Genomic DNA, 144,179 nt, shown 5'->3' on the forward strand with positions numbered 1-144,179 from the left:
CTCCCAGTGTCTGCTTGGGTTTCCTCCAGGTTCTCCACTTTCCTCCCTGAGTCCGAAAGACGTGCTGGGTTAAGAGAATTGGCCGTGCTAAATTCTTTCTCAGTGTACCTGAACTGGCACCGGAGTGTGGCAACTAGGGGATTTTCACAGTAACTTCATTGCAGAGTTAATATAAGCTTACTTGTGGCACTAATAAGTAAGCTTATATCTATACATCTTTGGACACTAAGGGGCAATTTAGCACAGCCAATCCACCTTCCTACACATCTGTGGACAGTAAGGGGCAATTTAGCATGTCCAATCCACCTAACCCTCACATCTTTGGACACTAAGGGGCAATTTAGCATGGCCAATCTATCTAACCTTCATATCCTGGATACTAAGAGGCAATTTAGCATGGCCAATCCATCTAACCAGCACGTTTTTTGGATGGTAGGAGAAAATGGGAGCACCCGGAGGAAACCAGCGCAGAAATGGGGAGAACATGCAGACTCCACACAGATTGGAATTGAACTCAGGTTCCTGGTGCTATGAGGCAGCAATGCTATCCGCAGTGCTCCCAAACTTTAAGCATTTATTTTATTTTGAGGCTTAAGCTTTGCACAGTTCATGTCAAGAATTATTGAATGTCGAGGGTTTCAATCTGGTGGTTGCAGAAACATGCTCACCTTCCAACTGATGTGTTCATAAAATGATTTCTGGCCACCAGGGGTCGGCAGAGACTGTTGTTGAAGTTCTGATTGGGTTAAAAAGATTTCCCAATGACTCAGAAAAAGTTTGTACCTCCCCCTATATAGCTGGTACCACCTGTCAGCACTTGAAGAGAGAAAGAGAGACGTGCATAGAAGCAGTCTCTCTCCTTATTGCAGGAGAATCACAAAACAAGGGGCTTAAGCAACACTCACACCTGAACAGTGCATTCAGTTTGAGTGGGGAGAACCGGATTGAGGAGCAGGAGTAGAAATACAATCCGGAATAATGTTTCCCTTCAAATCCACGATTCTCCAGGAGAAATCCCAGCTCCAGGACCTCAACCATCGCCTGGAGTCTTACTTATCCAAGGTCCGACTACTGGAGCAGGAAAACCAACTCCTCATCACTGAGATTCAGCACCTCAGGAGCGAGAGGAGGACAGACGAAAGGAACACTTACGTGGATGAAATGAATCAAATGAGATTGGAGCTGGAGGAGCTGATGTTCGAGAAATCCAGAGCTGAACTGCAACGGCGCAACCTGTGGCAAGAGATCCAAGAGCTACAGGAGCATCACGCCAGAGAACAAACGGTTTTTAGAAATGTGAGCCAACAGCTGGCCAAACATGAGGTGGCCCTCCGAGAGACTGAAAGCACCAATGTCTCTCTGGAGGAGTACATCTTCCAGCTGCGGACAGAACGTCAAACCTTGGAAGATCAGCATGAGCGGGCAAAAAGGGAAATGAGGGAACAGCTGAGGCGAGCCCCCCAAGTCCTTGTTACTCAGGGGTACCACGCAGCCCCCCTGATGGGAGAGGATTACGAACAGCACGCCCGCGCCGTTTCAGCAATGTGGGAGGAGAACTTTGCCATCTACAAGAGGAAGATTGAGGAACTTGAAACTGCCGTCCAACAGGACAAAGAGAGAGGCGAAGAATTGAACGAGGAGAGAATCTTTTTGATCGGGGAGATAGAGGCACTGAAGAAGGAACTTGGAGATCAGTTTAACCTCCAGAACAGACTGGAAGAAGATTATTTAACATTTCAACAGAAACATGAAATGGAGTTGGAGGAATACCGGGTGAGTATATTTGGAAACTCTGCACATTGCACTGAACTCACACTGGAATGGATTTGGGTGGAGCTGTAATCTCTCTCTATACTGGTTATTGAGGGCGGCACAGTGGCACAGTGGTTAGCACTGCTGTCTCACAGCGCCAGGGACCCAGGTTCGATTCCCGGCTTGGGTCACTGTCTGTGTGGAGTCTGCACATTCTCCCTGTGACTGCGTGGGTTTCCTCCGGGTGCTCCAGTTTCCTCCCACAGTCTGAAAGACGTGCTGGTTAAGTGCATTGGCCATGCTAAATTCTCCCTCAGTGTTGCCTGATCAGGCGCCAGAGCGTGGCGACTCGGGGATTTTCACAGTAACTTCATTGCAGTGTTAATGTAAGCCCATTTGTGTCACTAATAAATAAACTTTAGATTTACTAAATGGATGTCTTAAAAAACTTGACGGGCAATCAATTTTTTTTGAAGTACACTCACTCTTGGAAAGTGTGGAGTCAATTTACACACAGAAAGGACGGGAATATGATAATGGCCAGATAAGCTGTTCCTAGTGAAGTATCAAAATATTGCAGATGCTGGAATCCGAAACAAAAGCAGAGGTAGCTGGACTAACTCGGAAGGCTTGGCATCATCCATAGGGAGAGAAAACAGAGTTAATGTTCCGAGTCCAATGACCCATGTTGGGTGCCATTGTTAGGTAGCACAGTGGCATGGTGGTTAGCACTGCTGCCTCATAACACCAGGGACCTGGGTTCAATTCCGGTCTTGGGGATGACTGTACATTCATCCATGTCTGCATGGGTTTCCTCCGGGTGCTCTGGTTTCCTCCCACAGTCCAAAGATGTGCAGATTAAGTTGACTGGTCTTGCTCATATGACCTGTGGGTGGGATTTTCCAGACCTGCTCACCTAAAACTGTATAATCCTGCCCAAGCTCTTTGCATGGTCTGTATCCTGTTTGCTACAATTCCTGTGGCGGGCAGGATGGGAAAATTCCACCTTTAGTGTCAGGGGGATTAGCAGGGTAAATGTGTGGGATTGTGGTGATAGGGTTTGAGTGGGATTGTGGTCAGTGTAGACTTCATAGCCTCTGTCTGCACTGTAGGGATTCTATGATTTTGATGACCTCTCTTCTGTTTTATGTGATGTTGAGTCAGCAGATTGGTTGGGGCTCCGGCAAAGCTCCCACCCTCCTCTTCAAAGTATCGCCATGTAATCTGGCATTAGCTGTATTGATTTAGCTGATGTCAGTTGGGGTAACAGCTGTGGTTGACTCTCAATTACCCTCGGACAACTAGGGATGGGGAATAAATGCTGGCCAGCCAGCAATGCCCATGTCTCACGAATGAATTCAAAAAGAGAAATGAGGAGAAAACAGTGGCAGTTTCTTTTGAACACTCATATCCTTTATTAGAGAAGATTTCATTAGGAAGAATGAATAGGTGAACAAATACATTTTACTGTTGCACAATCCATCTAATATTGATAGAGATTTAGGATTCTTAGCATCTGCACCCAAACTATGAGTACTTCAGTTAAGGGATTAATAATTCCCATGGCACTCGATCTCGATCACATATATCAGGGTTGAGGGATCTTCAGATCTTCAAAAGTGTTTCATTTTAGCAACTGTTATTACTCATTTTTCTAAGAAGTCTTTCAACACCAGGTTAAAGTCCAACAGGTTAATTTGGTAGCAAAACCTACATTGTGTTGTGTTGTGAGACTTCTTACTGTGTTTACCCCAGTCAAACACCAGCATCGCCGCACCATTTTTCTAAGGCAGAGTTGAACAACCTTTGGTTAATATTCCTAAAGCTCAATACTTGGGCTGTGTTAAGTTAATTAATTGGGTCAGTGCCAGGGATTGATGCATCCTTGGGCCACAGCGAGGAGAATTTCAGTCAGAGTTCTCAGTATCAAGTCCAAGTCATTTGTCACGCGTGGACCTAGAACAATGATTGTTGGTAGACTTCCCAACTGTGGAGACCCATGAGTTATACCTTAGCCTCATCCTGAATTCACTAAAGTGGGAACGATTGCATCAGGGTGGCAGGGTAGCACAGTAGTCAGCGCTTGGGTCACTGTCTGTGTGGAGTTTGCACATTCTCCCCATGTCTGTGTGGGTTTCCTCCGGCTGCTCCGGTTTCCTCCCACAGGTGTGCGGGTTAGGTGCATTGAGTCAGGGAGACTAGCTAGGGTAAATGCATGGGGTTACGGGGATAGAGCCTGGGTGGGATGGTGGTTGTGGACCTAGAACAATGATTGTTCAGTGCAGATTTGATGGGCCGAATGGCCTCCTTCTGCATTGTAGCATTCTAGGGATAGTGATCTGTTGTAGGAACAGTGGCTGTTCATTTTACCCTTTCCTTAACCCGTAAAGTGTGCTGTAAACAATTGTAACATGAGGTGACCTAACTCAGCACAGAACTTCCTCTCCTCTTTCACCACAGAGCACCAGAGAGCAAGGAATCACACAGCAAAGAGGGAGACCGCTTACCCCTTAATGCTAGTTCTTTGTGGCACAGTGATTGGCACTGCTGACTCACAGCGCCAGGGACCCAGTTCAATTCCTGCCTTGTGTGACTATCTGCACGTTCTCCTTGTCTCTGCGTGGGTTTTTGCCGGGTGCTCCGGTTTCCTCCCACAGTCCAAAGATTTGCAGGTTAGGGGGATTCACAATGCTAAATTGCCCCTTCGTATCTCAAGATGTATAGGTTGGGGGATTAGCGGGGTAAATACGTGGGGTTACGGGGATAAATCGGTAATATGCTCTGTTGGAGAGTCAGTGCAGACTCGATGGGCCAAATGGCCTTCTTCTGCACTGTGGAGATTCTATGCTTCTTTGGTCGAGCAAGAATGATCCCACTCCCACCGCTCTTTCCCCATTGCCCTGAAATATTTCCTTTTCATGTATTTGTCCAATTCCTTTTTGGTAGTCACCATCAAATCTACTCATTGAGACTTACAGAATACTGGACAGAGTGGACATGGGATAGATATCTCCATTAGCTGGAGAGACTAGGATCCAAGGGCACAGCCTCAGAGGAAAGGGATGACTTTTTAGAATCGAGGTGAGGAGGAATTTCTTCAGCCAGAGAGTGGTGAATCTGTGGAACTCATTGCCACAGAGAAGGCCAGGTTATTGAATGTATTTAAGACAGAGATTGTTAGGTTCTTGATTGATAAGGGGATCAAAGATTACGGGGAAAAGGTGGGAGAATGGGGTTAGAAAACTTATCAGCCATGATTTTATGGAGGTACAGACTCGATGGGGTGAATAGCCCAATCCTGCTCCTGTGCCTTGTGGTTTTATGGTTTACGTCCAACATCTTTGCAGACAGTGCATTCCAGGTCATAACAACTTGCTGTGGAAAAATAATTCTCCTCAACTCCTTTCTGGTTCCTTTGCCAATGATCTTAAACTGTGCCCTCTGGTTACCGGCCACTGGTATTTAATCAAAACCCTTCATACCATTAACACTGCTCTGCAAAGTGAAGAAATTTGTTCTGTAAATACTGAAGCAGATTCCACAGACACAAAATACATTCCTAGTGTGACATCTCACTGGTGTATTTCTAGAACAGAACCTCTCTAAGAAAGCTTTTGAAATTAAAAGCACTTGCATTTGTATAGTTTTAACCCTCCCGCTGTAACAGCACATAGTAACTAGAAGCAGGAGGAGGCCATTTGGCCCTTCGAGCCTGCTCCGCGATTCATTTTGATCATGGCTGATCATCAAATTCAATATCCTGATTCCCCCTCTTTCCCCCATATACCTCGATCCCTTTAGCCCCAAGAGTTATATTTAAATTCTTCCTGAAATCAGTCGATGTTTTAGCCTAATTACTGGGAGTGAATGCCACACATTCACTACTCCCTGGGTGAAGAAATTTCTCTATACCTCAGTCCTAAAAGATTTACCCCTTATCCTCAAATGATGATCCCGTAGTTCTGGACTCCCCCAACATCGGGTACATTCCTTCTGAATCTAGCCTGTCTAACCCTAGTCGAATTTTATAAGTTTCTATGAAATCTCCAGTCATGAGCAGTAATTGTTGTTATGTGGGGGAAACAGAGCAGTCACTCTCAACATAACAAATTTTCCCAAACACTCAGGTTCAGAATGGACAGAAATGACAGGCAGGGTGGTGGCACAGTGGTTAGCACTGCTGCCTCACAGTGCCAGGAACCTGGGGTCAATTCTGGCCTTCGATCACTCTCCGTGGAATAGCGGGGAGTAACATAAATCAGCCAGGATTCCTCGTCCTGATCTCTATGAACAGGAAGCAACTACAGAAAGCACGGGTGTCAGGAAAGAGCAGAATTGGTTTGGCTGTGAACCCCTTCTCCTTTTTTGCTCTCCCCACACCTCAGCCACCCCACACCTGTCAATGCTAGCTGTCCACAAGGACTGTTGACATGGGCAGGCTGGAAGAGTGCTGTACCCAAACGGGGATCAGTACTTTTAGGATGGAGGTGAGAAAATGGAAAATGTGTTCTCGTTCAGTTTCTGCTCCTCAGAGACAGCCTTGGCTGCGGAGTATGCTTTGAGCTGCAAGTATCAGTCAGGCTGGCAACGGAGTTGGGTTTTCTTGGCACGAGTCCAGCAGTTCAGAACCTGCTGGGCACCCAAAACAATGAAAGTTTTAAACAAACAGCGTCTCACACGTCCCATCACGAAGGACTTCTCTAATTATTCCCTGACCTCAGTATTCAGATGCTAAGAAGTGCTGTTGCTATGCAATCTCCATGTGGAATTGAATGGATGTTAAAAAAAAGCATGCGCAGGCAGAGTTTGATTCATAGAGTCCCTACAGTGCAGAGGGAGGCTATTTGGCCCATCCAGTCTGCACTGACCACATTCCCACCCAAGCCCTATTCCCATAACCCCACATATTTAACCTGCTAATCCCTCTGACACTAAGGATCAATTTAGCATGGCCAATCCACCTAACCAGCACATCTTTGGACTTGGGAGGAACCCGGAGCACCTGGAGGAAACCCATGAAGACACGGGGATAATGTGCTGACTCCACACAGTCAGCGAACCAAGCCAGGAATTGACCCTGGGTTCTTGGCAGTGTGAGGCAGCAGTGCTAACTACTGTGCCACCGTGCCACCTGTCCATTTCTGTCCATTTTGAACCTGAGTGTTTGGGAAAATTTGATATGTTGAGAATAACTGGTCTTTTTACCCCACGTAACAACAATAACTCTGCTCAATAACTGGAGATCTCATAGGAACTTATAAAATTCTAGAATCATAGAATTTATAACAACAGCTTTTTCCCTGCAGCCAGCAGACCTTTGAATGGACCTACCTTGCATTAGTTGATCCTTCTCTACACCCTAGCTATGACTGTAAAATTAAATTCTGCAGTTTCTAATTTCCTTCTCTATGAATGGTATGCTTTATCTGTATAGTGCGCAAGAAACAATACTTTTCATGGCATCCCAATACATGTGACAATAATAAATCAAATCAGTGCAGAAGGAGGCCATTTGGCCCATCACTCCCATCCCGTAACCCCATGTATTTACCCTGCTAATCCCCCTGATATTAAAGGACAATTTAACATGGCCAATCAGCCTAACCCACACATCATTGGACTGTGAGAGGAAACCCACACAAACACAGAGAGAACCTGCAGACTCCACAGAGACAGTGACCCAAGCCAGGAATCGAACAGCGGATCCCTGGTGCTGTGAGGCAGCAATACTAACCACTGTGCCACCATGCCACCCATTGCTGAAATAGCTCATGGAGTCTAGGGATTAGATCTGGGACTGATCTGATCCATCTCACTCAGTGTTGCACAAAGCAACATAGTTATTAAGTTGCGGGGTTGTGGCTGGTGAAAGTTAAATTGGTGCAAAAAGACAGCAGCTTTAAGCTGAGAAAAAGACATCCAGAAACCCGAATCCAAACCTGTTTGCCTGAATAACATCTCCCAGACTGACTCTGAGATGCACAGTGTTTGAACACTATGTTTTAATTTCTTTAACAGCCGGATACAAATTCCATCCAGACAGATAATAACCTCATTTGACAGTGAGATCCTTATTTACTTGGGAAGAAATATGTGGCACAGTCTCATTGCTCTATCAGAATCTTTGATTGAGAATGACACAGTGGCACAGTGGTTAGCACTGCTGCCTCAAAGCGCCAGGAATCCGGGTTTGATTCCTGGCTAGGGTTACTGTCTGTGTGGAGTTGGCATGTTCTCCCCTTGTGTCTGCGTGGGTTTTCTCTGAGTGCTCCAGTTTCCTCCCACACTCCAATGATGTGTGGGTTAGGTTGATTGGCCATGCTAAATTTCTGCTTAATGTCGTGGGAGGTGTAGTTTAGAGGGATTAGCTGGGGTAAATGTGTGGAGTTGTGGGGCTAGAGCCTGGGGTGGGATGGTGGTCAGTGCAGACTTGATGGGCCGAATGCCCTCCTTCTGCACTGTAGGATTCTAATGAAACACTCGATAAATATGTTTAGTGAAAGCCAATTAAGGTTATTCTCGCAGAACGAGCAAGGCAGGTGTCAAGACCTACCTGGAGTGCTGTCCCCCAGGTCTGGCACTGGGGTGGGGTGGGGGTCATCTCTGGGCATTAAGTTGGCCTTTGGAAACCCAAAGACTGACTGGAAAATCCCAATCATCCTCCTTCGCATTGGGGCGGCACTGTGGCACAGTGGTTAGCACGGCTGCCTCTCAGCAGCAGGGACCTGGGTTCAATTCCACACTGTCTATGTGGAGTTTGCACATTCTCCCCGTATCTGCGTGGGTTTCCTCCAGGTGCTCCGGTTTCCTCCAAAGATGTGCAGAGTTGGGTGCTAAATTGCCGTTTAGCATCGGGGGTACTAGGTAGGATAAATACATGGGGTTACAGGGATAGGGCCTGGGTGGGATTGTGGTTGGTGTAGACTCGATGGGCTGAATGGACTCCTTCTGATGCGGGTATTGCATATGGATGGGCCAAGAGACCGGGAAGACTCAGTGGCCAGTAAGGAGGAATTGACCTCACAACATTAGCAAAATCGGCTTGAACCATCTGGACCAGAGGACAGCTTCACCATAAGCAGCCTTTAATGAGCCAATTTGGCTACCTGCTGTTTTCAAGCAGATAACACTACACACCCCCACCCCTCGCAGATCTCATACTCCACCCAGCCCCTCCCTCCAGGGAAATGGCCTGGAAGGACAATAGAGCTGGTGAAATGGGCCAGCACCTCCCACCTCTTGCTAGATGAGGTGTTAGGTTAGAGAATGAATGAAGAACTGGAGTAGTTGCGGGTCCGTTAGACTAACTGTATCTTGCTTGTGATACACAGAGGGCGATTGATTCATTGGAGGAGGAAAAGCAACACCTTGTTTCCAACATTTCGCTCAATCTCAAAGATCAGCAACAACTGATGAAGGTGAAGATGGGACTCAGCCTTGAACTTTCCACCTACAGGTAATGTTTAGACCTTACACTGTTTGTCTGACAGGAGAATTGAATCCTGGTTAACAGGAATGAATGTAACAACGTCAAACCTGGACTACTGCTTCATCCCTCTGTTAGAGGCAGCACAGTGGTTAGCACTTCTGCCTCAGAGTGCCAGGGACCTGGGTTTGATGTCCTGGCCTTGAGTCACTGTCTGTGCAGAGCCTGCACATTCTCCCCGTATCTCCTCTGGGTGGTCCGGTTTCCTCCCACAGTCTGAAAGATGTGCTGGTTAGGATGCATTGACCTGAACAGGTGCCGGAGTGTGGCAACTAGGGGATTTTCACAGTAACTTCAATTCCTATACTCTCTGGAATTTAGAAAAAGGGGGGAGATTAAATTGAGGTATTCATAAGACCATAAGACAAAGGAGCAGAATTAGGCCACTTGGCCCATTGAGTTTGTTCAATCGTGACTGAAATTTTTCTCATCCCCATTCTCCTGCCTTTTCCCCATAACCCCTGATCCCCTTATTAATCAAGAACCTATCTATCTCTGTCTTAAAGACACTCAATGACCTGGCCTCCACAGCCTTCTGCGGCAAAGAGTTCCACAGATTCCCCACTCTCTGGCTGAAGAAATTCCTCCTCATCTCTGTTTTAAAGGATCGTCCCTTTAGCTGAGGTTGTGCCCTCTGGTTCTAATTTTTCCTACTGGTGGAAACATCCTCTCCATGTCCACTCTCTCCAGGCCTTGCAGTATCCTATAAGTTTCAATAAGATCCTCCCCCTCATCCTTCTAAACTCCAACGAGTACAGACCCAGTGTCCTCAACCGTTCCTCATACCACATATATTCAAGATGATAAAAGGTACGGATATAGTAGACGTGGAGTGTGGGACACTCTAGGACAAGAGGTCATAGTCTTTGGATAAGGGGCAGCAAATTTAGAACAGAGTTGAGGAGAAACTACTTCTCCCAAAGGATTGAGAATCTGTGGAATTTGCTCCCCAAAGTGCAGTGGATGCTGGGACAGTGAGTAAATTTAAGGAGGAGTTAGACAGATTTTTTAATTGGTAATGGGGTTGAAGAGTTATGGGGGAAAGGCAGGAAAATGGGAATGAGGAACATATCAGCCATGATTGAATGGTGGAGCAGACTCGATGGGCCGAGTGGCCTAATTCTGCTCCTGTATCTTATGAACTTACAAACTGCAGTGTTAATGTAAGCCTACTTGTGACTAATAAATAAACAACTTTTCTTGAATGAGGAAGAACGTTTCAAGTAGAGAGCAGTTCAGAGGAATAGTAATTGCTGTATCAATGAAATAAGGACAAGCAAGATCCCAATGGAAACAAAGCAGTGAGATACTAGAGGCATAATAAATATTACTTATCAAAATATCAAGTTTTGTGTTATTCCTATGCAGAGTGGGAGGGAGATGCTGGAAGAGTTTCCTATTAGGAGACAATTGTCCAAACTTTGGATTTATTTGGGACTTATGGAGAGTTAAATCAGATACTTGTCAGACATGCTCAGAATCACTCCACTCATTACAGAAATAAAGGAGATTGATGGATTGGAGAGAAACTGTGATAATCCCCATCACTGATTGTTCTGCCAGTGGGGCTTGTTGAATATGAATTCCCCTGGTAACAGGCAGTGGCCTGCCCAGGAACTCATTACCTGAGACTTTTATAAGGCAGGCCCCGGATTGGGCCTGCTGAACTGTAGTTCCAGGCAGAGACTAGCGTTGTACGTGTGATGATTTCAACCAGGCTAATGAGGTTGGCTTGCGAGAGTATGAACTGCCTAATGAGTCCTAACTGATGGTTAAATCAGGGAGCCTCATGCTCCCTATTTAAAGCAGGTGTGTCAGACTCCCAGCCTGCGTTCTGCAGGGAGCAACTAGAGAGCTGGCTGTGTATAGATGTATGGTGTAAATAAAGTAACCCGGTGATGGGACTTTCACCTCCGTGGAGTTATTACAGTACACCGCAATAGTGGTTTTACTTTGCATTTCCAGTTGGGCTTCCTGAGTCACTACATAAATGTGAAAAGCAATCTAAAAGACTGCCCTCACCTCTTTGCAATCTGTAACATTAAAACACAATTATCAACAGGAATCGTCAAGTATAATATTGCCTTATTGGTGAATAAAGTTTAAAGCAGACACAAAGATCAGTCAGTTTCAGCAACATCATTGGAATTAAATGGCTACCTGGATTTATTTTTGGCTTCTGATGCACCCTGCTGAGAATCTACAAGGTCCCACAAAGCCAAACCATATGGGGGACACCCAACACCTGACCATCAGAGGAGAAATTTAAACTGAAAACAGAACTATTTCCAGAAATTGGAGCGAGAATGAAAACTGGAGTATATATATATTATCTTAAATATTAGTTAGCTCATGGAAATACCAGAATAGAAATGTCACCAATTGTAACTTTAACAGATTGTTTGCTCTGGGAGGCTTCCTAATCCGGCTTTTCCCTCCTGGGACCTGGGTTGAAATTCAGTCCAGACTAACAGGAACGGAACTGCTGGTTGCAGGAGTCAGAATTGAAATGTGGTTGAGAAACATAGAAGCTAGAAGCAGGAGAAGGCCATTCGACCCTTCGAGCCTGCTCCACCATTCATTTTGATCATGACTGATCATCAGATTCAATATCCTAACTCCCTCCTTCCCCCCTCCCATATCATACTGAGGTCAAATCTTGTAGCTTAGCATTGAATGACCAATCTCGTTTCGAGATGTGACAGAGACTCGTGTATAGAATGGAATATGTCGTGGATGCAGCAAGAGGTGCTTTATTTTGTCATGTTGCTAAGGGAAATAGAGAAAGTGAGCTTTATATCGAGCCTAACCTGGTTCCAACCTGGAAGTGCATGAACTAGCATGAATTGGCAGCACAGTAGCATAGTAGGTTAGCCCTGCTGCCTCACAGCACCAGGGACCCGGGTTTGATTCCAGCCTTGGGTGACTGTCTGTGTGGAGTTTGCATGTCCTTCCTATGTCTGCATGGGTTTCCTCCGGGTGCTCCAGTTTCCTCCCACACTCCAAAGGTGTGCAGGTTAGGTGGATTGGCCATGCTGAATTGCCCCTTCGTGTCAAGGGGATTAGCAGGGTAAATATGTGGGAATGGGGCCTGGATGGGGTTGCTGTTGGTGCAGACTCGATGTGCAAATGGCCTCCTTCTGCACTGTAGGGATTATAGAATCCATACTCCTTGACAATTTTAAATATTTATTCTAGGGATGTGGGCCTCACTGACACGTTTATCACCCGTGCGATGGTGGTGGTGACAGGCTGGGTAAGGACAGCTTCCTCCCCTTAAAGGTGGGATTGTGCAGCAATCTGGTTCGATCCCAGATCATTGAGGATGAGATTGGTATTTAATTCCAGTGTTATTAATGAATTAAATTTGGATTCCTCAGTCTGCTGTGGTGGGATTATTGTTGGTGCAGACTTGATGGGCTAAATGGCCTCCTTCTGCATTGTAGGGATTCTATGATTCTATGGAGTGTAAGATCAAACCATACTCTGTTAATATAGTCAGTAGTCATGATGTGGAGATGCCGGCGTTGGACTGGGGTAAACACAGTAAGAAGTCTCAAAATGCCTGGTGTGTGAGACTTCTTACTCAATATAGTCAGTAGAGCATTGATACTGGCATCAACTAGATGGGCCGAATGACACACTGCTGTGCTGTGAAATTCAATGTATTGCTTCCAGAACCAGGAGATAAAACTAAAGGGAAAATGGGCACAGAATGAATCCAATATAAATGACAATGTCAAAATGTTGTTGTTCCCAGTGCTACATTATCCTGCAAAATGCTGCATCAAGTGTTTTTCTTGGAATTAGTTTCTGGTGATTTCATACTTCTCCCCAGCAAGTGGGTCAACTGTTGCATTGAGCAGTGCCAGCTCTTAGCAAATTGTTCCATTCCGACTCTCGGCAGTAAAAACACTTTCGCATTGTTTCAGAAAATGCCGTTTGTGTTCGCTGCTTTTTTTCCTTTCTCTCAACCCCTTTTGACATTTGAAGTATCAATTCAGCCACTCCTTACCAACCAGACCATTCAGCTTCCAAATACGAGTTCCAGCAATCTGATCTGCCTTAACTCAGCCCAAACTGTTAGGATCCAGACGGATCCTGCTGCTTCGGGAAAGCGGCCAGCGTAATCCAGGACCCCACACGCCCCGGACGTATGCCAGAATTTTACCACCTCTACTGCCCGAGGCTTGTGATACCCGCCCGAGGCTAACGGAGTACGCCTTTCTGTGAGCCTCTCTCGTCCCAATTCTGGGGTGGGCGTGCCGGTAAAATTCCATCTCTTCCCACCTTCTTCCTTTGGGAAAAAGATGCAAAAGTCTGAGGTCACGTACCAAGTAACTCAAGAATAGTTTCTTCCCTGCTGCTGTCAGACTTTTGAATGGACTTACCTTGCATTAATTTCATCTTTCTCTATACCGTAGCTATGACTGTAACACTATATTCTGCATTCTCTCCTCTCCTTCTCTAAGAACGGTATGCTTTGTCTGTATAGCGCTCAAGAAACAGTACTTTTCACTGTGTACCAATAAATATGACAATAATAAATCAAATCAAAGAAGATATTCCTGTATTTGGGGTTAGGCGTGACTGTGAAAGAGGGAATGATATCACATCAAAATATGGTAGCACGACGGTTAGACTGGTGCCTGACAGCGCCAAGGTCCCAGATTCAATTCCCAGCTTGGGTTACTGTCTGTGCAGAGTCTGCACATTCTCCCCATGTCTGTGTGGGTTTTCTCCGGGTGTTCCAGTTTCCTCTCACAGTGTGAAAGATGTGCTGGTTAGGTGCATTGGCCATACTAAATTCTCCCTCAGTGTACCCAAACAGGCGCCGGAGTGTGACGACCAGGGGAATTTCACAGTAACTTCATTGCAGTATTAATTTGATTTGATTTGATTTTATTAGTGTCACATATATTAGTATACAATGAAAAGCATTGTTTCTTGTGTGCAAAACCGACAAAGCATACCATTCATACAGAAGGAAAGGAGAGTGTGCAGATTGGAGTGTTACAGTCATAGTTAGGATGTAGCGAAAGATCAACTTAGTGCGAAGTAGGTCCGTTCAAAAGTCTGACAAAGGCAGGGAAGAAGCTGTTCTTGATTCGGTTGGTACATGACTTCAGACTTTTGTATCTTTTTCCTGATGGAAGAAGGTAGAAGAGAGAATGTGCGTGGGTCCTTGATTATGCTGGCTGTTCTGCCAAGGGAGCGGGAAGTGTATACAGAGTCAATGGATGGGAGACTCAGTTAAATTCAGTCCCTCTGCTTTAGAAAGGAGCGGGTAAGGGAAATTGTCTCACTTGGTCATGTGTTAGCCAACACAGTGAGTGTTCAATACTGCCAAGCCTAATGTTCTCACCCGAAGTGATATTTCCACTCAATAGTGTTCAGAAACATATTTGTTTTTGCTTTACGTCTTTCCAGATAAGATCATTTAATTCAGCAAGAGACTCAGTATCGCACAGTGCAGTTTACTGATCCACTAAACTATCATCAAACTTCTAACACTATCCTTTACAGTATATAGATTCATAATTATCAGCAAGAATGATAGATCTTTGATGTTATATTTTAAATTTATTTAAGTTTATTCCATCAGGAAAAAGATACAAAACTCACATACCAGCTGACTCAAGAACAGTTTCTTCCCTGCTGCTGTCAGACTTTTGAATGGACCTATCTTGCATTAAGTTGATCTTTCTCTACACCATAGCTAAGACTGTAACACTACATACTAGAATTAGAATTTATTAGATCCCTACAATGCAGAAGGATGCCACTTAATCCCACCCAGGTCCCATCCCCGCAACCCCACATATTTACCCCACTAATCTCTCCAACCTACACATTGGGGATTCCTAAGGGGCAATTTAGCATGACCAATGCACCTAACCCACACATTTTTGGACTGTGGGAGAAAACCAGAGCACCCAGAAGAAATCTATGCAGACACAGGGAGAACGTGCAGACTCCACACAGAGAGTCACCCAAGCTGGGAATCGAACCCAGCTCCCTGGAGCTGTGAGGCAGCAGTGCTAACCACTGTGCCACCATGCTGCAGTCTCTCCTTTGCATCTCTATGAATGGTATATTTTGTCTGTGTAGCGTGCAAGGCACAATACTTTTCACTGTATGCTAATACATGTGACAATAATAAATCAAATAACTGTTTTAGCCCCTCTGCCATTCAAACTGAGGTGAGCTAATGCAGCATAACTCAAAGTGAAACTTGAATTGTTGTACTCCATTGTGTACTGGGCAGTTCATTAAATGCCAAGGTACATCTTATTTGAGGTGCATGTGTCCTCGACCTTGTCCAATAATCACTTCACGCTTTGATACCTTAGATTACCCTGTCTGGAATAAATGTGAGCAGTACGAATTGCCTTCACTATAAGATTTTTTGTCTTTACAGGGCCTTATTAGAGGGAGAGCACCCCAAATATCAGGGGATAGAGCTACACCTACGGCAACCCAAACCAGGTAAAGTTCTTTCCTAAAATGGATTTATTGAATTAGATTTCTCAGCATCACTTCTTTTTAGCTGAGCCGCAAATGTGAATTTCTGAGAAATATTCTTCAGACTACTCGTATCGATAGATTTGCATTTGATTTGACCTCCCTGCCTGCAAGTCCCATTTTCTGGGACGGTCGGCTGGAACAGCCAGTGGCTGAGTTAGTAAATGCCGGGCTGGTGAACAGTCACTGATTTGCACTATAGTCTACACTGGGTTGGGGGACCTTGGATTGGCCCCAACAGCAACTGGGCGAGTTTGGAGAAAGGTGCTGATGAAGACCAGCCCTCTCTGCACAGGGGTGATCACAGGACTGATGTGTTGAGCTATTCCTGCATTTTCTGATTTTACTGGAGAAAAGTTGCTCAGTATAAAAGTTGGCAAATTGTGTTACAGTTGTATAAAATGTCGGTTAGGCCACATTTGGAGTGCTGTGTCCAATTCTGGTCGCCACACTACCAAAAGGATGTGAAGGCTTTGGAGGGAGTACAGAAAAGGTTTACCAGGATGCTGCCTGGAATGGAGGGTATTCGCTATGGGGAGAGATTGAATAAACTGGGATTGTTCTCCCTGGAAAGACGGAGGCTAAGAGGCGACCTTATGGAAGTTTATAAAATTATGAGAGGTACAGATAGGGTGAACAATGGGAAGCATTTTCCCCAGGGCAGAAATGACAATCACAAGGGCACACAAGTTCAAGATGAGGGGGGAAAGGCTCAGTGGAGATGTGCAGGAGGAGGTTTTATACACAGAGGGTGATGGGGGCCTGGAATGCACTGCCAAGTGAGGTGGTTGAGGCAGATACGTTAGCCACATTTAGGACTTATCTGGATAGACACATGAACAAACGGGGAATAGAGGGATATAAGCAGTTAGTCTAGATAGAATGTGATTGGCACAGGCTGGGAGGGCCGAAGGGCCTGTTCCTGTCCTGTACTTTTTTTTTGTACTATTGGAGAACAGTTACTGGAGAGGGCCAGACTCAGGCTCAGTTGTGATGCTGCTGCTCATTGTACAATGATCAGGGAGGTAGAGTTGGAGGATGACTGTACCCCAACATGAGCCGGTGCCTTTCTAAGAGAAGGAGCTGTTTAAAAATTGTCCATTTTACCAAAATTTATTCACCCAATCTGATCCACTCTCCCTGTTTCCTGAGGATATTTTTAGTGGCCCAATTGGCTGGGATCAGCCAGCTCAGATTATCTTCTCAATGCATACTTGAAATTAAACCCGAGAATTTCTGACCAGTTTAGCTTGGTGTGGTGTTGGTCAGTGCTCTTCCTCCATAGTCCGTGCTAAGACTTTCCAGATTTCTCTCACTGGTTACAGCCAGATCTGAACCTGGTTCAGCCCTGACTAGCCAAGACCTGGAGTTACTGTGAGAAGTTCTGGGCACCACACCGGAAGAGGAGTACATTAGCCCTGGAGAAATTTTTCTTTTCCTTCATTCTTTCATGGGATGTGGGCATCACTAGCAAGGCCAGTATGTATTGCCCATCCCTAATTGCCCTTGAACTGAGTGACTTGCTTGGTCATTTCAGAGGGCAGTGATGAGTCAATCACATTATTGGATCTGGAGTCATACGTAGGCCAGACAGGGTAACGATGGCAGATTTCCTTCATGGATTGAAAATGGGCTGTCACGTAGAAGACAGAGAGTTGGATTGGATGGGTCCTTTTCAGAGAAAGATGTAACTAGTGGGGTACCGCAGGGATCAGTTCTTGGCCAGAAATTATTCACTATTTACATGTATTGGGATACAGTGAAAAAGCATACAGAAAGGAGAGGGTGCAGAATGTAGTGTTACAGTCATAGCTAGGGTGTAGGGAAAGATCAATTTAATATAAAGTAGGTCCATTCAAAAGTCTGACGGCAGCAGGGATGAAGCTGTTCTTGAGTCGGTTGGTACGTGACCTCAGACTTTTGTATCTTTTTTCCGATGGAAGAAGGTGGAAGAGAGAATGTCTGGGGTGCATGGGACCCTTAATTATGCTGGCTGCTTTGCTGACGCAGCGGGAAGTGTAGACAGAGTTAATGGATGGGAGGCTGGTTTGCATGATGGATTGGGTTATATTCACAACCTTTTGTAGTTCCTTGCAGTCTTGGGCAGAGCAGGAGCCATACCAAGCTGTGATACAACCAGAAAGAATGCTTTCTATGGTGCATCTGTAAAAGTTGGTGAGAGTTGTAGCGGACATGCCAAATTTCTTTAGGTTGTAGATCAGCTATTATCTCATTCAGGAACAAGCTCGAGAGACTAAGGGCAGAATTTTACCAACATGTCCACCTGAGATTCGTAAGATCTCGCCCGAGGCCAATGGAGAATGCTGTTCTCTGAGCCTTGCCCACTCTTGGGATCAGTAAATGTCTGATTCCTGCTTCTGTTTCAGCACTGAATTTATTAATGCTTTCTGTACATGGCTGAATGTAGAAACTGACCCCTGTATTAAATTTCTCAACAGGCTTGGATACCAGATCACATTCGTACAGTGCTGTGGTACGACCAGCCTTTGACACACTAGATGGAAGAAAATGGAAGCCAACCAACATAAATATTCCTTCGAGCTTCAAGAGAGATACAATCATCACCAAAAAGGGAGGAAGACCAGAACCTGCTCCATCCAGAATACCCACAGGAAAGATTACAAATGGTTTTTTGTCAGATGAGGATCTGCTTTATACCAAGGACGCATTGTCTTCTTCAGCAAAGCCAATAAATACCCACAGAGATGGTGCCAGGTTCACGCCAACATCTTCTGCCCTAAGCAGCACAGTGAAGGAAACTGTAGTTCAGCAGCAAGCGTTTCCAGAAAGGATTGATAGCAAGAGTAAAGTACCATCAGCTGGAGCAGAGCTTGTTGCAGAGGGGACCACACGTACATCCACAGTAGTGGTTACGGAGTCAGACGATGATGAGAAAAGGCATGTTTCGTATAATGAAGAGAAGGAAGTTAAATCTCAGAGTCCAGATAAATCATCACAGTCTTTTATTGAGGTGCAAGATTACGATTTTAATAGGGGGTCCACTGAGCCAACCGATGAGGAAGAATATGAGAAGCTTCCATCAAAAGATGTGATAATAGTCAAACGTGCTCCAAATGATTTGGAGGTCAAAGTTGATGTCAATAACGTGGGGCCACCCATCAGCCCTGACAGATATATCTACACCACAGATCATGAGTCAAGTGCTGAAGTAACGAAACAGTTCCATTCCGACAACATCATAGAGAAGAACAATGAGGAACCTACAATGGAAGAGATATGGACAAGGACTGAGGAGCCAAATGATAATCAAGGAGCTGTTGCCTCTAAAGAGGAAGAGATCTTGACAAATAATATTGGAATTGAAGACAGTATTAAAACAGTCACAAGAGCCACTGATTTGGAAGAAACCAAGATTTTGCCAGAACCTGCAATCACTTACCAAATTACAGAGAAGGAAATGCTGGATGAAGGCACAACCAAAAGAGAAATTATCATTCAGTCGAGAAGAGAAGAAACTGTTGACGTGGAGGATCAGTCCACTCTGGAAGAAATGTTGAATATGGACACCAAAGGCCCAGAACTTCAACTGAAAAGGGCTTTGGAACATTTAACAGGGTCCAAGGCAGAGAATCCCATAGAAGGACTGCTTAGCCTAGGCATTCAAGAAAGACAAGCTCCAGGGAAGGTATCAGTGAGTGTTGAGATGGGCGAGGGATTTGGTGAAACAGATGATTTCTCCATGCCCGAAGACACAATTCCATTGTCTTTGGGAACCGAGGAGGTTGATTACGAAGGAAAGGATGTCAGAGAGGAAGAAGTCTTAAACATCACAATGACAGCTGCGGATTTTAGAAAGACGATGCTTTCAAACGCGGAACCGCTTTTGCAGAAACTCGCAGAGAGTTCACCTGACCTTTCACCTTCAAATGAAAAAGCAGACGAAATAGTCAAGGATAAAGCAGAGTTGCTTAGTGCAAATGAAACAGAAATGAGGTTACGTGGCCTTCGAGGCAGCGAAGGGATGGAAAATGTCAGCCAGACCAAAGTCACTCTGTTAGATTCCTTGTCCAAAGAACTCTCTGCACCGAGCATAATCGAAGAATCGATTGAAGTTCCTCAAGGTGTTCAAACGTCCATCGTGGAACTGCTGAATGAGGAGGATGAGGCTCCTGAACTTAAACTGAAAGGAGCCCTACAGCAGCTGAAAGGAGTTGTCCCAGAGAGTCTGAGGGATGAGCTTTCAGTACTCACTGGAGATGCCCAAGTGGACTCAGATGGTGTCTCAGTTAATATTAAAAACGTCCAACAATCTTCTCAGAGTGGTGTCGTCGTTATAGAGGCGGAGGTGAATGTCTCTCAAAGCCTTGACCCAGAAGACTTTTATACAATGGACGAGTACAAAGGAGGTGAAGAAAACGAAGATGAGATAGGTTCAGGACTAAAATTCCTCAACACTCAAGAGAAAATACAGGAATTACTGAGCGGGAAAGGTCACCAAACCGTTGATACTTTACAGGATGGAGGTAGAATCAATGTAGGGGTCAGGGGTATTAATGAGCAACTAGTGACATTGTCAGAACCCAGTATAAGAGTACAAGAAGACACTGAATGCACAACTTCTCAAGATCTCACAGGTGATTCGTCTGTCCATGAGTCAAGCGAAATGGAAGCTTACCCTTCTGATCAAAGCACTTGGTTCCAGTCGACAACAGGTAAGGCAGCTGATGAAGAGTTCTTTCACAGAATCTCGGACCCAGTCGATTCATCGGAAACCTTTCGCGTGGATATAAACAGAGTGATGTCAATACGTACCACTGGAGGTGACAGCGAGGAAGGTATGACATTCATAACTCAGCAGCAGGAATTTGCTGAGGGCGGAAGGAGGGCGGAAGGTGATGTATATTGGTATGAAGATTGGGGATCTGGGAGTGGAAGCACCAGTGAGTTGGGGATTACTGATGCGGGTGAAGAGAAGAATCTACAAGCTTCTGATCCGGAACTAATGCAGCACTCCACTCACGTCCTGACAAAGCCCAGAATTGTCACGTCTGACAGTGTCGCACAAGTGGTCCACAGCGAACGGAAAGTTGTGCTGACGTACTTCGAGGAGGGTCAGTCGGACGACTGGCCTGGGTCTGCCGATGAACAGTGAAGAGCTTTTCGAGAGAAAGGACTGCGTCTTTGAACCAGAACTTAGTCAATATAGGCACACTCAGAGAATAACCGGCACTGAGTCTAGACTATGCAGTCACAGTGAAAGCAGATGCTTTTATGCTTTGGGTAATATACCGCTTAACAGCTGTTTATCTGGCGCACAATGTGTGTAGTGCTTTAAAAGAAATACATTTGTGACTCTTCAGCCCATCCAAGGCCTCATAATGTCACAGAAATCACTAACAAGTGAAAAATAATTATTTAAAAATAATCTTGCAGGTGTGATATAGAATAATTTCTGTTGACTAACTTTTCAGAAGAGGCTCGAGAAGAGATTATTGCTGTTCAGAAGGGTGGCACAGGGGCCATTGAAAGTGATTTACCTGAAGCTTCTGTGTACAGGTAATTGCAATTAAAAGGTCTTACAGTATTTTAGCGCTGGTTTGATGTGAAATAGTTGCGAATAGGCTGCATCTATGCTGTATTTCCCTATAGACAGCAAGCTCTTGGTTAAATTGCTGTAGAGTTTAACAGGAGTTTGTGTGGCGCAGTGAGCTGCGACCTTGCCTGTCCGGATTTGAGTCCCACCCCTGGATTGGGTGGCTATTTCGCAGCCAGCAGGTTGGGTGAGCATCTGCCTGCAATATAGTTCCAACACATGCCAAATGGCAGGCGGTAAGAGCGGGAGAGACTCCACTCAATGAGCCTCTGACTTACCACTCAAGCTATAAGCCTCTGGCAACAGATGAGTGACTTGTCCCAGGAATTACTAGCCATGGAAACAGATGAAATTTTCCCTCTGCACCACTAGAGACGGCAGTGACAGTCCAACTTATACACAATTTAAGACTCCTTTAGATTAACTCTGGCTGGGATTTTCCGGACTTTCCGGTTGGCGGGGATCTTCCAGTCCCGCCAGCAGGTTCTCCAGCTGTGAAGGGAGCAGACAACGGGAAACCCCATTGACAGCAGATCTCACAGCTGGCCAATGGGGTGTTGTATCTACCACTGTGAAACACAATATGGGTGGATGTAGAATCCCACCTTCTGTTTCTCTCCACAGATATTTCCTAACCTGCTGCATATCTCCAGCAATTTCTATTTTTATTTATGTTAGATTTCCAACATTTGCTGTATTTTAGCTTTTGTGGTAATGAGGAAGTCACTAGTACAGTAACAAAATCATAGAATCCCTGCGGTGCAGAAGGAAGCCATTCGGCCCATCGAGTCTGCACCAACCACAATCCCACCCAGGCCCTATCCTCATAACTCCACATATTTACCCCGCTAATCCCTATGCTTCTAGGGACACTAAAGGTCAATTTAGCATGGCCAATCAACCCGCACATTTTTGGATTCTGGGAGAAAACCAGAGCACCCGGAGAAAACCCACGCAGACACAGGGAGAATGTGCAGACTCCGCACAGACAGTGACCCAAGTCAGGAATCGAACCTGGGTCCCTGGTGCTGTGAGGCAGCAGTGCTAACCACTGTGCTGCCGTGCTACCCTACACCCCCCCCCCCCCCCCCCCCAGTCAGGGAATTAAACATGAATAATCTTCGGTAAAACACTTACGTTCGGCCAGTTTTACCTTTGCCTCTGGGTGGGATTTTTCAGTCTCTCCTCCCCCCGCCATGGTTGTATTTCAGGCGGTGAGGACGGCTCACCATTGGGATCTTCCAGTCCCGCCAATGTCTACACCATTTTTGCATGACTCGCTCATCCAGCTGCTTGGGAATACTTTGCTGGGACTGGAAGTTCTGACCAGCAGAAAGGACCAGAAAATCCTACCCTCTGTTTCTTTTCAGAACTCTGTCCCTAACAAATTCCTTGGCCAGACTTTTCACATCACATCCCCAGGCCCTTTCAAATACAGTGTGGGTGGAATTTTCCTGTCCCGTCCGCCATGGGAATTTTCCTGTCCTGCCCGCAGATGGGACATGGACCATGCAAAGGTTCGTCGACCTCGGGCGGGATTTTCCAGCATCAGAAGCCTGATCACAGCTTGGGAAATAAGCTTTCTATTCCCAAGGTCCAAATTCTAATTTGGATCTGGATACAAATCCAGTTCTGCTTCCCATCAATGAGAAAATAAACTGATTACAAAATAAAATATCTTTTAATAATTCAAATATAAAATATGTCTTCCATCTGGGGCAGTCTTGCATGTTTTGTGCCTTATTTCCTATGAGTTTACAGTGTTTAGAAGTTATAATGGTCTTTATGTTTTACAAAGAACAGTACAGCACAGGAACAGGCCCTTCGGCCCTCCAGGCCTGGTCCAATCATTATGCCTGCCTAACCTAAAACCGTATGGACTCTGTATCCTTCCATTCCTATCCTATCCATGATTTTGGCTAGTTGCCCCTTAAATGCCGCTATCCATACTTGCTCCCACAACCGCCCCATGAAGCGCGTTCCAGACATTCACCACTGTGTGTAAAAAGCTTGCCTCGCACATCTCCTCTAAACTTTTCCCCACGCACCTATGTCCCCTAGAACTTGATTTTTCTACCCTAGGAAAGACTATCCACTCTTGTCCATACCACTCATTATCTTGTAAACCTTGATCAGGTCACCCTTAAACCTCTGTCGTTCCAGTGAGAACAAACCGAGTTCATCCAACCTCTCCTACAACAACTCCCACCCACCCCTCCTCAGATAACTCCCAAACAAGCCCATTTGGAACATCTAACAACACTGGTAATTTTAGTTTCCTGCTTCCTGTTCAACTCCCTCAGACATGGAGATATAACTTGGAACTGTATCAGCAGCACTCACGCCAAATATACAAATATTATTAGAAGCAAAGTTAGTTTGCACATCAATAAAAATCACAACTACTCAATAATGGTCTAGTTTGTTATAAGGTTTAAGCAGTAACGTGTCACGGGAAAGTCAGAGTAAATGTGTCAAGTGTGATGTAGAGTAAGGAATGGGTGGCGGGCGAATGTTTCACAAAATGACGTGAACCAGACTTTTAGCTGTAAAGAAAGAACAAACTTGCATTTATTTAGCACTTCCTATGACTTCAGGACACGGAAATGTTTTTGAAATGTTACCCTTGAAGGAAATGTGGCATCAATGTGCCTACAAGTCGCAATGCCCTAACGACCAAGCTGCTTTTTAACTGATATTGGTTGAGGGATAAATATTGGTCGCATGCCGAGTGAGAGCTCCTCTGCCCCTCTTTCCACTAGTGCCATGGGATCTTTTAAGTTACCTGACAGAGAAGACTATGGGCGGAATTTTACCTGCATGTCTGCCCGCGGTTTGTACGATCCTGCCCGAGGCCAGCGGAGAATACTGTTCTCCGAGCCTCACCTGCCTCCTGCATCGGGGCGGGTGTGCTGGTAAAATTCCGGCTTACGCCTCAGCACCTCTGACAATGCAGCACGCTCTCGGCACTGCACTGGAAGCGTCAATCTAACTCTTGTGCTCAAGTCACAGAATTGGAACTTGAACTCACAGCCTACTGACGCGAGAAATAAATGTATGCAGGTCCTGGTGTAGATGCACCCCATCACTGTGTAGCCTTCCCATGCGTACTATCAAAGCTCACGTGTGCAGAACCTTGGAAGCAGTGATGGCAATTGGAACTGTGGAACTACACACCGGTATGCAAGGGGCCGATTTCCCTGTTCTGCCCACCACGGGAATTGGAGCAGGGGTGGGAGGGGTAGCGCGGACCATGGAAAGGTCTGTTGACCTCGGGCAGGATTGTCCAGTTTTGGGACAATCGCAGCTGGAGAATCCTGTCCACAAACAGTCTTTATGTGGGGCAGGGATGGAGGAAAAACTGAGCAAACTGGCCAAGAAACATCTACACAACATTAGTGGCTTTGGCAATGACACATTTCTCCTTACGCTGTGCTAACATCAGAATGCAAAATTTGTGATTTTGTTTCCTCTGGAATAAAGCCAAGCCAAAGAGTTGGTTTGCTCGGGCTGGTGTTATAATGCGACTTTTGCTGATGGTAAGGTTTATAGACGGATAGATGTGTAGGGAAGTAAGAAACCTAGCTATGCTAATAATTAAGAGTTAATGCAGATTGGGAAGAGTATTGGGGATGAAATCCTCTTGTTTGTTATGGAGGAAATGATTAACATAGGGTTAAGGAACGGCTTAGCTTGAGGATGATAATTTAGGGTTGATGTGCATGTTACGGCCACAGTTATTTTCTGGCTAACAACTTTGCAGTTTTTTTCTGTATTCCTTCTCGTAAAATGTATTGATTTTGCAGTAAAAAACATTTTTTTTTCAAATCCTAGGATCTGGTTATTTCAATTTGAATTGTTGTATTGCACATTCATGTACCACAAGCAGCAACTATCTAAAAATATTTTCAGTGATTTGATCTCCGCGCATCCCAGACTGAGATGATGGGCTTTTCCCTTCACTGCGAGGTTATGGAATAGTTCAAGACACAAACCAAAACTGTCCTAAATCTGACATGAAATTGGCAATCTAACTCAATGAGATATTGGGACGATGAGTGTGGGAATTGTTAAGCTATCAACTGATGTAGTAGAGGCTAACTTGTTGCACAATTTGCAGCAAAAGTGGTTTAACCCCACATCTAACTGTGACACAGGGAGCAGCACAGTGGTTAGCATTGCTGCCTCACAGCTCCAGGGATCCAGGTTCGATTCCAGCCTCAGGTAGCTGTGTGGAGGCTGTACGTTCTTCCTGTGTCTGCGTGGGTTTCCTCCGGGTGAACAAAGAACAACACAGCACAGGAAACAGGCTCTTTGGCCCAACAAGCCTGCGTTGCCATTTTAACATTGTGAGTGTCCTCTTCTACCTATGACCTTTTTCTACGCCTATTGGACTCCACAATAAAGGGTGCTCCAGTTTCCTCCCACATTTCAAAGATGTGTGGCTTAGGCAAAGTGAAGAAGAGTTTATTTATCACTAGCACAAGTAGGCTTACATTAACACCACAGTGAATTTACTGTGAAAATCCCCTAGTCGCCACACTCCGGTGCCTGTTCAGGTACACTGAGGGAGAATTTAGCACGGCCAATGCAGCCTAACCAGCACGTCATTTGGACTGTGGGGAGAATCTGGAGTACCTAGAGGAAACACGGGGAGAACGTGCAGACTCTGCACAGACAGGGACCCAAGCCAGGAATCAAACTGGGGTCCCTGGCGCTATGAGGCAGCAGTGCTAACCACTGTGCCACTGGTGTATTGGCCATGCTAAATTGCCCCTTAGCGTCAGGGGGATTAGCAGGGTAAATGTGTGGGGTTACAGGAATAGGGTCTGGGTGGGATTGTGGTCGGTGCAGACTTGATGGTCAAATGGCCTCCTTCTGCACTGTAGGGATTCTATGATAATCTCCATGGGGACTTTCCCAGCATTTGCACGTAACTCTGGGGAGAGATTGGGAGAAGCACAAGTCTATGTTCTAGAAACAGGAACTGCTGCATTCCTGAGTCCCATCTTGATGACAGCAACGTTTAGCATGGAACAGATGGCCCATTGAAATTCATTTATAAGTGAAGACATTTCCTCTAATCCACCACCATTTCACTGGAAGGTCACTGCTGAATATTGTTAGATTATTAGATTGGAAAATATGTCCGTTCAGAGAGCTGCAAAGACTACTCCTTCACCCAGGAGTTAGGCTGCAGTATAATGTAATGTTACCATGGAGACAATGGCTTTGAAGTATTTCAAATCTAAAAGTTTATTAATTAGTCACAAGTAAAGCTTAAATTAACACATCAATGAAGTTAGTGAAATTCCCACAGTCGCCACACTCCGACGCCTGTTTGGGTCAATGCACCCTAACCAGCATGTCTTTCAGACTGTGGGAGGAAACTGGAGCAAACCCACTGGAGGAAACCCACACAGACATGGGGAGAACATGCAAACTCCACACAGTGGCCCAAGCCAGGAATTGAACCCAGGTCCCTGGCACTGTGAAGCCGCAGTGCTAACCACTGTGTTAACATGCCACCCCTGTCATCTGAAAGGTACCAGTTGTTCCCTTTACTTCCTTGAAATTCTGCAGAATAGCAGCACCACAGAATTCATATGAAGAAGTTGGAAAAGTTGTATCAAATATTTAAGACTTGCAGTAGTTTCACTTGTAAGCAGCACGGTGGCACAGTGGTTAGCACTGCTGCCTAACAGCACCAGGGACCCAGGTTTAATTCCCGGCTTGGGTCACTGTCTGTGTGGAGTCTGCACATTCTCTCTGTGTCTGTGTGGGTTTCCTCCAGATTCTCCGGTTTCCTTCCACAGTCAGAAAGACGTGTGGGTTAGGGCGCATTGGCCGTGCTAAGTTCTCCCTCAGTGTACCCAAACAGGCACCGGAGGTGGTGACTCGGGGATTTTCACAGTATCTTCACTGCAGTGTTAATAGAAGCTTACTTGCGACACTAATAAATCAGGGAGAGGGAGATGTAATGGGTTGGATTATATATACCATTATTGCATTATATAGATCTCTGTAAGATCAGCCCTAAGCCACCTATGCTCCAGGGGAAAATAGTCCCCAGTCTACCCAGCCTCTCCTTATAACTCAAACCATCAAATCCCGGTAACATCCTAGTAAATGTTTTCTGCACTCACTCTAGTTTAATCATATCCTTTCTATAATAGAGTAACCAGAACTGTCCTCGTAAATGCGTTGGTTTCCTCCCACAGTCTGAAAGATGTGCTGGTTAGGGTGCATTGGCTGTGCTAAATTCTCCCTCAGTGTACCCGAACAGGCACTGGAGTGTGGCGATTAGGGGATTTCCACAGTAATTTCATTGCAGTGTTAATGTAAGCCTACTTGTGACAATAATAAATAAATTTGAAACTTTGGAGAAGGCAAAAAGATGAGAATTTCAGAGTATTCAGTCAGCTCGATCCTAATCAGCTGTACATTCTCCAAACTCTTTTGTCCTGGGAAGCCCAGCTCCTGACGTCATTACATCCTTGATTCAAACATGGACGAAGAGCTGAACTCAAGAAGTGAGATCAGAGGGATTGCCCTTGACATCAAGGCAACATGCCGAGTGTGGCATCAAGGAGCCCCAGAACAACTGAAGATAATGGGAATCCAAAGGAATACTCTTTCCTGGTTGGAGTCATACCATGATGTGGAGTTGTCGGTGTTGGACTGGGGTAGGCACAGTAAGTAGTTTCACAACACCAGGTTAAAGTCCAACAGGTTTATTTGGTAGCACAAGCTTTCGAAGTGCTGCTCCTTCATCAGGTGTTGTGAGACTACTTACGAAGTCATTCCTGGCACAAAGGAGGATGGCTGTAGTAGTTGGAGGGTTAGTCATCTCAGCTCCAGGGCATCACTGCAGGAGTTCCTCAGGGTAGTGACCCTGGGCCCTACCGTCTTCAGCTGCTTCATCAATGACCTTCCTTTCATAATAGGGCCAGAAATTGAGATATTAGCTGATGATTGCACACTGCTCAGCAGCATTTGCAACTCCTGAGATATTGAATCAGTCTTTATCCACATGAAGCAAGATCTGAACAGCATTCGGGCTTGGGTTGATAAGCAGTGAGGAACACTCAACGCCACACAGATGCCGGGCAATGACCATCTCCAACCGGGGAGATTTAACCATTGCCACTATCAACATCCTGGGGGGTTACCATTGACCAGAAACTGAACTAGATTAGCCATGTAAGTACTGTGGCAACAAGAGCAGGTCAGAGGCTAGGAATTCTGGAGAGAGGAACTCGCCTTCTGACTCCCCAAAGCCTGTTCACAATCAACAAGGCACAAGTCAGGAGTGTGATGGAATACTCCCCACTTGCCTAGATGAGTGCAGTTCCAACAACACTCAAGAAGCTCGACGCCATCCAGGACAAAGCAGCTAACTTGATTGGCACCCCATCCATCACCTTCAACATTCACTCCCTCCACCACTAATTCACAGTGGCAGCAATGTGTACTATCTACAGGGTGCACTGAAGCAACTTATCAAGGCTCCTTCAATAGTACCCTCAAAACATGCAACCATGACCATCTAGAAGAACAAGGGCAGCAGATGCATGAGAAAACCACCAAGTTGCTTTCCAAGACACACACACTGTCCTGAATTTGGAAATATATTGCCGTTCCTTCACTGTCACTGGGTCAAAATCCTAGAACTCCCTTCCTAACATCACTGTAGGTGTACCTACACAGTAAGAAGCCTCACAACACCAGGTTAAAGTTCAACAGGTTTATTTGGTAGCACAAGCCACTAGCTTTTGGAGCGCTGCCCCTTCATCAGGTGAGTGGGATTTCAGTTCACAAACAGGACATATAAAGACACAAACTCAATTTACAAAATAATGGTTGGAATGCGAGTCTTTACAGGTAATCAAGTCTTAAAGGTACAGATAATGTGAGTGGAGAGAGGGTTAAGTACAGGTTAAAGAGATGTGTATTGTCTTAGTCAGGACAGTTAGTGAGATTTTGCAAGCCCAGGCAAGGCGTGGGGGTCACAGATAGTGTGACATGAACCCAAGATCCCAGTTGAGGCCGTCCTCATGTGCGTGGGAACTTGGCTATCAGTCTCTACTCAGTGACTGCGCTATCGTGTATCGTGAAGGCCACCTTGGAGAACGCTTAACCAAAGATAAGAGGGTGAATGCCTGTGACCGCTGAAATGTTCCCCAACAGGAAGAGAACACTCTTACTTGGTGATTGTCGAGTGGTGTTCATTCAGCCATTGTGTACCTACACTACATGGACTGCAACAGTTCAAGAAGGCAGCTCATCACTATCTTCTCCAGGGCAATTAGGATGGGCAATAAATGTTGAGCTAGCATTCACGTCCCATGAATAAGTAAAAAGTTATAAACTACAATATTCAATCAGCTAACCTGAATCACGTGTATAACATTGTGAAATTACATTAAATGCACAGAAATTGCAAAAATACAACCGGCAAAAAAAAGGTTTAAATTGGAGAATTTATTTATTGGCACTCTATCATGAGAGTGGGATGGGGCGGGGGGGGGGGGGGGGGGGTGGGGGGTGAATTAAGTGGTCAGAAATCCTCGGGGTGGAGGGGATGATCACAGGGTTGGGAGTGAAAATTCAGAGGTAAGGAGGTCAGAGAACTTGGGACAGAGGAGAATAAGAGGAATGGAGGTCCCATGGTGAAAATTGTGGGAGAATTGGAAGAGTTGTGTACGAGGGCATGTCCTTTACAAGGTGCATTCCCAGGCAATCAGATTGGATTCCGTACAGGTAAGTGCAGAGGAATTGTGCTGGGGATAGGCCATGTCTATGAATGTTTTTTTTCCCAGACATACAAACTACATCCCCAGGTAAGTGCAGAGGAACTCACCTCCTGGATGCGTCACTCTAGTTCAGCTGCCAGGTTCCCCAGGGCTCAGGAACTCCAGTCGTCCACAGTTCAATTTCAAAGCTTGAATAAGAATGAAGCTTGCAAACTTATCACAATATTTAAAATGCCAAGCCATGGTGGCACAGTGGTGAGCACTGCCGACTCACAGCGCCAGGGCCCCAGGTTCAATTCCCAGCTTGGGTCAGTCTGTGTGGAGCCTGCACATTCTCCCAGTATCTGCGTGGGTTTCCTCCGGATGCTCCAGTTTCCTCCCACAGTCTGAAAGACGTGCTGGTTAGGTCATTGACCGTGCTAAATTCTCCCTCAGTGTACCCGAACCGGCGCCGGAGACTGTCACAGTAACTTCATTGCAGTGTTAATGTAAGCCTACTTGTGACTAATAAATAAACTTATGAATAGGAAGGGAATAGAAGGATAGAGACCAAGTAAGGGCAAGTTTCTTTTAGTTAGGGCATTAAGATTGGCACAGGCTTGGTGGGTCGAAGCGCTCATACCTGTGCTGTACCTTGTTCTTTGCTGGAATTCGGCAAAATCCCCTTTACTCAGAGTGGCGAGAATGTGGAACTTGCTTGTGTAAGGGATGGTGGGGGTGAATCACATGGATGCAACTGAGGAAAGGAGATTAACCCTGTGAGCGAGAAAAGTTGCGGGTTTTACTGAGAGCGTTATCAATGTTTATTTTTATTCTATTAGTGTGACAAGTAGACTTACATTAACATTGCAATGAAGTTACTGTGAAAATCCCCTAGTCATCATATTCCGGACTCTGTTCGAGTTACACTGAGGGAGAATTTAGCATGGCCATTGCACCCTAACCAGCACGTCTTTCAGACTGTGGGAGGAAACCGGAGCACCCAGAGGAAACCCGTGCAGACATGGGGAGAACACGCAAACTCCGCACAGACAGTGACCCAAGCCGGGAATCGAACCCGGGTCCCTGGCGCTGTGAGGCAGCAGTGCTAACCACTGGGAGGAAACTTGAGTGGTGGATAAACGTGGGCCTGGATCTGTTGTGCTGTGTATTCTGTGTAAATTATACATCTGCAAGCTGCAAAGTGCCTCACTTCATTCATTGAATTGTGTACATTACTTGGCACTGGAGTTAAATGAGAAGTAGAAGTCAGTAGTAAAACTATCAGGAACCTGTGTAGAGCTAAATCCTTAACAACATTTGGCTTACGTTTCATCAACTCTCATTCATCATTAACAACCTGCCACTGGCACATCTGGTCTTGTCTTCAGCCACCATCGGGATTCCACCATGGGACTTCCTACATAAAACAAGCACATTGAACCTCATTGAAAACTGCTTCATATTCCCTTCAACGTGGATTTTCAGGTTTTATTCTGAGCTCACACACGTAATAAATTTCAGCAAATATAAAGAAGAATACACAGATGAAAGTAACATGTATATTTTTAGCAACACGTCATAAAGTGTCCCACCGGAGAGTTAACGGAGAAAATCTGGTGCCGATCCAGCCTAAGGAGATAATAGGGCAGGTAATGAATAGCTTGGTCAAGTTTTTTAATTAGTGTTGCAATGAGGCTTACATTAACACTGCAATGAAGCTACAGTGAAAATCCCCTATCGCCACGCTCTGACGCCTGTTTGGGTACACTGAGGGAGAATTTAGCACGGCCAATGCACCCTAACCAGCACATCTTTGGGCAGTGGGAGGAAACCAGAGCACCCGGAGGAAACCCATGCAGACATGGGGAAAATGTGCAGACTCCACCCAGTCAAAGAACAGTAAAGTTTGAGCCAGTATCCTTTGTCAATAGAATCCCTGCAGTACAGAAGGAGGCCATTCAGCCCATAAAGCCTGCACCAACAACAATCCCACCCAGGCCTGATCCCCGTAAATTTGCCCTGCTAATTCCCCTGACACCAATCCACCTCACCCGCACATGTTTGGACTGTGGGAAGAAACCGGAGCACCCGGAGGAAACCCACGCAGAACGTGCAAACTCCACACAGACAAGTGACCCAAGGCTGGAATTGAACCTGGGTCCCTGGCGCTGTGAAGCAACAGTGCTAACCACTGTGCCGCCAGAGAGAGTGCCTTAAAGGAGAGACGGTAGACAGGTGGAGGCTTTTGGGGAGGGTTGGGAGGGGACGATTTTAGAGCTTGGGTCTCAGGCAGCCGAAAGAACAGCTATCAATGATCAAAGAAATGGCATCCAAGTTCTCCTGAAGAGAGGCAAGGAAGTGCCAGGGCGCTGGGCTCCATCCAAGTTACATTCCGTATCCATCAGTCAATCATAGATATTTGCTTTAGTCCCTCCCGATATACTGTGTGTCGGTACCACAGCACAAAATGCAGGTCTCTGCTTCAAATGATCTGCTCCAGTTTTCCCTTCTGTCACAGCCACCTCGGGGGACCTGTTGAAAGATGTCAACAACAAACATTTTAATAATACATTCCCAACACAGGCCAGAAGGCATTCTTCCCAGTCCAACGTTCTCATTTCACTGAATGATTTCATAGAGAATCCCGGCAGTGCAGAAGCAGGCCATTCAGCCCATTGAGTCTGCACCGACTCTCTCTGATAGAGCATCTTAGCCAGACTCTATCTCTGTAACCCCACATATTTATGCCACTAATCTCCCTAACCTACACATCTTGGAACGCTAAGGGGAAATTTAGCATGGCCAATTCATCTAACCTACACTTTTTTGGATACTAAGGGGCAATTTAGCATGGCCAATCCACCTAACTGGCACATCTTTGGACAATAAGGGGCAATTTAGCATGGCCAATCTACTTAACCGGCACATCTTTGGACATTGAGGGGTAATTTAGCATGGCCAATCTACCCTCCGCAAAGTCTGATGGCAGTTTCTCTTGAACCCTTCGCAAGTGGCTACTGTCAAGTATAGCTCGCATGAGGGAGAGCTTAGGGGCTATTCTTCTCGGGAAGGCTGAGGGGAGAAGGGAAGGGGTTGGCATGGCACATTGCCGTCCATTCTGACATCCATGCTCCCACACTTTGGGAAGGTGTGGTTGGCAAGTTTCCTAGTCCACAAGATCTAGGCACAATCCTAGTACCACAAGTCTGTGCCCTAGCTGGTGGAGGCAAACACGCTAGAGTCCTTTAAGAGTAACTTAGACAGGTTCATGACTGAGTTGGAGATGGGTGGATATAGGAGATCCTTTTAAATAAGGGTCATTAGCATTGGGGCGTCCCTGGTAATGTAAATGGGTATAGTATGATAATAATGTTTTTTCTCTTTTCATTCACAGGTTTTGAGTCGGTCCACCTCGTGTCCAACGAGGGGCATACACACGATGGGTCGTACTGGGGCTGCTCTTGGTTGTTCGAGATTGGCCTAGTGCTTCATGTCGTTAGTGTGTGCCTAAACTGGACAAGATACTGGGCAAGGTGACAGCTCAGTGACTATCGCTGATTGCTGTGCAGACACATGGATTTGGGCCGGTGTCTGTGGGAGTTTGCGCATTCTCCCCGTGCTTGCATGGGTTTTGTCCCGGTGCTCCGGTTTCCTCCCACACCCCAAAGATGTGCTGTTAGGCTGATTGGCAGGAATAAATTGTCCCTAAATCAGTTTCCCTCAATCTGGATGGCCATAAAACATTAGACAGGGGTCGTGGGTAGAGAGGTGGACTGGTGGTGTTGAGATGGCGACGTGGGCTCGTAGGGCCGAAGGGCCTGTTTCCCGGGCTGATTTTGTTCTTTGTTTAGCTGGAGCCAGGCTACGACTCATCCAGGAATCTGGATGACTGAGCGTCATGCCTACATCGGCAGAGTCTCTTAGGTGGTCAGTAACATCTGCAACGTTGAACACCAGGAGCCTGTAACATTTTCCTCTTGATCGTGTGATTCCAACTACAGAATTTTGAACAATAGGAGGCGTGGAAGCCAAACGTGAGGGAAGTGATTCCTGGCACGAAACAAACTTTGTCCAAGGCCACCAGGAAATAACTCAAGAAACTTTTACTCAGCTCTGAGTCTCATTCCACTGCCGAATAAAAACACCTGCTGCTTATACTTACACATATCAGACATGCACTGTCACTCTCAGCCCCATCTGCAATCTCACTGTGACACCCGGCTTCCAACTACACCCAGGTCTATCCCTCTTTCTGTCATCCTTCACTTTGCTCTCTAGCTCTGCAGAGTAAAGGTGGCACTGGACCTTGGAGACTTCTTGCGAGCCCTCCCCAACATAGCCTCAAATTTCATCTTTTACTCTTAAAACCGAACTCTTAGCTCTTTTAAACTTTTGTAATAATGCTGCACTACATTCTGCGCTCTCTCCTTTCCTTCTCTATGAACGGTATGCCTTATCTGCATAGCGCGCCAGAAACAATACTTTTCGCTGTACGTTAATACATGTGACAATAATAAATCAAATCGAAATCAAACTCCTTATTGCCATTTGGGACAATGCCAACGCGCACACTCACAACCAGCACAGGAGGTAAAATAATCAATAAATTTGATTTTGTTTCCAAAGGGCAGCTGGAGTGGGTGGTGGTGGTGGTGGTGTTGGGGGGTGGGGGGGGGGGGGGGAGACGGACAGGGCACTCCGGAAAAGGGCCCTGCTACTCCTCGACTGTGCCATGGGATCTTGCTGTCCAGCTGAATGGGAGGTTTAAAAACAGCAAGTCTCACATTGCAACACTGGAGCGTCAGCTGAAGTGCGACTTGAGAATGCTGGCATTCAGCCAGGTGACAATACAAGTGGCACGGCAGCACAGTGGGTTAGCACTGCTGCCTCACAGCGTCAGGGGCCCAGGTTCGATTCCGGCCTTGGGTCACTGTCTGTGTTGAGTTTGCACACTCTCCCCGTGTCTGCGTGGGTTTCCTCCCGGTGCTCCGGTTTCCTCCCACGGAAAGATAACTAAGTTTATTTATTAATCACAAGTAGGCTTACCTTAACACTGTAATGAAGTTACCGTGAAAGTCCCCTAGTCGCCACATTTCGGGTACACAGACAGAGAGTTTAGTGTGGCCAATGCACCTAACCAGCACATTTTTGGACTGTGGGAGGAAACCGGAGCATCCAGAGGAAACCTACGCAGACATGGGGAGAACGTGCAGACTTCACACAGACAGTGACCCAAGCCAGGAATCAAACCCGGGTCCCTGGCTCTGCGAGGCAGCAGTGCTAACTACTATGCCGTTAGGTGGATTGGCCGTGCTAAATTTTCCCTTAGTGTCCAAAGATATGTTGGTTAGGGGGATTAGGGGGTAAATGCGTGGCGTTATGGGGATAGGGCAGGAGAGAGCTTGGATAAAGATGCTCTGTCGGGGACTGGGTGCAGATCCTCAATGGCTCTCTTCTCCACTATAAGAATGCTGTGATTCTGATTTGTTACCGATATTCTACCACTGACTGCTTTCCTGGTGAAAAACGTTTTTTTTAATACGTTTCCACCCCGCTCCAGTATCCTGCACTCCCCCCATGCTGATGCTGACCGGTGTTGGGATTGAGGCCACACACAGGCCCCAGGCTTTCCTCTGTGGGCTACAGCTGACTTTAATCATCCCAAAAGGAGGGCAGTTCCCTGTGGGAGGCACTGGATAGATCAGGAGCTGGAACCCTGGCGAATTCCTCCCCCCTTCTGAGCCCAGAGACATCAGAGCTGGTCACTACAATACCCTCAGCTGGTCAGTTGGGCTCAGACCAGTGGCTCCGGCATGGATCCCAGGGGGTAGAATCTCACGTTCTTCAGGGTTCAGTTGTAGACCTAGCAAGCAGAGAGCCATTGACAATAAGAGGCTGGATAGACTGGGACTTTTTTCTCTGGAGTGTAGAAGGCTGAGGGGTGATCTTATAGAGATCTATAAAATAATGACAGACATTGATCAGTGAGATGGTCAATATCTTTTCCCAAAGGTAGGGGAATCTAAAGCTAAAGGAGAATTCCTACAGCGTGGAAGGAGGCCGTTGAGGATCTGCACACATTCCCCGGCAGAGCACCTTTACCCAGGCTCTCTCCCGCCCTATCCCCATAACCCCACATATTTACCCCCAATCCCCCTAACCTACACATCTTTGGACACTAAGGGGCAGTTTAGCACGGCCAATCCATCTAACCTGCACATTTTGGAACACTAAGGGAGAATTTAGCACGGCCACCCCACCTAACGTGGGGGCACAGGTTTAAGGTGAGAGGGGAGAGATACAAAAGGGTCCAGAGGGGCGATTTTTTCATACAGAGGGTGGTGAGTGTCTGGAACGAGCTGCCAGAGGCAGCAGTAGAGGTGGGTACAATTTTGCCTTTTAAAAAGCATTCAGACATGGGTAAGATGGGTGTAGAGGGATATGGGCCAAATGCGGACAATTGGGACTAGCTTAGGGTTTAAGAAAAAAGGGTGGCATGGACAAGTTGGGCCTCTATGATTCGCTATCACATTAAACTTTTCAACTGTTCCTGGCCCTGCGGCAATGCAACAGTTAAAGGTGCAGTTCGCTAGAAAGTTCCGAATAGTTTCAGCTGGCTCGGGTCATTGATCTGCTGGTCACTGAGGCGTCACTTACTTGGATAAGAGCTGGACTGTTTGTTGAGTGGCTCTTGTCTTTTTGTGCTGTGACCCATACAGAAAGGTCTGAATCCCCAGGCACTGCCAAACAGAGAGATTAAAGTATTTAATTAGAACTCTGCAATCAGCAACTCCGACCAGTCCAACTGGATCAGCACATTTATCACTTGCAACTGGATGGCAAACACAAATTTGAACAAAACTGGACATTTTTGTTCTTTTTTTTTACCAGCTCCCCATGGAGATACTGACTTCTTTTTATTCACTCGTGAGACATGGGCATCGCTGGCTGGCCAGGATTTATTGCCCATCCCTACTTGCCCCACGCAGGGCAGTTGAGAGTCAACCACATTGCTGTGGCTCTGGAGTCAGATGTAGGCCAGACCGGGTAAGGATGGTAGATTTCCTTCCCTTAAAGGAACCAGATGGGGTCTTTCCGACAATGGTTTCACGGTCATCAGTAGATTCTTAATTCTCGATTCTTGTTATTGAATTCAGATTCTACCTTCTGCCGCGGCAGGATTCGAACCCGGGGTCCCCTGAACATTGGCTGAGTTTCTGGATTAATAATCTAATGATATTACCACCTCCCTCCTGCTTGGGGGAAGGTCGGGGGGGGGGTGGTTCTTTCTAATGGCAGTAGTGTACTCCAATGGCCTCACACCCACTCCCATCACCGCAACCCCCACTGATCTTGCAATCCTCAGAAACCTCCACTTTCTCCCAAATCCAGCTTCTCCTGCATCCCAACTTCCTTCACTCTAGCTACCAAAAGAGAAAATGCTGCAAAATTTCAGCAGGTGCGCAGCATGTGCAAGGAGAGGAAAGAGCTGATGTTTCGAGTCCAGAAAACCCTTTGTCAAAGCTTTTCTTCACTCTACCACTGGCTTCAATTCTGGTGGGACTCCCTTGCTAAACCTTTCTGCTTGTCCAATGATGTGAAGCTGTGCAGATTGGGTCTATTCTCTCTGGAGTTCAGAAGAATGGGAGGCCATCACATCTGAAACCTACAAGACTCTGAAGGGGTTTGATAGAGTGGCTGCTGAGAGATTGTTTCTGCTGGTTGGGGAATTTAAAACACGGGGGCACAGTCTCAGGATAAGGGGCTGATCATTCAGGACTGAGACAGGTGGCAGGTGGCACAGTGGGTTAGCGCTGCTGCCTCACAGAGCCAGGGACCCGGGTTCAATTCCTGACTTGGGTCACTGTTTGTGTGGAGTTTGCGCATTCTCCCCGTGTCTGCGTGAGTTTCCTCCAGGTGTTCCTGTTTCCTCCCACAGTCCGAAAGACGTGCTGGTTAGGGTGCATTGACCCAAACAGGTGCCGGAATGTGGCGACTAGGGGAATTTCACAGTAACTTCATTGCAGTGTTAATGTAAGCCTTACTTGTGACACTAATAAATAAACCTTAAAAGGCGGCACGGTGGCGCAGTGGTTGGCGCTGCTGCTTCACAGCGCCAGGGACCCAAGTTCCATTTCAGCTGTCTGTGTGGAGTCTGCACATTCTCCCCATGTCTGCGTGGGTTTCCTCCAGGTGCTTCAGTTTCCTCCCACAGTCTAAAGATGTGTAGCTTAAGTGGATTGACCTTGGTAAATTGTCCCTTAGAATCCAAAGTGTTTAAGTTAGGTGGATTGGCCTTGCTAAATTGCTCCTTAATGTCAGGGGGATTAGCAGGGTAAATATGGGGTTAGGGCCTGGGTGGGATTATTGTTGCAGACTCAATGGGCTGAATGGCCTCATTCTGTACCATAGGGATTTTATGATTAGAAATTCCCATTTTGCCCTTGCTGAGATCTGCCATAAGATATAGCAGCAGAATTTAGGCCATTCGGCCCATCAAGTCTGCTCTGTCATTCAATCATGGCTGATAAGTTCCTCAACCCCATTCACCCGCCTTTTCCCCGTAACCTTTGACCCCTTTTGCCAATCAAGAACCAATCCATCTCTGTCTTAAATATACTCAGTGACCTAACCTCCAGGGGCCTCGTGTGGCAGTGAGTTCCATACATTCACCGCCCTCTGGCTGATGCAATTCCTCCCCATCTCGGGTCTTTACTCTGAGACTGTGGCCTGGGATCTGAGAGTCTCCTACTCATGCCAGCTCAGCACAGGCGAGGAGCCAAGGTCGGTTTTAAGAAACATCTCAGAGGCCAGGTAAAAGGGTAGGGGGCAGAGCGGTTTAGGGAGGGAATTCCAAAGCTGGGGGCCCGGGTAGCTGAAGGGACAGCCGGCAATGACGGAGCGGCTAAAACTGGAGCTTCGACCAAAAGCGCTGGTCAATGTTAACCCTTCCACAATGGGAGCAATCTAAATATGGCTGCTCTCACATGTCCTCAACACAGCTGGTCCATCTCACTTGACATTTGAACATTAACCCACTACATATATAAAGTCTGATGCAAACCATCAAGTTGCTCCAATCAGCTACATGTCAACAGCAACTAATTTAGTGACTGATTCCACAACAGTGTGAACTGTATGGGTTGAAGCAAGAATGCAAATTACATTTGACACAACCTCCTCACAATATTGTATATAACATAGAATCCTACAGTGCAGAAGGAGGCCATTTAAAGTAAAGTAAAATTTATTTATTAGTGTCACAAGTAAGGTTTACATTAACACTGCAATGGGTTATTGTGAAACCCCTCTAGTTCCCACACTCTGGCACCTGTTTGGGTCAATACACCCTAACCTAATTTGACCCATCCAGTCTGCACCCATCACAGTCCCACCCAGGCCCTATCCCCATAACCCCATGCATTTACCCTAGCTAATCCCCCTGATACGAAGGGTTAATTTAGCATGGCCAATCACCTAACTCACACATCTTTGGGAGGACACTGGAGGAAACCCACGCAGACACAGGGAGAATGTGCAGACTCCACACTGACAGTGACCCAAGCTGGGAATCGAACCCGGGTCCCGAACGCTGTGAGGCAGCAGTGCTAATCACTGTGCTACCATAACCCAATGTCCTCTCTGATTCTGCAGCAGTCAGGAATCTTACAAAGTAAATTTCATCAATCACTAGAACGAAGGCAATGATTTCAAATAGAAGGGATTCCTTTACCATCCACACATTGGAATTAAGGAACATAGAAGCAGCAGTAGGCCATTCAGCCCATCGAGTCTGCTTCTCCATTCAATATGACCATGCCCTGTCCCCACTCTAACCCCACATCACTCTATAATAGGTATTTACAAATCTGTTAATCTCTACTTGAAACACAGCTCGCTGGGATGGAGAATTCCAAAGTTTCACAACACTTTGAATAAAAATATTTTTCCCTGTCTTGGCCTCATGTGGCTTCACATTGCCAACAACCTAAGCGGACCATCAATTCACTCAATGGTTTTCATCTTAAGGAAGAAGTCAGCAGAATTCTGAGTTCAAGATATTGATTGTGGGGTAGGGTAGTGATGTGATAGTGGTAGTGTAGTGGGTTAGATGTTAGTAGTGGTAGTTTAGTGGTAGTGATGTGATAGTGGTAGTGTAGTGGGTTAGATGTTAGTAGTGGTAGTTTAGTGGTAGTGATGTAATAGTGGTAGTGTAGTGGGTTAGATGTTAGTAGTAGTAGTTTAGTGGTAGTGATGTATTAGTGGTAGTGTAGTGGGTTAGATGCTAGTGGTGGTAGTTTAGTGGGTGCATGTAGTGATAGTGATGTGATAATGGTAATGTAAGGGGTTAGATGCTAGTAGTGGTAGTTTAGTGATAGTGATGTGATAGGGATAGTGTAGTGGGTTAGATGCTAGTAGTGGTAGTGTAGTGGTAATTTTGTGGTAGTGATATGGGTTAGACGCTGGTAGTGGTAGTTTAGTGGTAGTATAGTGGTAGTGCAGTGGTAGTTTTCTGGTAGTGATATGGGTTAGATACTGGTAGTAGTAGTTTAGTGATTGTTAGGCAGGTTAGGTGCTGATCTTTCATTACTGGAACCCACACCCAGACCAATGGAGTTGAGTCTGCACTAATTGTGATCATGCTGAGAATTGTGATTTTAATTCCAAGGGAAATACTCTCAACACAGTAAGAGTGTGGGTGATACAGCTGAAGATCTGTGAAGCTCTCGCTCCTTAATGTAAAGCATCAATATTGACTCATATTCTTCGAAAATTCATCTATACCATCTCATTGCTATTAGGAAATTTGAGAGCAACAAGTTCCAGGCTGACACTCAGAATGCTGTACTGAGGGGTTACAACACTGTCAGAAGTGCCGTCTTTCAGGTAAGATATTAAATGAATGTCCTCTCTTCCCTACCAAATGGGGGCAAATGATGCCATGTTCCTGTTCAAAGAACGGCCAAAGAATAATCCTCAGTGTCCTGGTCAACATCTATCCCCCAACTAACATTACTGCAACAAATGATGCAGCTATTAACATAGAGCTGTTTTCGGGAGTTTGGGTGTGAAATTGCCTTTATGTTTCTACATTACAGCAGACTACACATCAAAAGTATTTAATTGGCTGTAAAATGAGTTGGGATATTTGAGGTGAAAGGTGCTATATAAATGAAACCATCCTTTCCATCAAACAGAAATATGGTATTATTATAGAACACCATTGTAATTATTGATTGATTTGATTTATTATTGTCACATGTTGGGATATAGTGAAAAATATTATTTCTTGCGCGCTATACAAAGCATGCCGTTCACAGGGTACATAGAGGAAAGGGTACTCAGTCTTGGGCAGAGGTTGTTGAAAGGTCAGCTTAATATAAGGTAGGTCTATTCAAAAGTCTGACAGCATCAGGGAAGAAGGATTGTTCTTGAGTCAGATGGTACATGACCTCAGACTTTTGTACCTTTTTCCCGATGGAAGATGGAATGTTCGGGGTGTGTGAGATTCTTGATTATGCGGGCCGCTCTTCCGAGGCAGCAGGAAGTGTAGTTTAAGGTTTAATTATTAGTTAATTAACTGCAATGAAGTTACTGTGAAAATCCCCGAGTTGCCACACTCTGGTGCCTGTTTGGGTACACTGAGAGAAAATTTAGCATGGTCAATGCACCTTAATCAGCATGTCTTTCAGACTGTGGGAGGAAACTGGAGCACCTGGAAGAAACCCACGCAGACATGCAGAGAATGTACATACTCCACATAGACAGTCACCCAAGCCAGGTATCGAACATGGGTCCCTGGCGCCGTGAGGCAACAGTGCTAACCACTGTGCCGCATAGATGGAGTCAATGGATGTGAGGCTGGTTTGCATGATGGACTGTGCTAAGTTTATAACCCTTTGTAGAATTTTGCAGACGACACATCAAAAGTATTTAATTGGCTGTACAGTGAGTTGCGATATCTGGGGTGAAAGGTGCTATATAAATGCAAATCATCCTTTCTATCAGACAGAAATATGGTATTATAGAACACAATTGTAATTATTGATTGATTTGTTATCGTCACATGCATTGGGATACATTAAAAAGTATTGTTTCTTGTGCACAATGCAGACAAAGCATACCATTCATAGAATACATAGGTGAGAGGGTGCAGAATGTAGTGTTACAGACATAGCTAGGTTGCAGTGAAAGATCAGCTTAATATAAGGTAGGTCCATTCAAAAGTCTTGGGCAGAGCAGGAGCCATACCGAGCTGAGATACAGCCAGAAAAGAAGCTTTCTACGCAGCATTTGTAAAAGTTGGTGAGAAATCATTAGAGTTCTCATCTTTAGACCTTACTCAGGTTACTAAGAGGTAAATATTGCCCTGTCTGCAGCTGCCGCCTTGGTGGGTAACAAAATCTCAAATAGCTAAATAGCACATTAGATAGTGCAGTGTGTCTGCGCCCAGCTCATCTTCCATGGTACATACTTAGCAATCAGGGAGTGGGCCTGTGATTTATCTCCTGACACTTGTTAAAATCTTCTACTGACACAGACACACAGCATCAGCAGAACAAGCGGCACAATGGCGCAGTGGTTAATACTGCTGCCTCACAGCGCCAGAGACTCGGATTCGTGGAGTTTGCACATTCTCCTCGTGTCTGTGTGGGTTTCCTCCAGGTGATCCAGTTTCCTCTCGTACTCCAAAGATGTGCGGGTTAGGTTGATTGGGCATGTTAAATTGACCCTTTGTGTCAGGGGGGTTAGTAGGGTAAATAAGTAGGGTTTTGGGGATAGAGACTTGGATGGGATTGTGGTCAGTGCAGACTCAATGGGCTGAATGGCCTCCTTCTGCGCTGTAGGGGTTCTATGATTCTATAAGCAGCCTTTGCCTCTTGTGCATCAATCACTGTCACAATATTTCTTTGCTGAGATATAGCAGAAACGTGGGCCAGGGTTTTTTTTGGATGGCAGGATCTCCCCGTGTTAATTGGCTGGGGATGGGATGTCTATCTCTCGTCCTGCCTCAGAGTGCAGCTGGCCATTCTGATCACGATGTGGAGACGCCGGTGTTGGACTGGGGTAAACACAGTAAGAAGTCTCACAATGCCAGGTTAAAGTCCAACAGCTTCAGAAAGAACTCCCCACTTACCTGACGAAGGAGCAGCGCTCCGAAAGCTACTGGCGTTTGCTACCAAATAAACCTGTTGGACTTTAACCTGGTGTTGTGAGACTTCATTCTGATCACAGCAGGGTTAGTGGCAGTGGTGTCCACACCACCGGGGTTAGGAGCAGTCACTGGATTCTAAGTCCTGGAGTCCAGGATGCAGTAAGTGCAGAGAGTCTCACTGCAGGGAATTTAGGTGGATTGACCATGCTAAATTGCTCCTTAGTGTCCAAAGATCTGTAGGTAATGGGGATTGGCAATGGTAAATGTGCGCTGTTATGGAGATAGGGCAAGGGAGAAGGTCTGGGTAAGATACAGCGCGCAAAACACAATACTTTTCACTGTATACTAATACATATGACAATAATAAATCAAATCAAGTTACTCTGTCAGAGTAGGCGATTCCCGCGATGGGTTCCACACTGGTGCGTCTGGCAAGCAACGCAAAAGGCTGTGGATTTTTGGACCAATAACGTAGAATCATAGAATCCCTACAGTGCAGGAGGAGGCCATTCAGCCCGTCGAGTCTGTTCGGACCACAATTCCACCCAGGCCATATCCCCGTATTTACCCTGCCAATCCCCCTGACAGTAAGGGCCAATTTAGCATGGCTAATCCACCTAACCTACATGTCTTTGGTGTCCCTGATTTGGTTTGATTTAACATGTATTAGTATACAGTGAAAAGTCCTGTTTCTGGCGCATTATACAGACAAAGCATACTGTTCATAGAGAAGGAAATGAGACAGTGCAGAATGTAGTGTTACAGTCACAGCTAAGGTGTAGAGAAAGATCAACTTAATGCAAGGTAAATCCATTCAAAAGCCTGATGGCAGCAGGGAAGAAGCTGTTCTTGAGTCGGTTGGTATGTGACCTCAGACTTTAGTATTTTTTGCCCGATGCATGAAGGTGGAAGAGAGAATGTCCGGGGTGCATGGGGTCCTGGATTATGCTGGCTGCTTTGCTGAGGCAGTGGGAAGTGTAGACACAGTCAATGGATGGGAGGCTGATTTGCGTGATGGATTGGGCTACATGCATGACCTTTTGTAGTTTATTGCAGTCTTGGGCAGAGCAGGAGCCCATACCAAGCTGTGATACAACCAGAAAGGATGCTTTCTATGGTGCATCTGTAAAAGTTGGTGAGAGTCGTAGCTGACATGACAAATTTCCTTAGTCATTTGAGAAATTAGAGGCATTGGTGGGGCTTTCTTAACTATAGTGTCGGCACGGGGGGAGCTCGGACAGGTTATTGGTGATCCGGACACCTAGAAACGTAAAAGCTTTTGACCCTGGCACTGTGAGACAGCAGTGCTAACCACTGTGCCATCATGCCGTCCTAAATTGCCTCTGCTGCGGAAATCCAACCACAGCGGTGGGGGGGGGGCCTGGCCTACGTCTTCAAAAAGTCTCAAAGAGGTTTGCATCCAGTAAGTGACCACAAACTTGACAAGGGATTAAGACAGACATGAGAAGAAAGGGAAGTTGAGTTTCCCTTAAGTGGCACAGACTCTAAAAAGGATTTGAGATGCAATGGGCAAGGAAAGGACCATCTCTCTAATCAGAGCTCAAAGCAAAATGTAGCCTCTATTCAATTACTTCTTTTAATAATTACAGATGTTTCTTACGTGGAGCTGACTCTGCACGTCTGTCTCTTCAAACAACCCCTCTCAGTGATTCACCAACTGACCACTTGAGCAGGAAGATCACATGAGGGAAAAAGCATTGCATTTATTTGATGTCTGATCCTCAGACTATCTCTAAGACACTGAAGGAATCACTTTAAATGCGCAATCATTGCTTTATGTAGGCAGCTCGCCTACACAAGTAGTACAAAGCTACTGTCCCCCAGGCAGAAACTGAGATGAAGGAGAATGTTAGGGCGGCACGGTGGTTAGCATTGCCGCCTCACAGCACCAGGGACCCGGGATCGATTCCTTGGGTCACTGTCTGCGTGGACTCTGCACATTCTCCCCGTGTCTGCGCGGGTTTCCTCCGGGTGCTCCGGTTTGCTCCCACACTTCAAAGATGTGCGGGTTAGACGGATTGGCCATGCTAAATTGCTCCTTAGTGTCAGGGAGACTAGCTGGGGTAACTACATGGGGTTATGTAGATAGGGCCTGGGTGGGATTGTGGTCGATGCAGGCTCGATGGGCCGAATGGCTTCCACACAGCTGACGAAGGAACAGCGTTTCCCAAAGCTTGTGGGCTTACTATCAAATAAACTGGTTAGACTTCAACCTGGTGTTATGAGACTTCTTACTGTGTTTACCCCAGTCCAACGCCGGCATCTCCATATTATTCCCATAACTCCATACATTCGTCATGGCTTATCCATCTAATCTACACACCTTCGGACTTGGGACACTAAGGGGCAATTTAGCATGGCCAATCCACCTAACCTGCACATCTTTGGACTGTGGGAGGAAACTGGAGCACCTGGGAGAAACCCACACAGACATGGGGAGAATGTGCAAACTCGACACAGCCAGTGACCCGAGGCTGGAATCGAACCTGGGTCCCTGGCGCTGTGGGGCAGCAGTGCTAACCACTGTGCCGCCGTGCCACCCTCGCTAGATCATTCGTTCCATGGTCTCAAAAGGAGTGTGGGGAGTGAGGCCACAAACGGACTCAGGGATTAAAGCATTAGCCTCGCTAACACAGTACAAGTGGGACCTCTGCCGCAGGGGTTAGTTATGCAGGTGCTTGAAAGGCAAACAGCAGATTATTGGTTGGTTGTTCAGTATCATCTGCGTCCAATTTAAACTTCCCCGTGAAAAGTGTCTCATCTTTCCAGAGAGAGAGAGAGAATTACGGGCACCTTGTGACATGTTTCACTTTCAGCAAAAGGGCCAAAATGTACATCAGGCTCCAGCTGACGTGACATTAACCTAAATGGACCGACTGCACAAGCACAAAGTCCCTTTGTGCACAGAAATATCCAGTTAAATGTTGGGCAGCTCATAACAAACAAATAGTTCTAATCAATTGTACAGGGAAGTTTATTGATTCCAATTTGTGTATTTGTTGGTCAGGCGCATTCACATGTGCTGGAAATCGGACAAAGCAAGACTAATTGCCACATTGTCTCCATAACAGATCAATAAACAACCAAAGTTCTAACCGGTTGGCGTGAATAATTAGAATGACTGTGTGACTACAGGGAGCTGTCTTGCAACTGAGCCCATCTTGGAATATATGGCCAGTCTTTTTCTTCCTTTTGGTTCCAATTGCTGTAATTGTTTTGTATTATTTGTCCTTGGGATGTGAGTGTCGATGGCTAGGCCGGCGTTTATTGCCCACCCGGGGAGGCGCTGGCAGCTTTTCTTCTCTTCCGCTCCGTTCAATTAGGCAGTCCCTCAGAATTGATGATCATTTGCTTCCACCCTAACAATGAGTGTCCAACGTGAGAGCTCCAGACTCTGTCATAGGAGGGGTAGTCATGATGTGGGTATGCCGGCGTTGGACTGTAATCGGTTGAAGATTCTGTGCAGTGAAGAAGTCTTGTTCGAACCTGTGCATGAAGATGTTGGCATAGGAGGGGTAGACAGTGGTTGGAGGAGCAGGCATCACGCAAACCAGCCTCCCATCCATTGACTCTGTCTACACTTCCCGCTGCCTCGGCTAAGCAGCCAGCATAATTAAGGACCCCACACACCCTAGACATTCTCTCGTCCGCCTTCTTCCACCGAGAATAAATGTGAGGTCATGTACCAACTCAAGAACAGCTTCTTCCCTGCTGCTGTCAGACTTTTGAATGGACCTACCTTGCATTAAGTTGATCTTTCTCTACACCCTAGCTTTGACTATAACACTACATTCTGCACTCTCTCCTTTCCTTCTATGAACGGTATGCTTTGTATAGCACGCAAGAAACAATACTTTTCACTGTATGTTAATACATGTGACAATAAATAAATCAAATCAAAACAGGTGGCTGGGGTGCCCAAGTGGCCATTCGCTCCTTCCGCTGTTGACACTTGTCTTCACCTTGCTCTATGGTGATCTGGTGAGCTTTAATGGCCTCGCTCGAACGATACCAGAAATTCCTGCCTGAGGTCAACAGGCATGTCTGTTTCCCACTCCTTGCCCCTTCTGATTCCGTGGTGGACACCAAGCAGCTCATTTGACTGATATGCCATCCACAAATCAATCCCTCCAACACCACTGCACAGTTGTAGCCACCTACAAGATGCACTGCAAGAACTCACCAAGACTCCTTAGGCAGCAAACCCTCGATCACTTCCATCTAGAAGGACAAAGGCAGCACACAGAATCATAGAATCCCTCCAGTGCAGAAGGAGACCACTCAGCCCATCAGGTCTGCACTGACCACTATCCCATCCAGGCCCTACTCCCGCAACCCCAAATATTTACCCTGTCAATCCCCCTGATAATAGGGTCAATTTAGACTGGTCAATAAACTCAACCCAACACCTTTGGACTGTGGGAGGAAACTGGAGCACCTGGAGGAAACCCAGACAGACACGTGGAGAACGTGCAGACTCCATACAGACAGTGACCAGAATTGAACCTGGATCCCTGGCACTGTAAAGCAGCAGTGCTAATCAGCGTGCTACCATGCTGCCCCAAGTAGAGGCACCTATGGGCTTTCTGAACTATACAGTTGGTATCGAGGAGAGCATGGAAAGTCCATATAGTCAATCACCCAAGGCCAGAATTGAACCTGTTCTGATGTGTTTGTGTGTACAAACCATACAATTATGTTCACTTTTAACAACCCCAAAGAGTGCCTTATCTTTCCCAAAGGTGTCTCAGGGAGCCCATTCAGAGAGGGACTTTTCCTTTCCAAGGGGGTACCCCGGCTATCCAAACACATCCATCACCTCTTACCTGTTCTAAACTGCACACTCTGGATGTTGCACTTCAGATCTTACAAAATCCCACTTCAGTTGAGGTAGCTGGTGATTTAAGTGTCATCTGCCTCCAAGAATCGCACATGCGCAAACTCAGGCCTGATTCCAGTCCTGCATCCACAAGGACAGAAAATGCCAAGTTTGGAGTTGGGATTTAGAATTTTCAGCCATTTCCAAGATTTTCGTAATGACAGGGAATCTCTCCACTGTGGCGAAAATCTTCAATTTATTTTTGTCACATGTATTGGGATACAGTGAAAAGTATTGTTTCTTGTGCACTATACAAAACATACCACTCATAGAGAAGGAAACGAGAGAGTGCAGAATGTAGTGTTACAGTCGTAGCGAGGGTGTAGAGAAAGATCAACTTAATGCGAGATAGGTCCATTTAAAAGTCTGATGGCAGCAGGGAAGAAGCTGTTCTCGAGTCGTGACCTTAGGCTTTGGTATCTTTTTCCCGACGGAAGAAGGTGGGAGAGGGAATGTCCAGGGTGCGTTGGGTCCTTGATTATGCTGGCTGCTTTTCCGAGGCAGAGGGAAGTGTAGATGGAGTCAATGGATGGGAGGTTGGTTTGCGTGATGGATGGGGGGGCTGGTTTGAGTGATGGAATGGACCTTAAATTGTAAAGTTCGCTGTCTGCGGTGAATGTTGGTACAACAAGGGTGTTGGCCTGAAGCTGCGATAGCTCCATCTGAATATCACTGTGAAAGGCAGAGACACTGAGGCTGCTCAACCGGGTGAAGCATCCTAACCAAAGTGTCAGTCCTTGTCTACAGGGGCAGAAGGGAGCCACTGAAGGGGGGTTGGGGGGGCAGGGGGGTGTCTACATGGTAAGTTCTAGTAAACAGCCATTGAAACAAGTTCACCGGTATTCCATTATCCACAGCTCAATCAATGGTATCAGCTATTGAAAAAATGCCTGCATTTATATAGCACCTTACATACCCTTGGGATATCCCAAAGCATCACACAGCCAATGAAGTGATGTTTTTTTAGAAGTGTGGTCAATGTTTTATTGCAGGAAACTGTGACAGCCAACTGGTGCACAGCAAGATCCCACATTCGCCAATCTGATTGGTCGGTTAATCCGTTTTTCAGTAAGGTTATTTTGACCGACCTGTGATTTCCCACCACATCACACCTGTGATCTCCTCACCTTTTTGAACATTTTATAAGCTGCTTTCTGGTGTCCCTGCGCCAACTCGATTCCTCCAAACAGGTGATATGTCTCCTCTACCTCTGCGCTGAAATCTCCAAAGGTAGAGAACTTGGCTGGGAGGGATTCTTGAAGTATTCGCGATGCAGCCTGTAGCAAAGACCCAATGATCGATGTTAACTTGAGTTTAGACCAGAATGAACCAGTCCCACCTCCCCTTTAAAATTCTCGTGATGATTTTTAAATACTTCCGTGGCTGCACCTTTGCTACCCCTGTAACCGCTCCCATCCCCACAATGGGACAGCATGGTGGCGCAGTGGTTAGAACATAAGAACATAAGAACATAAGAAATAGGAGCAGGAGTAGGCCATCTGGCCCTTCGAGCCTGCCCCGCCATTCAATAAGATCATGGCTGATCTGTCGTGGCTCAGTTCCACTTTCCCGCCCTCTCCCCATAACCCTTAATCCCCTCTCTTATCAAAAACCCATCAACCCGCTTCTTAAAAATATTTAGCGAGGCAGCCTCCACCACTTCAACGGGCAGAGAATTCCAGAGATTCACCACCCTTTGAGTGAAGAAGTTCCTCCTCAACTCCGTTCTGAACCGCCCCCCCTTTATCTTGAGGCTGTGCCCCCTAGTCCTACTGTCTTTTTTGAGCGGGAAGAGTCTTTCCACCTCTATCCTATCCATCCCATTCATCATCTTATACGTCTCAATGAGATCTCCCCTCATTCTTCTAAACTCTAACGAGTACACGCCTGGCCTCACAGCACCAGGAAACAGGGTTCGATTCCGGCCTCAGGTCACTGTCTGCACCAACCACTATCCCACCCAGGCTCTATTCCCGTAACCCCACATTTATCCTGGTAACCCCCTGACACTAGGGCCAATTTAGCATGGCCCATCAACCTAACTCGCACATCTTTGGACTGTGGGAGGAAACCGGAGCAGCTCCTGGAGGAAACCCATGCAGACATGGGGAGAATGTGCAAACTCCACACAGACAGTGACCTGAGGTTGGAATTGAACCCAGGTCTCTGGCACTGAGAGGCAGCAATGCTAACCACTGTGCCACCGTGCCACCCCTTTAAGACAGAGATATGTTCTTGATTAATAAAGGGATTGGGGTTATGGGGAAGAGGCAGGAGAATGGGGATGAGGAAAATATCAGCCATGATTGAATGGTGGAGCAGACTCAATGGGTCGAATGGCCTAATTCTGCTCCTATGTCTTGTGGGCTTAGTTTTACACTGGAACTTTAGCAGGGGTGTCCTGTCTCTTTCAGACCAAATGTCTATCCACCAACCTGTTGACTGAAGAACAGTAGAAATGGAGCAGGAGTAGACCATTCGGCCCCTCAAACCTGCTGCACCATTCAATGAGATCACTGCTCATTCTAAGACCTCATTTCACCTTCCTGCCCCAGCTCCATATTTTGTGGTTCCTTTAGCATCAAATCAAAATCTTCCTTGAATGTACCCAATGACTGAGTATCCACAGCTCTCTGGGGTGAAGAATTTGAGGAAGGATGTGGTGGGATTGGAGGCGGTTCAGAGGAGGTTCACCAGTTTGATTCCGGGGATGAAAGGGTTGACGTACGAGGGGAGATTAAACAGTTTGGGGCTTGTACTTGCTGGGGTTTAGGAGGGCCAGAGAGGGTCTGATCGAAGTATATAAGATATTAAAAGGGATTGATAAAATAAACATAGACCAAATGTCTCCTCTCATGGGGCAATCTCAAACATGCGGTCACAGGTATAGGTTGAAAGGCGATAGATTTAAAACTGAGATGAGGAGGAACTACTTCTCACAGCGGACGTGAATTTGTGGAACTCGCTTCCCCATAGCACGGCGGAGTCTGAATCATTGAATGGTTACAAGGAGGAGATAGATTTCTAATAAAAAAGGGATAAGGGGATATGGGGAACAGGTGGGGAGATGGATCTGAGACTAGGGAGAGATCAGCCATGATCTGATTGAAGGGTGCAACAGGCTGGAAGGGCCTGGAAATTGTCTACTTCTGCTCCTAATTCCTATGAATCGCAAAGGTTCACGGCCCTCTCAGTCAGTGGAGAAATTTGGAACCTCAATCCTTAAATGTCTGACAACTAATCCTGAGACTTTGACCCCTGGTTCCAGCCTCTGCAGCCTGCAGGAAACAGTATCCCTGCCGCTGCGCTCTCTCGGCTGGGTGTTACATGCTGCACTCAATGACTGGAAGGGCCTTGGAAAGGACTTGCATGAAGACCAAGAGCTGAGGTTCACCTACACAGATCTGTGACAGTCGCAGGACAAGCAGATGAAGTTGTGAAAAGAAACTTTTCTGGGTCTAACAGAGAGATTTCTTTTTATTCATTCATGGGTCATGGGTGTCGCTGGCTGGGCCAGCATTTATTGTCCATCCCCTAGTCGCTCTTGAACTAAGTGGCTCCTAGGCCACTTCAGAGGAAAGTTGAGGATAAACCACATTGTCCATTCCTTGTTTCAGGCAGTGCATTGTGGTCAAAAAGTCATGCTGGCCTTTAATTGGTCAGCAGCTGGTTGGGGGGGGTGGTTGGTGTTGAGTGGGATTTCCACCTCCGGAATCTTGTATCTGGAGGGGGGATGCCTGCCATTGGTCAACAAAGTGGCACTTAAATTGGTTGGTCCTCCTCCCATGGAAGTGATGGGGGGTGTTTCCACTGGCTTTCTGACCAATAGGTGAGACCCATGGCGGGAGCATTGAATCCAGTCTGAAAGTATGGCAGGGTGACGCATGGTTAGCACCACTGCCTCAGAGTGCCAGGGACCTGGGTTCAATTCCGGCCTTGGGCAACTGTCTCTGTGGAGTGTGCATCTTCTCATGGGGAAGCAATGGCCTAGTGGTATTATTGCTAGACTATTAATACAAAAAACTTGTTCTGGGGACTGGGGTTCGAATCCCGCCTCGGCAGAAAGTGGAATTTGAATTCAATAAAACATATCTGGAATTAAGAATCTACCGATGACCGTGAAACCATTGTCGGAAAAATGCATCTGGTTCACTAATGTCCCTTTAGGGAAGGAAATCTGCCGTCCTTACCCGGTCTGGCCTACATGTGACTCCAGAGCCACGGCAATGTGGCTGACTCTCAACTGCCCTCCAAGGGCAACCAGGGATGGCAATAAATGCTGGCCAGCCAGCGATGCCCATGTCCCACAAAAAAAAGTTTACATTTTAAAAAAATTCCAACTAAGGTCTGAATATTTAACCTTACCGGGTAATCCTTTATCATAACTAGGAATCGACAGTAATCGTCCAGGACTGAGAGAGTTGAAGAGTGTTCTTTTCCCATTGCTGCCTGGTAACATTCCAGACTCTGTTTGTAGTGTTCCTCTGCTGTATCTAAAACAAGGTGGGAAAGACTTTCACAATCCAAGTAGAGTTAACAAAGCATGAATAAATGTCAAAGTGTTGTCAAATATAAAGGCGCCAAAAATATTATTTTACTTTTGTGAACACTTTTGGTTTGATTTATTATTGTCACTTGTATGGGATTCAGGAAAAGTATTGTTTCTTGCGCGCTATACAGACAAAGCATACTGTTCACAGAGAAGGAAAGGAGAGAGTGCAGAATGTAGTGTTACGGTCATAGCTCGGATGTAGAGAAAGATTAACTTAGTGCGAGGTAGGTCCATTCAAAAGTCTGACAGCAGCAGGGAAGAAGCTGTTCTTAAGTTGGATAGTACGTGACCTCAGACTTTTGTATGTTTTTCCCAAAGGAAGAAGGGAGAAGAGAGAATGACCAGGGTGCATGGGGTCCTTAATTATGCTGGCTGCTTTCCTGAGGCAGTGGGAAATGTAGACGGACGGGGTCAATGGATTGGAGGCTGGTTTGCGTGATGGACTGGGCTTCGTTCACAACCCTTTGTAGTTTCTTGGTCTTGATCAGAGGAGGATCCCATACCAAGCTGAGATACATTCGGAGGGGATGCTTTCTACGGTACATACGTAAAAAACTTGGTGAGAGTTGTAGTGGACAAGTGGAGGAAGGTGATGGCCTCGTGGTATTATCGCTAGTCTATTAATCTGGAAACTCAGCTAATATTCTGGGACCTGGGTTCAAATCCCACCATGACGGATGGTGGAATTTGAAAGCAATGAAAGATATCTGGAATTAAGAATCTACTGATGACTATGAGGGGTGATCTTATAGGTGTCTATAAAATAATGAGGGACATAGATCAGTTAGATAGTCAATATCTTTTCCCAAAGATAGGGGAGTCTAAAACTAGAGGGCATAAGTTTAAATGTGAGGGGAGAGATACAAAAGAATCCAGAGGGGAAATATTTTTCACACAGAGGGTCTGGAACGAGCTGCCAGAGGTTGTAGTAGAGGTGGGTACAATTTTATCTTTTAAAAAGCATTTAGACAGTTACATGGGTAAGATGGGTATAGAGGGATATGGGCCAAATGTGGGCAATTGGGACTAGCTTCGGGGTTTAAAAAAAAGGGTGGCATGGACAAGTTGGGCCGAAGGGCCTGTTTCCATGCTGTAAACCTCTATGACACTATGAAACCATTGCTGATTGTTGGAAAAACCCATCTGGTTCCTCTGGTCCTTTAGGGAAGGAAATTTGCCACTCTTACCCGGTCTGGCCTACAAGTGACTCCAGAGCCACGGCAATGTGGTTGACTCTCAATTGCCCTCCAAGGGTGACTAGGGATCGGGAATAATTGCTGGCCAGCCACTACGTCTCACAAATGAACAAAAAAAGCAAATCTCCTTAGGCTCCTGAGAAAGTGGAGACGTTAGTGGGCTTTCTTAACTATAGCACAGTTTTCGGGTCTGCAAACTCTCGCAGGCTGGCTTGGAATTGCTTTCAGGAGACTTACGATGATGCTCAGCATTGCCTGTTGAAGTGTAGGCTTCTGCTACAGCCAGATTTATTTGCCCCTCCTCCTCTCCCGAGACAGCGTTAGTCAGCATGATGGAATGAGCCTGTAATACACCAAGAGATCCAAGTTTATATCACAGGGTTGGAGCTGCCAGTTTCTTAATGTGGCACCGCAGAGCTAGCAAACCGAAACAGATCACAATAGAACACGGGAAAAATCCTACCCCATATGGCCACATAAGCTGCTAAGTGTTTACCTGCAGCAGCAACGCTCCAGGTAGCATTTAGCGTGTTTTGTAAATGGAAGTAAAATGGCACTCAATCTCAAAATATTACATACCGTCACTGAGAACGTTTGCCTTTTTTCTTACAATGGAAAGGGGGAGCAGGAAGCATGGTATTAAATACAGCTGCCCAAGTTTGTTTTCACAAGGTCTTTGAAAAGGGCGTTCAGTGTTAAGATGCAGCATTCCTGCTCAACTCTCTCTGCCTCTCACAAAGGTGCTAACTCACTCAGGAGAACAGATTTACTGCAAATCCTAGTAGCCAAGTGCTCTGGGAACATTGCTGTTTAGGTAGAGAGAGAGGCCGGGGGGGGGGGGGGCGCGATGACAAAGTGGTACTGTCACTGGACTAACAACCAGAAATCCAGGGTAATGCTGTGGGCCCAGGTTTGAATCCCACCATAGGATCCTACAGTGCAGAAGGAGGCCATTCAGCCCATTGCACTGACCACAATCCCACCCTCTCCCCAAACCGCATGCATTTACCCTACCCAATTCCCCCTGACACTAAGGGGCAATTAAGCATGGCTAATCCACCTATTCCGCACATTTTTTGGACTGCGGGAGGAAACTAGAGCACCTGGAAGAAACCCACTCAGACACGGGGAGAACATGCAGACTCCACACAGGCAGTCACCCAAACTGGGAATCGAACCCGGGTCCCTGGTGCTGTAAAGAAGCAGTGCTAACCACTGTGCCCCCGCGCTGTCCCTTGGCAGATGGTGAAAGTGGAATTCAATAAAACATCTGGAATTAAATGATGACCATGAAACCATTGTCAATGGTCGTTAAAAACCCATCTGGTTCACTAATATCCCTTTAGGGAAGGAAATCTGCCATCCTTACCCGGTCTGGCCTACATGTGACTCCAGAGCCACAGCAATGTGGCTGAATCTCAAATGCCCTGTGAAATGGAGGACAGTTAAGGATGGGCAATAAATGCTGGCCTAGCCAGAGACTCCCATGTCCTGTAAAAATGAACTTTAAAAAAGATGCCAGTCAAGAGTTAGTTCCAGCATACTATTATGCTGCAGGGGGCATCACAGCCAAGTCCCATCTGCCTTTGCACCTTCCAACAAATGTAAAAGTGAATGTGTGTGTGTGTGTGTGTGTGTGTGTGTGTGCGCACGCGCGCGTGATGTGCCCACAGGGATTGGCAACTGAAACCTCATCCAGCGGTAACATAGGGTGGCTTTGTGATAAATCCCAATGAGAGGTCACCTGGAGACACGAAGGGATGCTGGAAACCAAATAAGGAAGTCACAACACATGGGACACATTTATTATAACTATCAATGCAGCATCTAGATGTTCGACACAATTTTCCTTTCCCCTCCCTTCTCCGAAGGCACTGTGACTCAGTGGGTACAATTCCAAGGACTCTCCAAAAGGCTTTCCTTCCCATGTGAGGGTTTCATAGCCAAGCTGATTCCACAGCTCACACTCCAACCCCATATTGGAATCATAGAATCCCTACAGAGCAGAGGGAGGCCATTTGGCCCATCGAGTCTGTACCAACCACAATCCCACCCAGGCTCTGTTCCCATAACCCCACATATTTATCCTACTAGTCCCCTTGACATTCGGGTTGAATTAGCATGGTCAATCCACTTAACCAGCACATCTTTGGGGTGTGGGAGGAAACCCACGCAGACACGGGGAGAAAGTGCAAACTCCACACAGACAGTGACCCAAGCTGGGAATCGAACCTGGTGCTGTGAAGCAGCAGTGCTAACCACTGTGCCACCGTGCCAGCCTTATAAAAGCCAGACCAGGTAAGACAGTAGATTTCCTTCCTTAGGAAGGAACTTAGGAAACCAGTGGAATTTTATTACAATTGATGAATGTTCCACAATCATCAGACAAGTTTCCAATTACAGACGTTATTGAATTTAAATTACATCAACCATCACAATGGGATTTGAACTTATATCCCCAGAATATTAACCTGGGTCTCCGTATTACTCATCCAGTGAAATTACCACTATGCCACCATCACCCCCTGCATTGATGGATATTGATTGGAATAAGGAACCAGGATTCATTTCCCCCTCTTGTCCATGGGAGACGAGTCCTCCCCAGCTTCTCTGGGTCAACTAACTCTGCACGGTCCAAGGAGTGGGTCCGAGACTTTTGAATGGCCAATTCATCTGAGCCAAATCATTAGCCGATGTGGATAACTAATTGCCACCCATCCCACCAAAATTCTGAGCAAGTGACATTTTGAAATCGGGACAATAAACTGTTTCCATTGGTTGAAGGCTCTGGAACCAGCAGCCATGGTCTAAAACCTAAAAATTAGGGCTAAGAGGCTCAGAAAAGATGTTGGAAAACACTTCCACACGCTGAGAATTCTCTTCCTCAAACGGTGACGGATGCTGGTTCAAGTCCAAGATGGACACATTTTCATTGAGCAGGGGTGTCAAGGGATATGGACCTCAAGGGATATGGACCTCAAGGGATATGGATCTCAGGGGCAATGGGCCTCAGGGATATGGACCTAGGGCAGCTACATGGAGTTAGACCACAGATCAGCCATAATCTGATTGAATGGCGGAGCGTGCTCAAGGGGCTGAATGGCCTACTCCGGCTCCAATGTGCCTATGATATCCTCTGCTTTGGAGACGAGAACAAGTGCATTATGTGTGGCACGGCGGCAGAGTGGTTAGCACTGCTGCCTCACAGCGCCAGGGTCCCGGGTTCAATTCCTGGCCTTGGGTCACTGTCTGTGGGGAGTTTGCACCTTCTTCCCGTGTCTGCGTGGGTTTCCTCTGGGTGTTCCGGTTTCCCCCCACAGTCCGAAAGGCATGCGGGTTATGTGGATTGGCCATGCTAAATTACCCCTGGGTGTTAGAGGGATTAGCAGGGTGAATAGGTGGGGTTATGGAAATAGAGCTTGGGTGGGATTGTTGTCAGCGCAGACTCGATGGTCCGAATGGCCTCCTTCTGCACTGTAGGGATTCTATGATTCTGTACTCTTGGCGTGGCTGAATGAAGTTACTTAGGGCACCAATTTGAAGGTAAAGATTCCGATCTCCGGATACGTTTAGTGCAGAGCTCCATATAATTGTATTCAATCAGATCTGGGAATGCATTCAGATGAAAGACGTTTAAAATGTTCAGTTTTCAAATAGAAGTGAGTGGGTGGATTCAGTGAATAGAATGGATATATTTATTGTGATCTATTACAAGCCAAGCATTCAGGAGTAATATGGAAATAGATGACTGATCAAGGTGTGTGGGCAGAACTGTATTCACCACTCTGGAAGACAGATGGAACATTAAACGTTCCTACACATTCCCTCGGGCAATTTGCTAATTCTACAGAGGGTGTGCCAAATGTTAATTTCCTAGAGCTGATTTTTATTCTGACCATATAAACCCATTTCTAAGAGCCGGCAGTGGTTTTTCAGTTTGTTTATTAAAGAGAGTGGCCAGTGGTTTTGCCTTGTCCATTTAAGGAAGGATACTGGGAATTAGTGATGATAAAACTTAAAGATAGATATCAGAAACTGAAAACAGCTCTTTGCTTTTTTTTCACAAAAATTAGAATGATCCCAAGTGGAGAGCACTGCTGCCTCACAGCGCCAGGGACCTGGGTTCAATACCAGCCTTGGGTCATTGTCCTGGGGAGAACCTGGAGACTGCAGAGTCTACAGGTTCTCCCCAGTGTCTGCGTGGGTTTCCCCACAGTGCAAAGATGTGCAGGTTAGGAGAATTGGCCATGCTAAAATTCCCATTAGTGTCCAAAGATGTGTGGGTTGGGTGGATTGGCTATGCTAAATTGCTCCTTAGTGGTCAAAGATGCGTAGGTTAGGTGGATTGGCCATGCTAAATTGCTCCTTAGTGTTCAAAGATGTGTAGGTTAGGTGGATTGGCCATGCTAAATTGCTCCTTAGTGTCCAAAGATGTGTAGGTTGGGTGGATTGGCCATGCTAAATTGCTCCTTAGTGTCCAAAGATGTGTAGGTTAGGTGGATTGGCCATGCTAAGTTGCCCCTTAGTGTTGCAAGCTATGTAGATTAGGGGGATTAGTGGGGAAAATATGTGAGGTTACAAGAGGCAGGTCTGGGTGGGATGCTCTGTCAAACAGTCTGTGCAGGCTTGATGGGCTGAGTGGCCTCTTTGTGCACTGTGGGGATTCTATGATTGTATGACTGTGGGTCCCCTATGCCACTGATCAGGGAAAGTCATCACAAGTTGACGTTTAGCTCAGAAGGTTGTTTGGGATTGGGGCGGGGGTGGTGCGTTGGTTCAAATCCCACTCCAGGAACACGAGCACAAAGATCTAGACTGACACATCAACGCACTACAGAGAGTGTGCTGCAATGTCAGAGGACAAAGAACAAAGAAAATCACAGCACAGGAACAGGCCCTTCAGCCTTCCAAGCCTGCACTGACCATGCTGCCCGACTGAACTAAAACCCCCTACCCTTCTGGGGACCAGATCCTTCTATTCCCATCCTATTCATGTATTTGTCAAGGCGCCCCTTAAAAGTCACTATTGTATCTGCTTCCACTACCTCCCCCAGCAGCGAGTTCCAGGCACCCACCACCCTCTGCGTAAAAAAACTTGCCTCGAACGCCTCCTTTAAACCTTAGCCCTCGCACCTTAAACTTATGCCTCTTAGTAATTGACTCTTCCACCCTGGGAAAAAGCTTCTGACTATCCAATCTGTCCATGCGTCTCACAATCTTGTAGACTTCGCCCCTCAACCTCCGTCGTTTCAGTGAGAACAAACCAAGTTACTCCAATCTCTCCTCATGACTAATGCCCTCCATACCAGGCAACATCCTGGTAAATCTTTTCTGTACCCTTTCCAAAGCCTCCACATTCTCCTGGTAGTGCGGCGACCAAAATTGAACACTATATTCAGAGGTATTGTCTATTGGATGAGTCATCAAACTGAAGCTCCTGTTACTCTCTCAGGTGGTTGTAAAAGATCCCATTGCACTATTCAGGATAAGAGCAGGGTGGCACGGTAGCACAGTGGTTAGCACTGCTGCTTCACAGCTCCAGGGACCTGGGTTTGATTCCCGGCTCGGGTCACTGTCTGTGTGGAGTTTGCACATTCTCCTCGTGTCTATGTGGGTTTCCTCCAGGTGCTCCGGTTTCCTCCCACAGTCCAAAGATGTGTGGGTTAGGTTGATTGGCCATGCTAAAATTGCCCCTTAGTGTCCTGGGTTGTGTAGGTTAGAGGGATTAGCAGGTAAATGTGTAGGGATATGGGGGGATAGGGCCTGGGTGGGACTGTGGTTGGTGCAGACTCGATGGGCCGAATGGCCTGTTTCTGCACTGTAGGGTTCTATGTTCTACGTTATCCCAAGTGTTCTGGCCAACATTCATCCCTCAATCCACATCACCAAAGCGGGTTCGCTAGTTACAATGGTATTGCTGTTTGAAAGAGCTTGCTGTGTGCAAACTGGAGCCTTGTTCCTGCAATACAACAGTGACTCCCCTTCGAAAAGGACTTATTAGTTGTGAATACTGCTAAAGGGCGTTAGTGAACCAGATTATTTTTATAATGACAATCTACAATGGTCACCATTAGACTTTTAATTCCACATTTTTATTGAATTCAAATTTCACCATCTGCCTTGGTGGGATTTGAATCCAGATCCCTGGATCTTGTCCTGGGCCTCTGGATTGAGGGTCCAGTGAAAAATACCACGATGCCACAGCCTCCTCTTAAACCTTCTGCCAGAAAGTACTACCCTACGCATTGGGACACAACTCATCCCATTGCAGCTAAACCGGATCGATTTTCACCCCTGGGCCCCATGTGCAGAAGCTAGCCAGAGCCAAAGGATAGCAATCAACTGGGTGGGGATTTTCTTTCATTTATTAGTCGGCTTACATTAACACTGCAATGAAGTTACTGTGAAAATCCCCTAGTCGCCACACTCCGGCGCCTGTTCGGGTACATCGAGGGGGAATTTAGCACGGCCAATGGACCCTAACCAGCACGTCTTTCAAACTGTGGGAGGAAACCAGGGCACCTGGAGGAAACCCACACGGACACGGGGAGAATGTGCAAACTTCACACAGACTGACCCAAGGCCGGAATTGAACCCGGGTCCCTGGTGCTGTGTTGGTGCCGTGCTAAACACCGTGCCGCCCCTATTGACCCCTTATCCCGCTCTTCCTCGGTGGTGTGGAGTCCAATGGTCCCATATTACCACCTCAACCCTTACCTGTAAGAGGTGCTGCAAGCTCGCGTCGTGGTCACCTCGGGCTTGCTCCACTGCTGCCAACTCTCGATAAATTGAGGCGCATTCCGCACTGTTCTCACCCTTGTCGAGCTTGACCTGATGGAGCGCTTTCTCGTAACGTGTCGCGGCCTCTTCTGACCTGCTCTGCTTCGTGTACAACCTGGAGAATTACAGCAAAATCCATTCGGTTGTTGCAGTGACTTCAATCAGGCCATTGAGGTGGCAGGCCTGTGAGAATATGAACTCCCTGATTAAGGGCGTCCCTAAGTTAAGTCGATTTCATTTATTGGGTTGGACAATGAAAGATGTCCCTCATTAAGGGCCAAATTGATGGGCCAGTCAGGGAGCCTGGTGCTCTATATTTAACCAGGTATGTCAGTTCCTCTGGCACTCCTAGTGTAGCCTGCTAACTGAAAGCACTTGGTATGCTGTTGTCAGACTTGTATATAAAGGGATTTTGATGAAGGGGCTTCTGCCTATAAGGACTTATTACAGTTGCAAAAATCATTTCAGATCAGTCCCGACCTGATGCGGTTTTGAGTCATTTTTCATTTATTCGTGGGACATGGGTGTCGCTGGCTGGGCCAGCATTTATTGCCCATCCCTAGTTGCCCTTGGAGGGCAGTTAAGATTCAACCACATTGCTGTGGCTCTGGAGTCACGTGTAGGCCAGGCCGGGTAAGGACGGCAGATTTCCTTCCTGGCTCTCTGACGGAACTGCACATTGGGACAGCTGACTGCCACTTTGCTAGTATCCATGACACACGGTGGCACAGTGGTTCTCATGCTGCCTCACAGCGCCAGGGACCTGGGTTCGATTCCCGGCTCGGGTCACTGTCTGTTCGGAGTCTGCACATTCTCCCCGTGTCTGCGTGGGTTTCCTCCGAGTGCTCCGGTTTCCTCACACTGTCGGAAAGACGTGCAGGTTAGGGTGCATTGACCATGCTAAATTCTCCCTCAGTGTACCCGAACAGGTGCAGGAGTGTGGCAACTAGGGGGTTTTCACAGTAACTTCACTGCAGTGTTAATGTAAACTTATTTGTGACTAATAATTAATAAAATAAAATAATCTTGTCTAAAATTGAAATCTCTAATACAAACTGAGTGGAGACATTAGCTAGTCTGTCACACTATTACATACACAGTGATGCCCACTGCAGAGTAAAAATTATTTTGGCTAAGCATGCACAATTTGTATTACATATTTTTAAAGGTTTATTTATTAGTGTCACAAGTAGGCTTACATTAACACGGCAATGAAGTTGAGAGTCAACCACATTGCTGTGGCTCTGCAGCCACATGTAGGCCAGACCAGGTAAAGGCAGCAGATTGCCTTCCCTTAAGGGACCAGATGGATTTTCTGACAATTAACAATGGGTCTTTGGTAGATTCTTAACTCCAGATATTTTTTATTGAATTCAAATTCCACCACGTGCCATAGTGGGATTTGAACCCGGTTCCCCTGGAACAAAAGCTGAGTTTCTGGATTGATAGTCTAGTGATAACACCACTAGGCTGTGGCCTCCCCTTGAATTTCAGTGGGTGAAATTTTATTTAGTGACAAGTTCTGCTGTTGTGGTGCTCGTAAGGGTTAAAGTGAATCAGGATTCGTCCTGCCAAGATGTAATTAAGTGTGTCTCAAACTCATACAATTACACTCCAGCACTGGGGCACGGATCCAATTCCAACAGCTGCAATTGTTTAATTCAATTGGTTGCAAATATCCGTACCATTCCAAAATAGTCTCCAGTAAAGAGTAGCTTTGAACTTCTCTTCCGAACATTCACAGACGACTATGTATAAAAATAACTGGGGAGAAATTGTATGCAAAGTTACGATTTACTCATTGCTGTTGCACAGTGGGGGGTTAAGATTAAGGGTAGTCTACAGGTGAAGGGTAGGGAGTTTTGGCAGTCATCAGTGCTGACCAGCTGGGGTAGATAGTTTCTAAGCTGCAAATTCTATATAAGGCAGGATTAGAGGATGAGGGAGTATGAGCTCAGAACATGTAGGAACAAAACATGCTGCAATACAATTAGAGAATAAAGGCACCATTCAACAAAGGAGGTTGAGAAATAGACAAGGCAGCTCAATCCCCTACTTTATAAAATTCACAAATATTACGCACGATTGAAAATTTACCAAACTCAACTTGGCAACCTTTGATCTATAGACTTTTGATACAAAATGTAGAAAGCAGTAGACCTTTCATTTTTATTCTGTATATCTCTACATTGAAATGTTCACAACTGTGAAACTTTTATTACTTTATACTTTATATTTGGTGATTATCTATAACTAGGTCATTGTCATCACAATTTGACACATCCTGCCGTGGTGATTTTTCAGAAACCAATGATTTATTTCTCTCTCTATCTATCTCTATCTCTTACTGCTATCTATCTCCCTACCTCTCTATATTTCCTTCTCTATCTCCCTAGCTATTTATCTCCTTACTTCTCTAACTAACTTTATTTCTCACCTCTATCCACCTCCCTACATCTCTACCTCTATCTACCTATTTCCCTACCTCCATCTCTCTCCCTACATCTCTCTATCTCCCTACCTTGCCCTACATAAGAACATAAGAAATAGGAGCAGGAGTCGGCCATCTAGCCCCTCGAGCCTGCCCCGCCATTCAATAAGATGATGGCTGATCTGTCGTGGCTCAGTTCCACATTCCCGCCCTCTCCCCATAACCCTTAATCCCCTTGCCTATCAAAAACCTATCAACCTGCGTCTTAAAAATATTGAGCGAGGCAGCCTCCACCACTTCAACGGGCAGAGAATTCCAGAGATTCACCACCCTTCGAGTGAAGAAGTTCCTCCTCAACTCCGTTCTAAACCGCCCCCCCTTTATCTTGAGGTTGTGCCCTCTAGTCCTACTGTCCTTTCTGAGTGGGAAGAGCCTCTCCACCTCTATCCTATCCATCCCATTCATCATCTTATACGTCTCAATGAGATCTCCCCTCATTCTTCTAAACTCTAACGAGTACAAGCCTAGTTTATTCAGCCTCTCCTCATAGTTCAACCCCCTCAACTCCGGAATCAGCCTAGTAAACCTCCTCCGCACTCCTTCCAAGGCCAAAATATCCTTGCGTTAAGTGCGGCGACCAAAACTGCACACAGTACTCCAGCTGCGGCCTCACCAGTGCCCTATACAGCTGCAGCAAGACCTCCCTACTTTTATATTCAATCCCCCTCGCTATGAAGGCCAGCATCCCATTCGCCTTCCTTACCACCTGCTGCACCTGCAGGCTGGGTTTTTGCGACTCATGCACAAGGACCCCGAGGTCCCTCTGCACCGTCGCATGCTGCAGTTTTTCGCCACGTAAGTAATAGTCCTTCCTACCATTATTCCTACCAAAGTGGACAACCTCACATTTGCCAACATTAAATTCCATTTGCCAGTTCCTGGCCCATTCGCCCAGCCTATCTAGATCCTTCTGCAGACTCTCCACACCCTCCTCACAATTTGCTGTTCCACCAATCTTGGTGTCATCAGCAAATTTCGACACCATACACTCGGTTCCCTCCTCCAGATCATCTATATAAATGGTCTCTATCTCCCTACGTCTCTCTATCACTCTCCATCTATCTTCCTACATCTATTTCCCTACCACTATCTATCTCTCTATATCTATCTCCCTACATCTATCTATAACCCCATCTCTCTATCTAACTCTCTTCATTTCCCTATCTCCCTCTATCTATCTCCCTATACCTTCCTTTCTATCTCCCTGCCACTCTATTTATCTCTCTCATTCTACTTTCCTACCTCTCTAAATCTCCTTACTTCTATCTTTCTCCCTACCTGTCTCTATCTATCTCTGTCTACCTATCTATCTATTTTTCATTTCAAATCAGAGATGATGGGCATGGGAGGATTTTCCATCCCTGTTTTTTTGGCAGGCGGGAAAGCCACTGGGAGTGGAGAATCCGACGGGAGTCACAGTGTTTACACTGGCCGGATTTCCCATTGACAATGTCCCCGGGCCCTGCCTATGGGGAGTTGGGGTTCCTGCTACAGAAGTTCGGGAACCCCATTACCAAACAGTTAAATATCACAAGTGGGGTTTCCCGCTCTGTTATTCTCCGCCCCCCCCACCAAATGGGGAATCTTCTCCCACCTGCTACTGTGGCGTCACGTCACAGGTTTTACAACAGGCCTGGACCAATAGGAATCAGGAGAACTGCAGTATGTAGATAAATACAGCCCATCTGTGGGGTTCGGGATGGGGACGGGGACGACGGGGGGTGTCTGTGAGGGGGACCCTTCAGTTGGGGCAGTGTTGGCAAAGGGCGGATTTCCCTGGTGAGGGTTCCATTTCCACGAAGGGGATCTGTTTATTTTCTAAAGGTATCCCTGTCTGTCTGGGACCAAGGGTGCTGGTTGAAGGGGGTAGGGCTTTGTCAGTATGATATTGGGGGTTCACCCTCCCCCCCACTTTACTTTTCCCCCCCCAAAGTACTTCAAAATTTGGTGGGAAAAGCTGGCAAGACAGTTGGTGAGCTGTCCACCCACTTAACTGCCCAAAGTTTTTCAAGTTTTTAGGTGTTCAGGTCACCAACAACCTGTCCAGGTAACCTCCCCGCCCACATGCCGACACTATACTTAAGAAAGCCCATCAATGTCTCTATTTTCTCAGAAGACTAAGGAAATTTGAGTTGCGAATCTCACCAACTTTTACAGGTGCACCACAGAAAGCATTCTTTCTGGTTGTATCACAGCTTGGTAGGGCTCCTGCTCTGCCCAAGACTGCAAGAAACTACAAAAGGTTGTGAATGTAGCCCAATCCATCACACAAACCAGCCTCCCATCCATTGGCTCTGTCTACACTTCCCACTGCCTCAGCAAATCAGCCAGTATAATTAAGGGCCTCACGCACCCCAGACATTCTCTCTTTCATCTTCCGTCAGGAAAAAGATACAAAAGTCTGAGGTCACGTACCAACCAACTCAAGAACAGCTTCTTCCCTGCTGCTGTCAGAATTTTGAATGGACCTACCTCGCAGTAAGTTGATCTTTCTCTACACCCTAGCTGTAACACTACATTCTGCACTCTCTCCTTTCCTTCTCTATGAACAGTATGTTTTGTCTGTATAGTGCGCAGGAAACAATACTTTTCACTGTATGTTAATACATGTGACAATAACAAATCAAGTCAAAAGCTTTGGAACAGAAACATAAAATCCCACCTGCCGTGTTTATTTTTATAACGCTTGTTAAATTCCTGTCAAACTTTTTCCGTGACAAAGCAGATAAAGGAATGTGTGTTTCCCCTGTCCCAATGTCTTCCTGCTCATTTCTAAAGGCCAATGTAATCTTTCCTTCAGTTTGGACAGAAAGCTGACATGCGATCCTCTCTCTGTCCTCTCCACAGATGCTGACAAACTGACGAATTCTGCATTTTCCGGGTTCAAATTTCCAACTGCCCCGCTTGTCCTCGTGCCTGCAAGTTTAGCGTTATAAAAATATACAGAAAGTATACTCCTGGCAGCGCGAGGAGGAAACAGGAAAAGGAAGACCAAAACTGCTCATCCTGTTACAGGGGCATGATTGTGTTGGAAATAGAATTCGCCGTTTCCATCAGAAGTAGAATTAGGGAGGTTTTGAAGTCTCAACTTGCAGTCCCCTTGTACAGACACACTAAAATGGAATCTGGGATCAAACGCAATCCCGACTATTGAGAGGTCTCGTCTGTCACCTGGCCATAGAAGAGTCCAGTGCAAACTGAATCCCAGGCTGCCTCAAACCTAGTTCCAATGGACATAGTTTGAGTCTGTTTCTAACTTGCATAAACTGGTGATCCCACTTAGAGAGATGTATGTTGCTTGGTATACATAGTGTGGAAATGTTACACCTTGACTAGATTTCAATGGTAAATGGGCAGCATGGTGGCACAGTGGTTAGCACTGTGTCACGGACCCAGGTTCGATTCCCGGCTTGGGTCACTGTTTGTGAGTCTGCACATTCTCCCTGTGTGTGCGTGGGTTTCCTCCGTGTGCTCCGGATTCTTCTCACAGTCCTGAAAGACGTGCTGGTTAGGTGCATTTACTGTGCTAAATTCTCCCTCAGTGTACCCAAACAGGGACCAGAGTGTGGCGACCAGAGGATTTTCACAGTAACTTTATTGCGGTGTTAATGTAAGCCTACTTGTGGCACTAAAAAAATAAACTTTAAACTTTAATTCATTGATTATAAAGCATTTTGGCATATCCTAAAGTCATGATAAATGCTATATAAATGGAACCTCGTTCCTTTCTTTTTATTCATTCACGGGACATGGGTGTTGCTAGCTGGCCAGCATTTATTGCCCATCCCTAGTTGTCCTTGGAGGGCAGTTGAGAGTCAACCATATTGCTGTGGCTCTGGAGTCACATGTAGGCCAGATCAGGCAAGTACGGCAGATTTCCTTCCCTAAAAGGACATTAGTGAACCAGATGGATTTTTCTGACATCACGGTCATCAGTAGATTCTTAATTCCAGATTTTTTTTTATTGAATTCAAATTCCACCATCTGCCGTGGCGGGATTCGAACCCGGGTCCCCCAGAACATTAGTTGAGTTTCTGGATTAATAGTCTAGTGACAATACCACTAGGCCGTCGCCTCCTTTTCTCCACTGATGATCTGCTCCTTGATGCCATCATCCAAAAGCAGGTCAGTTTCCACATGCGCGTCAATGACAGAGCGGCAACATTCTCCATTTTCTCATCCAATTGTGTGAAAACTGACCCCAGACTCCTCCTAGATTAATGGGGGGTGGAATTGGGGAGTTGGACGAGTCACCCGCTCTCAAGACGTGGGTCATTAATGGGAATATTTCAGTGAGACGGCAGGCTTCAGAGTTTAGCAGCCACTTGGATTTAACAGCAGTGGGCGAGGTTTCCCAGGTCTCAGGAAATTCAAGAGTTGGATTCAGCAGCTACATGCTTTTCCAGCACAGCTTGTGGGCAAGGAGTTCATTACTCACTTGCCAGCCCCTTGGGGGTAAACCTGCCATGAGCCTCACCCTTGGAACCACAGAATCCCTACAGTACAGAAGGAGGTAATTCAACTCACTGAGTATCTACTGATTCTCCAAGATGTGGAGATGTCGGCGTTGGACTGGGGTGAGCACAGTAAGAAGCCTTACAACATCAGGTTAAAGTCCAGCCGGTTTATTTGGAATCACGAGCTTTTGGAGCGCTGCTCCTTCATCAGGTGAGTGAAGCAGCATTCTGAAAGCTCATGAATCCAAATAAATCTGTTGGACTTTAACCTGGTGCTGTGAGAGTTCTCACTGGACTTGGCAAAAGAGCATCTTACCTGGACTCACCCCATCTTATCCCCACAACCCCGTGCATTTATCATGCCTAATCCCCTTAACCCTATAATCTTTGGAGTGTGGGGGGGAAACCGGAGCACCCAGAGGAAACCCAAGCAGACATGGGGATGATGTGCAAACTCCACACAGACAGTCACCTAAGGTCGGTATTGAACCCAGGTCCCTGCGAGACAGCAGTGCTAACTGTGTCACCGTACCACCCCAGCAACATCAGAGAATGTTGTCTGATTGCGCGTGGATATCCCTTGAGGGAAGGAAATCTGCTGTCCTCACCTGGTCTGGCTTACATGTGACTTCGGTCCACAGCAATACCTGGGCTCTCTCTCCTGCCCTATCCTCGTAACCCCACACAATTACCACGGCTAATCCATTTAACCTACACATCTTGGGATGCTAAGGGGCAATTTAGCATGGTCAATCCACCTAACTCACACATGTTTAGAATGTGGGAGGAAACCGGAGCACCCGGAGGAAACCCATGCAGACACAGGGAGAATGTGCAAACTCCGCACAGACAGTGATCCAAGGCCGGAATTGAACTCAGGTCCCTGTGAGGCAGCAGTGCTAACCACTGTGTCACCAAGCCGTCCCAGAGACATCAGAGAATCACAGCAACAGCTCCAGCCAAGGTTGTCAAAGTCTTGACAAAGAGTCGTCCGCACTCGAAATGGCAGCTCTTTTCTCTCCTTACAGATGCTGCCAGACCTGCTGAGATTTTCCAGCGTTTTCTCTTTTGGTTTCAGATTCCAGCATCCGCAGTAATTTGCTTTTATCCAAAGATGTGGGGGTTAGGTGGATTGGCCGTGCTAACTGGCCCCTTAGCGCCAGGGATACTAGCTAGGGTAAATGTATGGGGTTATGGGGATGGGGCCTGGGTGGGATTGTGGTCAGTGCAAACTCGATGGGCCGAATGGTCTCCTTCTGCACTGTGGGATTCTATGATTCTAATATCAGCACCCCGCCCCACCCCAAAAACCCTCTCTCCCTGCTCCCACCGTCTTTCCTCATGCTATCATCTCTCCCTCCCTTCTCTCCAGTCTCCAAATGTTGCTGTCCTTCCCAACAGCTGGCCAGGCTCTCAGTCAGGCCAGGGTAAAGACTGGCAGATTCCCTTTCCTAAAAAGGGCACTAAAATGAGTCACTTGGGCTTTTCCCAACAATCTGACAGATTCACACTCACTCAAAAAGACGCAATGAAAGGATTAGGCCGCATTGCAGGGAATATAAGAAACCACTTGTTCAGCAAGAGAGCTATTTGCACTTTCTTTCCCTCCTCCACCCACTCGTCAACTTTCCCTTTCAAAAAAATAATTTAATCTCCAGCAAGTGGAACTGGGGAAACAAAATGCAACCTCAGGAATGGTAGTGTTCTCCTGTGGGGAAACTCAATAAACTCAGCGGAAAAATGCAGTGAATAAATCTTTTGTTTCTCTAACTTGAGTTAAAGTCACTGGTTAACAAGCAGTGTGACACTGAATGACCTCATCTTTTCCCGAAATGTGTAACTTGAAAAAATATATTTCCAATTTACAATCCCTTTTCGAAAAGCGTGCTACAAATCTACTCAAATTAACCCTTCGGAGACCAGTTAGCCTGACATATCACAGCTTGGTATGGGCTCCAGCTCCAACCAAGACTGTAGGAAACTACAAAGGGTTGTGAGCTTGGCCCAGGCCATCGTGCAATCCAGCCTCCCATCCATTGATTCCGTCTACACTTCCCGCTGATCGGCAAAGCAGCCAGCATAATCATGGACCCCATGCACCCCGGATATTCTCTCTTCCACCTTCTTCCATTGGGAAAAACATACAAAAGTCTGAGGTCACGCACCAACCGACTCAAGAACCGTTTTCTTCCTACTGCTGTCAGACTTTTGAATGGACCTACCGTATATTAAGTTGATCTTTCTCTAAAACCTAGCCATGACTGTAATACTACACTCTGAACCCTCTCCTTTCCTTCTCCCCTGTGTACTCTATGAATGGTATATTTTGTCTGTACAGCATGCAAGAAACAATACTTTTCACTGTATACCAACACATGTGGCACAGTGGCAATATAATGGCACAGTAGTTAGCACTGCTGCCTCACGGCATCAGGGTTTGATACCTGGCTTGGGTCACTGTCTGTGTGCAGTTTGCACGGTCTCCCCGTGTCTGTGTGGGTTTCCTCTGAGCGCTCTGGTTTCCTCTCACGCTCTAAACATGTGTGGGTTAGGTGGATTGGCCATGCTAAATTGACCCATGGTGTCAGGGGGATTAGCAGGGTAAATATGTGGGGTTACGGGAATAGGGCCTGGGTGGGATTGTTGTCAGTGCAAAATGGGCCGAATGGCCTCGTTCTGCACTGTTGGGATTCTATGATGTGACGCTAATAAATCAAATCATTTCCTAAATTTACAAAGAAAAACCTCGACAAGGGCAATCGTTGGAGGGACATGATTGGCACTCTGTGCCTGGAGATGGAAAGGGAGAGAAATCAGAAGTAAATTGGCCAATAATCCTATTGCCACATTGCTATCTATGGGATCTTGCTGTGTAGACCAAAAGGACTTCAAATGCTCTCGAGAGCTTTGCGATGATGAAAGGTGGTTACACAAATGGTTCCTTCTCTCTGTTCGAAGTACAGAAAGTTGCCCAAAGAATGTCACGGTCAACGTGAAATTGTACCGGGAACACGGCAGGTGATTGATTCAGGTGGATTTTCTTTTTCACAAATTTTCCGTTCTCACTGGCAGCAATGGAAGGTATCGAAGAGTCCCGCTCAAGGTAACTAAAGCATTCCCCCCACAACCCGCACTCAAGTTGTTCACTGAGTCAAAGAGGTTTACAGCATGGAAACAGGCCCTTCAGCCCAACTTGTCCATGTGCCCAGTTTTTACCACTGAGCTGGTTCCAATTGCCCACACTTGGCCCATATCCCTCTATACCTATATAACTGTATAATACTTTCCAAAAGACAAAATTGTACCCGCCTCTACTACTACCTCAGGTAACTTGTTTCAGAGGGTGGTAAGTGTCTGGGACGAGCTTTAACTGGAGGACAGTTGTAGTTCTAAGTTTTAAAGTTTATTTATTAGTAACAAGTAGGCTTACATTAACACTAAAATGAAGTTACTGTGAAAATCCCACACAGAGAGTTGCCACACTCTGGTGCCCGTTTGGGTACACTGAGGGAGAATCTAGCATGGCCAATGTACCTAACCAACACGTCTTTCAGACTGTGGGAGGAAACCGGAGCACCCGGAGGAAACCCACGCAGACACGGGGGAGAATGTGCAGACTCTGCACAGACAGTGACCCGAGGCTGGAATTGAACCTGGGTCCCTGGCACTGTGAGGCAGCAGGGCTAACCACTGTGCCACCAAATTGAGAGAACATGGACAATAGCACGGGGGGGGGGGAACAGCTAAAAATATCACTAACAGCTTCACAATGCACGCTCTCCTTCAAAAAGTCATGCAGCAAGGAATAGGTTAAGACAAACAAACATTCCAGCTATCACAGCGTGACAGCCTTATTACACAGACCACCAAACAATCTCACTATCACTTATGTTCCATTTTATCAACTTTTCCCTATTCCTTTGGCAGACTCCATTTCCACTAACACATTCGAAAGGAATTTACCGTCAGCCACTTCTTCAAGTGGAGGTCAGAACTTGCTGAACAAATGCTAACATTCTCACATCACTGCATACAACTTGTACTTGAACTCACAAACAGCAAACTCCACACAGACAGTGACCCAAGCTGGGAATTGAACCCGGGTCCCTTGAGATTGTCCCTCATCTTTCTAAATCCCATTGAGTACAGACCCAGAGTCTTCAGACACTCATATATCAAGCTTTTAATTCTGGGATCATTTGATTTGATTTATTATCATCACATGTATTAACATGCAGTGAAAACTATTGTTTCTTGCGCGCTCTACAGACAAAGCATACCATTCATAGGGAAGGAAAGGAGAGAGTGCAGAATGTAGTGTTACAGTCATAGCTAGGGTGTAGAGTAAGATCACCTTAATGCGAGATAGGTCCATTTAAAAGTCCGACAGCAGCAGGGAAGAAGCTGTTCTTGATTGGGTTGGTACGTGACCTCAGACTTTTGTATCTTTTTCCTGACAGAAGAAGGTGGAAGAGAGAATGTCCGGGGTGCGTGGGGTCCTTAATTATTCTGGCTGCTTTGTGGAAGCAGCGGGAAGTGTAGACAGAGTCAATGGATGGGAAGCAAAAGAAAAAATGCTGGAAAATCTCAGCAGGTCTGGAAGCATCTGTAAGGAGAGAAAAGAGCTGATGTTTCGATACCAGACGACACTTTGTCAACGGACGGGAGGCTGGTTTGCGTGATGGACTGGGCTACGTTCACGACTTTTCGTAATTCCTTGCGGCCATGGGCAGAGCAGGAGCCCATACCAAGCTGTGATACAAGCAGAAAGAATGTTTTCTATGGTGCATCTGTAAAAGTGTATGGAGCTGGAGGAAAGACATACTTCAGCCAACGTTTCAGATTGAAAGCATTCGAACTATTGTTGGTGAAACGTTAGGGGGAAATATTAACGGCTGTTTCCCACCAGCCCTCTAACATTACACTTTGTAGTAAATGTAATTTCCACATGTATAAATGTTTGCTTCCCTTGTTGCTAGGAAACCAAACATGACATTTTATTGCCTTATCTTCCAACGGGCCAGAGTGTGGGAGTTGGACACAGCTCCCTCTGGCTGCTGGCTAAGAGAAAATAAACCATTTTTACATTGTCTGAAATCTCTGAGGTGAGCTGTTCTGGCTTAAACAATACAGAACACTGGAGCACTAAGATTGGGACAAATCTCCAGAGGTAGGACACAGGGCTGTAGATATGTTCGATTGGACTAAAGGCATGTTTACTGAGGTCGGAACAATTTTATTCAGGTAAAGAATGGTCAACAACTGGAATGACTTCTGATGAATCAGTCAAGACTAATTCACAGGATATGGTGTTTTATGAGAATAGGAATTCTATGGCATTTAATGGACAATGAACTATTTGTTATCAAGCATATTCCAATATGAGTGAATGAGAGAAAATGCATTTCTTTTTCCCTTGCTTTTTGGAATTCTTGATAGTATTTTCCACAAGTTCCACAAGTTTTCTACGAGAACTATACGAAGCGTAGTGGAGAACATGCCCCTGTCTATCTCAATGGTGATAAAGTGGAAATGGAACTTCAAGTTTCTAGGTTTCCAGATCACCAACAACCTGTCCTGGGCGGCACGGTGGCACAGTGCTTAGCACTGCTGCCTCACAGCACCAGGGACCCAGGTTCGATTCCCAGCTTGGGTCACAGTCTGTATGGAGTTTGCACTTTCTCCCCGTGTCTGCGTGGGGTTTCCTCCGGGTGCTCCGGTTTCCTTCCGCAGTCTGAAAGACGTGTTGGTTAGGGTACATTGACCTGAACAGGTGCCAGAATGTGGCTACTAGGGAATTTTACAGTGACTTCATTGCTTTGTTAATGTAAACCTTACTTATGACTAATAAATTAACTTTAACTTTTCCTGGTTCCTCCAAGCCATGCTTTAGTTAAGAAAGCCCACCGATACCTTTACTTTCTCAGAAGACTAAGGAAATTTGGCATGGCAGTTATGATTCTCATCAACTTTTACAGATGCACCATAGAAAGCATTCTTTCTGGTTGTATCACAGATTGGTATGGGCTCCTGCTCTGCCCAAGACCACAAGAAACTACAAAAGGTCGTGAATGTAGCCCAATCCATCACATAAACCAGCCTCCCGTCCACTGACTTGGTCTACACTTCCCCCTGCCTTGGTAAAGCAGCCAGCATAATTAAGGACTCCACGCACCCTGGACTTTCTCTCTTCCCACTATCTTCCTTTGGGAAAAAGATACAAAAGTCTGAGGTCACATACCAACCAACTCAAGAACAGCTTCTTCACTGCTACCATCAGGCTTTTGAATGGACCTACCTTATATTAAGTTGATCTTACCCGAGCTATTACCGTAACACTACATTCTGCACCCTCTCCTTCCTTCTCCCCTGTGTACTCTATGAATGGTATGTTTTGGCTATATAGCGCGCAAGAAACAATACTTTTCACCGGATTCCTATACATGTGACAATAATAAATCAAATCAAATTAAATAAAAACAATAGAGTTTGATTATATCACACATCCTTTTACCTACAAGTTATTGTATATGATCTACTGAATGGCCTGCCAAGCTAATTTATGTCCCAGTGGTTTTATGTATACCAGGCACACTCAGGGACCATGCCTGAAGAGCCAAGCATCACATCCTGACACAGACAGCAGATATTGGCAGAGGTATTCGACTACAGGTGGCATCACAGATGCACTGAATCCTGTGTCAACCATGCACACTGCAACAAGATTAATCAAATAATTACTTGGAATGGGAAATCTGGTGGGGGGTGGTTATCCCTTCATTGTCTCGGGATTTGGAGTTCAAATTTAGCACTTGCTGCTTCCAGCCACCACTCGCCATCTTTGGGAAGAACAGTCCATTTAGCCCCACTCTCCTCACTCAATCCCCACTGCTCTGCAAACGTGTCTGTCACAAGATTTTTAAATTAATTTATGGGATGTGGGTGTCGCTGGCTAGGCCAGTATTTATTGCCCATCCCTAGTTGCCCCTACAGAAGGTGCTGGTGATCTGCCTTCTTGAACTGCTGCAGTCCCATGTGGTGTAGTACACACACGGTGCTGTGAGGGAGGGTAGCCAGGATTTTGACCCAGCAACAGGGAGAAAAGAACGGTGATATATTTCCAAGTCAGGATGGTGAGTAACTTGGAGGGGAATTTGCAGGCTAGTGACTTATGGGTGGCACAATGGCACAGTGGTTAGCACTGCTGCCTCACAGTGCCAGGGTCCCAGGTTCAATTCTGGCCTTAGGTCACTGTCAATACGGAGTTTCCATGTTCTCATCCACACCACACCAGCTCAGTTCAGAAAGCCCACCAGCGCTTCTACTTGGGGTGTCACAGTGGTTAGCACTGCTGCCTCACTGTGTCAGAGATCTGGGTTCGATTCCCGGCTTGGGTCACTGTCTATGTGGAGTCTGCACATTCTCCCCCTGTCTGCGTGGGTTTTCTCCAGGTGCTCTGGTTTCCTCCCACAGTCCAAAGATGTGTGAGTTAGGTTGATTGTCCATGCTAAATTGACTCTAGTGTCAGGGGAATTAGTGTGGAGCTGCCAATCAAGTGGGACTGCTTTGTCCTGGATGGTGTTGAGCTTCTTCAGTGTCTTTAGAATCACTGAATCCCTACCGTGCAGAAGGAGACCATTCGGCCCATCAAGTCTGCACCGACCACTACCCCACCCAGGCCCTATCCCCATAACCTCACACATTTACCCTGCTAATCCCCTGTCTCTAAGGTCAACTTAGCATGGCCAAGCCACCTAACCCACACATCTTTGGACTGTGGGAGGAAACCGGAGCATCTGGAGGAAACCCACGCAGACACGGGGAGAATGTGCAGACTCCACACAGACAGTGACCCGAGGCTGGAATCGAACCCAGGTCCCTGGCGCGGTGAGGCAGCAGCGCTAACCCACTGCGCCGCCCAAATCTCCAATTTCCTTGGGAAAGCGGCATTTGATTTGCTTCTCCTGACAGAACATTACAGCTCGCAACTCACTACATAAATAAAAATCTCCTCATCCGCCCTCTCAGCTTGTCATCAGTTATTTTTAAAACTGGGTCCTCCGGTTCTCACCCAGGTAGTGAAAACAATCTTTCTCTGTCAACTCCATTCATAATTTTGAACTTTTTTTTCGAGTAATCTCCACTTAAACTTCTCCCGAAAGTGTTTTAAGATGAAACTATACACAACACGTAAGTGCGATCCTTCTCCCGCCTCGGACGGCAACTTTAAAAATAACTTTTATTTTTGTAACATTCACTAAGTGCAGAAGGCAGGACTAAAATTAAAGCAAAGTTTTTGGCACGTAGGTAACCAATTTGGGCCTGGGTGTATGCCAATCTATCACTATGTCTTATGTTTATGGTGATATCTGTTACAATATCCAATATCCTAACACTCACTCCAAAAGGTCACTGACTAGTTGTTCTCAAATCCAACAAAACAAAAGTTGCTGGGTCAGGAACGCCAGTTTGTTCCGCTTGTAGAGGCTTCAGGGCAAGATTTTAAAAGCAGAAAAGTATCTTTAAAATAAGTAATGTCCTCCAATTTCTCTCTACCTCTCCTGTTGGCGCTGACGTTGTTTGGTTCAGAGTCCCCAAGCGTGGAACAGGCTCAGCCCCTGTCAGGGAACCATAGCCAGCAAGGGGCTATTTGACTATGGAGGGAATCGCAGCTGAGGCTTGTGCTGGAATCTTACTGCCCGAGGCTTGTAAGACTCCGCCTGAGGCTGACAGGGAAAGCCGTTCTGCGTAGGCGTGTTGGTAAAATTCCAGCATTTGTCTTTATGTTCATTTATGGGATGCAGGCATCGCTGGACAGGCCAGCACTTATTGGCCCATCTCTAACAGCCCTTGTTCAGGGGGCATTTAGGAGTCAACCACATTGCTGTGGGTCTGGAGTCACATGTAGGCCAGACCGGGTAAAGACAGCAGATTTCCTTCCCTAAAGGAATGTCCACACGCAATCAGACAGTCTCGGCCATGGCTGCTGCTGTGAGTCTCAGCCAGGATCAAAATAAATGACAGAACAGACTCAAAGGGCTGAATGGCCTAGCCCTGCTTCTAGCTTCTATTTTTCCTAAGACAAAGTTTAAGCTTATTGATTAGTCACAAGTAGGCTTACATTAACACTGCAATGAAGTCACTGTGAAAATCCCCTAGTCACCACACTCCTGCCCCTGTTTGGGTACATTGAGGGAGAATTTAGCACGGCCAATGCACCCTAACCCGCACGTCTTTTGGACTGTGGGAGGAAACCGGGGCACCCGGAGGAACCCATGCAGACACGGGGAGAATGTACAAACTCTGCACAGACAGTGACCCAAGCCGGGAATCGAACCGGGGTCCCTGGTGCTGTGAGGCAGCAGTGTGAACCACTGTGCCACCATGTTTCTAGTCTCGCTGACAGAGCATCCCACTTCCTGTCCTAACCCCATAACCCCATGCATTAACCCTTCCAACCTACACATCCTTGGACACTAATGAGCAATTTAGCTTGGCCAATCCACCTACCCAGCATGTCTTTTGGATTGTGGAAGGAAACCGGAGGACCCGGAGAAACCCATGCAGACATGGGGAGAACATACACAATCCGCACAGACAATGACCCGAGGCCAGAATTGAACCCGGGTCCCTGACACTGTGAAGCAACAGCGCTAGTCCACTGTGCCACCATGCTGTCCTAATACCTTCAATGACTAATGCACATATACACCCAGGTCCTGGGTTTCCTCCGGGTGCTCCGGTTTCCTCCCACTGTCTGAAAGACGTGCTGGTTAGGGTTCATTGACCCAAACAGGTGCCTCAGTGTGGGGAATTTCACAGTAACTTCATTGCAGTGTTAATGTAAGCCTTTCTTGTGACTAATAAATAAACTTTAACTTTAAACCCTTTAGAGTAGCACCTTTTATTTCATATAGTGAAATGCTTTGAGAAATCTCGGGGTCCGTAAAAGGCCGTGTATAAATTCAGGCATTTCTTCTATATTCTAAAGCTTATCGGCAGAGCTCCTTAACACTCAAGTTATGCCTTCACTGCGACTTGGGCTTCAAAGTCCTTTCGGAACGCTATTATTGGAGAATTGAATAGACTCAACAAAAACATCGGCACGGAGACACATCAGGAAAAAGAATTTCCAAAGCTCAGCGCTTACCTTCCCAAGGATAAGTGAATTTTGGTGTTTACTCGTCCAAGCTTTTCCAGTGGTGCCTCCTTGAATTGTCGAAGTTCTTCGGCAACTTTCTCCGACTTGAGCAGGTTTTGTTCAGCCTCTTTCAGCGTGAGAAGAGTTAAGGGAAAGCGGGCCGGGCGTGCGGGTACATCATTGCTCAAGAACGTGAGGAGTAGGGGGAAGAGTAGACCCACACAGCCCCTCAGCCCTGCCCTGCCGTTCAGTAAGACTATGGCTAGTTTTGGATGCCATATCAAAGGAAGGATGTGCTGGCCTTGGAAAGGGTCCAGAGGGGGTTTCACAAGAATGATCCCTGGAATGAAGAGCTTGTCGTATGAGGAACGGTTGAGGGTGCTAGTCCGTATTAATTGGAGTTTAGAAGGATGAGCGGGACGTCTTATTGAAACTTACAGATACTGCGAGGCCTGGATTGAGCGGATATAGGAAAAACTGCAACCAGAGGGCACAACCTCAGGCTAAAGGGATGACGCTTTAAAACAGAGATGAGGAGGAATTTCTTCAGCCAGAGAGTGGTGAATCTGTGGAACTCTTTGTTGCAGAAGGCTGTGGAGACCGGGTCATTGAGTGTCTTTAAGACAGAGATAGATAGGTTCTTAATTAATAAGGGGATCAGGGGTTATGGGGAAAAGGCAAGAGAATGGGGATGAGAAAAATATCAGCCATGATTGAATGGCGGAGCGGACTCGATGGGCCGAGTGGCCTAATTCTGCTCCTATGTCTTATGGACGGTCATCTCAGTCAAGGCCATTTCCTTGGCCTATTTCTGCAGAGTAAAAAGTCTGACAACACCAGGTTTTAGTCCAACCGATTTATTTGATAGTAAACGCACAAGCTTTCGAGGTTTCCCTCTTCGAAAGCTTGTGTGTTTACTATCAAATAAATCGGTTGGACTAAAACCTGGTGTTGTCAGACTTTTTACTGTGTTTACCCCAGTCCAACGCCGGCACATCCACATCATGACTATTTCTGCAGAACCAAACTTTGGACAAATCTACACTTCTGCAGTAACAGTCCAGAGAGTAGGTGAGCCTGACACGAGTGCAGAATCCAGTCAATCGTCAGAGGTCAGGTTAATCCAGTGAAGCTTTAAGGGTTGTGTCAATGGTTAATGTTACTATTGTGACCAGGGTTAGGATTTGAAGCTGGGTCCATTCAGTTGAACATCTGCCTGATGAGGGGGGTGCACCATTACTTGCAGGAGTAGAATCCCTGCAGTGCAGAAGGAGGCCATTCGGCCCATCGAGCCTGCACCAACCACAATCCCAACTAGGTCCTATCCCCATGCACGTACCCTAGCTAGTCCCTTCTGACACTAAGGGGCAATTTAGCACAGCCAATCCACCTAACCCGCACATCTTTGGACTATGGGAGGAAACTGGAGCACCCGGAGGAAACCCATGCAGTCATGGGGAGAACGTGCAGACTCTGCACAGGCAGTGACCCGAGGCGGGAATCGAACCCGGGTCCCTGGCACTGTGAGGCAACACTGCAAACCACTGTGCCACCCACAAAATTTGTCTTCTAACAAAAATGAAATTAATGCCTCTTTTCCTGCGGGGCAAACAAAATTACGGGCACACGGGATGGAATGGCAGTTAATACTGTTGCCTCACAGCACCAGTCTCCCGGGTTCGATTCCCCACTTGGGTCACTGTCTGTGCGGAGTCTGCACATTCTCCCTGTATCTGTGTGGGTTTCCTCCCAGTCCAAAAGACATGCTGGTTAGGTGCATTAGGTGCTAAATTCTTCCTCAGTGTACCCAAACAGACATTGGAATGCGGCGACTAGGGGATTTTCACAGTAACTTCATTGCAGTGTTAATGTAAGCCTATTTGTGACACTAATGAATAAACAAAACCAAATGTGATCTCACCAATTCTCTGTCTTAATGAAGCATAACCTCACTACTTTACATTCAATTTCCCCCTCACAATAAACAATAACATTCTATTAACTTTCCTAATTACTTGTTGTATCTGCACACCAGCCTTTCGTGATTCATGCACTCAGACACCCAGATCCCTCTGCAGTTCAGAGCTCTGCAATCGCTCACTATTTAGACAGGATGTTTCTTCTTTATTCTTCCTGCCACAATTGACAATTTCAAACTTTCCCACATCATGCCCTGATTTTACTGGCTCGGCTGCCTGCTCAGGACAACGGGGAATGCTGTTCTGTGAGCCTCCCCTGCCCCATGCCGGTAAAATCAGGGCCCACGGGTGGGATTTAATGGCTTCACTCATCCCCAAACCGTAAATTCCCACCTGGGGTCAACAGAACCCTCCATGGTCCGTCCCTCGCCCGCTCCAATTCCCGTGATGTGCGGGATGGTAAAATTTCGGCCCATATTCCCAGGTCTTTATCCACTTGTCTCCCTGGGTTCTAATCCCACTGCAGGGACCAGAGCGTTAAATCTGGACTCATAATTGCTGGAGCCCAGGCAACATTCGAATAAAGAACAAAGAAAATTACAGCACAGGAACAGGCCCTTCAGCCCTCCAAGCCTGCACCGACCATGCTGCCCGATTGAACTAAAACCTCCCCACCCTTCCGGGGACCATATCCCTCTCTTCCCATCTTATTCATGTACTTGTCAAGACGCCCCTTAAAGTCACTATTGTATCCGCTTCCGCTACTTCCCCCGGCAATGAGTTCCAGGCACCCACTACTCTCTGTGTAAAAAACTTGCCTCATACATCTCCTTTAAACCTTGCCCCTCGCACCTTAAACCTGTGCCCCCCTAGTAACTGCCTCTTCCACCCTGGGAAAAAGCTTCTGACTATCCACTCTGTCCATGCCTCTCATAATCTTGTAGACTTCTATCAGGTCGCCCCTCAACCTCTGTCGCTCCAGTGAGAACAAGCCAAGTTTCTCCAACCTCTCGTCATTACTAATGCCCTCCATACCAGGGCAACATCCTGGTAAATCTTTTCTGTACCCTCTCCAAAGCCTCCACATCCTTCTGGCAGTGTGGCAACCAGAATTGAACACTATATTCCAACTGCGGCTGAACTAAGGTTCTACAAATTTCTAGTTGTTTTGAAGGAACTGTCAAGCAGTCAACACTGGGAAAAATGTGAGGCCTCAGTTCCAAATATAGAACCATCAAGTCATAGTGTGGCACTGGCTAGCTTTTTGCAGACTGAAGCTTCATCTCTCAAATGCTGCTGGTCAGTAAGGTACAATCAGCGCTGGAAAAGGATATTGCTGAAGTGCCGTCAGTGCTTTTCCCAGCGTGAGGAACATATTTATCAAACATCCAAGGATATCTTTCCTCTCCTCCTCGGAAACGGGATGCTGAGTATTGGCGTACATGATCTCTTTGGCCTTTTCGCAGTGTTGTTTCGCTTGCAGAGCCTGTCCTGTGGGAGCAGTCCGGCATGTGAGAGAACGGTTGTGCAACTTTTGCCCGCTGCTGCAGTTTACTATCAGCGCATGTTACCTTCTACTGCTTTCTGGATGATCCATAACAACTAAAAAGATCGTCAGCTTGCACCATTTTCCACTCAGCTACCTCCCAGTTCCCAATGTTCTCACTTCCGCCTCTCTTTCCGGGATATGTCAGCAGTCACCCAATAGCTTTCGTATATTTTCATTCATCGTGCGTACATGCCTATCTGTGCGCGTGTCTGTGTGCGCGCGTGTGTCTGTGTGCACGTGTCTGCGTGTGTAGTGTGTGTGTGTGAGCAGTGAGTACGAGTGTGTGCAGTGAGTGTGAATGCGTATGCATGCGCAGTGTGAGTGTGTGCATGCGCAGTGTGTGTGCACATGCTCAGTGTAAGTACACAGTGTGAGTGCATGTGCATGTGCAGTCTGAGTGTGTACATGCGCATTGTGTGTGTGTGTGTGTGTGTGTGTGTGTGTGTGCGTGCGGTGAGACAGTGAGTGCCTAGCAGGCTGTATGTGTGCAGTGTGTGTGTGTCTGCATGTCTGCACATGCAGTGTGAGTGCGCACAGTGTCAGTGAGTGTGCACACGTGCAGTGTATGTATGCATGTGCAGCGTGTGCGCGTGCCTGCATTTGTAGTATGAGTGTGCATGTGTATGAGCAGTGAGTGTGAATGTGTGCAGTTTCAGTGTGAGTCCAATGTGTGTGTGTGTGTGTGTGTGTGCACACGTGCAGTTTGAGTGTGCAATGTAAATGAGTGTGTGTGTATGTGGTGAGACACTGAATGTCTAGCAGGCTGTGAGTGTGAGTGTGTGCACCAACATGAGTGGATGCACAGATGTGTGTGCATGTATGTATGTGTGAGCGGTGAGACAGTGAGTGCCTAGCAGGCTGTTCAACTCTGCTGAGCATCACAACAGACCACATGCAAGCATCCTCTGGGGAAAGCATGAGGCTGGTTTACCTGATTCCTTCAGCTGACCTATCCTGAACCACCTGAGACCATCGAACAATGCACAGGCCTGGAACTGAACTGGGAACCTCGTTTCCTGTTCAATTACAAACCAAGCTAAGATTGGTCCTGAGTGTGATTGAGATCGATGGCTTAAAGCAGGATGGGCCACGTGCAGTGTGGACTTGTGCACAGAGTGCCCCAGCTGGATTTATTTTTCAATCCAATGCAAAGGTTTCTGTGAGTGCAGTGGGTTCATCCTTCAGACCCACCCACGACTTCCCCCAAGAACAGTTCTCTGTGTGGCAGGTCCCCAGTGCAGAGCGATCGTATAGATAAACAGCTGCCAGTCTGTGCTGGATAAAGTTTGGCTCTGCTCCCCCCTCTGCTGTCTGTTAGAAAACCAGCAGCAGCCCACACTGCTCCAAAACATTATCACCATCATGTTTTACAGTGAGATGGTGGATTGTTTGTTGTTAGGACAAAGAAGCAATGATTTATTTCAGGAAACTAACAGAAGGCAGGAATGAAGATATAGGAACATCACGCTTATTAGAAGAGCTTTTATCTTCCAGACAGAACGGTTATTATTAAGCATGTTTTGGTATCATTACACAGGTGTCATCTACATGTGAGGTTTAAATGTCATAGTGGACTATTCAGCTGTGGGAGGGTAACATTACTTGCGCGCGCGCGCGCGCACACACACACACACACACACATACACACATGTTCACCTCTGGATTTGGGTGACTGTGCGGAGTCTGCATGTACTCTCCGTGTCTGCGTGGGTTTCCTCCCATAATCCAAAGATGTGTGGGTTAGGTGGATTGACCATGCTAATTTGCCCCTCAGTGTCAGGGGGATTAGCAGGGTAAATACATGGGGTTGTGGGATAGGGCCTGAATGGGATTGTAGACTAGATGGGCTGAATGGCCTCCTTCTACACTGTAGGATTCTATGACTATGACACTATGTGGTCTCACCAACACCCTGTACAATTGCAGTAACACTTCTCTACTTTTATACTCCAGCCCCTTTGCAATAAATCCCACCATCCCTGCTGTACCTGCATACTGACTTTGTGTTCATGAACAAAGGCACCCAGATCCCTCTGCACAGTCACAATTTGAATCTGCTGCAGATTTACATGCTGCACCTGCGTACCGACTTTCTACAGTTTGCATTTATACAGTGCCTTTTACAACTCTACAGAAGCGCGACTCTTGGACGTGTTGTGAAAGCAAAAAATCTTCCTTTCTTTCTAGACAAACGGCTACAGAGTTGCAGAGGATTTTCCGAGACATCTCTAGCCCTGCACCTACCTTTGATTTCCAGATAGCCTTCCGCTAAGTTGACATGTGCCCGTGCCATCTTCCAGTGCAGGTCCCCAAAGCTGATCCTGGCCAGCGCCACGCAGCGTATCAGCTCTTGGAGTGCAGGAACACCCTACAGCAAAAGAAACACCACAAACTCAAGGGGCGAACAGGTGGAAAATGCTCAAGGTACATTCGCCTGATGAAGGGGCAGCGCTCCGAAAGCTCGTGCTACCAAATAAACCTGTTGGTTGAGATTACTTACCGTGCCCACCCCGGTCCAACGTTGGCAACTCCACATCAAAATACTCAACATCCCCATCAGGATCTGAAATGATGCGAGATCAGTCCAACGTCTCAGTTGGGAGAACATGGCTGCAGCTTTGCTGGAATTCATTCCCACAGGAAGCAGTTGATGCTAAAACATTGAATGTATTCAAGAGGCAGCTGGACTTGGGGTGAATGGGATCAACGGTTATGGGGAAAGCAGGGTTAGACTATTGAGTTGGACAATGAGTTGGCCATGATCGTGATGAATGGCGGAGCAGGCTCAAAGGGCCAAATGGGGGGAGATTTGATAGAGGTGTATAAGGTTTTGATGGGTACAGATAGAGTGAATGCAAGCAGGCTTTTTCCACTGAAGCTAGGGGAGAAAAAAACCAGAGGGCAAGAGTTAAAGGTGAAAGGAGAAAAGTTTAAAGGGAATATTGCGGGGGGGGCTTCTTCACGCAGAGAGTGGTGGGAGTGTGGAATGAGCTGCAGGATAAAGTGGTAAATTCGGGGTCACTTTTTAACATTTAAGAAAAACTTGGATGGGTTCATGGATGACAGGGGTGTGGAGGGATATGGTCCAAGTGCAGGTCAGTGGGACTAGGCAAAAAATGGTTCGGCACAGACAAGGGCCAAAAGGCTTGTTTCTTAGCTGTAATTTTCTGTGGTTCTATGGCCTCCTCCTGCTCCTATCTTCTATGTTTCTATGTTACGAGTGCAGTCAGCAAGATGGACAATTGGTTTATTAAAAAATCATCTTGGTGGCAGATTGTGAAAGTGTGATGATGATTTACATAAAACAAGTGATTAAAGAGTGCGGAAATGATTTGCTAGGATGCTACAGGGACTTGATGGTTTGAGTTATAAGGACAAGCTGGATAGACAAGGACTTTTAAACTAAAGTAAAGTTTATTTATTAGTCTCAAGTAGGCTTACATTAACACTGCAATGAAGTTACTGTGAAATTCCCCTCAGTGCCATAATCTGACGCATGTTCGGGTCAATACACCTAACCAGCACGTCTTTCACAATGTGGGAGGAAATTGGAGCACCCGGAGGAAACCCACGCAGACACGGGGAGAATGTGCAAACTCCACACAGACAGTGACCCAAGTCCGGGAATCGAACATAGGTCCTTGGCGCTGTGAAGCAGCAGTGCTAACCACTGTGCTACTGTGGAGCCCATATTCTCCCCTGGAGTGTAGGAGATTTAGGGGTCATCTTGTAGAGGTCTATAACAAAAAAGTGAGGGGCACAGAAGGTAGATAGTCAACATCTTTTCCCAAAGGTAGGGGAGTCTAAAACTAGAGGGCATTGGTTTAAGCTGAGAGGGGAGAAATACAAAAGGGTCCATTGGGGCAATTTTTTCACACAGAGGGTGGGGTGAGTGTCTGGAACGAGCTGCCAGAGGCAGTAGTAGAGGTGGGTACAATTTTGTCTTTTAAAAAGCATTTAGACAGTAACGTGGGTGAGATGGGTGTAGAGGGATATGGTCCAAATGTGGGCAATTGGGACTAGCTTAGGGGTAAAAACTGGGCAGCATGGACAAGTTGGGCTGAAGAGCCTGTTTCCATGACTCTATGATTATAATGTAGTTATAGAAAATCATTAAAATAAATCTGAAGTGTAAAATAATAAAAAGATTGCACAATTCTCAATAATTAAGTACACAAATACTACACGGTAGCACAGTGGGTTAGCACTGCCGCCTCACAGTGCTCAGGACCCGGGTTCGATTCCTGGCTTGGGTCACTGTCTGTGCAGAGTCTGCACATTCTCCTTGTGTCTGCATGGATTTCCTCCAGGTGCTCCGGTTTCCTCCCACAGTCAGAAAGATGTGCAGGTTAGGGTGCACTGGCCGTGCTAAATTCTCCCTCTGTGTACCCAAACAGAGTGTGGCGGCTAGGGGATTTTAACAGTAACTTCACTGCAGTGTTAACGTAAGCCGACTTGTGACACTAATAAATAAATAAACTTAACTAAAATAAACTTATCCTTGTTTGGGCAGCCCTTCTGTAGCTGTGGGAACTTCACAGAAACAACTTCACAGCAGATTTCCGGGGAACTTTGCCCTTCTCAATTCACTGGGGAATTCTGCATCACACAGTGATTTTTAACCCTTCCATACACGGTTTATTCCCCTTTGGCAAACAGTGAGGAAGTCATGGAATTCTGCAGTGCAGGAGGAGGCCATTCGGCCCACCTAGTCTACACCAACCACAATCCCACCCAGGGCCTATCCCCATAACCCCATGCATTTACCCTACATAGTCCCCCTGTGTCACACTAAGGAGCAATTTAGCATGGCCAATCCACCTAACCTGTACACCTTCGGAGTGTGGGAGGCAACCGGAGCAACCGGAGGAAACCCACGCAGACATGGAGAGAATGTGTAATTCTGCACAGACAATGACCCAAGCCTGGAATCGACCCCGGGTCCCTGGTGCTGTGAGGCAGCAGTGCTAACCACTGTGCCACCGTGTCACTCGCCATCTGGAGGTGTGTGTGTGTTGGGGTCCTTGATTACGTTGCTTGCTTTGATTACACTGATCTAACCCCTAGCCTCCAAACAGATAAGGATTAATTGCAATTGTTACAGTGCAGGACGAGGCCATTGGGCCCATCGTGTCTGCACCATCTCTCTAAATGAGTGATTCACCTAGAGCCGTTCCTTTGCCTTCTTGCTGTAACCCTACCTCTTGGCTAGCAGCGTACATCCTTGCCCTCTGTTCCGCTTGTGCCAGCTTCTCCTCGGGCAACGCCATAATCGCCGCTTCCTTCGTGTCGTTCCTGTGCTTCCGCCGGCTTCGCGCACTCCCGTTCAGGGTGCTGGGGGTCCCAGCTCCCCCTGAACTCCTGCTGGTGTCGCACAATCTGGACCTGAGGGACGAAAATTGGAATTACGATGCTGCATGTTCCCACCTTCAGGGCAACGACACTCATGTGAAATCGCGGTTTAACTTGACTTAGGCCCTTGTCATCACTGGCTTTCCTCTCTCAGCAGAAGAGAAAGGCTGGCATCTACGGACTGTCACAACCTCAATCAGGCAATTGAGGTGGGCCTCTGAGAGTATGAACTCCCTCACTGAGGGCCAAATTGATGGGAGCTTCTTACCCTGTATTTAACCAGGCGTGTCAGTTCCTCTGGCACTCCTAGTGTAGACTGTGAGCTGAAAGCACTCGGTATGCTGGTGTCAGACTTGTAAATGAAGGGATTTTGGTGAAGGGACTTCTGCCTCTGAGAACTTATTACAGTACAAAAAGCAGAAAACGCTGGAAAATCTCAAGCATGTCTGACAGCATCTGTATGGAGAGAGAGAGAGAGAACAGAGCCATCGTTTCGGGTCTGGGTTATCCAGATTCATGGAATCCCGACAGTCCAGAAGGAGGCCATTTGGCCCATCGAGCATGCACCTACAACAGTGCCACCCAGGCCCCTTCCCCGTAACCCCAGGTATTTACCCTAGCTAATCCCTCCCCTCCCCCCCCCACAACACCTATCCTGCACATCTTTTGCCTGTGGCAGAAAACCTATACAGATACGGGGGAGGACACGCAAACTCCACGCAGACAGACACCCAAGCCGGGAATCGAACCCCAGTCCCTGGCGCTGTGAGGCAGCAGTGCTAATCACTGTGCTGTCATGTTGTCCCAAATAATCGGATTATCTGGCAATGGTGTTATAAAGTTAGATAAACAGCGTGGATGCAAAGTGATAGAGGATTACAGCATGAAAATAGGCCCTTTGGCCCAACTTGTCCATGCCAACCCCTTTTTTTTTAACCACTAAGCCAGTCCCGATTGCCCACATTTGGCCCATATCCCTCAATACCCATCTTACCCATGTTGACTGTCTAAACGCTTTTTTAAAAGACAAGATTTTACCTGCCTCTACTACTGCCTCTGGGCAGCTCATTCCAGACACTCACCACCATCTGTGTTAAAAAATTGCCCCTCTGGACCCTTTTGTATCTCTCCCCTCTCACCTTAAACCTATGCCCTCTAACTTTAGCCTCATCTACCTTTGGGGAAAAGATATTGACTATCTAGCTGAACTGTGTCCCTCATTATTTTATATACCTCAATAAAATCACCCCTAAACCTCCTACACTCCAGAGGAAAAAGTCCCAGTCTATCCAGCCTCTCCTTATAACTCAAACCATCAAGTCCCGGTAGCATCCTAGTAAATCTTTCCTTCACTCTTTCTAACGAACTGTGTAGATTGTGCATGAAGTGACTAAGTGCAGAAATTTCTTGAACTCAAGCCAGCAAGGTCAACATTGGCCAAGAACTCGTCAAAACTTTAGCTACCCTGGCCCATATCCCTCTGTACCCATCTTACTCATGTAACTGTCTAAACATTTTTTAAAAGACAAAACTGTACCTGCCTCTAAATTAAACTCCATCTGCCCACTGGCCTGACTGATCAAGATCCCGTTGCAATCCTAGATAATCTTCTTCACTGTCCACTACGCCACCAATCTTTGTGTCATCTGTAAACTTGCTAACCATGCCTCCTGAATTCTCATCCAAATCATTAATATAAATAAATGACAAATAATATAAACAGACATAAAATGTTAAAGTGGAAACAAACAGTTTTGCGGAGGGGAATGTGGCAACCAGCATCTGACCTGAAGCTATTTTGTTAAAACACATTTCTGCAAAATTCAAAAGCAAAACATCGAATAAAATGACTGTTAAAGAAGGAAATGAACTTTGACTTTGAAGAGGTAAACAGCTCCAAACAGGATTTTAAAAATATTTTTGGCACAAACTCACTGTGTTTCCTCTTCTGCTGAAAATATCCTTGAAGATGCTTCACTCTCTAAATCCTCCTCCATGGCTGAACTGTAAATAAAGAGAAAATCACTAGTCCCACACTCCTGAAATGATTTTAAAGGTGATATTTATGCACAGTGCACAAGATTGGCTTCACATTCACTGTCTGGGTGAGCTGAGGACAAGTTTTACTTGCAGAAAAGCCCATTAACAGCACAGCAACAGCAACAACAACTCCCAGGCAGGCTTCACTTTGCCCATAGCAACGCACTAGGCCCCAGATTGCTGTCAGTCAAGCCGAGGCCCGGCCAATCACAGCAAAGGAGGGCGGTGCCGGCCCGTAGAATGGACCAATGGCTGCAGGGAGGGGGCGGGGTCTACCTGTCCCAGGTAAACCCCCAGTGCAGACTCAGGTGGCTGTCAGGGGGATGTGAAGGAAGAGGTGAATGGGACCCAGAGCTTGTAAAGTATAGGAAAGGGGGACATTATATTTCAAAAGCCTTATATAAAATAGATATATAAACGCTCACAGGCCTCAGCGCCACAATTCTTTGATTTGGAATCATAGAAACCCCGCAGTGCAGAAAGAGGCCATTCGGCCCATCGAGTCTGCACTGACCACAATCCCACCTAGGCCCTACCCCCATATCCCCATGTATTTTACCCGCTAATCCCTCTAACCCACACATCTCAGGACACTAAGGGGCAATTTTAGCACAGTTTGCTACCAAATAAACCTGTTGGGCTTTAACCTGGTGGTGTGAGACTTCTCATTGTGTCCAATACTTGTTCCTGTGAAAAGCCAGCAATTCATGTGCAGTGTCCAGCTATGGCCACTTGGGGGTAGCATTGTTACACAAATGGAGAGTAAGTGAGCGCAGTTTCAGAGATTTAGAAGCATAAAATAAACTTTTTGTTAGAAGATTAATCTCCACGCAAACAATAACGTCACAAATGGAGTGCGTGCTTGAATTGCAATTAAAAGCAACTGAGACTAATTGGGGAGAGGTTCGGGCACAGATTTAAGACCTAGTTTACAATCATGTTACAAAGGTTTGTCAAACCAGGCTGTGTTGAAGACGGGCTGATTCCAACCTCCCCCTTTGTCAGGACGGATATTCAGAGAATGAACAACAAACGCCACCAGGGTTCACCAGGCAGACTTTGGGAGGAACAGTGATTGGATGGCATGGTGGCACAGTGGTTAGCACTGCTGCCTCACAGCGCCAGGGACCTGGGTTCAATTCCCGGCTTGGGTCACTGTCTGTGTGGAGTTTGCACGTTCTCCCCGTGTCTGCGTGGGTTTCCTCCCACACTCCAAAGATGTGCAGGTTAGGGTGGATCAGCAATGCTAAGTTGCCCCTTGGTGTCAGGGGGACAAGCTGGGCAGCACAGTGGTCAGCACTGCTGCCTCACAGTGCCAGGGACCTGATTTCGATTCCCGGCTTCGGGTTACTGTCCGTGTGGAGTCTGCACGTTCTCCCCGTGTCTGTGTGGGTTTCTTCCAGCTGCTCCAGTTTCCTCCCACAGTCTGAAAGACGTGCTGGTTAGGCTGCATTGGCCGTGCTAAATTCTCCCTCAGTGTACCCAAACAGGTGCCGGAGCATGGCGACTAGGGGAGTTTCACAGTAACTTCATTGCCTACTTGAGACACTAGTAAATAAACTTTAACTTTAGCTAGGGTAAATGTGTGGGGTAATGGGGATAGGGCCTGGGTGGGATTGTGGTTGGTGGAGACGCAATGGGCTGAATGGCCTCCTTCTGCTCTGTAGGATTCTATGATATTTTCCCCATCCCAATCCGAGAGGTGCCCCGGTCAGTTTGTACTAAACTGGCAGAAGTTTCGGTCCATCTGGTCTTTTGGAGTCTGGATGTTTTGAGTTCAAGCCGAGCTTTCGGTATCTAATTGGGCTAAATCTACCCCAGGTAGATTACACGGAGATCTCTTTTGTTTGGCAGTTTTGCTTCATATAAGGTAGGTCCATTCAAAAGTCTGATGGCAGCAGGGAAGAAGCTGTTCTGGAGTCTGTTGATACACGATCACAGATCTTTGTATCTTTTTCCCTACAGAAGAAGGTGAAAGAGAGAATGTCCGGGGTGTGTGGGGTCCTTAATTATGCTGGCTGCTTTGCTGAGACACCGGGAAGTATAGACTGAGTCAATGGGTGGGAGGCTGGTTTATGTGATGGATTGGGCTACATTCACAACCCTTTGTAGTTCCTTGCGGTCTTGGGCAGAGCAGGAGCCCAGACCAAGCTGTGAAACAACCAGAAAGAATGCTTTCTATGGTGCATGTGTGAAAATTGCTGAGAGTCGTAGCTGACATGCCAAATTTCCTTAGTCTCCTAGGCTCGGGCGGGCTCGTTGGGCCGAAGGGCCTGTTTCCCGGGCTGTTTTTGTTCTTTGTTCTTTGAGAAAGTCGAGACGTTGGTGGGCTTTCTTAATACTAACAACCAGTTTAAGCTGATCGGTCGAGCTTGCAGTGTGGCTCACTTGTGTGTGCTAGAAGCTTCATACGTTCACACACAGGACCCTGCCCCTCGAACACAAAAAGATCGCATCTATGCATTGCAATTCTTTCAACTAAACAAAGCTCGTTACACAGCCTGGTTCATTCCTCATAGCAATGTCTTGACCAATCAGAATCAACCTCCCTGATTTGAATTTAATTGAAAGTTGACGTTCCCTGGTACATTCTCGACGTACGGCGCCTCCCGCTAATCAGAGTCTATTTGACTGCAGTGTAAATTGTTGTTCCCTTTCTGCTTTGATAATATTGCCTCTGCCCTGCTGAGTACAAGAAGGGAAACTTTGACAGCATGTCTCTTTTGCAACACCATTGGTTTAAGGGCAGTTGAAGTGTTATTAAGGGGCTGGTTGGTTTAGAATGTGAGCTTGTGGTCCAGATTAATGGCAAGAGTGTGGGTTCAATTCCCCATCAGGGCTGAGGTAGACTAAAGTTAAAGTTTATTAATTAGTCACAAGTAAGGCTTACGTTAACACTGCAATGAAGTCACTGTGAAATTCCCCTAGTTGCCACAGTCCAGTGTCTGTTCGGGTCAGTGCCCCGGGCAGTGGGAGGAAACCAGAGCATCTGGAGGAAACCCAAGTAGACACAGGGAGAATGTGCCAACTCCACACAGACAGTGACCCAAGCCGGGAATCGAACCCACATCCCTGGAGCTCTGAAGCAGCAGTGCTAACCGCTGTGCTACCATGACTCGGTACTCCACCCTCCTCTCCCCCGCTGCTGTGGGTGGCAAGCGAGGCAAGGTGGCTCAGAGCCCCAGGGACCCCGGTTCAAACCTGGCCTCGGGTCACTGTCTGTGTGGAGTTTGCACGTTCTCCCCATGTCTGCGTGGGTTTCCTCTGGGTGCTCCAGTTTCCTCTCACAATCCAAAGATGTGCAGGTTAGGTGAATTGGCCATGCTAAATAGCCCCTTAATGTCAGGTCTATTAGAAGGTAAAAACATGGAGTTATAGAACAGGGCCTGGGTGGGATAGTTGTTGGTGCAGACTTGATGGGCTGAATGGCCTCCTTCTGCACTGTGGGATTCTAAAAGACGCCAAAAAGGAAATTAGTCGCAGTGAGCCAAGGATCAGCCTTCAGGCACTGCACAAACATATTATGAACCAGACACTGTTATTAGAATCATCAGTGTTCCTATTAGGATTTGAAGAGGATTTAAATTATATCAGCATCCGCAGATTAGTCTGTCTGGAATCGCTGAATAGTTATGCTCCTTTCCAATGTTGTGTGTCTGAAATATGTCCCTGGGTAACGGGGAAACATGGAATATATTTGACAAGGGTCTGACTTTCCAACCTGAGTCACAGACTCAGTGAAGCAGGTTACGGATAACGACGCTGTAACTCTGGATGGTATTTCTGCTGGAAAATTATCCCTTTCGATTGTGTTTATAATTGCACAGAAATAACAAGGTTTGCGAGTGATTTTAATGCATTGCTGCGATGCCGCCATGGCAACTGTTTCGGTGCTGGGGTCGCAACCCTGATGGTCACAGAAGCGATTCCTGCTCCATAAATTTTCCTGCTCCCAGGCGATGTTTTTACTTTTATTTTGCTCCGGGCTCACCAATATCGTCATAGAATCCCTTACAGCGCAGAAGGAGGCCATTCAGCCCATCGAGTCTGCACCGACAACAATCCTAACCAGGCCCTATCCCCAGAACTTCATGCATTTACCCTGGCTAATCCACCTGACACTAAGGGGCAATTTAGCACGGCCAATCCACCCAACCCGCACATCTTTGGACTGAGATAGGAAACCGGAGCACCTGGAGGAAACCCACGCAGACACGGGGGGAATGTGCAAACCCCACACAGACAGTGACCCGAGGCTGAAATGGAACTTGGGTCCCTGGCTCTGTGAGGCAGCAGTGCTAACCACTGTGCCACCGTGCTGCCCTCGATATGAGGGATCAGGATGCTGCAGGCTGCAACCCCTCCCCTTTCAGGTAATCAGAGTAATCCCAGGTCAGTTTTGGCCCAGTCGGGTGTAGAGGAAAGCTCCCTCTGTGTTCTCCAGGAATGTGTTCCAGGTACCAAGCACAACTGGGTCACCTCTGCTGTGACATAAAACCGTACAACTGTGCTGGTCAGAGAAACATAGACACAGAAACATAGAAAATAGGGGTAGGAGGAGGCCATTCAGCCCTTCGAGCCCACTCTGCCATTCATTATGATCATGGCTGATCATCCAACTCAATAGCCTAATCCCACCTTCCCCCCATAGCCTTTGATCCCCTTCACCTCAAGTGCTACATCGAACCGCTTTTCAAAAACATTAGGCTGGATTTTCCAGCCACATTCACCCCAAAGACCAGAAAATCCCACCCCGAGGTCAATGGACCTTTCCATGTACCACCCCCTTCCTGCCCACAGCACCACCCCCCCCAATCCCCGGCCACCAGGATTCTCCTGGTAGGCAGGATGGGAAAGTTCAGCCCAGTGAGTCAGTTAATTAGTCCCCACTTGCAGAATAGTATCATAGAATCACTACAATGCAGGAGGAGGCCATTCGGCCCATTGAGTCTGCACTGACAACAATCCCACCCAGGCCCTACGCCCCCCAACCCCATGTATTTGCCCTGCTCATCCCTCTGACAGTATGGGGCAATTTAGCATGGCCAATCAACCTAACCTGCACTTCCTTGGGACTGTGGGAGGAAACCCACGCAGACACAGGGAGAATGTGTAAGCTCCTCACAGACAGTGACCCAAGTCAGGAATTGAACCCGGATCCCTGGTGCTGTGAGGCAGCAGTGCTAACCACTGTGCCACCATGCTGCCCCGTGATAGAATTATAGAACGGTTACAGCGCAGAAGAATGCCATTCAGCCCATCATGATTGTTCCAGCTCTCTGCAAGAGCATCTCAGCCAAACCCATTCTCCCCAGAGCCTTGTAAAGTCTGTATGAAACTTTAGGTTGGCCACATTTGAATTGTGTGCAGTTCTGATCAGCACACTGCCAGAAAGATGTAGATGTTTTGGAGGGAGTGCGTGGGTTTCCTCTGGGTGCTCCAGTTTCCTTCCACAGGTTAACAATGTACAGGTTGGGTGGATTGGCCATGCTAAATTGACCCTTAGTGTCCAAAGATTTGTAGGTTAGGGGGAGTAGCGGGGGTAAGTGTACTGAGTTATGGGGAAAGACCTGGATAAGATGCTCTGTCGGTGCAGACTGATGGGCTGAATGGCCTCCTTCTGCACTGTAGGGATTGCCTCTATGAGATCAAACTATACGCTGCTTTACAATACATTTTTCACACAGAGGGTGGTGAATGTCTGGAACGAGCTGCCAGAGGTAGTAGTAGAGGCAAGTACAACTTTGTCTCTTGAAAAGCATTTGGACAGTTACATGGGTAAGATTGGTATAGAGGGATATGGGCCAAATGGGGGCAACTGGGACTGACTCAGTGGTAAAAACTGGGTGGCACGGAGAAGCTGGGCCGAAGGGCCTGTTTCCATGCTGCAAACCTCTATGGCATAATGTCCTTTGTAATTATATAACAGAAAGTTTCAAATTGCAGTGCGTAGTGTTCTTACCTCAGAGCCAGGGCTCTGGGTCCAAGTCCCACATTAGGACTTGATGGGTGTGGAAGGTGTGTTCGTGAAACAGCCAAACAGATTGATTATCAACCTATAAATCTGTCACTCCGAAATGTCTATGGCAGGGGGAGAGTCTCTTGGTCAAGTTGATGCAGAGCGACACCCCTCAAGCTACAGAATAGTGACCTGCGGAGAAGACTAGACATGCAACCAAACACAAGCGTGTGACTGGCCTGCCTCACATGTCGTGAGACATGGAGGTGGCAGCTCCCAATTAATCTAGAACGTCAACAAATGTCCTGGAATGATTTCTGGGAGGAAGGTGTTCCAATAAACATTTCCGTTACTGAACAGTAATTGGGTTGGGTCATCCAGAACATGAAGGTCTTTTTAAACGATGACGCAAAGGCACTTGTAGATTTGAGGAATAATTGAACTTTTCGAAGACGGGAATAACATATCTGGTAGTTAATTTGCTTGAATGTGTTGATGCCTTATTAACACACTCTCCAGTTGTCTAGAAATTCCAATTGTTAATAATGTTAGCGGAAGCACCTGCTACACTAATGATGCCTACACTTAAAACTATCTTCTCATTCTCCAAATTTCTGTAAGCGATCACATTGTTGAATAATTGATTCACTGAGGGCAGCTGGATCAACACCCTGTTTCTTGCATGTCGCCCTTAGTGAAAAACCCTCGGATGTTTTCTTCATTCTCTTTCACCATCCTTTGGCTTAATGATTGAGCTTATTAAAGCAGAGAGACGAATGATACCTCGAACGTTCGAATAAATTAAATTGAGTGTTTGCTGCCTCGGGTTCTGCTGGTTTTTCGTTACACCGTTTGTCATTTTGCAAGCGAGTGCTGGTGGGGGTGGGATGAGGGCAGGAATTTCAGAGAGGTGGTGGATACAGCACAGAGCAGGAGCAGAGGCTAGGAATACGAGGCACAGTGGTTAGCACTGCTGCCTCACAGCTGTGAGGGATCCGGGTTCGATTCCCGGCTCGGGTCACTGTCTGTGTGGAGTTTGCATGTTCTTCCTGTGTCTGTGTGGGTTTCCTCCGGGTGTTCCACAATCCAAAAGACATGCTGGTTAGGGTGCATTGGCCATGCTAAGTTCCCCCTCAGTGTACCTGAACAGGTGCCGGAGCGTGGTGACTAGGGGATTTTCGCAATAATTTCATTGCAGTGTTAATGTAAGTGTACTTGTGACACTAATAAATAAACTTTACTTTTTACTTTACTTCACTATGGCGAGTACCTCACCTCCTGACTCCCCACAGCCTGTCCACCATCTACAAGGCACAAGTCCGGAGTGTGATGGAATACTCCCCACTTCGATGGGTGCAGCTCCAACAAGATTCAAGAAACTCGCCACCATCCAGGACAAAGCAGCCCTGCTTGATTGGCACCACACCCACAAACACTCACTCCCTCCACCACCGGCGCTCAGTAGCAGCCGTGTGTACCGTCTACAAGATGCACTGCAGCAATTCACCAAAGATCCTTAGGCAGCACCTTCCAAACCCACGACCACTTCCATCCAGAAGGACACGGGCAGCAGATACATGGGAACACCACCACGTGCAAGTTCCCCTCCAAGCCACTCGCCACCCGGACTTGGAAGCATATCGCCGTTCCTGTGCAGTCGCTGGGTCAAAATCCTGGAGTTCCCTCCCTAACGGCATTGTGGGTCAACCCACAGAACATGGACTGCAGCGATTCAAGAAGGCAGCTCACCACCACCTTCTCAAGGGGCAATGAGAGATGGGCAATCAATACTGGCCAGCCAGTGACGCCGATGTCCCACAAATGAATAAGAAGATGGAGGTCATTTGGCCTGCCTTATCCATGCTAGCTCTCTACAAGAGCACTCTGCCAAGTCCCATACTCCTGCTCTGTTCCCTGTGTGCTGTGAATTTATTTCTGTTCTATTGCTTATCTCACTCCCTGTCAAAGGCCTCAATTCAGTTTGCCCCACCACTCTCTCAGGAGGTCCATTCCACTTCCTAACCATTCTCTGTATAAGGGTGTTTTTCCCTGTTTGGACCTGGTGGATTGAATAGTCTGTTTCCTTGCTTGTGTATGGGTGGGTGCCCACTTTGTTTAGCTTTATCCCAGTTTATCCCAGCCAATTTAATGTTAATGGGTCTGTTTTCCTTTTCCTAGCTTTGAGTTCATGGCAATTTTCTAACTGGAGAAGTCCCTCACCACTTCCCAATCACCTTAAATCTATACCTCTGGTTCTTGACCCTTCCACCAATAGGAACAGTTTCTCTCTTCTGTCCAGACCTCTCACGCCTCCATCAAACCTCCATTTAACCTCTTATCACCAGCAACCTATTCTGGTCCCTCCATGCTAATGTAATAGTTAAGAAAGCCCACCAATGCCTCTACTTTCTCGGAAGACTATGGAAATTTGGCATGTCTGCTATGACTCCCACCAACTTTTACAGATGCCCCATAGAAAGCATCCTTTCTGGTTGTATCACAGTTTGGTATGGGCTCCTGCTCTGCCCAAGACCGCAAGGAACTGCAAAAGGTCATGAATGTTACCCAGTCCCATCACGCAAACCAGCCTCCCATCCATTGATTCTGTCTACACTTGCCTCGGAAAAGCAGCCAGCATAATCAAAGACAACCCAGACGTTCTCTCTTCCATCCTCTTTCTTCGGCAAAAAGATACAAAAGTCTGAAGTCACATTCAACCGAATCAAGAACTGCATCTTCCCTGCTGCCATCAGACTTTTGAATGGACCTACCTTATATTAAGTTGATCTTTCTCTACACCCTAGCAATGACTGTGTGGACGGGGTTGGGGGGGGTTGCCTCTCAAGGCATTGTATTTTGCTCAAACTTAAACTAATACAAAAGATTCAAAATGCAGTGTACAACGTGTCTGTTTTTCTGTTCCTCGTTTTGGGGTCATCACAGTTCATTGACAGGAGAAATCTCTCATTCCATTTTGCAGTCCGTTTAAATCAAGGCAGAACTTAGTCTGCATGTCTTCAATCATTTCCGATTACACAAAGGACAAATTTACCTGCAAACGAACCCATTCTGGCAAGTCTACCATGAAATATGACCCGAAACTGCTAAAATCTAATTAAGATCATTAAGGATAGAACATTCAATATATTAACTATCATCTCTGTGCTCCTTAATCTAGTCAAAAACCAGACGACTGAGGATATAAAGTCCAGTAAGCATATCGAAAAGCACAACAAGGAACTTCCAATGAAGAATAAAAATGTGTACAGTTTATTCCAGGGGCAGGTGGTGGCCCAGTGGTATTATCGCTAGGCTATTAATCTAGAGACTCAGCTAATGATCTGGGGACCCGGGTTTGAATCCCGCCACGGCAGATGGTGGAATTTGAATTCAGTAAAAAAATATCTGGAATTAAGAATCTACAGATGGCCCATTGTCGGAAAAACTCATCTGGTTCCCTTTAGGAAAGGAAATCTGCCGTCCTTACCTGGTCTGGCCTACACGTGACTCCTGAGCCACAGCAATGTGGTTGACTCTCAACTGCCCTCCAAGGGCGACTAGGGATGGGCAATAAATGCTGGCCCAGCCAGCGATACCCATGTCCCATCAATGAGTTAAAAAAAATCTCACTCTATTATTGTCAAATGACCAAGTGCTTCATATGAGAGTAATGTTCTATAGGAAACCATTCTCCGCCACTGATACCCAATAACTATGAATTAAAAACTGCTTACCTGGTGTTATTTGAGTAAAATCCCAATGAGAGCAAAAGGATTCCGAGTTCTGTTGCAAAGCCAAAAGTGGCAATAAGCAAACGTATTTTTTTATTCATGGGACATGGGTGTTGGTGGCAGGGTCTGCATCTATTGCCCATCTCTAGTTGCCCTTGAATTGAGTGTCTCGCTCAGCCATTTCAGAGTCAACAACATTGCTGTGGGTCAGAAGTCACATACAGGCCAGACCAGGTAAGGATGGCAGATTTCCTTCCTTAAAGGACATTAAAGTTTATTTATTTGTGTCACAAGTAGGCTTACATTAACACTGCAGTGAAGCTACTGTGAAAATCCCCTCATCATCACACTTTGGCACCTGTTTGGCTACACTGAGGGAGAATTTAGCATGGCCAATGCACCCAACCAACGCGTCTTTCGGACGCGAGCCACGTTAGTTATCTGTTTTATGTATAGAAACATATAAGATTATGAAAGGAATAGATAAAATAGAAGCAGGGAAGTTGTTTCCACTGGTGGGTGAAACTAGGACGTGGGGGCATGGCCTCAAAATAAGGGGGAGCAGATTTAGTTCTGAGTTGAGGAGGAACTTCTTCACCCAAAGGGTTGTGAATCTGTGGAATTCCCTGCCCAGTGAAGCAGTTGAGGCTCCCTCATTGAATGTTTTTAAGGAAAGGATAGATAGATTTTTCAACAGTAAAGGAATTAAGGGTTATGGTGAGTGGGCGGGTAAGTGGAGCTGAGTCCACAGAAAGATCAGCCATGATCTTATTGAATGGTGGAGCAGGCACGAGGGGCCAGATGGCCCATTCCTGCTCCTAGTTCTTATGTTCTAGTGAGCCAGGTGGGTTTTTACAACAATCAATTCATATTTCCAGGTTTATATTGAATTTAATTTCATCACCTACCACAGTGGGATTCGAACACCTATCTATCAGAACATTACTCTAGCTCTTGAGATTGCTAGTCCAGTGATAATTCCACTACCCCACCACTATTCCCCCATAGCACACTAATTCATAGCACTAATATGTCAGCACACAATAAAAAATATCTTAGTATTTTGAATAATCCGTATTGCCATGAGAAATTCTTTAATCTCTCTTAAACCCTAACTTTGCATTCTGAAACAATGCCACAATAATTGTTAATTTGGCACAAGTGCATACATCCATGCATCTGCACACCTGCACACGTACTTATCTGCACATGCATGGGTGCATGTACGTGTGCACGTATGCACATGTGTCAAATTAACAATTATTGAAGCATTGTTTCAACGCAAAGTTAGGGTTTAAGAAGATTAAAGAGTTCCCTCATGGCAACAGTGAGAACTAATTATGTGTGGACGCATGCACATCTGCACACCTGTGTGTGCACACATGTGTCTGAACATCTGTGAGTCTGAAACAAATTTCCTAGTGCAAGATAAATGTCAGAATAACTAACAGCAGCAAGCAAACTTTGGGTAACCTCAGTTACTCGTAGTGTAACCACTTGACTAAGCTTTCTCTGTCCTCCCAGTTTTCACCCAGCCTGCTGAAATTGTCCTCAGGACCACAGTGGACTGGAAAAGACCATCTTCATCCATTGGGCAGGGTCCCAAAGGTCATGGATGTGCTTCCTCTCTCAAAGCCTTCACTAACCCCACCCGCCAAGACCTAATCAGCCTCTAGAAACTTTTAAGTGAACACTTGATGATCCACATGGGTTGGTGTGATACATCTGACCACGAGTTAGGGAACAGCAAAGAACAATTTTAGGGAATTGTTAGGGATTCAATGCTCCGGACTTCTCTTCACTCTCCAGGAACCACTGCTAGAGTGAATGTGTGCATGTGTGCCTGGTGCTTGTGTTCATGCGTGCACATCTGCATGTGGGTGGGCACATGTATGTGTGCATGTCTTCACACATGTGGGTGCATGCTCATCTTCACATCAATGTGTGCACACATATGCACATGTGTCTGCACATGTGCAGGTGCATGCACATGTGCGTGTCTGCCCATGTGTGGTTGCATGCATGTTTTTGTTTGTATGCCTGCACATGTGTAGGTGCATGCATGTATGTGTGTCTGCACATATGTGGCTGCATGTACATGTGCTTGTCTGCACATGTGTGGTACATGCATGTATGCACATGTGCACATGCACGGCTGCATGCGTGTGTGTCAAATTAAGAATTATTGAAGCATTGTTTAGGAATGCAAAGTTAGGGTTTATGAGAGATTAAAGAGTTCCTCCATGGAAACAGTGAGTACACTTCTGTAAAGCATGTTGGGAAGTCTTGAGGTTGTGAAAGGTGCCATATGAATGCAGGGTTTTGCACAGGTTTGAGGTTCTGTGAAAGAATGAATCAGAGAAGGTAAGCAAGCTGGGTTTAATGCATTGTACGGCAAGCTGAGTCTGTAGGGCTCACTGGATGGAATTTTACCATCTCATCCGCCATGAGGTTTGGAGCAGGCAAAGGGGCGGGCAACGGAAAGGTCCATGACCTCAGGCGGGGATTTTATGGTTTCGGGATGAGTGAGGCTGTAAAATCCCACCCACTGTCTGAAATAAAGTTCAGAACACAATTTGCAGTTAAAACTGCTGAGGCTTAGAGTAGAAAAGTAAGGGAATTGGGGCCAGGTGTGTACACAGTTCAGATAGAAAAAATACCATTAGTTTAGACAAATACGCCAAGAACTGGGCAGAGGTGTGGGAGGGGTCAGAGGTCAGCTCCATGGAGGGGTTCAAAAGATAAACATGTGAATCATTCTAAAACTCAAAATTCTTGGATAAACTCAGCATCTTTGGAGTGAGAACCTGAGTTAATGTTTCGAATCCGTATGACTCCTCTTAAGAAATTATTAAGCTTAGTATCGAAATTTATTAAGTAGTGATGTTAGTTAGAATCATAGAATCCCTACAGTGCAGAAGGGGGCCGTTCGGCCCATTGAATCTGCACTGACCACAATCTCACCCAGGCCCTATTCTCGTAACCCCACATATTTACCCTGCTAATCCCCTGACACTAGGGTCAATTTATCATGGCCAATCAACCTAACCCGCACATCTTTGGAGTGAAGACAAGCTCAGCAAATTTGAAATGTAGCTCATGAGTATAAGATGGTGGGTTACAGATCACTCAGGGAGTTGCTGTGGTATCATGTATTTTTACTTGCATGTTGCAGTGTGGAGCAACAGATGGTAATAGTTTTTACTTCCTCTTTATCCCACTGACCAGGAGCCTCTCTCACTCATACAGCCTGCCGTTGACATGTGTTGGAAAGATTTTGTAATAACTTGGAAGGCAATTTGTTGCAATTTCAAGTTAAGAAGGGTTTCTAACCAACAATAATCGTATCTATGTACAAGCGATGGTCAGAGTTCAAGTTTATGTATTAGCGTCATAAGTAGGCTTACGTTAACACTGCAATGAAGTTACTGTGAAAATCACCAATCTGGTGCCTGTTTGGGTACACTCAGGGAGAATTTAGCAGGGCCAGTGCACCTAACCAGCATGTCTTTCGGAGGAAGCCCACGCAGACATGGTGAGAATATGCAGACTTCACACAGACAATGACCCAAGCCAGGAATGGAACCCGGGTCCCTAGTGCTATGAGGCAGCAATGCTAACCACTCTGCCACCATGCCGTCCCAAACTGCTCCAATGCATGGGTGTGTGAATGGTGGGTTCTGAGAGAACCTTGGCTCAAATGTCAATGGTTGTGGACTGTGTGTCCAGACCCAAACAGGAAGAGTGAGGTGCGGAAGAGCATGCTGGACTGGCCTCCCATGGCCCTCTTCTGTGAATCTCTGAGGGTTGTCAGAGCAGAAGACAGAAAGCCGGAAGAAATAAAATCAAAGGCCCCCAGCCCCATTTCTTGCTCCCTCAGCTTAAAGAAACACAGCTCCTTGAAGATGGTGGGGTGCACGAGAGATTTCCTTCAGAAAGTATTCCAAATAAGTTGGGGAAAGGGAGGGAGAGAATAATTGCAAATGGATATTTCAAGTTTTCCCTTTCAGTTGCAGCTGGGAGCAATCAAGCAAAGATTCTTGAGTTTAGGGAAAAATAGAGATCCCCAAAGATCTTATTACTGCCAAAACCAGCTATCATCAAAGCCTGATCTGTTGCATTAACTGCTGAACGTTGTTGCGGCAGCTTCTTGTACCCTGGCATCACAACACTGAGGTTAAGACTGTGGCAATTAGCTTTATTGAGCATCCCATGTCAAATTAACCAGTCGGAGGCAAAGAAAGAAAAGAAGTCGGAGAGATGAAGGAGCCAGACCACTGTTTTACAAATCCCACTGCATGAATTAACAACCCCACTGATCGGCAAGTGAACTGATTATAATTGCTGGTCTTTACAAGTTTTGCTCTGTGCAGCTGCCACTGAATGGAGGGGGAATTATTATTTCATTGCTGTCTTTCATTCTCCGTGCCACTGGAAGCATCACTTTCCGGGCAATAAATGTAATTCTCCAATTGTCACTCTAAGGATTGCAGTTCCTCGCTCAACTGATTGCTATCAACTCTTAAGTGCGATTTAAGGTTATGCTGTAACGGCAATGCATGGTTTGGGGCATAGATGTTTCAGACTCAAGAATAAATATCTCTCTCAAAGGGTTTGAGAGAAGTGTTCAGAATGTTAGGGGATCTCTGCGTTCCTGTTTGCGCATTTTAAACAGGGCTAATGGATGCTGTTCAACTTTTCTGGGGTTGGTGATGCTTGGAATAAAGCTGAGCATTGCAGATTGTCTTCCCTCAGTGCTATCATAGGAGCTGGCTCCGATTGTGAGCTCACACTGATGCTTAAGTTTTAAAGTTTATTTGTTAGTGTCACAAGGCAGTTTACATTAACACTGCAATTAAGCTACTGTGAAGACCCCCTGGTCGCCACACTCCAGTGCCTGTTTGGGTACATTGAGAGAGAATTTAGCACGGTCAATGCACCCTAACCAGCACGTTTTTCGGACTGTGGGAGGAAACCGGAGCACCTGGAGGAAACCCACACAGACACAGGGAGAACATGCAGACTCCGCACAGACAGTGATCCAAGGCTGGGAATCGAACCTGGATCCCTGGTGCTGTGAAGCAGCAGTGCTAACCACTATGATGCTTAAGTTTTAAAGATTATTTATTAGTGTCACAAGTAGGCTCACATTAGCACTGCAATGATACCTGTTTGGGTACACTGAGTGAGAATTTAGCATGACTAGTGCACCTAAGCAGCACATCTTCCAGACTGTGGGGGGAAACCGGAGCACCCAGTGGAAACCCACGCAGACACAGGGAGAATGTGCAGACTCCACACAAACAGTGACCCAAGCCAGGAATCAAACCCGAGTCCCCTGGCACTGTGAGGCAGCAGTGCTAACCATTGTGCTGCTGTTCAGCTTAATACACTCATAAACATCTCCAATTACCATCTCACTGCATTAGGGTGACTGAAATACTGAATTACCTGAAATTATTTTCTGTTCATAAATCAAACTGAATGACTTTCCTGTCACCAAATAATCACCAGTAACATTGCAACTTTTTCCAATTTTTATGAAGCTCATTTGGGAAGTTTTACAGTTAATTGTATTCATAAAAATAAACATTTTTAATTTTGTTTTTGGTAAAGATGTATATTTTCTCACTCAAATGTTTTTGCTTTACAAAGAAACATAGAAACTAGAAGCAGGAGGAGGCCATTCAGCCCTTCCGCCTGCTCCGCCATTCATTTTCCTCATGGCTGATCATCAAATTCAATATCCTGATTCTTCCCTTCCTCTCATGTTCCTTGATCTCTTTAGTCCCCAGAGCGATATCGAATTTCTCCCAGGGCAGCAACAATGCCAGATTTCTGATCTTTGACCTTTGGGGCACTCTTCAAGTTGAGCTTAAAGATTTCATTCATAGAATCATAGGATCCCTCCAGTGCAGAAGGAGGCCATACAGCCCATTGAGCCTGCACCGACAACAATCCAGGCCCTACTCCTGCAACCCCACACATTTACCCTTTTAATCCCCCGACACAAAGCAAGGCCAACCAACCTAACCCGCACATGTTTGGACTGTGGTAGGAAACTGGAGCACCTGGAAGGAACCCATGCAGATATAGGGAGGATGTGCAGACCCCACACAGTCACCCAAGGCCGCAATTGAACCTAGGCCCCCGGTGCTGTGAGGCAGCAGTGCTAACCATTATGCCACCGTGCCGCCCTCAGCATTCAACAAAAGAAATATTGACACCATCATTGTGGGAAACACAGCCCTAAGTTGGCAGCATCGTTTGGGGAGAGTTAAGGATTGTTGGGCTAAGGAATGATGCAACTTTGGTGCTGCGGGATGCAGTGAAGCTGGTATCATTGGAGATGCCCTCTCACACCTAATTGACCTGGAACTGATGGGTGCTGACACTGGGTGGATATATTTCCATTGATAGTGTCAAATAGAAAAAGGCCTTTTAACTTATCCAATTCATCCTGCAGGCAAGTTCTGTGCATTTTTCTTAATTCATTTTACTGGACATGGGTATCACTGGCAGAGTCAGCATTTATTGGCCATCCCTAACTCTGCTTTCCATTGCTGTGGATCTGGAGTAACATGCAGGCCAGCCCTGGTAAGGATCATAGCTGATTGTCCAACTCAACAGCCTAATCCTACTTTCTCCCCATAACCTTTGATCCCATTTGGCCCAAGCGCTATATCTAGCTGCCTTTTGAATACAAGATAGGGAGGTTAATGAGATAAGTCTCTTCCTTATATGTCCCTTGTTCTGATGGCCATGAAGGATCATCCATGGGTTTCAGAGAGTATGAGCCTGCATATTGAACAAGGGGAGGCTCACCCAATGAGAAGCAGGTTTTTAAACCTGTTAGTCAACCCAGATCTGGGTTATAGGTGCCAAGATGAAGACTGCTTAGCTGTAAGCTACATTGGCAATAAGAGTGGAATCCCGCATCAGTAACCCTGCAATGCTCCCTATGGAAACAAAGTCCCATGTTTGGTTGACACTGCCTGACCCAAGCACCGACTTCAACAGACCTCCAACTATCCACTAAGCAACAGAAAGGACCTTCTCTCAGTGGGTATGCTGGGAGAGATAGGGACCTAAAGGGGGAGGGATGTTATGATGACCACAAAGGCCCTGGGGGATCATTGCTAGAACTTCCCATTGGCGTCATGGAGTGCGAGCTTCCTTACTGAGCAAGTGGAGAGTCGCCAAATGAGAAGTGGTCGGCGGAGTGTTTTTAAACCTGTTACTCTATCCGGATCAGTGTTGCAGGTCCCGAGGTATCGACTGTCTGGCAGCAAGCCACAGGTATGGTCTTTCCCTTTGGTGCACAATAAAGGGTGTTGGTGATGGGAAATTGGCTGAATTGTTGCATTCCCAATGAGAGGAGGATGGAAAGAAACATAAATGGAGAGAATAAAGGAGAACAGAGCAAAGGATGACTTAGGAAGGAATGAGTTGACAAAGGAATGACATGACAGGTGGTGATTTAATAAAAACGTATATAAACGTCCGCTTTGTTTTAAGTTCTTTCTGTTAACTGAGAAATTCTCCATGGCCATGCTATGATTGTCTTCACCCTCTCCATCATAATGGCCCAACAATATTCGTCTCAGTGACTAAAGGATAAACTCAGTCCGCCAGTGACTTTCTGACTTGAGGAGGTTAGAACTTACTGGCTGAAACCCTTCCCTGGACACCTTTTAATTGCAAAATGCATCAGGAAAATAGAAAGGGCAATATGTTTCACAAGGTACAGACAGAATACCCTTCAAATTAAAATGGTTCTTTTGAATAAACAAAAGTTTATTTATGTATTAGTGTCACAAGTAGGCTTACATTAACACTGCAATGAAGTTACTGTGAAAATCCCCTAGTCGTCACACTCCGGCGCCTTTTTGGGTACACTGAAGGAGAATTTAGCACGGCCAATGCAACTAAGCAGCATGTCTTTTGGACTGTGGGAGGAAACCAGCGCACCGGAGGAAGGCAATTTGACTTGGCCAATCCACCTGACACATCTTTGGATTGTGGGAGGAATGATGTGGGTATGCCGGCGTTGGACTGGCGTAAACACAGTAAAAAGTCTGACAACACCAGGTTTTAGTCCAACCTATTTATTTGATAATATACTCACAAGCTTTCAGGTTAGCCCCTTCGTCAGGTGAATGGAGAGTTCTGGCCTCAGACAGAGCATATAAAGCACAGACAGTTTAGAGATTACTGATTAGAATGCGAATCCTTACACCTAACCTGCTGTTCAAGACCTGAAGTGGCTGATAATGTGAGTGGAAGGAGCACTGATCACAGTTTAAAGAGATGTGTATTGTCTCCAGACAGTACAGTAAGTGAGGTTTTGCAAACCCAGGCAAGTCACGGGGGTTACAGATAGTGCGACATGAACCCAAGATCCCTGTTGAGACCGTCCTCATGTGTGCGGAACTTGGCTATCAGTCTCTGTTCAGCGACTCTGCGCTGTCGTGTGTCGTGAAGGCCGCCTTGGAGAATGCTTACCCGAAGGTCAGAGGCTGAATGCCCGTGACCACTGAAGTGTTCGCCAACAGGAAGGGAACAGTCTTGCCTGGTGACTGTCGAGCGATGTTCATTCATCCGTTGTCGTAGCGTCTGCATGGTCTCCCCAATGTACCATGCTTCGGGACATCCTTTCTTGCAACGTATCAGGTAGACAATGTTGGCCGAGTTGCAAGAGTATTTACCATGTACCTGGTGGATGGTATTCTCACGTGTGATGATGGTATCCATGTCGATGATCCGGCATGTCTTGCAGAGGTTGCTGTGGCAGGGTTGTGTGGTGTTGTGGTCACTGTTCTCCTGAAGGCTGGGTAGTTTGCTGCGAACAATGGTCTGTTTGAGGTTGTGTGGTTGTCTGAAAGCAAGAAGTGGGGGTGTGGGGATAGCCCTGGCGAGATGTTCGTCTTCATCAATGATATGTTGAAGACTCCGGAGAAGATGTCGTAGCTTCTCCGCTCCGGGGAAGTACTGGACGACGAAGGGTACTCTGTCCACTGTGTCCTGTGTTTGCCTTCTGAGGAGATCGGTGCGGTTTTTCGCTGTGGCGCATCGGAACTGCCGATCTATGAGTCGAGCACCATATCCTGTTCTTATGAGGGCATCTTTCAGGGTCTGGAGGTGTCTGTCACGATCCTCCTCATCTGAGCAAATCCTGTGTATACGGAGGGCTTGTCCATAGGGAATGGCTTCTTTAACATGTTTAGGGTGGAAACTGGAGAAGTGAAGCATTGTGAGATTGTCTGTGGGCTTGCGGTACAGTGAGGTGTTGAGGTGACCGTCCTTAATGGAGATGCGTGTGTCCAAGAATGCAACTGATTCTGGGGAGTCGTCCATGGTGAGTCTGATGGTGGGGTGGAATTTGTTGATATCATCATATAGTTGTTTCAGTGATTGTTCACCATGAGGCCAAAGGAAGAAAATGTCATCGATGTATCTAGTGTACAGCATCGGTTGAAGATTCTGTGCAGTGAAGAAGTCTTGTTCGAACCTGTGCATGAAGATGTTGGCATATTGAGGTGCAAATTTGGTCCCCATGGCTGTTCCATGTGTCTGGATGAAAAACTGGTTGTTGAAGGTGAAGACATTGTGGTCCAGGATAAAGCGGATGAGTTGTAAAATTGCATCTGGAAACTGGCAGTTGTCAGCATTGAGTACTGAGGCAGTCGCAGCAATGCCATTGTTGTGGGGGATGTTGGTGTAGAACGCTGAGACATCCATTGTGACGAGGAGTGTCCCTGGTTCAACTGCTCCATGTGTGCTGAGTTTCAGTAGGAAGTCCGTAGTGTCGCGACAAAAGCTGGGGGTTCTTTGTACAATGGGTTTCAGGATGCCCTCGAAAGAAGTGTACCGACAACTAAACAATGAGGAACACTACAGACAATTACCCACAGATCCGACCAAAGAACACACTCGTCAACTCAACAATCTGATCAAGACCTTTGATCCGGACCTTCAGAGCACCCTCCGTGCTCTCATTCCACGTACTCCCCGCATTGGAGATCTCTACTGCCTCCCAAAGATACACAAGGCAAACACACCTGGCCGTCCCATCGTATTGGGCAGTGGAACTCTGTGTGAGAACCTCTCCGGCTACGTCGAGGGCATCCTGAAACCCATTGTACAAAGAACCCCCAGCTTTTGTCGCGACACTACGGACTTCCTACTGAAACTCAGCACACATGGAGCAGTTGAACCAGGGACACTCCTCGTCACAATGGATGTCTCAGCGTTCTACACCAACATCCCCCACAACGATGGCATTGCTGCGACTGCCTCAGTACTCAATGCTGACAACTGCCAGTTTCCAGATGCAATTTTACAACTCATCCGCTTTATCCTGGACCACAATGTCTTCACCTTCAACAACCAGTTTTTCATCCAGACACATGGAACAGCCATGGGGACCAAATTTGCACCTCAATATGCCAACATCTTCATGCACAGGTTCGAACAAGACTTCTTCACTGCACAGAATCTTCAACCGATGCTGTACACTAGATACATCGATGACATTTTCTTCCTTTGGCCTCATGGTGAACAATCACTGAAACAACTATATGATGATATCAACAAATTCCACCCCACCATCAGACTCACCATGGACGACTCCCCAGAATCAGTTGCATTCTTGGACACACGCATCTCCATTAAGGACGGTCACCTCAACACCTCACTGTACCGCAAGCCCACAGACAATCTCACAATGCTCCACTTCTCCAGTTTCCACCCTAAACATGTTAAAGAAGCCATTCCCTATGGACAAGCCCTCCGTATACACAGGATTTGCTCAGATGAGGAGGATCGTGACAGACACCTCCAGACCCTGAAAGATGCCCTCATAAGAACAGGATATGGTGCTCGACTCATAGATCGGCAGTTCCGATGCGCCACAGCGAAAAACCGCACCGATCTCCTCAGAAGGCAAACACAGGACACAGTGGACAGAGTACCCTTCGTCGTCCAGTACTTCCCCGGAGCGGAGAAGCTACGACATCTTCTCCGGAGTCTTCAACATATCATTGATGAAGACGAACATCTCGCCAGGGCTATCCCCACACCCCCACTTCTTGCTTTCAGACAACCACACAACCTCAAACAGACCATTGTTCGCAGCAAACTACCCAGCCTTCAGGAGAACAGTGACCACAACACCACACAACCCTGCCACAGCAACCTCTGCAAGACATGCCGGATCATCGACATGGATACCATCATCACACGTGAGAATACCATCCACCAGGTACATGGTAAATACTCTTGCAACTCGGCCAACATTGTCTACCTGATACGTTGCAAGAAAGGATGTCCCGAAGCATGGTACATTGGGGAGACCATGCAGACGCTACGACAACGGATGAATGAACATCGCTCGACAGTCACCAGGCAAGACTGTTCCCTTCCTGTTGGCGAACACTTCAGTGGTCACGGGCATTCAGCCTCTGACCTTCGGGTAAGCATTCTCCAAGGCGGCCTTCACGACACACGACAGCGCAGAGTCGCTGAACAGAGACTGATAGCCAAGTTCCGCACACATGAGGACGGTCTCAACAGGGATCTTGGGTTCATGTCGCACTATCTGTAACCCCCGTGACTTGCCTGGGTTTGCAAAACCTCACTTACTGTACTGTCTGGAGACAATACACATCTCTTTAAACTGTGATCAGTGCTCCTTCCACTCACATGATCAGCCACTTCAGGTCTTGAACAGCAGGTTAGGTGTGAGGATTCGCATTCTAATCAGTAATCTCTAAACTGTCTGTGCTTTATATGCTCTGTCTGAGGCCAGAACTCTCCATTCACCTGACGAAGGGACTAACCCCGAAAGCTTGTGAGTATATTATCAAATAAATAGGTTGGACTAAAACCTGGTGTTGTCAGACTTTTTATTGTGGGAGGAAACCAGAGCACCCGGAGGAAAATCCTGCAGACACGAGGAGAATGTGTAGATGCTGCATAGACAGTGACCCAAACTGGGAATCCAACCCATGTTCCTGTGACTGTGAGGCAGCGTTGCCACCCTAACTGACTTTTAATAAAAAGGTGAAGTTACATAGCTATTTTTCCAATTTTGATACAAACAATAGCAGCTCAGAATGAAGGACATGTCCCACACTCAATGAGGGTGGCACGGTGGCACAGTGATTAGCACTGCTGTCTCACAGCACCAGGGACCCAGCTTTGATTCTGGACTCGGGTCTCGTTTGTGTGGAGTTTGCACGTTCTCCCGCGTGTCTGCATGGGTTTCCTCCGGGTGCTCCGGTTTCCTCCCACAGTCCAAAGACGTGTAGGTCAGGTGGATTGGCCATGGTAAATTGTCCCTTAGTATCAGGGGGACCAGCTAGGGTAAATACATGGGGTTACAGGAATAGGGCCTGGGCGGGATTGTGATCGGGCCAGCCTCAATGGGCTGAATGGCCTCCCTTTGTGCTATAGGGATTCAACACCATCATTTTGCTCAAATGATTACAGTATTTAAATCTAAGAGATTGATTTGGCTAATAACATTGTCTGGGATTGGATTCAATTGCGATTAATCTCACCACGGTTGGCTTAATAAATAAAGCAGAAACTGAAGGAGTCCTATTTATTTCCATAACGCCTACTGAGTTACTTTAATTGTCAAATGCATGAGTTGAAAGTTACATGTGAAAGCACCACCCACATTTGGAGGAAAGTCGAGATGTTGGCACCAAAGGGTGGATCACGCCGCCCTCCTACTCATTAGCAAGGCGTGGGGGCAAGTTGGTGACTATAAAAGGTGGAGGAAGCGATGTCTCTATCCGGAGAAGTTCTGTGCCTGTGTGTGTGAGTGAGAGAGGGAGAGACAGGCGACCCAGAGGCCGGGAGTGGAAGTACAGCGGCCGCTTCAGCACCATGGAGAGTTCCGGCATCTTCCTGCTTCTTGTATGCGCTGTTCTCCCACTCCTGCACTGCCAGGGACAGTCCAGAGAGGTGACAGAAGACTATCCAAATACAAAACACAGCGACTCCGCCGAGAGAGAACTGGTCAGTTACCTTTATATCCATCCCCGTACAAACTGCATTAAGTTAACTATCCTCCAGCTTTCTCCCTAACCCCATCATCCCGTTTTAACCCCACCCTGCCTCACCCCTTTTGCTGCACCTTCATTCTCCCCAATGCTGCAGTTATTTAGCAGCCCTGCTGCTTTGCAAACCAACTTAGACAATTTCCCAACCCAGCTGCACTTTCCTCTCCCTTTCCTTCTTCCCCCCCATTGGGTTAAGTGTTCATTTCATTTCCCCCATCCAATCCCATTCACACCCCACTTCTTTCTCTCTCTCTCCAGTTCCCTATCTGTCTGGATGCCCCAGCCTCTGCCTGGGTTCTGAGTTTTTCTTTTACTCAGTCAAATGGAAGAGGAATAACTCAGTGATTTCACAGGACCTTTACAGTGCAGAAGGAGGACTTTCGGTCAATTGGGTCTGCACTGGATGGCTGAAAGAACATATTCTACCCAATCCCACTCCTGACCCTATCCCTATAACCGTGCACATTCTTTCCTTTCAGATTCCCTATCAAATACCTCAATCAAACCTGCCTCCACTACTCTCTTGGGTAGTTCATTCTGACCACCCACTGGGTGAAAAAGAAATTCTCTCATTAATTTTAACCCAGGGTGGTATGGTGGCACAGTGGTTATCACTGCTGCCTCACAGCACCAGAGACCCCTGGGTTCGATTCCCAGCTTTGGTCACTGTCTGTGTGGAGTCTGTACATTCTCCCCATGTCTCTTTCGGCTTCCTCCAGGTGCTCCGGTTCCTTCCCACAGTCTGAAAGACATGCTGGTTAGGGGCATTGGCCAAGCTAAATTCTCCGTCAGGTGCCAGAATGTGGCAAGTAGGGGAATTTCGCAGTAACTTCATTGCAATGTTAGTGTAAGCCTACTTGTGACTAATAAAGTAAACTTACTCCCTTATTTTGAATGCATGCCCTCTAGTTCTTGATGTACTCCTGAGAGGGTTACAGCTTCTCACTATGGACCCTCAGGATGTACTTCTTGAGATGAGTTTTGGATTTCTCTGCCAGTAAGTTACAAAAGCATTGACAGTTTTATTGATTGGAATAAGGACACAGAGTCCAAAAATTCATTGGAAGAGTTGTGTTGAACTTTAACTTGTGGGGCAAAGCTCTTTGGTTTTCAAGAATATGTTTTCACGGAATGAAGATTTAATTAAAGTTGTTGTGTGACAGAAGTGCATTAGCCATGCTAAATTCTCCCTCAGTGTACCCAAAGAGGCACCAGAGTGTGGAGACAAGGGAATTTGCACAATAACTTCATTGCCGTGTTAATGTAAGCCTACTTGTGACACTAAATAAACTTTAAAATTTCAATTATTCCAAGATGCTATCCAAGGGACATTTTCTTTGTCTCCTGACAAAGATTCCTGAGTTGCGGAGATGCCGATGTTGGACTGGGGAGGGCCACCTGAGATGACCACTAAAAACATGAGTACCTGATTATTTTGTCTGTTGGATCTTGCTATGCGCAAAACAACTTCCAGGTGACTTTGTGTGATTGCCCTGTGTAACTCAGTAACTAACGATATGACTCAATCGATGCGAGTGTTTAGGGGGGTCTATTACGAAAGATAACAAGCCATCACAAGCTCTTTACTTCCAAAAAAATTGTCAAGTTGTAAGAGAATTTTTTAAAACTTTTTTTACAGTTTGAAGCCATGGAAGATATACTAGGAAAAATCCAGAACACCAGGTTCTCATCCTATGAAAAGAAAGCTGGACAAATCCCTCTGGTGAGTTTCGGACCAAACCATTTTATTGGTTTTCAGTGACAGAGACGTGACAACTCAAAACATTGACATGAGAAATGGCCACACAGACTAAAATGCCCATTCCTTCTACAGTTCATATCTCAATCATGGACTATGTTGCTAAAATTTCTCCTAACTCCATGCTAATTGGATCCAAAGATGTAGGGATTAGGTGGATTGGTCATGTTAAATTACCCCTTAGCATCCCAAGATGTGTAGGTTGGGTGGCTTTTCCAAGCTACATTACCCTTTAAGGTCCCAAATGTGTAAGTTAGGTGAATTGGCCATGCTAAATTATCCCTTAGTGTCCCGAGATGATTAGGTGGATTGGCCATGCTAAATTGCCCCTTAATGTCCCAAGATATGTAGGTTAGGTGGATTGGCTGTGCTAAATTACCAAAAGAGAAAATGCTGGAAAATCTCAGCAGGTCTGGTAGCATCTGTAAGGAGAGAAAAGAACTGACATTTCAAGTCCAGATGACCGTTTGTCAATTTAGCTTTGGACTTGAAACGTCAACTCTTTTCTCTCCTTACAGATGCTGACAGACCTGCTGAGATTTTCCAGCATTTTCTCTTTTGCTTTTATCCCATGCTAAATTACCCCTTAGCATCCCAAGATGTGTAGGTTAGATGGATTTTCCATGCTACATTACCCTTTAGCGAACCAAGATGTGTAGGTTAGGAGGATAGGCCATGCTTATTTGCCCTTTAGTGTCCCAAGATGTGTAGGCTAGGTGGATTGGCCATGCTAAGTTGCCCCTTAGTTTCCCAGGATTTGCAGGTTAAGGGGAGTAGTGCAACAAATATGTGGGGGTCATGAGTATAGGGCCTGCTCTGTCAGAGGGTCTGTGCGAACATGATGGGCTGAATGGCCTCCTTATGCACTATAGGGATTCTATGAATAATATATCCCTCCCCATTGTGAACAGATTAAATATAACCCTTTTTCAAAGTCATAGTCATTATTTAACTTTAAAGTAGACACTTCATAATGCAACATTAATGAGTGAAATTATTTCCGGGGAAAGTTAAGTGTTCAGTTTTACCATTTGTCTTCTCCCCGTGTCTGCGTGGGTTTCCTCTGGGTGCCCCGGTTTCCTCCCACAGTCTAAAGGATGTACTGGTTAGGTGCACTGACTGTGCTAAATTCTCCCTCAGTGTACCTGAACAGGAGCTGGAGTGTGGCAACTCGCGGATTTTCTCAGTAACTTTATTGCAGTGTTAATGTAAGCCTACTTGTGACACTGATAAATAAACTAAACTAAAACCATTATTAAACATTTACTATCTAATATAGGGGTAGGGTTCCATCGAGGTGCCTTTCTCCAGACGTGAGTTTGGAAAATGAATCCCAGCGGAGTATTCCATTCCGGGGATATTGCAGCCAAACACAATATCACGGGCGGCATGGTGACACGGCGGTTAGCACTGCTGTCGCACAGCTCCAGGGACCAGGGTTCTACTCTGGCCTTTGGTAGCTGTCTGTGTGGGGTTTGCACGTTCTCCCTATGTCTGCGTGGGTTTCCTCCAGGTGCTCCGATTTCCTCCCACACTCCAAAGATATGTAAGTTAGGCAGATTTTCCATGCTAAATTGATCCCTAATGTCCAACAATGTGTAGGTTAGGTGGATTGGCCATGCTAAATTGTCTATTAGTGCCCCATTAGCCATGAGAAATGTGTAGGTTATGGGAATAGGGAGGGGGAGAGAGTCTTGGTAAGATACTCTGTTAGAGTCAGTGTGGACTCAATGGGCCAAATGGCCTCTTCTGCACTGTAGGTATTCTATAATCCTAATACAAACATACAACCTAAGGGCCAGGTGGTCAATTGAACAGTCAACAGTCATCTCAACTTCAGCATAAAGTCTTCTACCCAATAACACACCCAAAAGCAATCTCCTTGAAGAGGTTAAAAAAAATCTAATTTAGGTAACCATAAGTTGCCGCAATGTAGTAAAGGCTTACTTGTGTATATCCACTCATTTATTCTTCTATTGTTGTTTGCTAGTCTGAACTGAGACCTCCTCTGGACCCACTCCAAGGCCAGTACACCCTTCCTTAGGTATGGGCCCAAAACTGTTCACAATATTCCAAATGGGGTCTGACCAAAGCCTTATAGAACCTCAGCAGTGCATCCCTGCTCTTGCCCTTTAGAAATGAATCCTAACATTGAATTTGCCTCCCTGGGTCCCTGGATTACTAGTCCAATGATAACACCACTCCCTTACTGCCTCCCCTGAAAAGGCAGTCAAAGGCGGTTGCTAATTTAAGTGGGGTTCAGGTATTTGAGTGTTGGAAAGCCAACTGATGATTGCTTCTGTTTCTGTTCCGCAGTGTGACATTGGCGATAGGTGTGCAATCAAGCAAGGCCCCAGGATCGGTAAGCTGTGCGACTGCGCCAGGGGCGCCATCTGTAACTCCTTCCTCCTCAAGTGCATCTGACGCAGAGTGTGGAAAGAAGAAGGCCAACACATGTGGAGAAGACCTTGGCGAGGGAAATGTAACCAGCCCAGGGGCCATCCCTGAGCACAAGGCAGGAGGATTGGTGCTGGAGCTTCAGCTGATGTTTTTGCTAACTTGTGATCCATTAATTTCAAAAAAAGAGAATTGTAACTTTAATTGAAATAGATTATTGTGCTGGTTGTTCACAATGTTCTCCCACTGAAGATGGCTGGCTGACACCATGTTAAATGTGAAATATGTTACTCGTCTCATTGAGGGAAGCCCTTTTGCCGATTGTTATCCAAATAAATTTCACCTGCAGTCACCTTCCATGATGTGACCTGTTTATTGCCCAGTGATCGGTTGCAGATTATTACAACACCAGCTTCTGGCATCTCCATAAGAACCAACAGTTAGTAATCAGGAATTGTTCAAAGTTCGAGAACAAAGAACAGTACAGCACAGGTACAGGCCATTCGGCCCTCCAAGCTTGCACCAATTCCTAATCCTTATTTAGACCCACTACTTACTTCCCATATGCAGTCTCTATCCCTCTGTTCGCCTCCTCTTCATTTGTCTATCAAGATAGGTCTTGTAGTAAAGTTTATTTGCTAGTCAAAAGTAAAGCTTACATTAACACTGCAATGAAGCTATTGTGGAATTTCCCCTAGTCGTCACACTCCAGCACCTGTTCGGGTCAATGCACCGTAACCAGCACATCTTTCAGACTGTTAGAGGAAACCGGAGCACCTGGAGGAAACCCACACAGACACGGGGAGAATGTGCAAACTCCACACAGGCAGTGACCCAAGCGGGGAATCGAACCCGAGTCCCTGGCGCTGTGAGGCAGCAGTGCTAACCCACTGTGCCACCATGCTGCCTTGAAAATTGCTGTAAGAAGTCTCACAACACCCAGATTAAAGTCCAACAGGTTTATTTGGCAGCACAAGGTTTCAGAGTCTCACTCCTTCTTCAGGTGAGTGAGGAGTTGTGTTCACAAACAGGGCATATATAGACACAAACTCAATTTACAAAATAATGATTGGAATGCGAGTCTTTACAGATAATCAAGTTTTAACCGTACAGACAATGTGAGTGGAGAGAGGGCCAAGCACAAATTAACAGTGCTAACATGCCTGCTGTCACCAAGAGAATCATTAACTGATAATGAATTAGAACTGGATAACATCTTGGTCAGATCTCACCTTGGAGATTGGGTTAAGTAAGGGAAATGTTCAGGCTTTGGAGACTGTGTGAATTATTGCTCAGTATAAATCCAGGATCAGTGGACGGCGTCCTCGTGAACTGCGCTTCCCAATTTCTTCTGTGAAGGGAAGTTTTTGCTCTTAGACAACTAGATAGCATTGAACTCAGGTCACAGGGAAGCTGAGCCAGTTTTCTGATGCATAGCAACAACTGGATGCATCAGAGAATGGTCAGCCCCCTAACTGACTGTGGATGGAAACCAGAGGAAACCCACACAGACACAGGGAGAATGTGCAAACCATACTGTCTGGGGTCAAAGAATTTTGGAGTGGAAAGAACCATTGTATTACAGAGAAGGAGGAGTACATGGCCTCGTTCCTGTTAAAAAGAGTAGAACTTCATTTCTTCCTGTTACTGCTGATCCAAGGTCTTTCATTGCCGAAGCATCCTCACTGCAAATCCTGCTGAAGTTCAAAGGCAAAAGCAGCCACCACCCTCCACGCAAAACAGTCACATTTAATCACAACTTCTCGGTAAGGAGTGAACAACAACTTGTTAACCTCTGAACAAAATCGTTAATGAAGAATGCAATGGATTCTGATTTAAGAATTAAACTTCACTCTCTCAAAATTCTCTCCCAAGCCTTTCTCTTGTCATTGCCCTCATGGGGCGACACAGTGGTTAGCACTGCTGCCTCACAACACCACAGACCCAGGTTCGATTCCAGCCTTGGGTTACTGTCTGTGTGGGGTTTGCATGTTCTTCCCCATGCCTGCGTGGGTTTCCTCCCTGTGTTCACATGGGTTTCCTCCCACAGTCCAAAGATGTGTGTGTTAGATGGATTGGCCGTGCTAAATTGTTCGACAGTGTCCCAAGGTGCGTGGGTTAGGGGGATTAGCAGGGTAAATATGTGGGATTATCGGGGTAGGATGCTCTATTGATGGGTCAACGCAGACTTCATGGGCCAAATGTTCTGCTTCTGGACTGTTGGGATTCAATGAACTATGGACCAGAAATTGGTGCTCATACATCCTCAGGTACTCATCGCTTTCTAAATGCTCACTGAAACAGAAACTCACACAGCTCTCCTAATAGAAGCAACACGGTATCTGTTAGTGTCTAAACATAGGCAATAGATGTCTGTTAGAAAAGGTGTCTGTTATGTATTATTTAGTTGAGGGAACAATTTAAGTTGATTAACATTTTCATGAAAGATGGATTGGAAGCAAAACAAATTTATCAAGTGTAAGGTGAACTTCTTCCCTTGAATTTCTTTGTCACAATCTTTATTATCTTTTCTATTTCATTGACCTTAGAATTAGCACTGCTCCCCAATAGTCTCTCTCTTGTTCCTTCTATGCTCCAAATGCTCATTTCCATCCTTTCGCTATGTTGAATCAAAGATTTATTGAGCTGCTTTTTACTCCATCTCACTCTTTCCACAAAACTGAAAATCCTCACCCTGTCAGTCTGTAGAATCATAGAAACCCTACAGTGCAGAGAGAGGCCATTTGGCCTATCACGTCTGCACCAACAACAACCCCACCCAGGGCTATCCCTCCACCCTATCCTCATAAATCCCGGGCATTTTCTATGGCCAATCCACCTAACCTGCACACCTTTGGACACTAAGGGGCAATTTAGCATGGCCAATCGACATAACCTACACATCTTTGTACACTAAGGGGCAATTTAGCATGGCCAATCCACCCTAACCTACACATCTTTGTACACTAAGGGGCAATTTAGCATGGCCAATCCACCTAACCTACACATCTTTGTACACTAAGGGGCAATTTAGCATGGCCAATCGACATAACCTACACATCTTTGTACACTAAGGGGCAATTTAGCATGGTCAATCCACCTAACCTGTACATGTTTGGACACTAAGGGATAATTTAGCATGGCCAAACCCCCCTAACCTGTACATGTTTGGACACTAAGGGGCAATTTAGCATGACCATCCTTTACTCAACAATAACCAGGCTTTTTTTATTAATGGGCAAATCACAGTTTGGACAAGTAGATTGTTCATCAACTTTGTACCTGTAGCTGTTCCATTTATAAAGAAGTTAATTGCTTGACAAGTACTTGAATTAGACCTGTGGCTGAAGAAGATGATAAAACATCAACCAAATTTCCTATTCCAGATGGTTATCTGCTTGTCTTAATGAAAAGGATTGCTTGTTGATTTGATTTGATTTGATTTATTATTGTCACATGTATTGGAATACAGTGAAAATTTTTGTTTCTTGTGTGCTATACAGAAAAAAGAATACTATTCATAGAGTACATAGCGGAGAAGGAAAGGACAGTGTGCAGAATATAAGGTTACAGTCATAGTTTGGGTGTAGAGAAAGATCAACTTAAGATGAGGTAGATCCATTCAGAAGTCTGATATTAGCTTGGAAGAAGCTGAGACTTGAGTCCGGTTGGTATGTGACTCTGATGGAGGAAGGCGGAAGAGAGACTGTCCAGGGTGCGTGGGGTCCTTGATTATGCAGATTCCTTTTCTGAGGCAGCGGGGAACGTAGATGGAATCAATGGATGGAGATGGGTTTGCATGATGGATTGGGCTTCATTCAGGACCTTTTGTAGTTTCTTGCGGTCTTGGGCAGAGCAGGAGCTCACACCAAGCTGTGACACAACCAGAAAGAATGCTTTCTATGGTGCATCTGTCTAAGTTGATGAGTGTCGTAGCTGACGTGCCAAATTTCCTGGTGAAGCCGGGGTCAGGCTGAAGTATAACGTTTTCTGTGATGAAATAGTCTGTCGTCAGTCAGTGTGGGCTAACATAGACAAGACAGGAAATTTAAGAAGCATCCATTTAATTGAAAGCTTAAGTTGGTTGAGGTTCCAAACCATCTCCCCCATCTGTCAGTGTTCCTTAAGGTTTAGATTCGAGCCTGCCTTCTCAAAGTGAAACCTGTGAACCCTTCAAATCCACCCCCCCGCTGTAAAACATGATGCAAGTTCATGTACTCAATGAACTGATGTTAAAATAAATGACAAAATGCCGCAGAGGGAAATACCGGGACCATGGTTTTGAGATAAAGAGCCGCAGAACTCAACACCAATCCTGCAGCCATGTCTCACTCCAAGATTCAACTTTCTCTCATGATTATAAGAAACCTTCCAATAAAAAAGCGATCATTAGGGCGAGCGTAGGATTTATTTGTGCCATTAATATCCACTGACACTTCTCTGAGAATGAAGCAACAGAATCAATGTACTGTGCAATGTCTGTGAGAAATCAAACTGTATCCTTGGCTCATTACCTCTGCCTGTTTTTCATAAATATTCCGAGGATTCTGGGTGTAATTAATCCCCAAATTTGGATGCTAAAGAAACTTCTAAGACTTCTGTGATTTTACAATAACACACCAAAGAACAAAGTCAAAGAATAATCAACAAAAGTCAGCACTGGAACAGGCTCTTCGCCCCTCCCAGCCAGTGCTGATCATGATGCCTGGCTTAACAGATGCTCTGACGGAATCCACATCCTTCCATTCCTATCCTATTTATATATTTGTCTAGATGCCCCTTAAATGCTGCTATTGTACCTGCTCCCACCACCTCTCCGTTCCAGACATTCATAGAATCATAGAATCCCTACAGTGCAGAAGTAGGCCATTCGGTCCATCGAGTCTGCACCGTTAACAATCCCACCCCAGGCACTAACCTCATATTTACCCCGCTAATCCCTCTAACCTACACATCCCAGGACACTAAGGGACAATTTAGCACGGCCAATCAACCTAACCCGCACCTCTTTGGACTGTGGGAGGAAACTGGAGCACCCGGAGGAAACCCACGCAGATATGGGGAGAATATACAAACATGACAAAGCGCCACCCTCTGTGTAAAAACCTTGCCTCACGCATCTCCTCTAAACTTTTTCCCACGCGCCTTAAACCTACATCCTCGAGTGCTTGACTTTTCTACCCTAGGAAAGAGCATCTGACTATCCAGTGGATGGGGATCTGCCCGTGGAAGATTCTAGAATTGCAATCCACAGATCGAAACACACAAAAGGCTGGATAATACGGATCTGCTCCACACCCTGCTGACATCTTTTTTAATCACTTCATGAATCTGCCAGTTAATGCACAGCAAGATCACAGATGAGTTGAATCACCAGGCAATCTGTTTTATTTATTTCTTAGTGCCACAAGTAGGCTTACATCAACACTGCAATGAAGTTACCGTGAAAAATCCCCTAAATTTCTTCAGCCAGAGAGTGGTGAATCTATGGAACTCTTTGCCGCAGAAGGCTGTGGAGGCCGGGTCACTGAGTGTCTTTAAGACAGAGATAGATAGGTTCTTGATTAATAAGGGGATCAGGGGTTATGGGGAAAAGGCAGGAAAATGGGGATGATGAAACTATCAGCCATGATTGAATGGCGGAGCAGACTCGATGGGCCGAGTGGCCTAATTCTGCTCCTTTGTCTTATGGTCATATGGTCTTTGAACACTAGGGGGAAATTTAGCATGGCCAATCCATCTAATCTGCACATCTTTGGACACTAAGTGGAGATTTAGCATTGCCAATCCGCTTAACCCGAACATCTTTGGATTGTGGGAGGAAACCGGAGCACCCAGAGGAAACCCTCGCAGACATGGGGAGAATGTGCAAACTCTGCACAATCACCCAAGGCTGCAATTGAACCAGGGTCCCTGGTGCTGTGAGGCAGCAGTGCTAACCACTGTGCCACTGTGAATCTGTACCTTTCCTGACCTAGATTGTTATCCTCTGATCCATGCTTCTCTGCGTTGTGTTTTGCTGCTTTAAGCCCCCGTGGGGTTGTTTTCATTACTCTGGAGTTTTGATGAGTTACCTGCCTGATCTCTAAAGTGGTTTGAAAATCAATGCACCATTTAATTATAAAACAGCTTGAAAACTTTCTCTATCTGATTTACAACTGGCTGGTCTCATTACAAGTCACTATTTACATGATTCTGGTACAGTCAATGGACTATATAATTGGTTATAGAATTGCAAGTGGAGAGACCATTTTTTATACTTTTGTGACATATCCATCAGAGTTCTGGTGTGCAGGAATATTCTAATGCACTAACTTGGCTCAGTCTCACTCAGTGGGTTGCGAGTTTGGTAGCCTCCAGGAATCTAAAGGCTGACTCCCGGCAGCGGAGGACGAGAAAGAGCCCTGACAAAAGATCAAGGCAAAATAGTGCGGATGCTGGAATCTGAAACAAAAACAGAGAATGCTGGAAAATCTCAGCAGGTCTGACAGCCTCTGTGGAGAAAGAATAGAGCCAATGTTTCAGGTTTGGATGACCCTTCGCCAGAGCTGAAGACAAGGAAAATCGGACAAGATTTGTACTGTGCGGGTGAGTGGAGGGTTGAAATGGATTGGAATGTCATAGACAAAAAGACAAGGGGAATGTAAATGGTGACGATAAAGGCTGGGAATGGGGCTAATAGCATCCATTAAGAGATCAGAATGCGTAAATAGTGGAACAAAGGCATGGGGTGGAATTTTACCCTCTTACACGCCACGGAAGTTGTAGTGGGCAGGACATGGAGTCATTGAGGTTTAAGCATGGAAACAGGCCCTTCGGCCCAACTTGTCCATGCTGCCCTTTTTTTTAAACTCGTAAGTTAGCCCCAATTGTCCGCATTTGGTCCGTACCCCTATCTTACACATGTAACTGTCTAAACATTTTTTAAAAGACAAAATTGTACCTGCCTCTACTACTACCTCCAGCAGCTCATTCCAGACACTCACCACCCTCTGTGTGAAATAATTGCCCCTTCTGGACACTTTTGTATCTCTCCCCTCTCACCTTAAACCTATGCATTCTAGTTTTGGAATCCCCTACCTTTGGAAAAAGACATGGACCATGCCAATGTCTGTTGATCTTGGGTGGGATTTTCTGGTCTTGGTGCGGACACAGCCGGATAATCTCACCCGCAGAGTGTCAAAGGACCACTTGAGGACTGTGGCTGTATGGGCCAAGATTGTCAACCTGGAATGGGTCACTGGGAAACTTGTTGAGGATTCTAGAGTCTTGCCTGCCAGCTGGAGAGCTGGAAAAATACTGGTGCTCCTGCCCCTTTCAAGGAAGACCCGCCAACTCATGAGCGAATCAGGCAGTGGCGAGGCCGCCAATGGGACTTCTTGTGGAATCAAGACCCTACCAGGAGTTGGTGGCCAAACAGAGGTTAGCCTCCAATAACCTTTCTTTAAGATAGGTAGAAACAGTGGTTGTAGACATCTTTTAGAAATAAACCACAAGATTCCACAGGTTTGAACAAACAGAAACAAACTTAACTATACAAGATTTGAGGAATAAAATTTACAATTTAAAAAATGGACCTCATATTCTAACATTCAGAGTAAGTGTGAGGTACATGTGAATTAAGAGACAAACTAGGTGAACATGCCACAGCACAGAGTAAATGACAGATGCAACCAAAATAGATACCACGGATTTATCACTAAATCACCTAGACGTTAGCCCCAACTGTGAGCCAACCAATTTCATTAGAACTTTGTATTTCTCACAAGAGTTTCCAATATTCGCCTTGAAGATCTCTCCTTGGCATTTTCTCCAAACATCACTCCCACTTGGATGACTTCGACAATGGTCCACCTCGCAGGGTTTCAATGTCACCTTCTGAGATTCCTTTCCAGATCTGGTGACCTATCAAAACACTCCCAGAGTGTTGTTACTAGGCAGGGACCAATTTAATAAGCATTGGAGTGTCCTGTCCCTTCAACATTACAATCTCCACAGATTGCTAAATTATCACCCAGGGGTACAAAAATATCAGTGGGCTTAATGGCACTACCACAATGGTCACAAACTGGAAAATATTGTTTCTGATCCTGCCGCAAGTTTGCTTTATTCATTTATGGGATGTGGGTGTTGCTTGCTGGCCAATATTTATTGATGTGGAGATGCCGGCGTTGGACTCGGGTAAACACAGTAAGAAGTCTTACAACACCAGGTTAAAGTCCAACAAGTTTATTTGGTAGCAAAAGCCACTAGCTTTTGAAGCACTGCTCCTTCGTCAGGTGAGTGGATTTCAATTCACAAACAGGGCATATAACAGTGTTTATTGCCCACCCATAGTTGTCCACGGTCAGTTAAGAGTCAACCGCGTTGCTGTGGCTCTGGAGTCACATGGAGACCAGTCCAGGTAGGGACGGCAGATTTCCTTCCCTAAAGGGACATTAGTGAACCAGACGGGTTTTTCAGACAATCAACAATGGTTTCACGTCATCAGTAGATTCTCAATTCCAGATAATTTTCATTGAATTCAAATTCCACCATCTGCTGTGGCGGGATTCGAACCCGGGTCCCCAGAACATTAGCAGAGCTTCTGGATTACTAGTCTCGTGAGGATACCACTAGACCATCACCTCCTCTGGAGATTCTGAGTCCACAGTGTAATCTAGCTGTCCTCCAGTGGCTTCCCCAGGTACGGCTGTCTCTTTTTATTATTTATAAAGAATATGCAGGTGGAAGTTCCTATTTGTAAGACTGTGGTGGGATGTTTTGGTGGTGCTCACTCTGCTAGCTGGAATGTTGGGAACTCATACCCAATTCTGTGCTTGCAAGCTCATTAATTATGCAGAGGCATAATTGACCGAATCGCCTGGTGGGTTGGAAGCTGATTCGTCAGCTCTCTGCCATCAGCTGGGCACCACAAATGATACTCGCTCACGATACTCCAGATGTGGTTTGACCAGAACCTTATACAGCCTCAGCAGCACTTTCTGGCTTTTATATTCTATCCCTCTCAAAATGAATCGAACATTGCATTTGCCTCCCTAACTACCAACTCAACCTGCAAGTTAGCCTTAAGACAATCCTGAACTAGGACCCCCAAGTCCCTTTGCACTTCTGATTTCTGAATTCTCTCCCCACTTAGAAAATGGTCTTCACCTCTATTCTTCTGACCAAAGCGTGTGGAGATGCCAGTGTTGGATTGGGGTGGGCGCAGTAAGAAGTCTCGCAACACCAAGTTAAAGCCCAACAGGTTTATTTGGAATCACGAGCTTTCGGAGCACTGCTCCTTCATCAGGTGAGTGGAGAGAACAAAGAACAAAGAAAATTCCAGCACAGGAACAGGCCCTTTGCCCCTCCAAGCCTGCACCGACCATGCTGCCCGACTGAACTAAAACCCCCTACCCTTCCGGGGACCAGATCCCTCTATTCCCATCCTTTTCATGTATTTGTCAAGATGCCCCTTAAAAGTTGCTATCATACCCGCTTCCACTGCCTCCCCTGGCAGCGAGTTCCAGGCACCCACTACTGTCTGTGTAAAAAAAATCTTGCCTCGTTAGAGTTTAGAAGAATGAGGGGAGATCTCATTGAGATGTATAAGATGATGAATGGGAAGGATAGGATAGAGGTGGAGAGACTCTTCCCGCTCAGAAAGGACAGTAGGACTAGAGGGCACAGCCTCAAGATAAAGGGGGTGCGGTTTAGAACGGAGTTGAGGAGGAACTTCTTCACTCAAAGGGTGGTGAATCTCTGGAATTCTCTGCCCGTTGAAGTGGTGGAGGCTGCCTCGCTAAATATTTTTAAGACGTGGGTTGATGGGTTTTTGATAAGCGAGGGGATTGAGGGTAATGGGGAGAGGGCGGGAATGTGTAACTGAGACACGACAGATCAGCCATGATCTTATTGAATGGCGGGGCAGGCTCGAAGGGCCAGATGGCCTACTCCTGCTCCTATTTCTTATGTCCTTATTATGTTCTTATGTACATCCCCTTTAAACCTTGCCCCTCGCACCTTAAACCTGTGCCCCCCCTAGTAACTGACTCCTTCATCCTGGGAAAAAGCTTCTGACTAAACACTCTGTCCATGCCTCTCATAATCTTGTAGACTTCTATCAGGTCATCCCTCAACCTCTGTCGCTCAAGTGAGAACAAACCAAGTTTCTCCAACCTCTCCTCAGAGCTAATGCCCTCCATACCAGGCAACATCCTGGTAGATCTTTTCTATATCCTCTCCAAAGCCTCCACATCCTTCTGATAGTGCGGCGACCAGAATTGAACACTATATTCCAAGTGCGGCCTAGCTAAGAGAGGTAAGTTTCACAAACATGGCATATTTGGACAAAGACACAATTGCAAGCTAATGGTTGAAATGTGAGTCTTTACAAGTAATCAAGTCTTTACTGGTACAAACAATGTGAGTGGAGAGGGGGATAATGAAGGTTAAAGAGATGTGAATTGCCTCAAGCCAGGACAGTTAGTAGGATTTTGCAAGCCCAGGCCAAATGGTGGAGGTTACATGTAGTGTGACATGAACCCCCAAGGTTGAGGCCGTACTCACTTGTGTGGAACTTGGCTATCAGTTTGTGCCTGGCGATTCTGCGTTGCGTGTCGTGAAGGCCGCCTCGGAGAACGCTTACCTGAAGATCGGAGACTGGATGCCCGTGACTGCTGAAGTGTTCCCCGACTGGAAGGGAACACTCCTGCCAAAGTGCTCAGGTTCCCGTCTCAAGGTGCTGAGAGGTGAGACTCGAAACTGTGCGTGTCGTGCCCTTGAGGCAGGCATGCTCCTCCGCCCCCCCCACTGCTCCAAGCTGACACTTGATGTCATGACATACAATATCTCTTCCTTCACAAACGATCAGTAATTGTGTGTTGCTGTGAAGGATTTTAGAAAAAAGAGAAAATGATTCATGTAACAACATTAAAAAAAGAACAAATCTTCCCAGATGCTTCGAGTTTGTTTTATCTCTTTGAAGGAAGTCCTTTCATCTTCTGCCCTTTGATTTAGCTGTTTTTTTTCGATCAGATACTTACGTCAATCTTTTCAAACAGATTTTTAATTTCTTTCTGTGGCTTCCTAACAAGAGGAATATTTTTTCCAATCAGACTAGAATGCCAAAAAAAAATTATCGCTACTTCAAGAGAGACCGTTGAAACTTCTGCCTTCCTACTGTCTCACAGCCAGTCTTCCCTCTGGTTTAGTGACATTTCTGTAGTTTCTGCTCCTCCAAGCTTGCCTCTCTTGTTCTCTCGACACATCATCCTCCTGTCTGCCATCATCTCCTCTGCACCCACTCCAGTGCCAGTATATCCTTCCTCAAGTTAGGAGACTAAAACTGTGCACAGTAAACAGTAACAGTACACTGGGAAGACAGTGTGTGCACTGTTACTGTTAACTGTGCACAGATTTGGTTTCCTAACTTGAGGAAGGATAAATTGGCACTGGAGGGGTGCAGAGGAGATTCACTAGGTTGATTCTGGAGTTGAGAGGGTTGGCTTGTGAGGAGAGACTGAGTAGACTGGGGCTATACTCATTGGAATTCAGAAAAATGAGGGGGGATCTTATAGAAACATATCAGATTATGAAGGGAATGGATAAGATAGAAGCAGGGAAGTTGTTTCCACTGGCGGGTGAAACTAGAACTAGGGGGCATGGCCTCAAAATAAGGAGGAGCAGATTTAGGACTGAGTTGAGGAGGAACTTCTTCCCACAAAGGATTGTGAATCTGTGGAATTCCCTGCCCAGTGAAGCAGTCGAGGCTCCCTCATTGAATGTTTTTTAAGGCAAGGATAGATTGAACAGTAAAAGGATTAAGCGTTATGGTGAGCGGGCGGGTAAGTGGAGCTGAGTCCATGTAAAGATCAACCATGATCTTATTGAATGGTGGAGCAGGCTCGGGGGGCCGGGTGGCCGACTCCTGCTCCGAATTCTTATGTACTTTAAGACCTCCTGAACACAGGCCATTCAGGCGGTGGCGAGGCTACCAAAAGCTGCCAGCCAATCAAGGGCTGGCAACTCTTATACTCAGCAGCGCCACTGTGTGCTTGTGGCTGCCAGAGGGAAAGGTAACAGTGAATCACCAGGCCACAGACAGGTAATTGGGACTGGCATGGTTTTCGCAGGGTGGGAGGTTGCAGGAAGAAGGGTGCAGGGGTGTTGGCAGCAATGGGCAGTGAGGTGGTTCCCCGCCCCCACCTTCTCCCACCGTCCAGAATCTATTCAGTGTCGTTGGTTGAGGGATCTTCTCTCCTTCTCCTGGAGGTGACAATCTGACCTCGTGGTTTATCTCACAAATGGTGAAAGGCTTCCTACGACTGGGTTAACACTAGCACTGCATTGATGATGGTGTAAAGTGTTCATTAATTGGCAACGTAAGGGCCTCAGATAGAGTGGACGTGGAGAGGATGTTTCCACTAGTAGGAAAAACTCGAACCAGAGGGCACAACCTCCGGCTAAAGGGACGATCCTTTAAAACAGAGATGAGGAGGAATTTCTTCAGCCAGAGAGTGGGGAATCTGTGGAACTCTTTGCCGCAGAAGGCTGTGGAGGCCAGGTCATTGAGTGTCTTTAAGACAGAGATAGATAAGTTCTTGATTAATAAGGGGATCGGGGTTATGGGGAAAAGGCAGGAGAATGGGGATGAGAAAAATATCAGCCATGATTGAATGGGGGAGCAGACTTGATGGGCCAAGTGGCCTAATTCTGCTCCTATGTCTTATGGCCTTGTGGGAAGGGTGACTATGGGCTTCCTTGCCCAGAACTTAATTCGGGCGGAGGTGAGAAGGTAGTGGGGATCTGGTATGTCACTATGCTGCCTGCCACAATCCTGTCTGCCCCCATCCCAAATAAATACAAACCCTTCCCCACCGGTGAACACAGAAGGACAGCACGGTGGTACAGTGCTGCCTCACAGCACCAGGGACCTGGGTTCGATTCTAGCCTTGGATGATGTGGAGTTTGCAAATTGTCCCCGTGTCTGCGTGGGTTTCCTCCGGGTGCTCCGGTTTTCTCTCACAGTCCAAGGGTGTGTAGGTTAGGTGGATTGGCCATGATAAATTTCAGGTTATATTGGGATAAATGCATTGGGTTATGGAAAAGGGCCTGATGGGATGCCCCGTCAGAGAGTCGGTGCAGACTCAATGGGCTGAATGGCCTCCTCCTGCACTACAGGGATTCTATAACTCTGCCCAGACTTTCTGCTCAGTGACCTTTCACCAGAGTGGAAAATGTTGGAGGCAAAGAGGTGGGAAAGAAACACAGACATCTTCCCTTTCGCTCTGTCCTCTCCTTCCTCCTTTCCTTGCCTCTGCACTTCCCAAACCACTAACCCCACGGCAAGATTGGGATTTATTCTGTCTCTCGTGTACCAGGACGGCTTCCAGGTAAGTCAAGCAAGTGAGTCCAGGGTATAACTATCACTCTGTACATTATCTCTTGACAAATACACGAATAGGATATGGTCCCCAGAAGGGTAAGGGGTTTTAGTTCATAGTTCACGCAGATAAATGTGTAGTCGTCCATTTTGGCAGAACCAACGGGATGAACGAGTACACTATCAAGGGCAGAAGTCTGAGTAGTGTTGAAGAGCAGAAGGATCTTGGGGTCCGGGTCCACAGGACTCTTAAATCGGCCTCGCAGGTGGAGGAGGTGGTCAAGAAGGCGTATGGTGTACTGGCCTTCATTCATCGAGGGATTGAGTTTAGGAGTCGGGAGGTAATGCTGCAACTTTATAAGACCCTTGTCAGGCCTCATTTAGAGTATTGTGCGCAGTTCTGGTCGCCTCACTATAGGAAAGATGTAGAAGCTATTGAGAGGGTACAGAGAAGATTTACAAGGATGTTGCCTGGACTGGGAGGCATGCCTTATGAAGTTAGGTTGAGGGAGCTGGGACTCTTTTCCCTGGAGAGACGAAGGTTGAGAGGCGACCTGATAGAAGTTTACAAAATGTTGAGAGGAATAGATAGGGTGGACTCTCAGAGGCTATTTCCCCGGGTTGAAATGGTTGCTACGAGAGGACACAGATTTAAGGTGCGGGGAGGGAGGTTCAGAAGTGATGTTAGGGGTAAGTTTTTCACTCAGAGGGTGGTGAGTGAATGGAATCGGCTGCCGTCAGTGGTGGTGGAGGCGAACTCGCTGGGGTCTTTTAAAAGACTTCTGGATGAGTATATGGGGTTTAATGAGATTGAGGGTTATAGATAGGTCTGTAGGTTGGTAGGTGTTGATGTGATCGGCACAACTCGTGGGCCGAAGGGCCTGTTTGTGCTGTAGTGTTCTATGTTCTATGTTCTATGTTCTATTTGGGCAGCGAGGTCAGAGCAGGATTGGAGGGGCCGAAGGGCCTGATTCTGTGCTGTTATTTTCTTTGTTCATGTGCTGTCTGTGGAATGAAGTTCGGAAGGATTCACATCTGGCTCCTGTTCCAACCAAAGTGCCTTCACTGATGCCTGCAGAAAGGTTACATATCTGTCTGAGGTCACAAGGTGGCAGTATTGTTACACTGCTGGCTGTGGTCAGATATTAATCAGTCCCAGGAACATTCCTTACCAAAGGGTATGGAGATCACTTACTTTCAGGAGCAAGTGTCACCATTCAGTTCCAAAGAGTTTCCAAAAACAGACGGTAAGTTTTGCAATGTTTCCCCGATCTTCATTCCCTTCCACGCTTAAAACCCCACCTCGCAGCACCAGGGACCCGGGCTCAATTCAAGCCTCGGGTACTGTCTGTATGGAGTTTGCACATTCTCCCCATGTCTGCATGGGTTTCCTCCGGGTGTTCCAGTTTCCTCCCACGTTCCAAAGATGTGTAGGTTACGGTGGATTGGCCATGCTAAATTGCCCCTTAGTGTCCAAAGATGTGCAGGTTAGGTGGATTGGCTATGCTAAATTGCCCCTTAGTGTCCAGAGATGTGCAGGTTAGGTGGATTGACCATGATAAGTTGCTCCTTAATGTCAGGGGGACTAGCTAGGGTAAGTAAATGAGTTGTGGCGATAGGGCCTGGATGGGATTGGAGGTGGTGCAAGCTCAATGGGCCAAATGGCCTCCTTCCTGAGATGAGGAAGATCTTCTTCACTCAGAGAGTTGTGAACCTGTGGAATTCTCTACCACGGAAAGCTGTTGGGGCCAGTTTGTTTGAGATGTTCCAGAAGGAGCTGGACACAGCCCTTGTGGCTAAAAGGATCAAGGTGGGAAAGCTGGAGTTGGACACTGAAAGAGCGTGACCAACCACAATCATATTGAATGGTGGTGCAGGCTCGAAGGGCCAAATGGCCTACTCCTGCCCCCATCCTCTTAGTTTCTGCACTGCAGTGATTCTATGGATCTGTGAATCCTTAACCAATCTCACCTTCACTGCTACTTTATTCAACCTCAGTCACGTTCCTGCTCCATTTTTTCACTCGGTAATAATCTCTAAAGCGACACAGGGTTTGCCCCTGGAGTTACCTCTCGGAGGTGGAGCTCTGAGTCCAGCAACAGGAAATGGTTAGAATTGTCTCTTGCTCCGATTCCCATGGCGGGCGGGAGAATGGTAAAATTCCGGCCAATGTCTTTATTTGTTGATAGACGTTAAAACACTCACCCAACGAATGGGCAAACCCTGAAAGCTTGTGGGTTTACTATCAAATAAACTGATTGGACTTTAACCTGGTGTTGTGAGACTTCTTACAGAGGTTAAAACACACAGGCTTGGACAACATGGTGCCAGATGTGGGTCAGAGGATAGTGTTGTCAGTTCTGAGGTAGAGTATCTACAGGCTCAATTCCATTCTACAGGTTTGAGAGTATAATGTGACATTTCAATACAGTTCTGACAGCATTGTTGGAAAATTTCATTTTTAATTTTTCACTTCATTTGATTTATTATTGTCATGTGTATTAACATGCAATGAAAAGTATTGTTTCTTGCGCACTATACAGACAAAACATGGAGAAGGAAAGGAGAGAGCACATAATGTAGTGTTACAGTCATAGCTAGGGTGTGGAGAGAGATCAACTTATTGCAAGGTAGGTTCATTCAAAAGTCTGACAGCAGCAGGGAAGAAGCTGTTCTTGAGTCAGTCCGTATGTGATATGGGTATGTACCTTTTTCCCAGTGGAAGAAGGTGGAAGAGAGAATGTCCAGCTATGTGGAATCCTTGATTATGCCGGCTGCTTTACTGAGGGAGCGGGAAGTGTAGACAGAGTCAACGGGTGGGAGGCTGGTTTGCGTGATGGATTGGGCTACATTCACGACCTTTTGTAGTTCCTTGTGGTTTTGGGCAGAGAAGGAGCCCATACCAAGCTGTGATACAACCAGAAAGAGTGTTTTCTCTGGGTCATCTGTAAAAGTTGGTGAGAGTCGTAGCTGACATGTCAAATTTCCTTAGTCTTCTGAGAAAGTAGAGGTGTTGGTGGGGCTTTCTTAACTATAGTGTCAGCAATGGGGGAGAAGTCACGCTTTTGACAAGACACTAAAGCTGTTTGTCATTGGATAAGATGCTATAGCTTTGCAGAAGAGAAGGTCAATTTTCCCAGTGGCCTGGCTAGCATTGAACCCTCAACTGACATCACTAAAGCAGACCGTGTACAGCTTCCGTCTCTGTATTTGAAAAAAATAGACATAATTGTGTTAGAAGCAGTTTTGGAGTGTGGGAGGAAACCGGAGCACCTGTAGGAAACCCACACAGACATGGGGAGAACATGCAAATTCTGCACAGTGACCCAAGGTTGGAATTGAACCTGGGTCCCTGGCACTGTGAGGCAGCAGTGCAAACCACTGCACCACCTCACTGAGGTGAGGAGAAATTTCTTCACCCAGAGGGTGGTGATTATGTAGAATTCACTCCCACAGAAAGTAGTTGAGGCCAAAACATTGTGCGATTTTAAGAAGAAATTAGATATAGCTCTTGGGGCTAAAGGGATCGAGAGATTTGGAGGGAAAGGGGGGATCAGAATATTGAATTTGATGCAGGGAGGATGTAGAGAGGATGTTTCCAGTAGTTGGAAAAATTAGAACCAGAGGGCACAACCTCAGGCTAAAGGGACGGTCCTTTGAAACAGAGATGAGGAGGAATTTCTTCAGCCAGAGAGTGGGGAATCTGTGGATCTCTTTGCCACAGAAGGCTGTGGAGGCCGGGTCACTGAGTGTCTTTAAGACAGAGATAGATAGGTTTCTGATTAATAAAGGGATCAGGGGTTATGGGGAAAAGGCAGGAGAATGGGGATGAGAAAAATACCAGCCATGATTGAATGGGGGAACAGACTTGATGGGCCGAGTGGCCTAATTCTGCTCCTATGTCTTATGATCAACTATGATCAAAATGAATGGCGGAGCAGGCTCAAAGGACCTACTCCTTCTTCTATGTTTCCTCATTGCCTTTTGTGGCACTTTGCAGCCACACTTCCTTCACTCCGCAGCTCAAGGACCTCACTGGCTGTCCTGAGGATGTGAAAGTCGGTATAAATGCAAGTAGTTTCTAAGCTAAGAAAATGAGGTTGTCCACGTTTAAGTGGTGATATTCACTGACGCAGTTCATGCTTGATATCTGAAAATCTGTTCTGAGACAGAAGAACAAAGTCACTTCTGATCATTTCCAGGCCACTGCATTCTTGCGTGAGCTGATAAAGTTATTTACAAATAAACCATTCCTCGAGCAACTTCACCAAGGAATCTGATTAAAGCCTTTTCTTCTTTAGGGGAAGCTTGTTCTTTGCCCGCTGCACATGTCTCATGGCATAAACCTAAATCCGGAAGAATTTGTTGTGTTTAAAATAGGCAACGAGTGGATTAAGCAGTGTTCACTGTCAAAACCACACAGGGCCGTCTGGCTATAGGGGTGATTTTAACCCAACTCGTTGGGCAGGCAACCCACAGGAATGGGCGGAATACAAAATTTACTTCCTGCCTAATATTGGGCCTCAACTGACCTCCACTGACCATCTTTCACATCCTTCTGTCCATCATGAGCTCCAAAGTGGAGATGTTCGCTGATGATTGCACAATGTTCAGCACCACTGGGGGGCTTGGGGAGGGGGGAATTCTCCTGTCCTGCAGGCAGAGGGTGGACCATAAAAAAGGATCGCCTCGACAAAAGGATTCGAAACGTCAGCTCTTTTCCCTCCTTACAGATGCTGCCAGACCCGCTGAGATTTTCCAGGGTTTCCTCTTTTGGCACACAAATATCCGTTGGCCTCAGATGGGATTTTCCGGTTTTGGGGCCAGGACGGCTGGAAAATCCCACCCTGCAGCAGTCCCTGACCAGACACAGAAAGTCCTGAACAATGAGGACGAGCGAGGCCAGAAAATCCCGCCCTCAGTGTCCATGTTATACTTTCTGAATTCTTTTAAAATTCATTTGTGGGACATGGGCGTCGCTGGCTGGGCCAGCATTTATTGCCCATCCTTAGTTGGCTCAGGCTAGTTAAGAGTCAACCACATTGCTGTGGCTCTGGGGTCACAGGTAGGCCAGGCCGGGTAAGGACGGCAGATTTCCTTCCCTAAAGGACATTAGTGACCCAGATGGGTTTTTCCAACAATTGACAATGGTTTCATGGTCATCAGTAGAGTAGATTCCAGATATTTTGATTTGATTTGATTTATTATTGTCACATGTATTAACATACAGTGAAAAGTACTGTTTGTTGCGCACTGTACAGACAAAGCATACCGTTCATAGAGAAGGAAACGAGAGAGTGCAGAATGCAATGTTACAGTCATAGCTAGGGTGTAGAGAAAGATCAACTTAATGCGAGGTAGGACCATTCAAAAGTCTGACAGCAGCAGGGAAGAAGCTGCTCTTGAGTCGGTTGGTACGTGACCTCAGACTTTTGTATCATTTTCCCAGCGGAAGAAATATTTTTTATTAGATTCACCTTCCTCCATCTGTCGTGGTGGGATTCGAAGCCGGGTCCCCCAGAACGTTAGCTGGGTTTCTGGATTAATAATCTAGCGATAATTCCACGGCCTTTCCGATGAGAGGCAAACTTTGAGCTTGCACGGGGACAGTGCACGGCAGTGACTGTTGGGGCAGTGGATGTACTGTCTCTCTCTCTCTGTCTGTCTTGCCTCATCAGTACTTTGGCTTGTGTGATGTGAATGATCATCAAACTGCCAAGAGCAGAGCTGTCAGAATTTCTAATCACATCCAGGCCCAAGGGCTCCTTTCATTCTCATGCATAATTTGGATGGAATTTTTTTGCATTCAGAAGCTGGTAGCAACACAGACACATTTATTCCAGTCCCTCTCACTGCCTCACTAATAGATCGTGTATCTTCACATTATACGCTGTCAGCACAAACATGTACCTTCTTAAAAGGATAGTTTATTAGGAATGACGAGATTGTTTGGGGGCTTGTCAAAATCTCAAGATCTTACAGCTGTGTGTAAGATACTTAACAAGCTGGAGAAAATAAACTGTGGGCAATAGTGTTCTATCCAGAGTTAAAGGATGCGATTGGAGCCAATGTTTCATAGAGTACAATCCCTATGGCGCAGAAGGAGGCCATTTGGCCCATTAAGGCTGTACCAACCCCAATCCCACCCAGGCACCGTAACCCCACATGTTTACCCTACTAATCTCCCTGATAGTAGGGTTAATTTAGCACGGCCAATCAACCTAATCTGCACATCTTTGGAGTGTGGGAGGAAACCAGAGCACCCAGAAGAAACCCATGCAGACACAGGAAGAATGTGCAAACTCCACACAGGTCGAAATTGGACCCAGGTCCCTGGTGCTGTGAGGCAGCAATGCTAACCATTCTGCCACCCACACATGTAAACATGTTTCAAAGCTTTATTTACAGAGATACACATTACAAGAGTGCGCCTTCAACCCAACCATCCACATGTTCAGTTCGTGCCTATGGGTGGCATTTTATGGCCTTGCTGGCACAGTGGTTAGCACTGCTGCCTCACAGCGCCAGGGTCCTGGGTTCGATTCCTGGCTCGGGTTGCTGTCTGTGTGGAGCTTGCACATTCTCCCCGTGTCTGCGTGGGCTTAGCTTCGGGTGCTCCAGTTTTCTCCCACACTCCAAAGATGTGTGGGTTAGGTGGATTGGCCATGCTAACTGCTCCCTTAGTGTCAGGGGGACTAGCTACGGTAAATGAGGTTATAGGGACAGAGCCTGAGTGGGACTGTGGTCAGTGCAGGCTCAATGGGCTGAATGGCCTCCTTCTGCACTGTAGGGATTCTAAGATTCTTCTTCAAAACTGTAAGATCCTGCCCGAGGTCAATGGACCTCTCCACTGTCCACCCTTCGCCTGTTCCATGGCAGGCGCACAGTAAAATTCCGGCATATTCCTTGGAGTTCAAGTGAATCTTCAGTTAATGCCCAGCACCTGCAGCAATTAAACACAACTAATCTATACTTAGTAAATGCATTCAGATATTGTGGCTGGTACAGGCTCGATGGGCCGAATGGCCTCTAACTGCACTGTAGGGATTCTATGATGATAAAAGCAGATTACTGCAGAGGCTGGAATCCAAAACCAAAACAGAAAATGCTGGAAAATCTCAGCAGGTCTGACAGCATCTGTGGAGAGAGAATAGAGCCAACGTTTCGAATCTGGATGACCCTTTGTCAGAGCCTCATCAGAGTCTTCCAGACTCTGAACATTAGCTCTGTCCTCTCTCCACTGAAGCTGCTGTCAGGTAGATTATTATTTTTCCCCATCTTGGCCTTGGGGTTTTCTCTCTGTTTTGTTGCCCTGAGTGTATGTGGCTGTGGGAAAGGGGTGTGACGAGTCTCGATGATATACTTTGGGCAAGAGTTTCCACCCCCCACCCCGCCACCACCCTTCACCAACGCCCCCCCCCCAACTCTGCCCACCCATGGCATGTCTTCCAGCAGTGGAGGCATCTTGCTATTGGCTGGCTGGGGTTTTCCAGTCCCGCCAACATCTATGACATTTTGAGTGGTTTGGGGGAACCCGCCATTGGAGCTCGCAAATTGGCGGGACTGGAAAATTCCGCTGGCAGGAAAGGCTGGAAAATCCTGCCCTTTGTTGTACAAGGCCCTCACGAATGTCTCGGGACAGCTGATTGCTTGAATGGCGATGTGTAGAGACATCGATGGTGAAAGCTGTGTTTACTTCTTCAGAATAAACCTGAGTACGAATGCTCCAAGTAAATACTCCTTTAGTTGAATAAGCATTTTATGGAAAGCAAAATAAGGATTATTTAAGAGAGATAGAGAGAGAAGGAGAGAGGGGGACAGAGAGCACAACCAAAAGCCAGTGCTGGATTGAACAATTCAACCATAGTCTGGATCGAACCAACTAAACATTGACCTGTGTCCACAATATAATTGAATGCTTAGTTATTACGATGAAGGGTACAAACAGTCTCCAGCTGAATCAACTTGCAACTGTGGCCCTGAACGCTTCTATTTACATTATTCTGGTGACTTCGTTCAGGCAAATGAGATTAGCCTGCTGGGGTATGAACTCCCTGATTGAGTCTGGACTACAGCTAAACTAGTCTGAAAACTCCCAATCTCGTCTGATCTCGGAAGCTAAGCAGCGCCAGAGGTGATGGTATCTCGGAACTCTCACTGGATTAATGTAATGTTCTGAGCGAGTAATGTTCCGGAGACCTGTGTTCAAACCTTGTCACGGCTGATAGCGCAACAATAGATGTCCCTGATTGAGTTCCAATCTGCCCCTGGGCCTGGCAAACCGTGCCATCTACAGGCCCAGGCAGCGGGCAATTGAGGGGGTTGTCCAACCCAACTGTCTGCCTCCCTGGTGTCCCTGGAAAGGGAGTACGCGGTGTCCAAACGCACAGTTGGTGCCTTCCGTGCCCGCTGAGCACTGCAGAGAATGGTGTGTATTATTGAACCCCTTGATCACATTTTAATTTGATGTTTTAAGTTTCCTTTCTGTTTTGTCTTTTGTTTTGGGTGGTTCCCCCTCCTTTTAGGGAGCTGCCCCTTTTGAGTTGTCCCTGAGTTAATTTGACTTTGTCTATTTGCTTGGAAGCTAAAAGATGCCCCCTGACTGAATCCTAATTAAGGGCCCAATCAGGGAGCCTATTTAAAGCAGGTGTGTCAGTCTCTCTGCCTGCTGAAGCAGAGAGCACTCTGATGGGTAGTATGTTTTGTAAATAAAGGAACTTTCGGTGAAGGGACATTCACCTCTGTGGATTTATTACACTTATGAACAAGTTTCTGTTTAGTTCACATCGTACTTTCAGAGAATGCAGCTGAATGCCTAGGCTGGACCCAGAATTCCAAGCTGAAGCAGCCAAATTAGCTTGAAGCAGAGCACAGTTAGTTACATTAGGCAGAAATACCTTCAACTGAAGCTTTTTAACTGGGCAAACCATGCAAAGGATCTAAGAACTAACATGGCGGCAAGCAGAAACAGAGAGGCGATTACTCTGCAGACATTTTAAATCCTCGCCCACCGCATTTTCTGATTGGTTACTGAGCGACAGGCGTGGATTAAATCCTGAAATTCAATTCCTGATATGGATAAGTCAAATCGCTGGCCACCACTGCCAGTAATCATTCAGCCATGATCTTTCCATCTCCAGCTGAAAGATTTACTTCACCGCTATTACGCTCAGCCCTGTTTATGATCAATTTCACATTAATTTGGACAGATACCAAGTAAACGTAAAGGCGGACTGAATCATTTTGTCAGATAAAGGTGAAGCAGCCTGCGCGAAATCGATTTCAGTGGAGCCAAGGGGATTCTGATGATGCCCATTCAATAAATTAAACTCTTACCGTCTTTCAGAGCTCAGAAAGTGCAAAGCTCAGAAACAAATTTCCTACGCTTCCGAATACTGTGCTTCTCCGCAAAGCTCCAGGAGGAGGTGCCCATATATTGGGTGGCTGCTGCCTCACGGTGTCAGAGAGCCGGAGTTCGATCCTGACCTCAGGTCACTGTCTGTATGGAGTCTACATGTTCTCCCCATGTCTGCGAGGGTTTCCTCTGAGTACTCCGGTCTCTTCCCACAGTCCAAAGATGTGTGGATTAGGTGGATTTTATTTTTATAGAATGCCTCTATGAGCAGAAGGAGGCCATTCAGCCCATTGCCTCTGTAGCGACTCTTTGATGGAACATCTTACCCAAGCTCTATCCCCTGCAACAACACGTATTTACCTTGCTCATCCCCCTAACTTGCGCACCTTTGGACACTAAGGGGCAATTTAGCGTGGCCAGTTCACCTAACCTACACATCTTTGGATACTAAAGGACAATTTAGCATACCCAATCCACCTAACCTACACATCTTTGGACACTAAGGGGCAATTTAGCACGGCCAATTCACCTAACCTACACATCTTTGGACATTAAGAGGCAATTTAGCGTAGCCAATTCCCCTAACCTACACATCTTTGGACACTAAGGGGCAATTTAATATGGGCAATCCACCTGACTATCTTTGGAGTGTGGGAGGAAACCGGAGCACCCAGAGGAAACCCAGGCAGACATGGGGAGAATGTTGAAACTCCACACAGACAGTGACCCAAGGTTGGAAATGGCCATGCTTAATTACCCCTTAGTATCCATGATACATAGTTAGTTGGACTGGCCATGCTAAATGCCCTTTAGTGTCCAAAGATGTGCAGGTTAGGTGGATCGGCCATGCTAAATTGCCCTTATGCGTCCATGATACATAGGTTAGGTGGATTGGCACGATTAGTGTGCGGAGTTGCGGGGTTAGGGTGTGTGATTGGGCTTGGGTAGGGTGCTGTGTCAAAGGATCGGTGCAGACCCGGTGGGCCGAATGGCCTCTCCTTCACTGTAGGAATTCTACGAGTCTGTGATCATCCCACCGCCTGTGACTCAGTGTTAACAGCGATTGTCTGTACGTGCTGTAAAGCAGAAATCACAACAGCTTGGTTCAGTGGGAAGCAGCTGAAAGGTTAAAGAGCGCATCCTAGCTCACAATAACTCACGCAGGCAAACAATATCCCCCACTCACCCCCCCCATTACCCCCCCCTCCACCTCCCCCGCCCGTTCAGAGGTATTCCAGCAAGACAATGTCTCCGTGTTTAACATTCACAACATTTTCCAGCGAGTTGGTGTGTCTGAGAGTCAGGCTCCTGCTAAATGAGTTTGGAAAGCAAGACCAATTTGTTCCGAAAGGTCACCCTTATTGTACGGGGAATTACACGGCACCCACGTCTCATCCTGAGGGCCCATTTTAAATTAAAAATGGGCCAGATTTATTAATGCAATAAGCGTGCCATTTATTGGGCATGGAAACATGAAGAGATTGGACAGTGACCTGGGGTGGGGGGGGCGGTGGTGATAGATATAATTAACATCTTGTTACAGAAGGTTGCTGCCAAATTGGATGTGATGGAACCCACATCGACACAAATCAGCGCCCTGTGGCATCTCAGAGTCACATTGCTAATTACAGAGTCGTAGAATGCCTGCAGTGCAGAAGGAGGCTATTTGGCCCATTGGGTCTGCACTGACAGTCCCACCCAGGCCCTATCCCTATCAGCCCAATCATTTACCCTAGCCAGTCTCCCTGACACTAAGGGGAAATTTAACTTGGCCAATTCACATAACCTACATTGTCTGGACTGTGGGAGGAAACTGAAGCACCTGGAGGAAACCCACACAGACATGGGGAGAACATGCAAACTGCACACAGATAGTGTCCCAAGCCAGGAATTGAACCCGGATCCCTGGCACTGTGAGGCAGCAGTGCCAGTTGTGGTGGTACATGTGGGTGCCAGCGACGTAGGCAAAGTGCGGACTGAGGATCTGGGGAGGGAGTATGAGAAGCTGGGAATGGAATTAAAAAGTAGAACCGACAAGGTGGTCTTCTCTGGGCTACTGCCTGAACCGAGTGCAGACGGGCGTAGGGTTGACAGGATAAAGGAAGTGAATGGGTGGCTCAGAGATTGGTGTGGGAGGAATGGGTTCGAATTTATGGGGCATTGGCACCAGTATTGGGGTAGGTGGGACTTGTTCGGGCGGGATGGGGTTGGTCTGAATCGTGCTGGGACCAGAGTGCTGGCGAATCGAGTAAAGAGGACTGTAGACAGGGCTTTAAACTAATTAGGGGGGGGGAGGGTGCGAGGGTAGGTGATGTTAGGAGGTCTACAGTTAAGGATAGGGTACAGGTAAGGGAAGAGGCTGAGGATGTCCCAAGTGGTGGCGTTACGGCAAATAGGGTCCAGAAGAAGGCTGGGATGAAAGCGCTTTATCTGAATGCACGAAGCATTCGGAATAAAGTGGATGAGCTGGTGGCGCAGATCGACACAAATGGATACGATCTGGTGGCCATTACAGAGACGTGGCTGCAAGGTGACAGGGACTGGGAGATGAATGTACAGGGCTATCAAGTGTTTAGGAAGGATAGGCAGGAGGAAAGAGGGGGTGGCGTAGCTCTGCTGATTAAGGACAGCATCAAGGTGGTAGCAAGGGATGATATCGGAGCCAAAGAGCAGAAAGTGGAATTGTTGTGGGTGGAGATTAGGAACAGCAAAGGGAGGAAGACGCTGGTGGGTGTCGTCTATAGGCCCCCGAATAATGATCTGGAGGTGGGGCGGGCTGTTAACGCGCAAATAAGTGCGGCATGCAGGAATGGGACGGCAGTAGTTATGGGGGATTTCAATCTGCATATTGATTGGTCGACCCATGTTGGACGAGGTGGGCTCGAGGAGGAGTTCTTGGAATGCTGCCGGGATAGTTTCCTGGAACAGTGTGTGTTGGAGCCGACGAGGGAGCGAGCTATCTTGGATCTGGTGCTATGTAATGAGGCGGGTAGAATTAGGGACCTTGAGGTGAAGGATCCTCTTGGAGAGAGTGATCATTGTATGGTGGAGTTTCTGTTGCAGATGGAGGAGGAGAAAGTGGGTTCCCGGACACGTGTCCTTTGTTTGAATAGAGGGGAGTATGGTAGGATGAGAGAAGAATTGGCGAATGTGGACTGGGGGAGCGCGTTGGAAGGTAGGTCTGCTGAGGAGCAGTGGAGGATCTTTAAGGAGATCTTTCTTGGTGCTCAGCAGAAATTTATTCCGATGGTTAAAAAGGACAGTAGGAAGAGAGGTAATAAGCCGTGGATAACGAAGGAGGTGAAGGAAAGTGTTAAATTAAAAGCGGAGGAATTTAGAGTAGCTAAGAGTAGTGGGCGAGAAGAGGATTGGGAGAGGTTTAAATGTCAACAAAGATTGACAAAAAAGTTGATAAAGGAGGGTAGGAGAAGCTATGAAGCTGGGCTAGCGCTTAATATAAAAAAGGATAGCAAGAGTTTTTATAAATATATAAAAAGGAAGAGGCTGGCTAGGGTGAACGTTGGTCCCTTAGCGGATGAGAAAGGGGACCTAGTGGTAGGGGATGGGGATATGGCGAAGGTCTTGAATAACTTTTTTGTTTCTGTCTTCACGGAGGAGGACGTGAATAATTTGCCGGGTGTTAGCGATGGAAAGGTGGTAGGACTGGAGGGTCTTAATGACATTACTGTTACTAGAGAGGTGGTGCGCAACAGACTGGAGGGGCTGATTGTGGACAAGTCCCCAGGACCGGATGGAATGCATCCGAGGGTTCTGAAAGAAATGGCGGAGGTGATAGTGGATGCCTTGGTGGTTATTTTCCAGACGTCGCTGGATTCCGGGGAAGTGCCAGAGGATTGGAAAACGGCTAATGTTACGCCGTTGTTTAAGAAGGGTGCCAGGCAAAAGGCGGGGAATTACAGGCCGGTTAGTTTAACGTCTGTGGTAGGTAAAATGTTAGAATCCGTCATTAAGGAGGAAATTGCGAGGCATCTTGAAGGGAATTGCTTGATAGGGCAGACGCAACACGGTTTCATTAAAGGGAAGTCGTGTCTGACAAATTTACTGGAGTTCTATGAGGATGTGTCTAGGGCGGTGGATAGAGGAGAGCCGGTGGATGTGGTCTTTCTGGATTTTCAGAAGGCGTTTGATAAGGTACCTCACAAGAGGTTACTGCAGAAGGTCAGAGGACATGGAGTTGGGGGTAGGGTGTTAGCGTGGATAGAGGATTGGTTGTCAAATAGGAGGCAGAGAGTGGGGGTCAATGGGTGCTATTCGGATTGGCGGTTGGTGACTAGTGGGGTGCCCCAGGGGTCGGTGCTGGGGCCTCAGCTATTTACCATTTATATAGATGATCTGGAGGAGGGAACCGAGTGTAGGGTGTCGAAATTTGCTGATGACACCAAGATTGGGGGAAAGGCAAATTGTGCGGAGGGTGTGGAGAGTCTGCAGAAGGATCTAGATAGGCTGGGCGAATGGGCCAGGAAATGGCAAATGGAATTTAATGTTGGCAAGTGTGAGGTGGTCCACTTTGGTAGGAAGAATGGTAGGAAGGACTATTACTTACGTGGCGAAAAACTGCAGCAGGCGACGGTGCAGAGGGACCTCGGGGTCCTTGTGCATGAGTCGCAAAAACCCAGCCTGCAGGTGCAGCAGGTGGTCAGGAAGGCGAATGGGATGCTGGCCTTCATAGCGAGGGGGATTGAATATAAAAGTAGGGAGGTCTTGCTGCAGCTGTATAGGGCATTGGTGAGGCCGCAGCTGGAGTACTGTGTGCAGTTTTGGGCGCCGCACCTGCGCAAGGATATTTTGGCCTTGGAGGGAGTGCAGAGGAGGTTTACTAGGCTGATACCGGAGTTGAGGGGGTTGAGCTATGAGGAGAGGCTGAATAAACTAGGCTTGTACTCGTTAGAGTTTAGAAGAATGAGGGGAGATCTCATTGAGACGTATAAGATGATGAATGGGATGGATAGGATAGAGGTGGAAAGACTCTTCCCGCTCAAAAAAGACAGTAGGACTAGGGGGCACAGCCTCAAGATAAAGGGGGGGCGGTTCAGAACGGAGTTGAGGAGGAACTTCTTCACTCAAAGGGTGGTGAATCTCTGGAATTCTCTGCCCGTTGAAGTGGTGGAGGCTGCCTCGCTAAATATTTTTAAGAAGCGGGTTGATGGGTTTTTGATAAGAGAAGGGATTAAGGGTTATGGGGAGAGGGCGGGAAAGTGGAACTGAGCCACGACAGATCAGCCATGATCTTATTGAATGGCGGGGCAGGCTCGAAGGGCCAGATGGCCTACTTCTGCTCCCATTTCTTATGTTCTTATGTTCTTATGTAACCATTGTGCCACCGTGATGTTCCAAAAGCTGGATGTGTAGTTGGCAGGACCCTAAACATTACATTATAGATTTTGACATGAGGGTGAGTATAAGGTGTTTCACTCCAGGTATGATTCAAGTGACCCACTAGGGAGCCTTTATTAAACAAAGTTTATTTAAGAACACAGTTACAATAAAATAAAAATAATTAGCTTTTACCAATTACAAGGTTTAAACATGACACAGTATAATTCTTAATAGCTAGCTATCTCTATTGTTCCAATTTAAAGCAATACCCCACAGACATACACTGTTCATCAGAATTAGTTAGCACAAGAACAAGGTGATGCTGGATTTTCAGCTTTTTAACACTTCTGGACAAATGTCCAGGCAGCAATTTTCAGAGAAGGATATATCCTCCAAATAGCAAAACCACAGAGAAGCAAATGTAACAAATCCGGCAGCGCTCAGTCTCCAACTTTAGATTCAGAAAGGCATCGTTCCCTCTCTCTACAGCAACTCTCAGAGAAAGATCCAGTCTCAAACAGCAGAATCCCCAAGAATGAAACTTATCTCCTGGCAGATTCTAGTCTCGAACTTCAGAGCGGGGAAAAGGGAGA

At 46.5% G+C, this 144,179-nt stretch overlaps 3 protein-coding genes across 4 annotated transcripts; 2 read left to right on the forward strand and 1 right to left on the reverse strand.

Moving 5' to 3' along the window:
• Nucleotides 1-815: 815 nt before the first annotated feature.
• LOC145360695 (synemin-like) lies at nt 816-25,166 on the forward strand. Its single transcript, XM_080216056.1, has 4 exons — nt 816-1,773; nt 9,084-9,208; nt 15,660-15,727; nt 18,223-25,166. Exons 1-4 carry the CDS (start codon nt 979-981, stop codon nt 20,895-20,897), a joined length of 3,663 nt encoding a protein of 1,220 aa, XP_080072182.1. The 5' UTR covers nt 816-978; the 3' UTR covers nt 20,898-25,166.
• A 5,386-nt stretch (nt 25,167-30,552) lies between these two features.
• On the reverse strand, nt 30,553-88,756 carry ttc23 (tetratricopeptide repeat domain 23). Of its 2 annotated transcripts, XR_013889770.1 has the most exons (12): nt 88,505-88,756; nt 86,419-86,602; nt 83,462-83,585; nt 81,003-81,159; nt 77,759-77,884; nt 60,598-60,775; nt 54,118-54,223; nt 52,498-52,625; nt 49,260-49,409; nt 36,734-36,816; nt 31,403-32,608; nt 30,553-30,830 (listed from the first exon to the last, which is right to left on the reverse strand). XR_013889770.1 is itself a non-coding variant. In XM_080216227.1 (11 exons), the coding sequence occupies exons 1-11, from the start codon at nt 88,564-88,566 to the stop codon at nt 32,482-32,484; spliced, it is 1,425 nt and encodes a 474-aa protein (XP_080072353.1). In that variant the 5' UTR covers nt 88,567-88,756; the 3' UTR covers nt 31,055-32,481. The 2 variants fall into 2 exon arrangements, 1 of the variants encoding a protein (XP_080072353.1); XM_080216227.1 differs by lacking the exon at nt 30,553-30,830 and having other exon boundaries at nt 31,055-32,608.
• Nucleotides 88,757-111,196: 22,440 nt separating this feature from the next.
• On the forward strand, nt 111,197-115,619 carry LOC145360714 (cocaine- and amphetamine-regulated transcript protein-like). Its single transcript, XM_080216091.1, has 3 exons — nt 111,197-111,328; nt 113,012-113,095; nt 115,448-115,619. Exons 1-3 carry the CDS (start codon nt 111,197-111,199, stop codon nt 115,553-115,555), a joined length of 324 nt encoding a protein of 107 aa, XP_080072217.1. The 3' UTR covers nt 115,556-115,619.
• The last annotated feature ends 28,560 nt before the right edge of the window (nt 115,620-144,179 follow it).

The sequence above is a fragment of the Carcharhinus amblyrhynchos genome, chromosome 32, assembly GCF_965287045.1.
Source record: "Carcharhinus amblyrhynchos chromosome 32, sCarAmb.v2.hapA, whole genome shotgun sequence".
Taxonomy (NCBI): domain Eukaryota; kingdom Metazoa; phylum Chordata; class Chondrichthyes; order Carcharhiniformes; family Carcharhinidae; genus Carcharhinus; species Carcharhinus amblyrhynchos.

Coding starts and splice junctions, on each gene's coding strand:
- LOC145360695 (XM_080216056.1), top strand. CDS start 979: ATGTTTCCCTTCAAATCCACGATTCTCCAGGAGAAATCCCAGCTCCAG. Junction 1,774..9,083: donor TGGAGTTGGAGGAATACCGG/GTGAGTATATTT, acceptor TGTGATACACAG/AGGGCGATTGATTCATTGGA. Junction 9,209..15,659: donor CTTGAACTTTCCACCTACAG/GTAATGTTTAGA, acceptor TTGTCTTTACAG/GGCCTTATTAGAGGGAGAGC.
- ttc23 (XM_080216227.1), bottom strand. CDS start 88,566: ATGGAGGAGGATTTAGAGAGTGAAGCATCTTCAAGGATATTTTCAGCA. Junction 83,586..86,418: donor TGTACGCTGCTAGCCAAGAG/GTAGGGTTACAG, acceptor CTTTTGCTGTAG/GGTGTTCCTGCACTCCAAGA. Junction 60,776..77,758: donor ATTCACTTATCCTTGGGAAG/GTAAGCGCTGAG, acceptor GTAATTCTCCAG/GTTGTACACGAAGCAGAGCA.
- LOC145360714 (XM_080216091.1), top strand. CDS start 111,197: ATGGAGAGTTCCGGCATCTTCCTGCTTCTTGTATGCGCTGTTCTCCCA. Junction 111,329..113,011: donor ACTCCGCCGAGAGAGAACTG/GTCAGTTACCTT, acceptor CTTTTTTTACAG/TTTGAAGCCATGGAAGATAT. Junction 113,096..115,447: donor AAGCTGGACAAATCCCTCTG/GTGAGTTTCGGA, acceptor TCTGTTCCGCAG/TGTGACATTGGCGATAGGTG.